Source organism: Rhinolophus sinicus, linkage group LG01 (assembly GCF_036562045.2).
Source record: "Rhinolophus sinicus isolate RSC01 linkage group LG01, ASM3656204v1, whole genome shotgun sequence".
Classification (NCBI taxonomy): Eukaryota; Metazoa; Chordata; class Mammalia; order Chiroptera; family Rhinolophidae; genus Rhinolophus; species Rhinolophus sinicus.
Genome location: NC_133751.1, coordinates 101,393,717 through 101,537,895, shown reverse-complemented (window position 1 = coordinate 101,537,895; position 144,179 = coordinate 101,393,717). Strand labels below are relative to the sequence as shown.

The 144,179-nt window shown below is 35.2% G+C and overlaps 1 long non-coding RNA gene across 2 annotated transcripts; it reads left to right on the top strand.

Moving 5' to 3' along the window:
• Positions 1-23,415: 23,415 nt before the first annotated feature.
• LOC109456546 (uncharacterized) lies at positions 23,416-130,899 on the top strand. Of its 2 annotated transcripts, XR_012496842.1 has the most exons (4): positions 23,418-23,893; positions 24,029-24,113; positions 52,031-52,278; positions 128,550-130,899. It is a non-coding gene; the product is annotated as an uncharacterized LOC109456546 (long non-coding RNA). The 2 variants fall into 2 exon arrangements; XR_002138889.2 differs by lacking the exon at positions 128,550-130,899 and having other exon boundaries at positions 23,416-23,893; positions 52,031-56,330.
• The last annotated feature ends 13,280 nt before the right edge of the window (positions 130,900-144,179 follow it).

Below are 144,179 nucleotides of genomic sequence, written 5' to 3'. Positions count from 1 at the left end.
TGATTTCACTCTTTACTTGCATGGTTTCTGAAGAGCAGTCTGATATAACTTTTACCATTGTTTCTCTATAGGTAAGGTGATTTTTTCTTCTGGATTTTTTCAATATTTTCTTTTTGTCTATAATTTTCTTCAGTTTGAATAGAATATGTGTAGTTTGTTTATTGTTAGTATTTCTTCTGCTTGATGTTCTTTGAGTTTTTTGATCTGTGGTTTGGTGTCCATCATTAAATTTGAAAATTTCTCAGCCATTATTACTTCAAACATTTCTCTATCTCTTTCTTTCTTCCTTTCTTTCATCCTGTCTTTCTATTTTGTCTCTTTTTATCTTCTCATTCTCCTTCTGGTATTTATATTAGGTTTATGTTACACCTACGGTAATTGTCCTATAGTTTTTGGACAGTTTGTTTTATCTTTTTCTCTTAATATTGTAGTTTTAAAAATTTCTATTGATGTTTCTTCAAATGCACTGATTTTTACCTTGCCTTTGTCTAGTCTATTGATTAGCCGATCAAAAGCATTCTTCATTTCTTTTACAGTGTTTTTTTTTTTCATTTCCTTTTTGTTCTTTCTTAGAGTTTTCATCTTTCTGTTTACATTTCTCATTTGTTCTTGCATATAATAGCCTATTACATATAATTGGCTGTTACATGGAACTGATAATGTCCACTTTTTCTATGAGAGCACTTAGCATATTAATTATAGTTGTCTTATATTTGCAGTCTAATAATTCCAACACCTCTGCCATCTCTGAGTCAGTGCTGATGCTTGTCTCTCTCTTTAAACTGCATTCATTCTCTTTTAGTATATATTTTTTGTTGAAAGCTGGACATGATGTAATGGTTAAAAGAAACTTTATAAATAGGTCTTTTGTATGAAGTTTATATTTATCTGTATGAGAGTTATACTATGTATATTACTCACTATAGCCGTGAGTGCTAAAGGCAATAATTTTTCTAGTGCCCTCATTTTCTTCTCTCCTATTGTCTTTGGTTTTTCTCAGACATGTTTCTAAACATGTTTAAAATGACTTATGGTACTTTGTGGCTAGCCTTTCCACTCTGAGTTATCATGTGATCAGTAGAAGGTTTTTACTTTAATGTAGCTTACTCAGTGTTTTTCTTTATGGTTAGTGCTTGTTGTATCCTGTTTAAATATTCCTACTGTAGGTTCATGATGGGTTACTCCTATATTCTCTTTTGAGTACTTTATTATTTTTTTCCATTTATATTTAGTTCCACTAACTGCCAAAAAATGCATTCTGTGTATGGTATGAGATAATAGTCAAATTTTACATTATCTTTATGTAGATGAACAATTTCTATAATATATTTTCCAAAATGAGACACTCTGAGAGTGAAAATGTATGTAATAAACAATTATGTTTAACAAAGAGGCAACCAACAGAGAAGATTTTTGCAAATAATGCCTCCAATAAGGGGCTAATATACAAAATATATAAGGAATTCATACAATAAACAACAATAACAGTAAAAAAAAATCCAGTTAAAAAGTGGGCAGAGGACCCAAATAGACATTTCTCCAAAGAGGACGTACAAATGGCCAATAGACATATACAAAGATGCTCAACATCACTAATTATCAGAGAAATGTAAATATAAAACACAATGAGATATCACTTCACCCCAGTTAGAATGGCTATCATCAACAAGACAAATAGTAACAAGTGTTGGAGAGGCTGTGGAGAAAAAGGAACCCTCACATACTGTTGATGGGAATGCAGACTGGTGCAGCCGCTATGGAAGCCTGTGTAGAGGTTCCTCAAAAAATTAGGCATAGAATTACTATATTCCTCTCCTGGGTATTTACCCAAAAAATCTGAAAACATTTATTTGTAAAGGTATATGTGCTCCAATATTCATTGCAGCTTTATTTATGGTGACCAAGACATGGAAAAACCAAAGTGTCCTTCAATAGATGATTGAGTAAAGAAGTTGTGGTATATATACACAATGGAACACTATTCTGCCATAAGAAAAGATGAAATAGTGCCATTTGCGACAACATGGATGGATCTTGAGATTATCATGCTAAGCGAAATAAGCCAGACAGAAAAAGTCGAAAACCGTATGATTTCACTGATATGTGGTATATAAAACTGAAAACAATGAAAGAACAAGACAAACAAATGAAGAAACTAAACTCATAGACACAGACAATAGTTTAGTGGTTACCAGAAGGTAAGGTGGGAATGGGGTGGTAGATGAGGGTAAAGGGGATCAAATATATGGTGATACAAAGAGGACTGACTCTGGGTGGTGAACACACAATGTGATATATATAGGTGATGTACTACAGAATTGTACACCTGAAATCTATGTAACTTTACTAATAATTGTCACCCCAATACATTTTAATTCAAGAAAAAAACAAATAATTACATTAGATCAAAATCATCCCCACACCATATTTTGAAAATGTTTACTTTTCCCATTGCTTACAGCACTACATTAGTGTTTGGGATTAGAAATCATGTAGTTTGCAGTGGGGTCAACTGTTGGTGGGCCTCTTAACAGGGGCTCATGAATCTTCTCTGGGAGTGTCTCTAGCACTTTGTTCAGAAGGGCTGGTTTGGGAACAAGAGTCTGCCTAAGGGCTAGCAGCTGGGTCCATAGAGAGAGGTCCTGTACCCAGGTGTGTGGACAGTATGGTTGCTGCCTGGTCACTGGGTGGGTCCCCGAGCAGGCAGTACTGGCTCTGGACCATAGCTGAAAAGGACTTAAACCAAGTCCCAGGATGGTTCAGGACTAACAGCTGGGACCAAAGTCCACAGACCTGTCTCTAGAGGCACAAATGGGCATGTCTCCCACCAGATCCCTAGTTGGGCAGGACTGCCCCCTGACCGCAGCTGGGAGGTTCATGAAGCCAAGTTATAGAACAGTTTCATGATTCACAGTCAGACCAAAGTTTGAGGGCTTGCCTCCGAGGACATGTTTGGTGTTTTTCCTGGTGGGTTTCTGGGTGGGCAGAACTTCTCATGGACCATAGCTGGGAGAGGCTAGAGCTGAGTCACAGGGCTGTTTCAGGATCTGCTTTCAGACTAAGTTGGTTGGCTTGTTTCTGGTGGCACCAGCAGGCCTGTCTCCCAGGATATCAGGGGCCTGGCAGGACTGCTCATGAACTGTGGCTGGGAGGAACTGGAGTCCAGTGACTGAGCCATTTCAGAATCTAAAATTAGACTAAATTTGGTAGGTTTGTCTCCAGGGGCTTCCAGATCACAACTGAATGGAGCTGGAACTGGGTCATGAAGTTACTTCAGGGTCCATAGCCTGGGCCAAAGACTGGGTCTATTGCCCAAGGCATGGTAGGCATGACTCCTCCTGGGTCCCTGGGCCTATGCTGCTGGTGGCAGCACCAAAGCCAAATAGAGTTGTAGCCGAGACCACAAGCAAAAGAGCTGTTTTCTGGTGTGTAAATAGGACCACAGTCACCAATCAGCCACTTGGGCACAGGCCTGCCTTCCCCAAAGGACCCTCCTTGGTCTTGGACTCCATCGGGTTTTACAGTCTCCTACCTGTATCTCAAAGCTCTCACAAAAACACACTTTTTTTTTTTTTTTTTCTGTGAATGGCTGACAAATTATTGTTGTTGAGGGAGCATATGAGTGAGAGACCTTTTATTCCATCATCTTGCTGACATCACTCCCCCTGGAGGAAACTTAAATGGATATTAATAAGTGAAAGAAGCCAATCAGAAAAGCTGTATATGATTCCAACTGTCTGACATTCTGGAAATGGCAAAACTATGGAGGTAGTTAAAATATCAGAGGTTAAAAACATCAGGGATTAAGGAGAGGGAGAGATGAATAACACAGAGGATTTTTAGGACAGTGAAACTATCATAATGGTGAATGTATGTCATTATACCTTTGTCCAAACCTATGGACTGTACAATACAAGGAATGAACCCTAATGCAAACTATAGATTCTGGATGATAATGATGTAGGTTCATCAATTGTAATAAATGTACCACTCTGATGGGGGGAGAGGATAATGGGATAGGCTATGAATTTTTGTGGGCAAGAAGTATATGGAAACTCTGTATTTTGTTTTTAGGTTCATTCTATGAACACAAAACTTCTCTAAAAATAAAGTCAATAGAAATAATCTAGTCCAAAAGTTTATATGAAATGATTCTTGTGCATTTTCAAGGTGGTAATATATTGAAAATTATGAATAATATAAATTTCCCAATATTTTGCCACACACACACACACACACACACGCACACACACACACATATATTTTTAACAAAGACTAGATGTTGGAAAACTGGTATCTTAACACATTGATGAATTCAGATTTCTTTTTTAGTTTCCCATCCTTTTACTGAACAATAGCTTTTCAGGAGATTAACTTTGCTGTCCTGAGCAAGAATTAAATTATTAATCAATAAAAGTGTAACTCTTGTTCTTAATATTTGCGTAAGTTCTTTACTTTTATAAATAATTCAATTAGTTAGAAACTTCAGAAAACATTACATAATAATAGCTATAAGAGTGGGGTTTTTTTTGTCCTTTAGTGGAAATGCCTTCATACTTCTTAATATTTCATTTAATTTTTATGTTTATTCACATGGTTTATTCACAAGGCTGGTTCATCACACATTTTTGAACTACCCTCCCTTATATGTTACCACTTTAGATTAGAACACAAATGATGAAGTTTTAATTTGTAAAATAACCTCTCAAAGAGTTTAAATAGACAAAACCTTCTGGTCTTTGACTGTTTCAAAGAACTCGGTAGTAAAACATTGTGTCCAGTGCCTTATGGTGGGTTTTTGTTTGTTTGTTCGGTTAATTCCATCTATCAAGGTTTTTAAAAAGTGTCTTTTACTGGAGACTTAGGATATCTATATTTTGCTACAAATATAGTCCACTTTACCACAATTTCACATGTACTTGGTGTGTGCCTGGTATTTCACCAAAGGGATGCTGGCTCTGCTGGGATGGGTGGGTAAGTGCCTCTTTCCTAGACCACAGGAAGTTCCATTTGCTGTCCTCTTCCTGGGGATGGGGTCTCACTGCTGCTGCATCACTACATGTTTTGCTTGATGCCAAAAGCTGGAGGCAGTAAAAAATAAGTCAGTAATATTGCACAAAATATAAAAGTCAGGTAAGAACCGACTTAAGGGACCCACAACCAAAACGAGGAAATATGGTAAAAGGAGCATTGACAGGCTAGACTAGAAATTGATTGGTTGCAAAGGCACACTCATGTTGTAACTGACGTATTTATTTAATTTACTCTCACACTCCATAGTTCTGGTGTTGGGGTACCGAATAAATGTTTGTCTGTACTGGCTTTGCAGCGTGTAGTCATATTTCAGATGCTGTAATTTGATAAGCAGTACATCTGAGTAAACTTAATCATGACCTCTGTTTTATTGTGTAATAAGAGCAGTGACCGAATTGTGTCGACAATTCTTACAAGGCTGGTATTTACAATAAAAGTGCCCTTTGTTTCTATTTCCCTCTCCTCTCTAAAGCATATTTTTGACTACTAATAAAAGGAACCTAAAAATTGGGGGCAGAGGCTCTTCAAAAACTGCCACATGAGCCTTCAACGGTTCATCAGACGGAGCCCATAACAGGATCTTCCCCAGTTTTGCAAAATCTGAAAGAGACTGGTTGTTGAATGGAAAGAATCTCTGCAAATCAAGTCCTGAGTGCTAAGGTCATTGTGAATGAGGGTAAATCTTAAGGGAATTACCTCTGTTTCGGTGACAATGTGGGTTATCTCAGCTCCCAAATCTCTACTTCAACATCGGAATGCAGCTGGTGAACCAGAAGAGACAAAGACCCATCCATGGGTGCCACACATGCATAGCTGCATATGTTGCTTCACATCGGTTTAAGGACATTAAGCATGTTTACCATCTCAAGCTAATTGATATTTACCTGAATGCAAACCAGATTTTATTAACTCCTATACTACTCTACATATTCCTTTCAACCGTAGCCCATTCTATAATTAAATGGACTGCTAATAAGGCTGACAATGACAACAAATATGGCTTGCAAAGGGCAATTTTGAATAATGGAAACTTATTCTGTGACCAGAAGTCCCAGGAATTCACATAGTCAAGTGAGGGTTCTGATTTGCCTAACTGGGAAATGACTGATTATAAGGAAGGCCATGTCAATAAATTCTTACCAAACTAATAAATAAGGAAATAAAAGTTCATCCTTATCTTCATCCAATTAGGATAGATTTATTTTATTTTAGCTAACATTTTGATATAATAATTGTAGCTAAAAGATAAATAACACACCAGTCAGGGGAATCATTTTAGGGAAGCAGTTATTTTCTTAACTAGCAAAATATTTCTGGAGTCTTTGCTGGTTATATCCGGAGCAAATTTAACAAAGATCATGTTTATTAAAAGTCCCTTTGGTTTATCGCAGATTACTTTTCAAGATCTAGTACTTTACTCTCCTTATTATTTCCTCTTCACCATGTTTTCCCTCATTTTAAATTCTCCATTGAGACTGCTTACCAACTCGATTATCCCCAAACTCTCACTTTAAGTTAAAAAAATAGTATATTCAATAACCCTAGAACAAATATAATTTATAAAAATAATAATTTGCAGTGCCAGCTCTTTGGAGGGATTTTTTTTTTTTTTTTTCCCTCCTCTGTGAATGTGTCTAATGAGAGACTGTGTATGTATCAGGAGGGGAATAGACCATTTGGGTTCCCAGATTGCTTGTCCTATTTAGCATTATTATTTTTTTTTTAAGTTGCAATTAGTATTAGCCTTAAGAAATGAATGAAAATTGGCGATGAATGAAAAAGTTAATAGATGTTAGTATTGTAATTAGCAAGGGTCTGATCTTGCAAGAGTGGTTTTACAACTGCACTCTTTGGAGGGCTTGCAAGTCTCCAGCCTGTCTGCCTGGAGCTTTGCACCACATGTGAGGGAAGGGTTTCAGTGGAGAAAGAATGAATTGCCCTCCTCTGCCACCCTGTGATAATGGGAACCCAAGGAAACGATATGAAGTTTGAGCCTCATTCACCCTCACAGACATAGTCCGCCTTTTTACCAGACAAGTGAGAACAGAACACAATAGAAGTTTAAATGGGCCGTGGGAGCAGACATAATGTAATTGAGATGATGTTTTTATCTCAGTACAAAAAAAAATGGAGCTGTTAGATGTGAGAAAAGAAGCATCTAAATATGTTGCTGGAAAAGAGTGATCCCTTAACATGAAGAAGTAGCAATTCCTTTTGTGCAATTTTTCTACCATTTGTCCAGAGGTCATCTTTTTCCTTGGGTTCGTCCTTTGTCTGAGTGGCACAGAAAACAACCTAAGTTTGCAGTAAAATGTACTGGAAAAGAAGTCTAGAGAAAAACATAAAAGGACTGAGAATAAAAAAATGTAATTAATACTTGTTTCGATATAAATTCAAGTATAAAACTTTACAATTGGTAAATATATTTGAAGCTAACAACACTCATTGATGGTAATGGTGTCAGGAAATGACATCTCTCATACATTGCTTGTGGGCATGGAAATTTTTAAAATGTTCACGGTGGGCCATTCAGCAGGGCTACAAAGTATTAAAGAGGAGAATGTTATTTGACCTTGTGATTACAGTTCAAAATAATCTACCATGAAGAAACAGACAACTAAAGTATTGTATGTAAAATGTATGGATGTTTCTTTCAATATTGCCTAGAATTATTAAAAAAATAAAATAAATAAAAATAAACAGTAATAAGGTATAGGCTAAATGAATTATGGTGCACTGATACAGTGGAATACTATAAACTATTTTTAATAAAAGAGTTTAAATACAAGGGAAAAATAAAATCATAGAGGAAGGAAGACATTCTAATTAAATCACAAAGTAATTATCACTATATTAAAATTAAATTTTTTTGCCTACAAAAGTGTAAATGACCAACATCTATAAAGAAATGGTAATCTGGGGAAGACACATATGACATTCAACAATTTTGATTTACTTAATATGTAAAGAGAGCCTGTGAATCAATACAAAAACCATCAACACCGAACAGTAAAATGAGAAATGTTCATAAACAGCCAAATTCAGATTAAAAAAATGCAAGTAGTCAGTAAGGACTCCCAACCTTATAATTTTAAAATTTTAGCTAAAGCAACAATGAAGTACTACTCTTTTACCTATCATACCGGTGGAGACAAAAAAAAAAAAAAAAAAAAAATAGTAGTGTACAACTGTGGTGAGGGAGAAAAAAACAAGTGGCTTAATTTCATTTTTCTAGAAACAGAAAATGGTAACACATTTGAAAAACCATATGGTAAGAGCTGTAAAAAATTGAAATGTATCTATATTTTCACCCCACAATTACATTTCTAGGTATTTATCTTACAGAAATACTAGCATATATGTTACATTTATAAGGAAGAATATCTACTGAAACATTGTCAGAAAAGCTAAAGATCAAAAATAAACTAACAGTATACTTAAGCAAATTGTAGTACCACCTTTTGATTGTGATACTATATGGCTAAAAGAATGAAGTAGGTCTATATTGCTGATATTTGACCCTTTGAAGGTCTGTAAATAAATGCATTACTAATGGAAAAAGTGTCCAAATTTGGTCTATGGTATGTTTTCATTTGCTTAGAGATCTGGAAAGATACACAAGGAAAAGAGCTTGTGTTGGGAAGATGATGAATTCTTCACTCCACACAACTTTGTTGTGTGTAATTTTTTCTACCATAGGCATGAAAGTATTTTTCAATATAAACTTCTAGATTACAATTAATAATATATAAACACATGGAAAAAATATACCTAATATGTGTATTTAGTGTTAAAAGCCATGTCTAAGGATAATCCTTTGTCCATAAAATACATATTTTGTTGTATATTATATTTTATCATATATAATATTGTTATATTTTATATATTATTGTATCCTTAGTTAAGCACAAAAAAATTAAAACATATATAATAAATATTAATAATGCTTAGCATCTCTGGTGGAGTTATTGGTGATTTTGTGTCCAAGCTCTGCCATTGTTAAATAGCCTGGTTTTCCTGGGCCAGGGATTTGTAGAGGTTCCTTTGGGCAGAGAGGTATCTTAGTAGTATCCCAGTTCATTGATTTTCATAATGCAAGTCTAACTTCTCAGTTCCCCCACATTCTATATCTCTGTGATACTTCATGGAACCCCGCTTTCCTTGTTTGTATAAACCAAACCCAGCCTAGGACTCCCGATGCTGGCAGTTCACCTCTCTCCCTGCTCCCGCTGTTCCAATAAGGGATATACCTATTTCAACTTTGGTTATGTCCTTCATCTTCAGAAAGTGTGAACATTTGCTTGTGCTTCTGAAATCTGTCATGACAACCCCTCTCAGATTCCTGTCTCTTCTGCTTTTTCTCTTCTCTTCTTCTTACTAATCAATCTCTTTAATCATGTTTTCAGATTTCCCCAAATTGACCTGAGGTCATGATTAGAATTGAAATAAACAAATACAAATAATAGCATTGACATAAAAACTAAGTAAGCTTTGATGCTCACCATTCATTCTTTTATAGCATAGCTTTGAGATTCATCTAAGGCAACTGGACCATTGTTCAATGAATATATCTTAAGGACGACTACATGGATACTTTCTCAGACTCTGTATATTTAGGAATGTGTATAATGAGTTTTATTACCCCTCAAAATAAGACTGTGCATGCTGGGTTTTATTTCCCTTCAAAATACAGTTGATTCTTTAATAACGTGGGCAGTAAGGGACACCCACCCTGGGCAGTTGAAAATCCATGTATAACTTTTGACTTTCCAAAACTTAACTACTAATAGATTACTGTTGACCAGAAACCTTACCTATAACATAAAGTTAATTATCACATATTTTGTATGTTATATGTATTATGTACTATATTCTTGCAACAAAGTATGCTAAAGAAGAGTTATTAAGGAAATTAGAGAAAATACATTCATCATATTTATTGAAGAAACTACATGTATAAGTGATCCCACACAGTGTGAACCTGTGTTGTTCAAGGGTCAACCCTATGGAAGGCCATCTCTGTTGATTTCTTCAATTTAAGATGATGAAAGAGATCTCAGTTAAACTCAAGTTTTCCTTATTTATAAGCAACTGAATATATTCCACTGTGACTCTCATCTTAAAAGATGGACCGATTAGAGTAATTACATTTAATATGATTCTGTTGCTTCTGTAGCCACAGAAATCTATGAAAATTCTTCTTCAGTCTCCAGGACTTTTGCTGATTTTTACCCTGGCTTTAGAATCTCTTGATTATATTGGTGGTGACATGGGCAGGAACCATCAAAATGCCTGTGTTCAAAATGTTATCCCACCTAACATTTACACATTTATTCCAATGAGGCTGCTAAACCTCAAAACATACATGTAACTTCTATTTAAAGTAACCTTGTCTTATGATAAATTTGACACCTATAAATGATTTATTTTTTTCCAAACTATTGTAAGTTTTTCAATTTTAATAAGAAAACAAAAAAGTTAGTGAGAAACCTTGAAAATCACATTGTTGTCTACACAAATTAATTTGTGATGAAAATGTCCAGAGGATTTCTTGGTTGACCCAGTGACCTTACTTTGAAGTTAATTCTAAAAAATGATTCTTAAATTTTCTTAATTGCTGGAATTATTATTGAAGTAAACATATACCATCTCAAAATTATTCTCTTTACAAATAGCTGTTATGAGAGTTTTCATGTTCAAATATGCATGTAAAAATCAATCTCCATAATTTAGTCACATCTCAGATAAAGTTATTTCATACTTATTGTATTAGATTCCTCCAGTTCATACAATATTCTCTCTTTCCGTGAAATGAATAAATTTCTAGTTGCCTGAAAGAGTTATTCAGTTACCAAAAGTGCTTGGCTTCTACCCAAAAAATAGTTTACACAGTGACAGTTATGAGTGATAAAGTGATATGAAGAGGTACTTATATACTCACAAGAGCATACATCTGCTAATAACTGGAATTGCCCTCAGAGCCTGCAGCAACTTCTTCTGAATGTCTTCAATAGTGCAAATTTTTGTCTTTTTACAGAAGACCTGATTTTTTATATACTCAGCTAAGAATTTGTTCAGTAGCATTGTATGATTTCCAAAACTCACAGAAAATCTCCTAGTAAAATAAAAGTAAATGTATTTTATACCAAATTCCACATGGTAACTTCATGACATTATTGAAAATGCAAATTAAGAAACCATAGACGTTTTAAAATATAGAGTAAATAATTCTTTGTGTTCAAATATATTTTCAAATCATGATGCAATATTTTAAATGGGAGCTCAATAATTAAAAGAGCAATGACTTACCGGCATCTTGCCTATTAATAAGTTTTAATGTCTTATGGCCACATAAACTATAATCAGTCATAATTAATATATAACTTAATAGAAAACCATTATGAAGTGTATATTCATGTTTACTTTAACTCCCTTTTACATTTTTTTGTTTACTAGGAAGTTACCTTTTACAGGTAAGCTATACCTATGAACTCCTACTTCTGAGGTCTTCATTCTTTCATTATTACTTTTATTTTTTTAAGATAAATTTAATTTGTTTCTCTCTACTGCATGTTGTCTTCCCATATTCAAGAATGTAGATTTATACTCTATCCTGAAATAACCTTCACTTGACTCACAATCTTGAATAGCTATTGCCCTAATCTCTTTGGGGGTTATAGACAGGTAGAAAAGCGTCAACTTGTTCTGAGTCTTGTATGCTCTACTAAATATTTCAGTCATTATTCTAAGAACAAAGTATTTAAGATAAGGAATGGATCTGGAAGTAGAATGATTGGATGGTTGGAGACATATTTAGAAACTAAAATTGCCAGGATTTAGTGATGGATTAGCTATCAAATGACTCTTCAGTTTCTGGCTTAAAGAACTGGATAGATGGTATATTTGTTCCCTGAAATTGGGATTTTAAGTTATTTAGAGGAAAGATTCTAGAAGACACCATGACTTAGAAGTACTTTGGATACAAGTTGGAGGAGGTGTCAAATAGGTAGCTGAGTTTATAAGACTGAAGCTCAAAAGCAAAGTCTGGGATAGAGATGAACATTTGGGATTCATTTGGTTATAATCAAACTATAGACATGAATAAAGTTGCCTGGAAAGAGATTAAAAGTGATGTGAAAATAGGGCTTAAAACCAAGCTTAGAATAATTACACAGTGTATGATTAACATAGGAAACTGTCTGCAATAAAGACTTATGAATAACCAGGGTTAAGAAAATGGAAATGTTAATGTAAATCAAGCCAAGGGAAGATAATTTTCTAAAGAAAATGTTGCCAAATCTGGATTAGAGTTAAAATCTTTTTTCTTCCATTAAATTTTGGAACATAAGAAATCTCTGTGGATCTCCGCCAGAGCCACTTTGGTGGAGTGATAGATCATCCAGTCCCTTATAGACTATGATACAAACATTACATTCATGCAGATCCACAGTGATCTACTAGTCAAAATCAATTTTCTATCGTCAGTCTTATTTCTCCTTAAACTCTGTTGATGATGCTGATTATCCCTTCTCACTTGGTTATTATTTCTCTTAATGTCATAGATAATTCTTACTCTTCCTTCCTTGGTTCTTTTCTAGTTCCTACCTACTGTTTGCTTCTCCATTTGGTTCTCTCTTCCACAAGTCTCTCTTCCAATTTTGCTTTTATTTGCAAAGACACCTTGAAGACCACAGTAATTGGTTAGTGTAATACTGTCACTGCAGGTGGGAAATATACAGGTGACAAGGGTAGCCAATCTGACACTGATAATGTTCTTCTAAAAGTTTTTAATTTACTCACAGAAAATATATTTCTCAGTGTATCTCTCATTAATTAACAATTTGTGGATAAAATTGTACAACGTAAGTTGTTCCAATAAAAATCTTAACAAAAGAGTCCAACTTTGAGAAAGCCCACAGCATTCTAATCAACCAAGTTTAGAAGCACTGATTTAACCAAATTTTCCTTCAGATTTGCAATTATGTGATGATGACAAAGTTCAAAAAGAGATGTAATTTTGTATTTGAAAAGAATGTGAACAGAAATGTGATATTGAGTTCCTAATCTATGGCAGACATGCTAACCAGTGTTTTCTCATTTAATCTTCACAAACCTCTCTTTTAGATAAATTATATTATCTGTATTTTGTTTCAATTCAGGAAATTTTGACTAAATAATCACTTTTATTCAAGATTTACAATGATAGAAATAGGATTGAAATTCAGTTCACTAAAACTTCTACTTACATGCTTTTATCACTATTATATCCAGTAGTGTTTTTCATAGTTGCACAATATTTCCAAACACAATAAAGTATAGGTGATTACATTCAGATCCTAATACTTTATTTAAAAATTGAAGTAGAAAAGAATTTGCATGAATAACAATTTTAAATAATTTTATTATGTTTGGTAACCATGTCTGCATATAGTTTGAAATGAAATGTATGGTTTGCTTTTGAGGACAGACAGCTAACCTCAAGGTTCACTGAATTTCAAATACAGTGAAGTCATGCTTTAAACTTTGACTCTGAAATCACAATGCAAATTATTCCATAAATAATCTCTCTAGCCAGAAAATTCTAAACATCAGTTTTTAACCTTTCAATTTCATTGATAGATTCTCAAAAGACCAACCCTCCAGTTGCATTATTAGCTTGTGCATTTATAGTAACTAACTAATAATATGTCCCTTTAATATACAGCACATAAAAGAAAAGCTTGTGATGTCAAGTTTCCTTATTTCAGGATGCTTTTGTTACTTCAAGTTTCTGTAGAAAGTAAAGTCATTATTATGTGAATCACTATTTCCAAAAATCAGAGAGGGGCACAAAATATATCTTAAACATGTATGATTATTTTTGAGTTAACTTAGATTACAATATTCAGTTGATATTCTTTGAATATTTACCCTAAGATTTAAAATTATGGTCATAAATGCTAATTTTACATTAAAATTAAATCAAAATAGACAGACACAGTGGTATTTCTTTAGAGAAAATAGTAAGTGAAAATTAGGACTTTTTTATTTTTCTGATAGGAGTATTGCTATTGCTTCAAAAGTCTGGTGATTTTTACAGTAATATATTTAGATTTCCCATTTTCTCCATCCTTAATAAAAAATAAGTGGTTTCTAACACTTACCAAATACTGAATTTAGAATAGTTCATCTATTTGTTTTGAAATTTTGAATAATAGACTAAATAATGGGTTCATAAACAATGCTTTTAAATCTATACTACATTCCTGAAACTAATGATTTTTATTTATTTTATTTTATTTTATTTTATTTTATTTTATTTTATTTTATTTTATTTTATTTTATTTTATTTTATTTTATTTTATTTTATTTTATTTTATTTTATTTTATTTTATTTACCAGCAATAGGTAATTTCATTGTTTCTGTCTTTGGGATTTTGGAAAATCATCATTTTTGGTCATAGGCATAATTAGTCACCTGACATTGTATATATATAGTGTTACCTTAATGAGAAGCAAACATTATATTTTTAAAGTGTATTGTAAATTATTATAAAAGTGTTTACATATAGTTAGTTTCTTTTTTGCCATTGCAAAGTGAAACTAAATATTTCAGGTTAAGAATGATTTTACATTTAGGGTCTATTACTATTTATGACTTCACTCCACTTCTTTGTTTTGCTTTTCTGTTCCCCAGTTACTTTAAGGAATTTGAATCGCAGTAAGTTACATTTATTTTGAAATAAAAATACAGTTCAAAACAACTTTCATTGCCAGTGGAAATTTTCTAAAGGTATCTATATTTTTTTAGGGATCTGTGATTTATTTACACATTCCTTCTCTGTAAGACAGTCTGTTTTATCATAATAAAACCTACAAATAAAGGATCTGTTCCACGAAGCAATGTTGACATATTACTAAAAGTACAAACACAGTATTTGTTTGTCAAAAGTGTTTCCAAAAGATTATTTTATCAAAGTAAAAATATAACACTTAATAACAATTTCCATTATGCACTTGAAATTTTGAAAATATTCATGAATGATTACAATAACTCACATTCTCCCACATCTAGTTAAACACACACACACACATAGGTATGTATGTATATGTATATGTATATCAGAGAAACTGAATTTTTTATCAGCTGTGATAATGACCTTGAAAGATAATCTGACTTTTTACCTAATATAATTATTTTCTTATTAAATTGGGTTCTTAAACCAGGATTATTTTTGGCATTTATCTAGATATTTTAACTTTATTTTTGGAATCTAGAGAGAAAATCACCGACCCACTTCACTCTCAAATGTAAATCAAATACACATATGGTAATTATATATATATATATATATATATATATATATATATATATATATATATGTGTGTGTGTGTGTGTATGTGCTTGTATTTAAGACATAAGTAGTGTAATGGGCTATTTGTTTCTATTCTAAACAAGAAAATTAACTAATTCTTATTCTTTTTAATCTGAGTAATATCAAAAATAATTTTTTCCTAGAGCCACTTATTTATAATTAAAACTTTCAGCTCAACTAACTTAAATGTTCTCCTTTTTATGCTGCATAACACAACATGGCATGACTGTTGCTGATTAAACTTATATCATTTTTAATATGGTATGTGCACAAAGTCATTAGAAAATCAAAAACTAGTGGTGAATAAAGATGGCAGAGAAAAATTTAAAATCTTCTTTACTAACATAAATCATAGCCCAAATGTAAAAATATAAGTAAGAGATCTTGTATAGAGCTTGTTTGGGATGTGCAAAGTTTTACATTGCCTAGGTGAAATATTAACAAGGAGGAGTTGAGAATCAATGTAATATGCAAAATTACCTAGCACAGGTGTCGGAATATGGTAGGTACTTAATAAATGTGTGTCAAGTCAACTGAAAGAAGACACATTAGTAATTTGGGAGAAATATTTGTATGTACTTTGAATATAGAGTAACTTGCTATAGTTTTAATATGTTTGCATTTTGAGAGTTTCAATGAAGGAGATTTCTTTCATTTAATTTACTTAACTTTGCTTTAATTGATTTTTCAGTGAATTCCTTGTGGTGTCAATGGTTCCCCAGGGTGCCAATTTTGAATCATGCTATGCTTAATTTTTAAAAAATCAACTAGCTTAGGCAAATGTGTTGATCTAGGAAGACAAATATAAAAATATCTCCTTTTATACTGATATCTAAATGTAAGATTTTTTTACTGTTGACTTAAAATTAGTCACTTAAAAAAGCTTTAGTGTACTATTTACAGCATTTATATCTCATATAATCATCAAATGTATAGTTAAAAGTATTAGTGAAGGCAATATTGAGCACAGTCTATTGACATTGAAATATGTTCTGACTGATTACACTGATGGAGACTTCAATGTTTTCTAGACTGAGTTGTATCTAATAGTGGGTTTTGTGTTTTTCTTTATTTGTCTTGCTATTTTCATCTACTTTCCCCACTTGACTCAGACAACAGCAATAATTCGTTACATTGTGAGCAAAGAAACTTGGGTAAATCATAGTGATAACAAATAAACATAAAATTACATATGTAGATGTATATATACACAAAGTGCTTTGTTAACAAAAGAAATCAGTGTAAGGAGTACTTATAGAAATCAGTATAAGAAATAGTTGTGCCAGCATCATCTAATTTAACCCTCATGCCCTGTTGTTCTGGAGCCAGCTCCTCTTGGCCCACAAGAGGTGATTATCAAATTATCAGGTTGCTAAACACAACTATTATTATAAACAAACAAACAAATAAATAATAAACGTACCATAAAATAAATTATTCTGAAAACAAAGATAATAAATACTCAGAATTTAGCAATTCTTATTTACTTTACTGTATTTTCTAATATCTTTGCTTTTGAGGTTTTTTAAAATCATTGCAGTTGTATCGTAGAAGTAATATTATATAAGTAAAATGATATCATGTGAAATACTATAGTATACAACATAATGATGTGCATCTCTTCCCAACTCTGCATTGGAAGTTTGAATTTGGCCATGGTGGAAGGATTTACACTGCAAGAAATCAGCAAATTTTGCAAATCAGATAGTTGTAAGCATTACTGGCATGGCACAGATCTCACAGTCCAATCAAAGATATAGACTATTTTATGGAAGTAGAAATTTAAACTCAAAGATTTACCCAATGCCACTCATCTCACATGTGTTAAAGCAACATGTTCTAATTGACTCTAAACCAACATCTTTTTCAGAGATGCTCTGTTGTGTAGCAAACATCCACATTGTAATGGCCAACTCCATTGAGCACTTCCTGGGTGCCAGGTTCTCTGATAAGTACTTGCTATGCTTTATTTTAATTGCAATGGAATAGTTATAACTCTCATCTTTATTTTATAGATGAATTAAGTATAGCTTTGAGAATGTATTACCTTTTCCAGAGTTGGAATCTGAACTCAGATCTCTCTATCTATGAAACCAGAACTCTGCTCCTACTGCTTATCCGAGTAACCCTCAATGGGTGATTTAAGACCCAAAAAAGTGGGCGGAAAAATAGTATACATATGAAATTTTCTAATTTTGGCATAGGACTTAATAGTCTACTTTTATTTTCACTGTAATTCTTACCTATTTTTAAAAACTATAAAGCTGTTATAAAATTCATCTATTTCTTTTCTTTTTGATGCTAGTAACAAAATGTTTCCTTTCACCCTTCCCTCCAAAAGGCCACAGGCTTCTTTTTAGGGTTTTCTAACTTAAACCTGTTCTTTGCAGAAGAGGAAGCCAAATCCTAATATAAATTCAGGCATTAAAAGAGACTTGAGACGTATTTCAGGAAGCATTTTCAAGATGCACAATATTATTTAAAAATAAAACATTAGTGTTTTTTACTCACTTTTCAAACCTACTTAAAGGAGTTTCAGTAAGTAATTTAAATAATGAGAATGACTAAAATCTAAAATGACTGATAATGGCATTAATGTTTTTTATTAAAGAGGTGGAATCCTTAACAAGACATCAAGGTTTTGGTAAAAGAGAAACATTTAGAGAAATAAAATGATGAAATGCAATTTAAAAAGGAACACTAAATATCATAAACTAAATATCATTACTCTATGTAGGAGAAAAAAAAGAGCGAGAAAGGAAGTTAAAAGAAACAAAAATATTTTGGTAATAGCAAAGAATGATGATGGTGTCTTTATAGTTTCCAAAATGGCTACCAACCAATGAAGATGCTGCTATTTTGTATTAATATTCTTCTTTAAATTACATACAAACTCACTTACAGATGAGCCATATTCAAATATTTTCTGCAAAAAAATATATATTTGCTCTTTTGTTGTTACCACATTTTATTCAGTAGTTGTATGTAGTTACAATGGTAGAAAACTTTCCATTTAAAGATAACTTAATGCTTGAATTAATAATTTTTAACTTAACAATAGCCAGTGTTTGAAAGCAACAGGATCATTACCTAACGGGAGATACACTTTACTTACTAAATATATTTTTATCATTAATTCCATATCATTTTTTGAAATGAAATTCAAATGATTGAATTCTGATTTCTTCACCTTTCAAAGAATGATTTTATTATTGTCGGGAAACTTTTTTTTTAAAATGCAATGTTGTGTGTGTGTGTTTGTTTTTTTAAACCCCAGACCTGATAGAAAAAATCTTTACAAATGAACTGTGAAATCTCTATGAATATTTCACTTTAACCAAACTTTACTTAAAAAATGGTATCTGGAATAATATAAAAAGCTTCAAAATATTCAGTAACATAGGTTATGATATTTTAAAAGAGAATTATGCTGTCCTTTTATAGCATGTGTACAATTTTATAACAAAAATGAATGCTACTGATACTTGAAGCTTAAGATGGCTAAATAAAATCTATTTTTGTTCTTTCAGACTGAAAAATCTATTGTTCAGATTCTACAATGAGAATGGAAAAACTATACACTTACCCAGGCTTTATATACTAAGCTGCTTTATTTGTTTGTTTGTTTGTTTGTTTTTCAGATACTACAGATGCAAGCAGAATGATAAAGAGAATTATTTCAACTTGAAGTAGGTTAAGAGAATGGCTTTCATATAGAATTGAATTTCTGATTTTTTTTTAACCATTCAAAAGTTTTGGTTTACGTGATGTGAATTTTAGTTTAGAACACCATTAAGTCTATAATGTCACAAGTAATACATTCATAAATAGAAATATATTTTTTAGAAAGTTGATTTTAGTAACATTTTCAAAGGGGTGATTTTATTTTTAAAATTTTTCCTTAAATACATTTTTTTAAATTGACAATATTATGATCAAATCACTCCTAAGGTAAATCATCTTCTCACTAGATTTATTATTTATGTATCTTTTAATGCACAAGCCCCCAATTTTTTTTTGTAAAATTGAAGACCTCAATACTATTGAAAATAGTAAGCTGTGATGCAGATTAAAAGAACATGTTTTATTTTAACTAATAATCACATTATTATTTTTTCTCTTACATTGTTGCTTTAAAATATCTGATGATGCTAAGTTATTAGTATAATTTATGAAAAGTAAAATAATTTGATTTAAAATTAAGATTAGTTAACTAAGAATTTATATTACTTTATAATATACTATTTTCCAATATTTTAATGTATTAACCAATACTACCAAAAACTAATAAGAAAATATGACAAATATGCACTATCAGACTGATTCTCTTTATACCTTAAACATTATAAGATTTTTTTTTCTGTATGGTGCAGTTATTATTAATGAAAAATTAATTATTATTTACTTTTAACAAGGTGGTTCTACTCATGTATGTATTTCAATTTTAATGAGTAGCTGAATAAAGTAGAATTTGGATAAATATCACATAATTTTATATTCAAAATTGGAATAAAAATATGTTGAAACTCTAGTCAGTAGATAAGCAGAAGAATTAGAAAAAATTGTGTATAATTGCATCAATTCAACATTTTTATTAAGCTATTTGATGTATATATATAGTACCTTATCTGGTTGAAAACATTCTTGTGAAGGCAATGCTAGACTTATTTATTCATATTATCATACTCAGATATACTTAAAGATGATCATACTTGATAAAGAAATATTGGATTTTGTAAGGTAATGTATAAATTATCCACCAGAGTCAGCTCTTTTATGATAAATTTAGATGTTATATTATTGCTCTAAACAAAAATACAAAGCATGATTAGAGAATTTAGAAGCAGGATGCGAGAAGAGGGGGTAAGGAAATATTTTCAACTGCTGCATTTGGTTCGTGATGACATATCAAGTAAGTGTATTATTTGTCAAAGATATTGTCTTTCTGCCTTAGAATGTTCATTGATGGATTTCCATTTGTTGTTTTACTATTTCCTGAATGCAAAGCAATAGTTAAAAATTCAGGATGATACATAGCCCTGATAAATAAAGTTACTCCCAATTTGATAAACGTTTCCCCCCCTCATTTGTCAAAAGTGAAATAATTATAGTACTTATAAAATCCAACTGCCTGGATTTTTAATTTTGCACTGTAAATCTTAAACAAAAGTATATACTTTCTTGAACATTAATCTTACTGTGACGCTCTTGTCAAATGTTATTTTCTCTTAATCAAAATAGTTGCTTTAAAAATATTAGACATTTTTTAAAACTGAAAACCTTATTGTGAATGTATTAACTACATTTTAGAACTGGGCGAGGCCTTTGAGGTTATCAAATCTCATCCCGATATTTTCCTGGAGAAGGAACTGAGGCCAGAGGAATTAAATAATGTATCCAAATTGAATAACTACTTAAAGGCACTTAGAGGATTTTTCATCCCAAGAAATTTAGAGAAAAAAAAAAAGATACCCTGTAGCATCCATTTCTTTTTACTTGTCTCATTAGAATTACTCTGAATCCGTGAAGCCACAAAGCAACTAGGGTATCATAGATGCCCTGTGGGGACAGAGTAGTAAGGTTTTACACTTGTAACTGTGTGTGTGTGTGTGTCTATGTGTGCGCACGCGCATCTGAGGGTCCCTGGATTTCCCCAATCTATTTTCTTAGTAACCGTGTCCATAGCTTTAAGTGTAAATGACAAACAATCCTTTTTGTCAACATTTTGAAGCTTAAGGTACTTTTAGGAATCTGATTTTTATTCTTTCAGATAACTCCTTATCTAAAATAATATTAGAAAATAAGAGGTTAAAAGAAAGGAAAGAAGCATATATCCAGTATGTTCAATAACAGTGCCCCAGAACTGTACTTCAACTGTTCCAAAGACTGTGTTTTCACAAACAGAAAATTATGTCAGAGCTACATGGTAAAACTTCATTCCATATTGCGATTCCCCTGTTGTAACCATTGCTGATGCCAACACATGTTCTGCATAAGTAGAGAAACACAAATTGAACTCAAAATGCCCCACGAGTATTGTGCTTCATCACACCCTGGTGTCCCGTGTGTGGCTGAATGAATAACAAATGACCGAGCTATTAAGACACTAAACAAAAGTCATCTAGGCCCATAATATTGATGTAACAGCATCTCAATATTGTATGTGCTTTCATCAGTTTGTGTAGAATAAATCTTTCTACCTTTAAAAAAAAGTCCTACTGAACTGGGTGGTCATTTGTTCCAGGCATTTTTTAAAAAGGGAATTCTGCTGTAGCTCTTCTGAGTAGTTACATATGTTTAATATTACAGGTATATCTACAAATGTATGATTGTGCAGTTTCCAGGGTTTTTTGGTTTTGTTTTTTAACAAGATCTAGTTCCTGATGCTGGCCTTTATAAGTTTGTCTTCATCATAAACTGCCAAATAGACAACTAAATGTAGTATGTCAAATAGTTAAAATTATATAACATGTATCGCTGTACACCCAGACCTCCTTTCATTATGATTAAAATCTAATTTTTAAATTGTTTTGAGAGAGCATGAATTAAGGAAACTACAAAGTGTGTGTGTATTATATAATATATATATAAATATTATATATAAATAGATATATAAATATTATACACACACACACACACACACATATCCCTCCCCAGAGCCATGATCAAGAAGGAGTTTATTAATGTCCTTTCAAACGTGAGCTCCAGTCCAAGTGCTGTGCTTGTGCATACACATGTGTGTCACATGTGGGGGGGTGTTCACAAGGATGTTAGAAAATGAGTTGTAGTACTCTGCTTTCATTCGTTGTTCCATAAATATCCAAACTGTCAAGTTTTAGTAAATTGCAAATAAAGAATCTACTTTTGTCCAACATTTATGACAGTTTATCTGCATTTGAACATAGTGGCTTGCTGTACTGTGAATATTTCCTATAAAATAGCGTTTGAGTACATTAATGTGACCAGACTTCCAAAGCCCCAAGATAGCTGCACCAGTTGTCACAGTGCAGGCAGATGTGATGTGAGCATCCTACGATATGCATGTAAATTTATATATTTCCCAATCATCCTCTATGTTGGAAGAAACATCCTGGTTTTTAAGTTATTTAATTATTACCTAGGCTCCAGTTTCGAGTTTTAAAATTTGTAAAGGTAAAATGTTTTTTTCCCTCAGATTAACACAGAAAATAGAAAGACTAAGGCACATTAAGGCCAAAGGCTGCATTTTGTAGGGGATAGGTTCTGGTTGAATGAGATCTGGGATGTGTGCCAAATTAATAGAAAAAATCCTGTTTTTCCTCTCCAATAGCCACAATGTTCATTATTAAGAAAAGCATATGAACCACAGGATTTGATTTTAATAACACCAATGTCTTCATTAATCTGTACATTCCATTTAGCCTCATTATTGAGCAAATGCTGAATTAATGCAGCACATATTACTGTTGGACTTCCCTCACAAAACCTTTCTGCCCTCTTTTATCATTCATTCAAGGACTATCCGGTATATATGTCGTGTTTTTAAATAGGCTTGTGGCCCTGGAGAGCTGTTTTCTTACCTCGGCTCTAAGAGGCAACCTTAGGCTTGGGCATCTACAAAGGGCTGTGGGAAGTGAACTGCAGATTTTCATTCAAAACCATAATTATTTTTCTGTCATTTTAATGCTATCATGTCAAGAAGGCCTCTTCGTCACCTGCAACTGAGATGATATTTCCTTGATGGTCCCTGGGCCTCCTTCTAAATCAAGAGTGGTGATAGCCAACACTGCTTTGTATCTGCGGAACAAATAGTGGCCTTTGTCCAGCACAAGTCCCTAAACAAACTTAATCTCTCTAACACTGTGACAGATGACATTTAGATGTCCTTGTTACCCTTAAAATGAGTTTTATTGACAATCAGAGAACAAAAAGAAGGCCCGGAGAAAGCCCAATGTTTTATAGACTTGCTAACAACATCTTAGAGCAGAGGGTGAGGAGAAAGCCTGAAGTTGCCCCCATTTTCCCCTGCTTTGCTATATCACCATGACAACAGATATAGAAATCACTTAGTGACTCCTAGAAAGAAAACACAGTGACACAGTACCCCTTGTATGGCGAATCAAGCTAAAGCCTTCATTCAAATGGCTATTCAGCTTGGGCATTCATGTAGAGGATAGGGTGGATTTTACACAGGTAACTACAAGAGAAAGGCCAGCAAACTCTCCAGCCACAGCATATGGCAGAGTCTCTGTCTAATTAATGCATCCTCAATAGAATTGATCCATTTTAAATTTGTTTTCCTTTACTTGAAACATCATTAATGTAAAGGGCAACATTAATCAACATCGTGGAACTTAAAAGGGCATTAAAGAGTGATCTTTTTCCCTATGCAACAAGAATCTTTTCAAGTCGTTGTGTTAACGGCCGCGGCTTCTGAGTTTAATCAGAAGGCAAATCTAGAGAGGCCTCTACTGGCCAGTCTCTCTCTGCGCAGCTGTCTGAGGGGAACCGTCCTGGAAAAACAAGTAAGAGAATGATTTTCAGCTTTTATTGGGAGGGTGCACACAAGATGGATCACCGATGAACACACCGTACAAAACACTGAATAATGGCATTCACACTTTTGAAGTTGTCAAGTGTAACTGTTTTTTTTCCCCCAGGTAATAAAAGGACCGTAAAGCTCTGATGAATGAGCTGCTTGAACATGTTGAGATATTTTAAGATTATTCAACAATGAAATAACAGGTAATCTTTATTTTTTTAATTGTACGTGATACTCTCATGCAAGTTTGAGATTTAAAACCATTCTAATAGGAAATCGTATTTCTTGACATTGTGTTTGGGGTGGGCGTTGGATGGTGCACACTGTTCACAAACATATCCAAATATTTTCCTCAACCAGCAAAAAAACTGAAAGAAAATCTTCAGATAAAACTTAAGTATCCAAAATTATTTTTTTATTAATTGCAAAACAAAGTTTACTGCCAAGATTTCCTACTTATAGTGAGGAAATGTGAACCAAATAATAGTCCTCTCAAGTGAAATTTTACGTGAAAATATCATTGCAGCATGTTTTTTCGTTTGTTTGTTTCTTGGGTTCTTTTTGTTGTTGTTGTTGTTTTTAATCAATTAGGCCAAGAATAGCCTCACTGCTTTTTACAGTAACTTTGGGGGAGAAAAGAAAGATTTTATTTTTTCCACCAGAAGTTTAAAATTATTTAACATTTCCTGGGGTAAGATTATATATGATGTGTTTTCGTGTTCTGTGTTCCCCTTAAGGGAAACTTAAGGGTTTTTTTCTCTCTGAAAAAAATGACCTGACTCCACATGTGTCCTTTAACTTTGAAAGTTTTCAAAAGGCAAAATCCTAATTCTGTTCTTGTTTCTCAACATTCATATTTTTACAGTCAATACTATTTGAAATCTGATCACACCAGGATGCTATCTAAATTGCCCTTCAAAAATCTCATGAGTTATTTTTTTGTTGCAGACTGATATCTTTTACTTTAGGATTCCTCTCGGCATTTTTTTCAGTAGGGTCATTTCACATTTCAAATTGTTTCATGCTTATTTGAGGTAAATTTTTAGTCAAGCAATTTTTCATAAGATACTTTGGGAAGCATGGCTCAGTAAATTACTTTCTGGATTATGCAGGTAATGTATGATCTTTCAAGTAAATTCTGTTAGATGTCTTGGGATCACTACCTTGTAGTCCCAATAGTGACACCTACTGGTAGGAAGAGAACCAAAAGTAGTTTTAGTTCACTTTCTGTTTATTGTTTGGAGAATGCTACCAGGGACTCTGTTGATGTATACACGTACTTATTTACAAATTTTTCAGGTCTTTTAAACATAAAACTGTACATTCCCCAAATTTTATTAGTGAGAGGAAAAGCCCAAACAGTATAATGTAAATATTTAATTATAAAACACAAAAGTTACTAGCAGAGAAATGTGGTCTAAGTTAACACTGAATAGTGTGCAGATATGTAATTATGATCTTTTCGGTTCTTATATGGCATAGAAAAATGAGAAAACAAAATTTTGCAGTATTTTTCCTGAAAGTGCCATATTTACAGTTAGAAATAGAAGATGGACAGTCAAAAGTCTTAACAGAAATGTTTACCATTTCTCTAAAGTTTCCTTACATGTTTATTAAATGTTTTATGTTTAAGACAGAGCAAAGTTGATCCATGAACAAAAAGTAGAGTGTATACTTCAACCATCTTGAGGTTTTATGCTAACACTAAAAATGTTCTTCCAGACATGGATTTATCACACAGAGAGACATTGAAATCACATTGGAATGTGATCATTTCTCAGCTGAGCTTGTTCTCTCCTGGTTGGTAAAATATTGGACACAATGAGAGCATATTCTGTGCATCAGAGAGGATTCAACATTAAGAAACAAACTGCCAAAACTGATCTGCTATTGAAAGGAAATAATGATCTTTGTTTCTCTGTGAGGTTTCAGTGATACTTCTTTCTAAACTATATTTGTTCTTAATTTATATATACCATTAGTACATCAGAGAATTTCTATTTTTCATACAGCACATAAAGACTTTCATAAGACACTGCTTTAAATAATAATCTGAAGGCCCAAATAACACCTGTATAGTTCTTTTCTTTTTTTGACTGAGTAGCAATTTACTTGTTAAACTATAAAACATAACATATCAGTAATTCTGGAGTTTTACAGTCACATGAGATAAAAAATAGCAAAATAGAAAGTAATCAACTTCAACCCAAATTCAATTGGAGTGGGCATTTCGATGCAAAATGTGGCTGATACTTCTTTCAGAGAACTCAGGATCTTTATTGATATTTCAGATTACAAAGAAAAGATGTCTATTGGTCCCCAAAAATATTGTTTTGCTATGGGTATTGTGGTCAGGCATATGGTAAACCAGCGAATAATTTACTCCATGGTACACATTTATGACTACTTTTGTGATATCACTGTGAGAAACATGTGAAAATGTCTCACAAATTATGTGGTAGACAGTTCTATTGGTGTCTTTGAAACCATCTTTGGCTCTGCTGTGTGCCTTTGTTTGTACAACTTGAGCACATGCGTCAAAATGTCATCCAGATTACAAGCATGCAGGAAATGAAGTAAACTGTATCAATATCAGGAGCATGCTACTTTATTTCATTAAATACTTCATCAGCCAATTTCACTTGGTAAAACTGAAAAATTCCTTCTCTGTATTTCTTGCAAGAGATGTTTTATAAGGTTGTTGTTTATGATCTGAGAAAAAACCTTCAATAATTATTTATGATAATGAATATGAGGAAACAAAGGATTTTTTTAAAATCACACAAATTGCAACGCACAACATTTACACAAAATTATTTGGCCAACACCCTGGCAATTAAGTTGGGATACAATGTGCTCAGGGTGCAAACGAGAAGAGAAATGAAAACAAAATAGCCACAAAGATTAGGAAAGTTTGGTTTTGAGTTGGGTGTTCCTGAGTACCTGAACTAGCAATTCAGCAGATGCTCAGACACAACTATAAAGAAAGGCCTTATTTTGCCTTTAGAGAGTTCACCCAGAGATTACACAAGGGATTTGCACAGAATAAAGCTTCACAAAACCCAAAGGCTGTCAGAAGGAAACGGTATCCAGGAGGACAGGGCAGGCCAAGCATCCCTCCAACAGCAAAGCCACACAAGAGAGCCAGAGGCAGTGCAGCGGCTGCCAACACAACTGCCTGCCACGTCTGCCAAGGAGCCAGAAGCCGCTTGTGGGAAAATATCACTTACCCTTAGCATCTGGGTCCTGTGATTGTTATCCAAAGAGACAGAGTGGTAAGATATAGTGGGATAAACAGCATCCCATTAAACACACACATGCACACAGACATGCACAACACACAAACACATACACACATACACACAGAGAAATACACACACATGCACACACACACACACACCATTCTCTCTGTCCACAGAGAGAGATAAGCCATGCACTGCCTTGAATTAGAAGGACTTCCTCTAGTTGGAATTTTTCAAACAAGATTGATTCTTAGTTATATATTCATACTTCATAATGAGATGAGCTTTAGTAATTACTTTTCACCAATAGCTTTGGTCTGTAAAAAACAGAAATTGGTTGTTATTTGCAATGTTTGCAGATGTGTGTAGTCCACTATGAAAATTTTATTCCCTTGGTTGTAGCTGGCTGATAGAATTATTTAAAAATTAAAACCTGATCATGGACAAACTAAACAAACTAAAATGAGCTTTGATGTTAAACTTCTTTTTCCTTTTTTGGTTATTGTGTCACTATTTATGTTTAAGAGGCCAGGTTCTAAACATAAACTAACTCATAAAATAATTGGGAAATTCTTATTCAATATGTATTATATATAAGCATAATGCAATATAAATAATTTTTAATATATAATTATGATTTTAGTATAATATATATATTGCATATGTACTGACTTAAGTTTGATAATGTCTTTTCTAAAATATACACTTTCAATTTACTTCTGAACTAGTGTTTTTGAAGTTTCCAAACATAACAATGTGATCATGTAGATTCATTCTGTATTGAAATATGGGGCAGGGGAGGGAATCTTGAGAATTTAAAGATTGGAGACACCTTGTGGTTAGCACAAAAACCTTAACTGTTCAGCAATATACTTATTCTTTGAAGATTATCATAATTGTAGAAAGCAAGTAATGGCCTCTTTTTGAGTCTTCAGTAAAAGGGTAGAAAAGTATTTTTCATTTTAAATATTCTGCTGTCATATCAAGAACAGAAAAGAATGCTGTTTTAAAAGTTGATGGCAATATGAAGTACCCAAAGATACATTTTTTTTTCATATTTGAATTCATAACAAGTCAATTTGATTACCCAGGATAATGGAGAGCATTTGGAATAACCATCTCACTTATTCACACAGTGAATTTATTATTAAAACTTTTATTTTCCATGAATAAAATTAAAATTTCAGTTGCATTTGGATGACTAAAACCATGTGCATTTCAAGGTCATAAAATCCAATTGCTTATTTATGCATGTTATCTGAGAAAAATGTATATGGGTCATTTTATGCTATGATATACATATTGACATGCATATCACTACTTATAAACATATTCCACATGTACATAAACTATATTATATGGACATTTAATTTTTTTATTTGTACAAATAGCAAAGTCATTTAGGAGTGTCTTCCATGTAATGATAACATAAAGACAGTGTTCAAGGGAGATAAAATACTGTGGAAGTGCAAAACCACATAGTAAACAATTGATATGTTTTATTAATTTTTGTTGTTTTTCATACACACACACACACACACACACACACACACCAAAAGAAATTAGATTCTGATAGTGTTTTGATTAATAGATTATTTTTTTCTGCTTCCAAATAATTTTCAAATCATTCAAATTTAGTTCCACATTTATAACACTTCTATACCAACTAGAAAATGATGGTGAAAAGTATTTCTTTTGTATTGCGTATCTGTGGTGGTGGTGGAGCCTGTGAATCAGAACAATGCTCAGTTATGGCAACAAGGAAGAAGATAAAGGAATAAATAGATTCTAACCATTTTATTTCACTTAAAAATTTTAAATGCTCAACTGAAATGTGAAATACTTCTACAGTTTTTATAAATGCATAAAATAATTTTTGACTAAATGCAAAATGTCAGTAAGAATTCATAAAAACATTTTTGTGCTAAGTGATGTTTCATTTCCCATAAAGGAAACAAATGTCTCCAGAAAGATATGTGTAAAGTCAGACCTACTTTCTCAAGGACGTTTAAATCATTATACTCTAAAACTACAATCTTAAAAGCAAGCATTTCATTTTAATTTTATGACCAAACTAGTTGTACATATTTGTCACTTTTGTTATACCTTTTCCATAAAATTTTTGTGTTTGTTTCCTTGTCTATTTGCCTTCTTTTTTTTCATTTCATTTTCATTGCTAAGGTTTGCATCAAACAATTTCAACTCTTGTTTTTTCAATTACATTTATATCGTGCCTTTAACTTTTATTATAATTGTTTTTTTTTTCTTAAAATTAACTGGTTTCTTAACCCATGAATTTAATTAGGCATTCTTTAATATCACATAATACATCTTAGGATATAGCATTATATAGAAAAGCATTTCTCCAAATCCTAGTGTATTAAACTGACTGAATTTCACCTTAATATAATTACATGTGGCAGGACCATTTAACCCTTGATGATCTTAGTATTTTAAATTCTAAAAGGGAAGATCACACTCATTTACTAAAGCCAGCACAGTTTGCATACTTAACTAAATACATAGCCATGAATCCCAGGGATTTTTTTTTTTTTTTCCCTGTAAGATACCAGCTGAAGCTGCAGAGGACAACTTAGCCTCCCATTCCCTGTGTTCATCCTATATTCTTTACAACTGTCCAAACTGTATTAGAATTTGCTTATAATGATGTTATATGATGTCCTTGTTGTGATACCTGTGTTTGCGGAGAACTTAATATTGATTTACTGTGTCTTTCGCCCGTCTTTGAGCAGCCTAGATAGCAATTACAGCTGTTGGTGGTATCTATTTTGTCTTTTCATAATTGTCATTTCTTGGTCTACTTAAGATTAAAATATGAAAATTGTACCACGTGCACATCAACAGTGCATTAGCCAAGTTATCAACAATATCTGTGAAACAGCATCATTTTAACCATGGTTCTTTACATTGCCTCTTTATTTTATTTATGAACATTGCATGCCACAGTATAAACTTGAACAAGGAATGCATTCAAAGGTGAGCCTCCTGACATCAAGTTCTCATCTGGACCATGACTATCTTCCTGAGAAATCACCAGGGTCTTCTCAGTACCTACCTGCCTCTGCCAAATGCTTTCTCCCCCTCAGACTGAGGTTTCTGACAAGCAGGGCTGCTTTGTTATTTTTCAACTCTGACTTTAAAGAGCCCTCACAGTTTTTGAGCTCTCTCTACTATTCTCATTTTAATCTACATTCCATAAAGAATATGGTACTTTTTACAGGGAAAGCCATTTTTTAATAGTAGAGCAGACTTGAAATGAGTTTTTCCTAATCACAAAGAGGCCTACCAGGTATAGATTTCTTCAAGGGACCATTAAGAGCTGCTTCAAAATTCAAAAATGTGTCATTTGAAGACCAAAAAAACTTATATGGGGTTTAACACTGTCTGGGCTCCTCTCATTAGGAAATTTGTCAAACAGAGGCTGTAAAAATAAGTTTTAAATTGGTGGAGAGGAAACTCTTTTTGCAACTAATTTTAGATATTTTTTTTTCTGGTCGATTTATATAAAACGCACAGTTGAAATAACTGAAGCATTTTACGATTCTGTCTTGACTCAACAAACCTTGAACTGCTGGAGAAGGATTTTTTATGATGCACAGTGAAAATAAATATTTCAAGATGAAACTGAATAAATATTTGAATACTCCCCCCTTCACACACACACACACACACACACACACACACACACACACACGCTTTCCGACCAGCAGACTAAATCTACCTAGGCCCTGAGAGGCATTCATTTTAAGAATCAGTATTTTTTATTTTACTACATCTGTTTTGGAGACTTTTCAAAAAAGGACTATGTGCTGGGAAATAATAAATGCATCTGCAATCTCTAGCAGAGGCCCTTCTTCACGATACCGTGTTGGGTGTTTGTTGGTGTTGTTATTGTTGTTGTTGCAACCTAGCTGATAAAGGGTTTCTCTTACACAAGAGAATTTTGACAGGGTTGACTCCAGACAGCTTTCCAGCTGAGGTCTGGGGCCTTGCTGAACCTTCAAAATTTTCCCATTTGAGCTGCATCAAAGTGAAGGAAATTCAAGGATCACTAACGTCTCAGATGGTAGCACTTGCCCTAACAACGAAGGTTCAGGAATTCGTTGGAGCAGGCTGAGGTCATTTTTCTCCCCTTTTCTCCTAATGCTTTTCTCTATTAATCAGAGCTCAGAGCTCAGATTGGTCTTCAACTTCCTCCCAATCCTTGCTAAGCCTGTCATTTCTAGCTATTATTTACTTTAATGGACTTTGGCTGATCCCTTATGAAGCTTTGGATCTGAGAATAATAAGGCTAGAGAGTAAAGCTCATGGACATGGGTGTGGGTTTGCCTGCAGATTAACCGTGGCAGATGGGCTTTATTGCGGCTTCCTGTGTCCTGAGTGTTGATTGAGAGGGTATAATGAGAGAGGTGGTGTCTACACAATGGTCACCGCCACTTCATTGCACTTTGCGTCTAAACAACCCCATTTTTCTAAATCTTTGGGTTGTGAAATTTTAGGAAGTCAGAGCACAAGAACAAGTGCAAAAACAACTGTAAATAACCATGAATGTTAATCCAACACTAATTGGTCCCTTCTTTCAACATGAGTCCATTTTGCTCAGTTTTTAAAAAAAATTCTGGGTAAATTAATAGCAAAGATGGTTAAAAAAATGTTCTTGCATTAGGTAGTTTAGGATGCAATAGTGAGCAACATGTATTTTCTGTGTGTGCTTTTTGTTTGCTTGAATTTTTTTGTTTGTATTTTGTTAAATATATGCTCTGTTTGATTATTACCACAGACAACAAAAGCTGAAGTTGTCATTATCATCAGATGCTTTGGGAGTTATCATGTGGAGGGTATTTTTTCTGAATTAAACTAGAGGACACTAAAAATAATATCAGGGCAATTGTTTCATCCCTTGCATAGCAAATCAAAGAATTTTTTTGCCTTTTTTTCCTACATTTGATTTGAATGTCTGCTCATTTGCAACTAGCCATGCAATTAAAATATTTTTGTTACAGGTGCCAACTAAAGGCCTTTTACACATTTCTCATTTTTAAGATTTTACTTAATTCCTTCCTTTCACCAATGGATTAAATCACAACTATTGATTCTTTTCTTCCTTTGGGGCTTTACCCATCTGTCTTAATGCTTTCATCCTACACCCCTTGGTCTCGGAGGGGTGTTCTGAGAATGAACCGCCAAAACCTGGAGAAGACTAGGTCAAGTTTGTGTACAAGAGTTTAAATTTTTAGTGACAGTTCTCTCTCACAGCCGCCTGAAAGTTTCCACACAGTGCTGCACAAGCGAGCACCACCAATTATCCTCCTCCTTTGAAAACCATTATCAAGTTTTTCAAAACTTCTTTCATTTCACTGTTGTCATTCAATGAAAAGGAAACTAACCACCATGTCAAGACAACTTCGCTGCCTAGCAACGCAGGGCCACATTTTAATTCTGACTTGCTTCTGGTCTTGACTAATAGAAAGTGACTATGTTAAGCCAGTCACAAGAGTTGTTTGTCACTTCTGAAATGCAAACAAAACTATATTGTTTTCCAAAGTATTGGGTGTGATTGATGTAAAGATTTACAGTAACATCATTCATTTTCCCTTGTGTTTTAGTAGGATTGATGTCATATCCTTTCATGCTTTATTAAATGCTTTAAAAGAGCTCAAAAAAACATGACGCTTTTTGTCCTTTAAAGAGTCTAAAGAGGGTTTTTTTTCCAGTGAACTAGACTCCAACAACTTGTGAAATTTAATGAATCTATTCAACTAATGTCAGCCACATCAATAAATAATTTAATAAGAAACCATCATCCATGAAGGCGAATGCAGTTCAAACAATCAGAGAGGAACAGACCAGACCAAGGTCAACATTATGGGGTGGGGAAGGAATAGTTAAGCTTTTAAATTGTGAGTCTTAGGGTTTGATTGATCAAATTTTCCCACAGCCCTGTATCCTTAGCTGTTGGTATGAAAAGCTGCAGGTTGCTACTAGTGCGATTTTAATGATAAATCTCTTCAGGCATATATGTTGAGATTTCTATAGTGGAAACAAACACATTTAAATTCCCTAAATTCATAAAAATGGTTATTCAAATGGAGAACTTGTAGTTGTGCTTAAAAATAAGTCTGCTGCAAAGGACTGGAAGCCAATCAATAAAGTAGAAAAGTATTGCTGTTATATTTTAAATGCTCTCTAAATTTGTTGCCATTTTTAGTGTTTCAGATAAATGTATAGATGAACTTTATTTACTAGATACTTTAAAATATGCCAAGATTTGTGTTTTGAATGTGCATAATCTAGATAAAGGTAATATTCTTCTTCAAAATGATATATCAGAATAAAAGAAATTACACATTTAATTATCATTTCTTTGTGATGTTTTCATATTCTAAGCAGTAATACAGCATTGCTTATCATTTAACAGAATGTTTATTAAAAACTACAGCTTAGAAATATCAACATCACACAAAAAAGTTAAGCTAGACTTCAGCAGCATGAAAAGTCAGTAGACATGTCTATTCCTTTCAATTCTGACCTCAAATGGCTATCCTTTTCCATAAACCTTTACTCACATTCAAAAATGAAAGCTAGTAAAGAAGGGCAAAAAACACACAGTTGAAAACTCTTTAATCGTAATAGACATATGTTTTGAGATGAATAAAAAGTATTGAACATGAAGGATAATAATTGAGGTTAAAGAAAAAGAGGTTATTTATCTTGACATTAATTAGAAATCTTAATGGGCTTTTATAAACTTGAAAAGACTCAATTTGTTAGCAATATTTTGTCCAATGGGCCTATATAGACAATAAATATGAACTCAAAGAATATTAGTTTTAACTGAAGCAGGAATGGTTTGGGTTCTGTTTAAGAAGACCATCTTTGAAATATTGTATTATGGTAGCACATGATGTGCTCAAATACGCCTGGCTTGGGCCTCAGACCTGAGTTTGCATCCCACCTTTCCACACTTCAAACAAGGGCATGATACTTACCCTCCTGCAGCCTTCATTTCCTGTCTATGAATAAGGCCGATAACATCCTCTTCACAGGGTTTGGGGGTGATGAGAGAGCATCTGGCCCTTTGAAGGGCTCAATATGTCGTAAGTAGCAGTGATAGTAATATCACTATAAAGTGTTGCTTAAAAGCCCAAATTCTGGAATTAGTCCACCTTGGTTTAAATTCTAGTTACTAGCTGTGTGACCTTAAGCAGATGGTTCATATTTTCTGATCATCAATACCTCATCTATAAAACGAAATTAATAATAGTACCTACATCTTAAGGCAATTGTGAACATTAAATAAAATGTTATATATAAATACTTAAAACTTGGCCATAAAGGTAAGGGCTCAGTAAACAAATGTTAGTTGTTCACGTTATTAATCTTGTCTTTCCTCAGCTATTAAATATAATAATAATTTGGCTCCTCACATTATTTTGTGTTAAATTAAAATTAAAGGCTTTGTTTCCAGATTGGTAAGAAGACTACTTAAACTAACAAAGTCCATCTATAACAGAAGGAGTGGAAAGATAAAAGTAAGCTTTTAACATATTGTTTATTCTAGCTGCAGTTTTAATCAAATACCATCATGATCATTGCTGTAGTATGTCTTGGCAAGCCTCATAATATTCTAGCTCCAAATCAAAGATGCTTTGCCAGCTAAGTCTAATTATTTTGCACAGCCAATCACCATGCGACAGTAGTAGGCACAAAATCTGATGTTTTGAAGCCCAGTCTTCATTTTTCTCAGAATTTCCAGCAAGAGGACCTATTTATGATCCAAATGCAACCTGTGGCCGTGTATTATTTGTCCTACACAGATTTTTTAAATTCTTGTTATTAAGTTGGTTCACAACATTCAAAACTTAGATTTCACGTTAAAATTCAGATTTCTAAGTTCTCCAAAAAAATCAGACTGCCAGAGTGAGCTGGCTTTATTGGAGTCGAGTAGGGCTGAGTGTCCCTGATGCTTCTGATGAGATCTGAACTCTTCACCCTGTCCACCTTTGCTCTCTCTCACGGGGCATTCATCTGGATTTACACAGCTAAACTAGTGCCTGGCCCCCAGAAGCATTTTAGATTTTAGCACAAGAACTCAAATTAAAAATTATGAAAAAATTATTAGCTAAATCCAACATTACCTGTAGTACTCTGGGCCCAATGCACTTTGTAATTTCATTACTTTTCCTTCAGTGTCTTCCTAGGATATTTGGTTTAGCTACTCTTGAAAAATGTCCAAGACAACTTGTCTTAGTTAGACTTGAACGTAAAACATCTTTTTCCTTCGCTGTATGTAGCTTTTCTCCTAGCTGGATGGAGAAAAAAATTAAGTCCCCAGGTAGGATTTGGGCACAGGCTTTGAATAGCACAGAGCTCTGAAGTTTGTCGCATGGAACTTGTGACAGCCTGCCGGCCTGCCCAGGAAAGCACTGTGGTCAGACAAGGGTGGTGATTTTCCTGTTTCTCCTCTCCACCACACCAGACACTTTGTGCCCAACAGGTGACACCATGTGAAGTCTGACCAGTGGCTCTTAGAGAATCCAACTGATAGCTTGATAGCTTCTCTGGGAGGGATGAGGTTGGCCACATGAAATTATCTTGTTGAGAACACATGTGTGTTGATACAATCATTTATGTATTTACTTTATAATTTTTAAAAATTATTTTAAGTTGAGTTATAATTATAGTGATGAAAATAAGTATCATAATAGCATTTAAATAATACTTTCAGACTTCTTCACATTGTTCTCTAAATACCTTGGTTTGCGTTCATTTGATAATATTATTTATCCCCATTTTTTAAAAACAGGCTGTGACGAACTAAGTATTTTCAAGTGTCAGTTATTTCTTCATACAAGCATCATTAAATTTCATTTGTGACAAGGTGTGTTTAACTAACTTATTAATTAATTAGCAAGCTAACTAACTAGCTTCATAAATAAAAGAATAATATGAAGGTACAAATCTCTGAGCCTCTTACTACCATAAATCTGAACCTCTTACTACGGTCAGTACAAAATGTACTTTGGGCTGTTTTGTCAGAATGTGGGAATGAGTTTCACGGGTATGTCTGGTGTAGTTGAGTGGAATTTGGAGTGTTTCTAGTGACCTTGGATGGAATAGAGTTATTTCCTTGCTTTCCACTTGAAATTGTGGCCTCTTTCTTATTTGCACAAATCCCCGATCATCAAAGCGAATTATCTGGCCGGTACTACAACATGTGTTAAATAGCTCATTACTTATTTATATAGACATTTTTGTCATATTCAAACTTGAATTCTCATAACTTAAAAACACCCACAAGCAGATAATAAAAACAATTTCAATTAATTAGTGTTTCAACCATTGTTTGCTATGCCTTATATATAGGTATTTTTATTTAACTTTATATAACATTTTTTATTTACCAAGAAGTTTAAAATAAGTGTCTGCATAAGGAAATTTCCTCTTAGGAAAATATACTAAATTTTCTTGTGATGGCTAGCTGCATATTTTTTTAATGTTCCTTTCATTTCCTGTCACAAGATGTTAACCTCAAAAAAACATTTGGTATCGCTGAAATAAGATTTTTTAAATATTATTTTCAAACCACAGTCATCATTTTTTGATACTCGTGCCAGTTGAATCTTATTGCTCGACTATTTAATCTCACTTGTCATGAGAAATACCAACACAGAAAAATAATTTTGATATGAGAAAAGGACTTAAGAAAAAGCTTCAATATCCAATTAAGAGTTTGGCTCCTCAAGCTTATATCTAGACCTAGATATAGAAATCTGTGTCCCAAATTTAATCTAGACAAATGGGGTCTGGCTAATTTCTCATTTGGAAAGAAAAACCATAAAACATGAAAAGTATTCATAAATGTGATTATTATTTTAGGTGAGGCTTTTTGTGCACAAATAAATATTTATATGGGTTCACAGTCTCTAGATTTAGAATGATTTTGGAAATTGCGTAGTGCAGCTTCACAAACAACAAGGAGACAGCTCTCTGTATCATTCCCTACCTCAGTGGGTTATTTTCTGGCTCTTCCCAATGATGAGAAGCTCCTTTCTTTTTAAAGAATCCTGTTTCATTGAACTGTTTCAGTTCTCTCTTGGGGTGAGGCAAATTCCTGGCTCTGACTTCCTAGGTCTCTGTTGAGGATGACCTGGCAATGCAGGTAGAGCAAAGAGGTTTGCAGAATCATTGATCATAGCCGTGAATATAAGCAGCTAACATGGTGTTTCACGCATAATATATATTAAATAATTACAAGTGAGTGTGAATACGTGAATTAGATTCTCCTGTATCTGGGATTTGTCTTAAGGTAATGATAATTGTGCCAGTCCGTCTCCCCCTTGCTCAAAGAAGAGTGCTGTTAGGGGAAGGAGAGCGCAGCAACACAGAGAATTCTAATTCAATTCAATCACTACTCTGCCTCTACTTCCCTTTGCTTCAAAATCTAACCCCACTCCCTCATCCCCAACATAGTTGGGCCCAATGTAGTTTTATTTTGGGGTGAGTCCAGACGTAGGTTTGTTTTGCTCACAGTGGAGAAAGGGAGGACTAAAACAGCGAAAGATATGTGCCCATTCTGTCATCTCATCCCTTAAAATGACCTTGATGCCACAGGAGTTGTCCCAGCCCTGGGCAGCCCTGAGCAGGAGTTACTGAAGGGTGCCAGGCCCCTGTTTTGTGTTGTTACTTATTTTCATGTCAGGATGTCCTCAAGTCATTATTTACTTTAGTAAATATTTCCAGAATTCCTACTTGAAATCAGACACTTCACAAGTACTGAAAATACAAAAATGAATAAGATATAAGCCCTGCCCTAAAGTTACTCACCATCTATTGAGAAAGATAGACATATGAAAAAATTTTTTTTCAATGAAAAGAGCCTCAAAGAGAGATCAGCACACCGCGCTGTATATAGGAGCAGTAAATGACTGTATGAGCGACTAGAGTGCAGTTCTGTGATTATCAGCGACAACCACATCTTAGAAGGTCCTCTGGTGTTTCAGAACAGAGGGTGAGCAGGAGGAACGGCAGTGAGCTGCATGGCTGGAACACAGAGCATGATGGGAAGTTGGGCAGGAATGATGGAAATTAGGTCAGACTGCAAAGGTAGTTTTGTATTATTAACGCAATGCGATTGTTTCCATTAGCAACAAGATATATTGCCTAGACTGTAAATGGATTTAAAAAAAAAAAAAAAAATTGAATTAATCAGAAGGACCTGTTCGATTTGCTTCTTTCCATGAATATACTTTTGCCCAAGAAAGTTTTTATCCACACATGAAAAAGAGCAATGCCAGAAGATTAATCATTGGTAATACATTTTATACAAATTTTAGCTAAATAAATGAACTTTGAGATTTCCTTTTTCATAATGAAAAATTTTAAACTATTTATTATCAATAGAGAGATGGCAAAATGAATTTTGGATTACTCATACAATAAAATACTATGGATTCATACAATTAAGTTGTAAAATATTAAATTATATAAAATTGATAGGTATTACATACCTTGTTGGCAAAATACAAGGAGGTTTCAAAATACACAGTAAGAAATATAGATAATAGTATTAGTGCTGGTCATCTCTGAGTAATAGGATTAAGGATGATCTGAACTTTCTTCTCTTTAGTGTATCTATTTAAATTTTGTCTATGATACATATGCATTATTTTTTGTATAAGAAAAAAATGGCTAATACCCAATGGGGGAAAAAAACAAACTCTTTTGTTGTAACAAGGACCATCTTCAAACACTCATTCCCAGTTCAGTCTTCCTATATAGATGGAGCAGTAGAAAAATGTCAAGATGTTTCAACTAGTCCTCAGACCCAACAATTGATATGGGTGTCTCCATGGTGGCACAGCTGAGTACCACTCAGTCCACATAACATCAGTTCTGACCTGAAAGTGTTTCTCTTGTTAGTTGAATTTATCCTACAAAACAAAAGTTGATTGAAATTCATTATAATTCTTCCACTAATTTTTACATATATATGTAAAAACATATACATATATACAGTTTTAGGTATGATGTTCTTCAATAACTTTGTTTTGATAATTATCTAAATGAGTAAATATATACTTTATAAACTTACCATTATTGCATTTGCCTCAGTTGCATAGAGTTCCCTTTTATCATCCTTGCTTTTACTTGGAAGTCTTGGCTAAATATTTTCCTTACTAGATCTGATATTGTTTAGATTAAAAATTTCCCAGTTTCTATTTAACAAATAACTCAAATAGCAAGAAATTTAACTACTTGATTATATAAATGTAAAATTGTGTTTTACACTGATTTTGAAATGCTACTAATTAGAAGATATCTCATCTGCAAAATATTTTAAAACAAAATTATTTAATATCAAATTTTAAATGGAATCCTTTCATCTACTTCCAAAGCAATTTTAGAAAACTAAAAATTTTTAATAATATGGTTCTTCATATTTTAGTAGTGTCTTGAAAATGAGCATCAACATTCAGTGCTAGCCAGGACTATTATAAATGTTGCTTTACTTTTGAGCAAGGACATCTTTTTTGAACTTTATTAAAAAGGCAGCCATAAATCATCATTGTAGTCCTTTGTAAGCAAAACACAGAAGCCATACATAGTTTGTACACCAGCAGTTTCATCTTCTCTTCATGTTGTGGCAGATTAATACCAGCTTAGCCCAAACATCCAAAGTTATGCTGCTGGCAATGTAGCCATCTGTTTTTAATGAATATCTGGGGTCTATTTTTCAGTTAAGCTTCTCTTATTGTGTGTGTATGTTGCTTTTCCAGAGCTATCTGCATAATTGCTTAAAGATTTTACTACAAAATTAATATCCTTGCTGTGAACAAGGGAACAGGGCAAAAACCAGGATGACAGAGCCTGAGACGAGGTGAAAAGCAAATCCAATTTTTCCTGGCACCATAGAAACCTCGTCAGGACTAGCTTTATCTAGTAATCCACGTTTAAACTTTAACCTGTAGGGGGGCTCTTTGTGTTACATAATGTAGGCATAAAAGGAGGCTGAATCACTAATCAGATTAATCATATTTTGTAAGACTCAAAAGCTTCATTAAAAGGACCTGGTATCTAAGTCACACATTTTTGTTGGTGGTGGTGATAGAAGAGGCATTTGTCTTTAAAATAAAAATAAAAAAGAGAATGACATGGAAATGCTCAAATATCTGCAACTTCTACTGAACCTATAGCAAATGATACCAGAACAACATACTATCTTAATTCATAAAATTACTTCACATCTTCACAGAATCAGCACATACAGTATCTCACTTTCTTCATCTTTTCATCTGAGAAGGTAGTATTGGATAAAACTTATGATTGCTACTACAACTTTTTTATATATAAATTATATGTTATCTATATATAAAATGTTATAAATGTAACATACCTAATGTGAATGAAGTTAATAATGTGTTATTCTAAGTCATGTCTCAAAACATTTTATAAAGTTGATTGTTCAATTAAAGAGAAGAATATTTGATGGAAATGGAGACCCTTCTCAGGAGCAAAGTGAAAAGGAGGATCTTTGTAGGTCCAGCATTTATAAAATGTGATGCAAGGAAATGCAGTTGCAAATTTCTTTGTTTGTTGAACAAGAAGGAAGAGAAATATGTCACTAAACTAAATCTTTGCAAGCAAAGCAAATCTTTGAAAAAAGAGGCAAATGAGTTCTGTGGTTGACAGTCTGTAACATGACTAGGTAATTGTGGGGAAAATGCAATTGCATGTGTAACTTTATGTACACAAAGATCTCCTCTTTGAAAACTCAACCCTTATACTTTAAATCAACAAATAGTTTTCAGCGTATGGTATGTTACACAAATGCTTCATAACAAAACTGCTTTAATAATAATCTTGGTGAAAGAGCTTGCCTACTAATAGCTCTCAAAATTCATTTCACGCTACCTGGTGAAGGATACCATATAATTCTGATGTCTAATTAGGAGTACGTATACATTACATTGGTTCATTTTTCTCAGCACAATATATATCATCCAAAGGAAAAATCATTTTATAAGATTATATAGTCACATCTGTGGAGCTCTAGATCTTAAAATGAACTATACAAAATTGTTCATCAAAATACACAAATCTTTATAACAAAGTCATTTAGGATGAGGAAACTCAGCCAAATGGAATGGGTGTGTTAACAACAACAAAACAAACAAGAAACAGAAGCAACAGAAACAACTTTTTCAGTATGTGATGAGATGATATATAATATTTATATTATTGACCCTTTTAAATTGTATTGCACAAGACCCAAGTCTAGCAACAAATTTGTGGTTTGAATATTATAATACTCATAGTTCTTGAGTGAGCTATTGATAAGTCATATGCATGAACTCTCAGCAGTATAGATGCATAATTGACAACACCAGAATAGTCAAAATTGAGAATTTCTGCATTTATAGATATATGTATCTATTATTAATTATTCATAATAATAAAAGTATATTTCTATGTTAATTTCAATATTCTAATAGTGCCTCTTGCCATAAGATATAAAAACCACCTTTTGGCATTGAGGCAGAAGCTCTTTTCTGTGGAACTGGAATTTGCATGGCTTGTGTTTTTCTACTTCTATCCCCACAGATAAGCATAATATTAAAAAATGCCCACTTTAAAAAATATTGCTTTGTAAGTGTTTGTTTAGATTTTGTGAGCACCTTTTACCTATGATTTTGAATTATGAAGACCTTCACTATTATATCAGTTCCCATAAAGAAGTAAAGTATTTCATTGTAGTAGCACTAGTTCTACTCAAGTGCTTTGACCATCTCTCCTCAAAACAGAAACAAAAACAAACATATATACACATCAAAAAAATAAAGAGGGTAACAATAAGGCCTTACTCTTTTAAGGATTTAACATCAGAGATCATTAGGAATTTTGACCTCTGATGACCTTCGGCCAAGAAGTGACAATAAATGTGGTACTGTTGATCTATTATCAGGATACTGGACATCTAGTTCTTCCAGAGCATCTGTGTTTTCCGTAAGTCATGTTAGGGTCCTGGCTGTCAGTGTGTAATCTATAAAATGGGGGAAATGACCTTAGTTCTCTGTAAGCCCACTTATAATTTAAATATTCAGTGATGCTAAATATATGGATAATGCTTGAAGGAAAGTTTTTTCTTTTACAAATATAATTAGTTAGAGGTTTCTCAAGTAATACGGACAACAACATAATTGCTATAACCTCAGTTTCACTCTGCAGAATTATGTGGTCATCTCTACTATACAAAGAAAGTTCGTCAGTCTAGTGGATGCAGATAATATAGGCAGCACTTTGAATCATTTGCATCCCCTAAGTCTCAAGCTGTTCTCAAATTGGCAATTTTGCCTAAACTAGGCATTTATTTGATTGATTTTTTTTTCTTTCTGCCCTGAATAAATTGTGACAGTTTTTACCTTGTCTCAGCATCAACTCACTCATAGTAAGAGGAAGCCAGACATTCAACTCTTGGGTGATTATAGTTCTTGCACCTCCAGTATGCAAAACATTTAACAAGATTCAAAGAATGAACAGAAATACAGAGAGTGCTTTATTTTCAGATCTTTCTTGATGAAATACTCAAGCCCATCTTTCAGATAAGATAATTCTCCACCCTCCCCCAATGGAGGGAAAAACCTTTGCAATGCTTTAAATAAAAATAAAACAAACACAAACAAAACAACAAAAAACCTTACATGACTGCTTCTAAGGGAAAAAAATAATCCCCTTTGGAATAGAGAGCAGCTGCAGAGACATCTGTGGGCTGAACAGAGTCCTAAAAGAACAATTGCGCATACATCTGTGGAGATAAAATAAGTGATGGATAAAATGTGAATTAAGAGCTCACATTCTGTAGATACTGTTATAAATGTATAAGAATAAAATGAGACTTATAAAACATCTTTTCTTACTTCACCATCAACTATGGTGAATTAAGATTCAACCATAAAAGAGCAAAATAAGTGCTGGATTAAGAAAGGTCAGCTGGAGGGGCACAAAACTGTTCCGGGTTTCTTTTTGCAGGGTAGACCTAAGGGCACATTTATGTTCTCAGTGAATACTGCAAATTTTCATTTGACCATCTGTACCAAGAGAAATTTTGGTACTATCCAGCACACCACATGTGTCTTATGCCACTATGCATTCTTTCCTTAATAACCTAGAATATTTTTTCAAGCCTTCACACCAGTTTTGTAAAATGTGAAGTGGACATGCAGTTCAGACACTGAAAAATCAAATATTTTGGAAATTCACATAACAAAAAATATCTTTAGATGTCATTCATTTCTACTTTACTTTCCAAATAAAATATTCCAGTCCAGAGCAGCTAAGAGACTTGGCCAAAATCTCATGAATAGTGGCAGTACTTCTACAAGAGCTTAGGTGTTCTGGCTTTCGATGTGCAGTTCTTAAAATTATACTCTTAGTTATCTTGGAAATATTTTACAAGTTTTATAAAATAGCATTATGCTTCTAGACATAAATTGAATGTTAATTAGATTTAAACACCTTATGATCAGGGAGCACGTACATATTATTGGGTAGAGTTTTTTAAAACCTTAACATTCTGATAATTTATTATGCTATTTAAATTGTTCCAGATCGTAGGAAAGATGGAAATCTTCCTGAGACATCCAGTGTACTTTCAAACTCCTCTCGCCAAAAACCAAACAGGGTATCACACAAAGAACATAAATCAATCACACTTATGTGTGAGGTTACAAAACATTTCTATACACCATTAGCAAATCAAATCAAATTGAGTAGTATATTATATGTATAACATAACCAAGGAGGTTTTCGTCCGAGAATTTAGGGACATTTTATCTGAAGGAGAAAAGCAGCAAGTCTTGTAGATGAAGGTGAAAGAGTGTAATTTTCATTTCTTTTCAAAATTATTCAAAACCCAGAAATCAAAAAACATTTATTTCACATGATAAAGACTATCTTAAAACAACAGACAACAATTTTTAAATTGTGAAATTCTGGAGTCACTTCTGTTATTCAATAGTTACATATATTCTACTTAATTGCTATAAAAGATGACCACATTATAGGTATAATTATTACAAAGGAAAAGACAAAAATAACTCTAGTTGTAGATCATATGTCTGTGCTTGGAAAGTCCAACATAATCACTTGGATCAACCGAAATAATACGAGCAATAATGTAATAAGTAAAAGATATAGTAACAAATCTAGTCAAGAATTAACAGCTCAATAACAATTTAGATTTTGAACCTGTCAGAAAGAAAAAAAGTCTTATTCAAAATAACAAAGAAAAATATATGATATACAGAGAGAAGAAAAGTTAACTGCAGTAATAATCTAGAATTAGAAAATTAAAAGATAGTAAATGAAGGCTGAAATATATAGTGTCTTATTATATTCCTGGATTAAAGGATTTATAAACATAAAGAGATGCACTTTCCCAGAGTCAATCTATAAATTTGTATAAGTTATTCAATATACCAAAGGGATTTTCCTTCAGAATTTTGCAAACTGATTCTTAAGTTTATTTGCAGCACAATAGCAGCAAAATATGAGAATTGCAAAAACATTATTGGAAGGAGAATGAGAAAGCCTGGCTGTATACAATACTAATTTACATTCTAAAGATACAGTAATTAAAGCAATATGACACTGACATAAGCATCAATCTAGCAAGATACAAAAGTAAGAAACATACCTGAGGACATATATTAAGTACATGGTAAAGGAAATAGGTCAGATAGAAAAGTAAGTGAAGTTTTAGTAAATGTTATTGATGTAGCTTATTACAGTATATAATAAAATTAATTCCTGATGAACTAAAAATACAAAGTTAAAAATGGGCTCAAAGAAGTACTATGATAAATATGTAGGTCAAGACATATAAACTTGGACTGAGGATGACTTTCTAAGTATGCTACCAAAAACAGAAATATAAAGGCAAAAAATCAATAGATTTGGTCTCTTCTCACCACTACACCACTACCTCTCCTGCTGAGGTCTGCCATATGAGTTTATTTCAACATGCTGGTAAAACCCTCGAGGCAAACAAATTAGGAAAACAGCATTAGGTACCCAAGGACTTGAGAGGAAAACAATAAGGTGGTAGAAGTATTCGGAAAGGGGAGTCAGAAGTTACCACTGAAAATATATCTTAATTTGGTGTGCCTGTAAAATTCACAGGCAATATAAAATGACAATTAACTAGAATAATAGTTGTAATAATAATTTATTATTTTAAATAATCATTAATATCAGCATATTATTTCTTCTACACAATGTGTTCCACTCAATCAGTATTTAGAATTTAGACTCAGTACTTTCATTCAGCTGTATTATAAATGAAATTGAGTTTTTAAAATAGGCGGCAAACCCAACCACTCTGCTAAACATATGGGTCTATGGGAAAATACACTTTGTTTTCCAAGTGACTGACTTTTAAATAGACTTTGAAAATAAAACTATTAATAAAGCATGAAATACTTATATAAATATATTTTTTTCTGTTTATATATGTGTCTGTATATATATACATATATATTAAGGTTTTTAATTTTTATTTTAGCAAGCGATTCAATACAAAAGCAATAGAAACATGTATTAACAAGAAGTTTACAATTGAATACATTAACAAAAAAATCTGTATATATTATTTTTTACAGCAATTTTACATGGTAAATTAACTGTAAATTGTTCTTTTTATATCTATCTGCTGTCTTAATTCTTAAAGTATTATAGGTAGAAGGCCTACCTAGCACTATTTACAAGTACCAAATTAAGATTGTATAACTTATATAAAATTTAGCACAACTGAATTTGGCAGCTCAATTTAATATCTTCGACTATTCAATAGGCGTTCTGTGTAAGAAAAACACTACTTGGACATATTGACAAAAGACCAAAAATTAAATAAGTTTTCATGAAGATATTAAAGGTATCCATTTTGAGAATACTTAGTCAGATACCAGTAAAGAAAGCTGATGCCAGATTGGTCCCATGAACTACAGTTAAACCCAAACCAACTATCTGACAAATGGAAACTTAGTGTCTAAAAGATTTGTGACAACCAGTTAAAGTATACCTGTCAAGTTAACTTGGAAGATGGTGGGGATTCAGCAATTAAGTTTGTTTCAGTATTGCTTCAAGTTCAATATATACATACACCATATTTCCCTGAAAATAAGACCTAGCCGGACAATCAACTCTAATGCATCTTTTGGAGCAAAAATTAATATAAGACCCAGTATTATATTATATTGTTACATTACATTATATTATATTATATTGTTACATTATATTATATTATATTATAGACACAGTCTTATATTATGGTAAAATAAGACTGAGTATTAATTTTTGCTCCAAAAGACGCATTAGAGTTGATTGTCCGGCTAGTTCTTATTTTTGGGGAAACACGATATATATATATTACAGGCACACATAGATCACACATTATATAACATAATAAAATGTATAACAATAAATGCTTCTGTATAATATAAATGAAGTTTGACCTGATGAATTTTTAAATTGTTTAGAACTAATGACTCCCTTTTTCCTAACATTTTCTGCCCTTTTATCAAGAATGTCTGTATTGGTATCCTATGCCTGTCGTATTGTATTTTCAAAGCACATAATGTGTTTCTTGAGTTTCACAGGTTCACAGATGGAGAGGAACTCTTTCTCAAATGGATCATAACCAGAGCCTTATCAGACCTAATTTAGATGATTTAGCTGATGAGATCGGGGGCTTTTGAGTTGATGAAATTTAGATAAGATTTTTGGACTTGAACCAATGCTGTAATGAATTGAGACTTTTGTGGATGAATGTATCTTACATGTGGGATGGACATTAATCTTTAACGTGAGAAGGTGAAATATAGGCAGAATGATATCCTTCCCAAGATGTCCATGTCCTAACTCCCAGAACCTGTAAGTATGTTAGATCACACAGCAAAGGAGAATTGATATTGCAAATAGAATTAAGTTTGCTATAATCAGCTGACCTTGAAAAAAGGCCCAATGTAATTACAAAGGTCTTTGTAAGTGGAATAAGGGAGGCAGAAGAGAGAGAACCAGTGAGATGGAACTGAGAAAAGGACTTGGCCCAATGTTACTGGCTTTTAAGATAGAGGAAAAGGGGCTATGAGCTAAGGAATATAGGTGGTCTCTAGAAACTGGGAGGAGCAAGGATGAAATTCTCCCCTTGAGCCTCCAGGAAAGAACCCAGCCTTGCCAACCCCTTGATTTTAGCTCAGTGAGACCCATTTTGGACTTCTCGCCACCAGAACTATAAAATAATTAATTTAGGTTGTTTTTAGCTATCAAGGTTGTAATAATTTGTTGCAACAATAATAGGAAACTAATATAGATTTAAATGTATTTAAAAATTTTATGTATCTTAGACACAATGATGACTTTGGGAGTTAGCCTTTAGAAAAAGGATCACATTGCTTCACTCTCCAATAGAAAGAAATTCTTATCCATTATTTTCTAACTCTAACTGTAAATATTTGGGCACAATTATTTTTATTATCTGGTGGTGGTAGATTTTCACAGTGGCACATTTAAAATAAGCGTAAGTTTAGTGTATGACATATCCATACAAAAGTTAACATTTCTATTCACTTAGTTTTGACTTTCCTGGGTGCAAGAATCTTGACTTTCATCTGTTCACTAATTCAACTAATATTTATTGAGCATTCATTCTATGCCAGGCATTATTCTGGGATTTGACAATAGTATTGAATAAAAAAAGTGATTTTCTTTATTTCATGAACCTTATATTTTAATGAAGAAAGATAATAAGCTAAAAACTGAGTAAACGAGGAAATTATTGGATGATGATAAGTGTTAAAATATGATGATTGATTATTGTGTGGAATGAGTGATTAGGAAACACCTCAGATAAGTGACATTCAAGCTGATAGCTGAATGACAAGACAGAGCCAAGGATGAGAAGACCTGGGTAAGTCATTATAGACAGAGAAAACCGCTAGCAATAATGTCTTAAGTTAGTGTTCCAAAACCCGGAGAAGGGGAACAGTATCAACTGTGTTGAATATTCTTCAGAATTCAAGAAAGATAAAAGGAACTATTGGAGTTGATAACATGAAGCCCATTAGAAGGTTTTATTAGAGGGGGTACAGGGTAGATGTTAAGATATGTATGTATATAGATAGATAGATAGATAGATAGATAGATAGATAGATAGATATAGATATATATAGATATATATATAGATATACAAATATACATATATACGTACATATGTGTATATATATCAAACAATATGGTGAATGTTTAAATTTTAAAAAATTATTACAGTAAAAGACACATTGTCATTAATCCCCCTTAAAATACCCCCACACACACACTTTCAACACATTTATCCCATCATTCTTGGCACTTTCAGAAGCAGTTCTGGAAAGTCCTCCTTCATGAGTGTCTTTAGTTGTGCTGTCATGGCTGCCTCGATGTCCTGAATCATTCTGACTTTGGGGAAGAGCCAGAAGTCACACCATGCCACATCCAGTGAAAAAGGTGGATGAGGACACACCATAATGTTTTTATTTGACAGAAATTGCTGTACCAGAAGTGATGTGTGACAAGAGGCTTTGTCATGATAGAGGATGATTTACAGCACACTTTGAAACACACTTTCTCTTAACCGTAGCTCACACCCGAATGACTGCACTGAACAAGTTGAAACTTGTCACACACTGTTACTAAGGTTCGATGCACCATTTCCTGTATTGAAGATCCCTGTTTTTCTGGCACTCAGCATCAGCATTCACCGTATTTTGTAATCACAAATGAAAGGCTCCATGTCTCACATCGCTACTGGTAGGCATCTTCTTAATTTGGGCTCAATCTTTAACCAGCTTTGTAGCTTGGGCAGTAGCATAACCCTTCATGGGCAATACCATTAACACTCAGGCAATTATAAATTCAGAAACAGAGTTGAATCATTTTACAAGACATAGTGAAAAGCAGAATAAATATATTATCTATCATTCACACCGGTGGCTAATAATCAACACCGAGCATTTGCGTCTTCCATTTAAAAATGGGCTTCCTTTTTTATCTCCAAGTCTCCTGAGACCTTCAGGGAAACCAAAAACATTAAAGAAAGGTTTTTTACATAATCTCTATGTCCTCTCTTGACAGTAACATCAGTGTTCAGGCTCTGCAAAACCAGACATGTTCTGGATGGCCTGTTTGTTCTAACAGTGTTCTGTCCTTTTTCATGCTCCAAGGATCGATATCTCAGATTTTCGGCTTCTCCAGATCCTCGGCTCAGAAATTATATCTCTCTTGCCCATAAAGAATCTCATACTACAACCTGTTTGAAATACTCCACTTGTTAATGAGGCTTCAATAATGATCTTCTCAGAATCATGTGGTCTGTCTTTACTCAAAGTTAATAGCTAAAAACATAAAAAAAAACAAAACAACAACAACAATAAGATACTGAGTCTAGAGTCATGTTCTAAGTAAGGATAAAACTGTAGTTAGGTAAGATCTGGCATAGCAAGAGCCCAGCTGGGGTTAGTGTGAAAAGACACATATTTTGTATCTTGTACTGAACTTCTAGCACAAGATTTGGAGTAGTCAGAGCTAGAGACTTGTGATAAAAATATGCATAAATTCGATTGCATCAAAGTAATTGTAGGAGACAGAATGACAGAACCTTGGTTTATCATTTAATCAACAGACGTCAGATTTCTTTCTCACTCTCTGTCTTCCAATGGCCTCTCTGGGGAAGAGTTTGGAGAGATGGCCTGTAACAGGCCAAGCATGAGGAGAGAAGGGCCAGGAACAACATGAGGTTAATGCTTTCAAGTTACAACCCACAGCAACTTCAACCTGCCATGAATTAGAGAGTTAGTATAAGGAGAGGGTGGGGAGTTTGATTCTACTATAAACAATAAAATGACAAATCAAAACAAAGTGTCACTCCAAACAAGCATTAGGGAAAGAAAAATGATGGCAAATGTCAGGAATATTGGTTTATACTTAATTGAAACATAACTGCAGGAAAAAGAAGTCACCTTTAAGAACCGACATTTTCTATAAATTGATGCTAATAGTTTCTTCTGTAGCATAAAACTGTAAACTGGAAGCCTTTTTGGTGAGCCCTTGGCTTTTTAAGCTTATATAAGCACTATGGCTGCAATGCCTCACTAAAGAAAATTTAAACCTTGTGGAGAAAGAGAGAGAGATGCTTAATTTGAAGTGAACAGTGAAGATTATTAGTGACAATACTGGTATCTTAATTAAGAAGCCTGTTGCTGACTGTGTTAATAAATTGGCACAATTGCAATTCAGAATGACAGTGCTCAAGGGAAAACCTGTCTCTCTCTCTCTCTCTCTCTCTCTCTCTCTCTCTCTCTCTCTCTTTCACTCTCTGTCTCCTCCCTTCTTTCTTCTTTCTACATAAGATATGACAGAATACATGGAAAAATGCTTGATATCACGTGTGGAGAACAAAAATAGAAATTCAAAATTCTCAAAACGAATCTTACAGTTTTTGTTCAGAAATGAAACACATCAAAATGACCTCTTGTGACACAGTGTCAGAGGAAAATGGGAAGAGGCCATTCTTGTAAGACAGCAAAATAATACAAAGTGACAGAACCTGATGTCTTAAGAGTTTATGATTGTCACCAACACATTGAAATAGTGGAAGCATTTGTATCGATCAAGTAAGCCAGTGGTAAATCAAATTATTCAAGTCAATCAAGTTATTTTAATTATAACAATCAAAAATATAGGGTAAAGTAAAATGTTTCAAAATGAAGACGCAATCAAGCCACAAATTTAGAATAAAATGTTATAATTATCCATTACTTTGGCACAATATGTGGCTTTGTTGTAAAAGCTTCTATTCTAGGTCTATGAAAGCATTTGCTGGATTACCAGCAAATAAAATTGTGTTTTATTGGGTCAGCATTGTCTTCTATTGATTCCATTTGGGGATTGAATACATAGGGTCATATATCATGATCAAATCATTAAGGCATCATAGTTCACAGCAAAATTCTTAAGATTTTACTTGCGTTTCTAGTTGACATAAAATGTCATTTTCACTTGCATCAGAGTAATGCTAAAGTTATATTCATTACTAAAATCTGGCTAATCTGGCTTAATCTGGTTTGAAATTTACCTTAGAATCAGAACTCTCAGAACTAAACAGAAACTCAAAATCTATTTAGTCCAATGGCATGCAAAAAAAGAAAATTAAGGTTTAGGGAAGTGGAAAGGGCTACCCAGTAGCCATAGGTATTTAGCATTAAATGAAATGTGATTATACTCACATCTCCTCTGTGTTAACCAGTGACATACATGAAAGACTTTTCATAGGAATAAAGTGTTGATCTACAGCAACCACTTTAAGTGTTCTACTCAAGTTGAGTCACTTAAAGTGTTAGTAATAAAAATGATTAAAACACACATGCACTTCTAGCAATGAATTTACTTTTAAGATTTGAATTGATAAAAATATAGTGTTGAATGAATGAAATGTAGTAGTCTCAAATTCTAAACAGATAAATCACAGGTCCTCTGGGCTTTCTTCTCCTTCCTTCCTTCCTTCTTTGCCTTCACAGCCTTATGTTCCACCTTCACCTCCTTTTGTTCTTATTTTTCTTTAAGTATCATGGTGGCTTTAAAACGTCTGTAAATTAATTGTCACTCCTCCCTTTTAAAGGTGGTGACTAATTTCTCAGTTGGCTAGACTTGGTTACTCTCTTCTGATGAATAAAATGTAGGTGAAGTAACCATATGTAACTTCTGACACTGGGTTATAAAGGCATTGCAATTTCTTCTTGTTCTAATTCTTGGATCACTTGCTTTAGAAGAAGTCAGCTGCCATGTCAAGAGGATGCTCAAGCAGCCCTCTGGAGTAGCCCATATGGGGAGGAAATGAGGCCTCCTACCAATAGCCATGTGAGTGAGCCATCTTGGAAATGGATATCATGGCGCCAGTCAGGCCATTGGATGACTGCTACTCAAGCTGACTGACATCTTGACTGCAACTTCTTGAGAAACTCTGAACCAGAACCACCCACATAAACTGCTCAAGACGTCCTAACCTAGAGAAACAGTGAGATATTTGTTTGGAAGCCTCTAAGTTTAGAGATAATTTATTATGTAATAGTAGATAGCTAATACACGTGTGCTACCTTTATCATGTCCAATTCTCTTCCTAAAATTAATTAGAAGGATTTCTTTAAAAATGGAATAATTATATAAGTATCACACATTTTCTGTACAAAAATAAAGAATTCAAGTAAGCATATATGAACAAGAAACACTTATAATTGAACAATTCCAGATAATGATTATTCACATTTTAGTGTAGATGATTGAGGATTTTTACTAAGCATTTAACTAAGCTTTAAAAGACCACCAGATATGTCCATAATAAGAAATTAAGAACATAAATTCTGGAGCCAAACTGGGTTTGAATCCTAGCCCTACTGCTAATTAGCTGTGCCCCCTTGAATAAGCTATTTAACTTCCTTTGCCTTAGTTTTTGATCTTTAAAATAGAAATAATAAGAGGATATGTGACTCCTCAGCTTGCTGTGGGTTTTAATGGAATTCATATATGTAAAAGCATTGGAATTGCACTTGAATCATGGAAATCATTCTACACATTTGTGCTATCATTATTTTTATGTTATCATATCCAATGAAGCCTTTTATATTTCATTGATGTTTAAAAAATTATTTTTAGCAGCCTGTGGCATAGTCTATCACTCCCTCCTTGAAACATCCCTTCTGTTCCCATTTGTTCCAATAAAGTCTTGCATTTCTTCCTACTTAACCAACTGTTCCTTATCAGTTATCTTTGTTTGCTTCTCTGATTCTCACTCTAAGATTTGGAGCACTCCAATGTCTGTCTTTGGACCTTACCTTTTCACTTTCCAGTCTCTCTAAGACATCTGCTTTAGTCTGATGGTCTTATTCACCAAGGCTCAATGCATTTCTAGGCTCCTTTCATCAATTTTGTCTGGCACTCAGTAAGACTGGTAATCTGCACATCCATGGTTACTTATTTGTTCATTTGTTTTAATCTCATGAAATATTTGTTTAATTTGGAATTTAATTTTTGTTTCTGTTATATTTGTTCAGACTCATTCATTAGGAATTCCAATGATCTCTCTCGGATGTCCAAATTCTATTCTAAACCATTGTTTCCCGTCATCGTTTTTGTCTTTTGTCCTTCCTTTGTGTTCTGGAAAAGCTCTTAAATTTACCATCCACATCAGGATTTAGTTTCCTGAAGTGTCGGTTCTACTTTTTGCCTGCTTTGACTGCAGATCTCACATTGTGATAATATAGTATTAGTCACTTTGCATTCTTTCTGTACCACAGCGAGGCTTTTCCCATCAATTGGCTATATTTAAATATCCTTTTATTTCTTTTAACCTCACAAAGGCATATTTTAATTAAGAAAGCAGCATACCTTTCTAAAACTACTTCTGTTTCCTATAATATTTTCTTAATAAATATTCCCTTTTCAGCTTCTTAAGTGGCAGGCTATTTTAATTTTATGTTACATAATCATTTCTTTGCATATGTCTGTTTGTCTTTGTTTATATTTGAACAAAGAACATTTTGTCTATGCTTGGTACTTAACAAAACCCCATTTGAATGGATTCCGGTTGTCACTCTTCAATGAAAAAATAAATGTTGTTAGACCTGTCTCCTATCTTAACTGCCAGGGGTGGGAAACTTGAGTGTCTTTCCCAGGTCAGTGATCTGCAATTGAACCGAGGAGGAAACTCAGCTTGTCGATGCAGGGAGCCTTCACACCTGCAGTTCTTGCTCTGGATTTGACAAAGTTGTGGTACTGCCAGCCATTTATCTCCTGTGGTTTTCTTTTGGTTCCAGTCCCTGTTCCAAGTACATGGCATGGTACTCTATTCTCTGATGCATTCTACTGACCGTGCCTTGAAAAAGTCCCACCAGAATGAGCAGAACCTCCCCTCCCACACTGAATTTCTCACCCGTGTGACTGATAGCTTGTGGCTCTCCTGGGCTAGTGGTGGACCCACAGTGGCAGAAACCCTGACCCGTGAAGTGTCCCTAGTGGCTCTCCATTGACTCTAGCCCTCCACATTTGAGCTGTTTTCTCAGAGAGTAGCTCGCTGCTTTCTCAGAAGGAAACTCTGCTGTTATTCTCTGAAGTTGTCTATTCCTCTGGCTTCATACAGTGGGCCTCTTTACTTTGTCATGATTAAGCACAGTTAGACAGAAAAGAGTCTTTGTTCCCAAATGAGCACAATACAAAGCAGATGAGGAGGCCGTTCGGCACCTGTTTTCCTCTGCCTCAGTGGTCAAAACCTTCTGCCAGAGGAAGAGTACAAAATGCTTCCTTGAACTTTGACCTTTTTCCAACTGAATGGTGTCCAGAAAACGTGTGATATGGATGTAAAACTTTATCTTATCATTGGGAAGTGACCCAGCATTTGTACCCAATCCAATCAGCCTCTAAGTCACTAACTCTGATTCAAACTCAAAAGAAATAGTATCACTCACACCATTCTGTGGGGATTTTAACTTCCCACATACATGTTGCACTGAGGTAAAAAGCAGGTCAATAAAATTCAGGCAGAAGCTGGGTTAAGATTTCAGACAGAAGTAGACATGGTCTTAGTAATTTTGTCTCCAAATTGTCAATGTTTAATCTTTAAGAAAAAGAAAGGGCAGCAAGAACTTCATCCTGAAAATGTAATTGTCATTAATAGGAAGAAGCAATTCATACCATATGTTAAATTTAACTTAAATCAACTTGGGGGAATTGCAAATCTAATGAAGCTAATTCATTAAGGAGGTGGATTAAGATGGACTCCAATGGCTCTGTAATCGCTAAGTCTATATTCTAACAATAATAAATTGATTACATTTTGCATTTGTCTGAAACGCTATTTGACAATTGGTATAGTTGAGACAAGAAGCAAGTCATTGAGACAAAAATCATGTCCACCCCTTATTACATTATATTTTTGTTCTTAATGATAGCTGTTGTCAGCAGTTACAGCTCTGGGAATAAAATGCATCTTGCTTTATTTTAACTGTGTGTATACAGTTTGTATAGAATGATTATGTAATCAGTGTCGCTTACAGCATTGCTGTTTGTGCATCATTAACATTATACCTTTCCTTTATCATCACCATAACACTGTAAAACAAACATGCCTCTTCTTGTCTTCTTATTATATTTCATGCCATTAAAAGGGAAAAGAAATGCTATATTTATCTCGATATATGTTAAAAAAATAATGAGGATAATTATCATGACTGCATTGCAATTTCACAGCATGGCTATCAATTACAAATGGCTCAATCCACATTATTTTAGTTCTTAATGTCAGAAAAAATTTTGTGATAAAAATGCAGTAATTTAATTGATTTCCCTCTATTATTACTTTCAGTGCTATACTTGTGATATGGGCTCAGTGACGGGAAATTCAAGTTTGGAAAAATAAAAGAGGATGAAAGTTGATCAGCTCATTTTTGTTTATTTGGATATTTAATCTCAGCACTGAATGGCAGGTGTAGACAGTCTACGGATTTCAAAATATTCAACTTATAGTTAGTTAGGTGTGAACCAACAGCAAGATTGACAGAATCATTTTGCATTTGCTGGTTTTTAACTACAAAAGCTATTTGCTTTAATGACATTCACTTTAATATGTGTGATAAATACTGACAAGCAATCATAGACCCGTGAGAATGCTACTTAACCATTTTTCAGACAGTTTTTACTACCAGTACTCCTATTATACATGAAAGACAAGATTATCCTTTCTTTTTCTCTGCTATATCAAAATAACCTCATACTGAGAGAGCTGAGTTTGGGAAATATTAGTCATCGATGAATATGATACTAGATTTAAGAAGCACCTGACAGTGGTTTAAAATAATTGCCAAACATAGAGTCCTCTAACCTCTATCATAATGAAGAGATCTTATAGTTGCGGTTTTGTAATGTTTATTGCAACAGAGTTTTGTACTATGGTCATGAAATCTTGATCAAATAGTTAACTGGTTAGCATACAGATATAAATCATTGGAGAGAAAAAAGAATAACAAAGAATCCATATAAAGAAGATCCAGAAAATAACTTAAGAGAACTGAAATGTATAGGAGTGATACTGGTGATGGATGAGCTGTATAATATTGTTTTTCTCTTTTCCATGTTTTGCTGTAACTAACTAATTAATCCCATCTGCTCTCTATTTGTGTTTCCTGTTTCTATAAACTACCATTAACATGATTTTTAAACTTAATTTCCTAAAAAAATTTACTACGAGGTATTTGTATTTCGCCTCTTGACTAACTTAAGCATTAGATGGAAAGGGTCTTGAGGGCAGAGTCCATGTTTAATCACCCTTTTATCTCCAACTGATACAATACATTTTGAAAGTTAGTTGCCAAATAATGATTTCTTCTACAAAGGAAAGAAAAAAATAATTAACTTAAATTTTCATTAATAGTTTCTCTTTGTTTTTAGCAAAGAGTGCTATATTACAGCATGTTTGGTTGTTTTTCACTATTCAACTATTTCTATTGCTTTAATTTCCTATATATTTTGGCATCGTTGGCTTTTTAGAATCACATAAAAACTTTAAAGTGTATCTTCTTTCTAAGTGCATCATGGTCTCATTATTATCTGTTTTAAAACTGTTAACTAATTTAGCTTTAAAAACAATCACTTTAAGTCTTTCCAAACTTCAGCTAAAACAGAAAATTGACCAAACAATTCTATGACAATATTTTAGAACAAGTTAGTTGAAATTTTGTGGTATTTTTGTCTTTAGTTATTAGTTCATATCATTCATTGAGGTTTTATTTGATATTGGGTGCCCTCTGAAAGGAATTAAATACAGTATTTAGAATACTAACATATAATCTTCGAAAGTATAGTTGGTCAGTGTGGCCAGCAAGCACACTTTATTTTTCAACAGTCAATGAAAAAGCAGAACAGCCAACAAGGGAAGAGAGCACCAGAGTTTTCAAGTATGTTACTATTTGCTTTTCTGTTTTACACATGATGGCATATTATATTATTGATGGGTAAATTCAGGATAATAAAAAAAATTCACAGGTAGAAGGGAAATAACAGGAAGAAACATCTAGACCTTAAATGACAAAAAACTTTAACAGAGTATTGGAGGAATCAGCAGTATGATTTCACATCCCCAGTGAACTGATTAATGGAAGCTATAGGAAACTAAACATGACTCAAGAGTTTTCATGAAAAACTGCTAATGCAGAGAGCATCTGGCATAATTGGATGTGATATTGGCTCTGGCTTTTTAAAACATCTTAGTTTGAAGGGAGGCAACTTTACCTCACACTTCCTATCTATAAACATGAGCAAGTGACTATTAACATTTTCTTATTTATAAGATTAGCTATCATGTCTGTGGTACATGAAAAAAAATAGTTCAAGGATTCAACCATTGATACTGGACAGTTCTTCTTAGTGTTTTAAAAAGTAAAATAATTTATTTCCCCTTGAACATGTTCATTTTGTACTTAAAATTCTCTAACAAATAAGATTATCATGAATGACATTTTTACCTAATGTCTGAACCCATACTTTTCCCCCCTGAATAAACCTATGTGGGTATAGTTTCAAATAGTAGAATTGACTTTTTAAAAGCAGACCCAGATCCTCTTTAATGCAAATGTATGATAATTTTCTTTGTTTTGCTACTTTGTATCAGTCTGTTCATTTATTTTTATTTATCAACTACAGTTGAGCTTCAATATTAGTTTCAAGTATACAGCATAGTGGTTCAATATTTATATAATTTACTAAGTTATCCCCCTGACACAAAATGATTTTACTTATATATGGAATCTAAAGAACAAAATAAATGAACAAGCAAAATAGAAACAGACGCAGATACAGAGAGCAAACTAATGGTTGACAGATGGGAGAGGGATTAGGGGCTGGATGAAAAAGGTGAAGGTATTAAGAAGTACAAATTGGCAATTACAAAATATTCACGGAATGTAATGTACAGCATAGGGGATATAGTCAATAATATTGTAATAACTAGATGTAGTGCCAGGTGGGTACTAGATATATATATGATGAGATATTACTCAGTCATTAAAAAAAATAAATGAAGCTTTACCATTTGTGACAACATGGATGGACCTAGAGGGTATTAAGCTAAGTGAAATGTCAGACAGAAAAGATATGATGATTTTCATTTAAAGATTTCAAATATCTACTTCTGGGGAACTTCCTCAATGGATTGGGCAAGTAGTTACTTTGCTAATGAAGTAGGAGAGGCAGTATAATGCAATGGTTAATAAGTTGGCCCTCATCTACAAAGCGTATGAGTTTGGATCCTGACTATGTCCTTTAATGAAAGTGCATGCAATTTTCCTAAATGCCTCTATGCCTCAGTTTCTCTATCTTTAAAGCAGAGTAAAAAAAAAAAAAAAATATATATATATATATATATATATATATATATATACTTCATAGAATATTCTGAAGATTAAATAGAAAAATACATATATATGTATATATTTACTTCATAGAATATTCTGAAGATTAAATAGAAAAATACATATATATATATATATATACATATATAAAATATGAAAGCAAAAATAGGAAAAACAATTAGAAAACATAGAAACAGAACAAAATATTAAAACTTAGAAAAAAACTAACCTAAACTAAAAACACAGAAAATAAATTGCATATAACCCTAGATATTAAAACTCATTGAAGTATAATTTGGGAATTTCCAGTCAAGATGATGGAATAGGTAACTGTGTACTCACCTCCTTTCACAAACACATCAAAATCACAACTAAACTACAAAACCACCATCATTGAGAATCTCCTGAAGTCTAGCTGAACAGAAGTCCTACAACTAAGGACATACAGAAGAAGCCACCTCAAGACTGGTAGGAGGGCCAGAGATTTGGAACAGCCTAATCCCACACACGTGTGTGAATATTAAAAATCAGGAGGGGTATCTTTGCTATGGAGGAATGAGGAATCCCAGCCCCATGCCAAACTCCACAGTTGAGGGTTCTAATATTGGGAGGGGAAGTCCTCATAATTTCTGACTATGAAAACCAGTGGAGACTGTGGGTGATGAAGACTGAGGGTGGCTGCCGTCACAGGGGTTCTTCTTAAAAGGCCAGCACACAGACTTATTCTCTGAGGGAATCACTCGCTCTGGACTCCAGCAGTAGGGCAGCAGCTGGAAAGGCACCAGAGACATATGGAGAGGAACTGAACTGTCTGGCTTCAGAACAAGGGCTGGAGGAGCAGCTCTGTCTAAGCAGGTGCCATTTTGTTCCTTTGTTGAGCCCTTCCCCCAACTCAGCTTGCAGAGGTGGGCAGTTGCCATATCTAAGTATCCACTAACCTGACTAACACCATTCAACCTGCCCTGTTGACTCCCTGAGGCCCTCTCCCATCCATGCCACTTCTGGTGGCTATTTTATACAAACAGCCCGTCTTGGCTCATACTGTAGACTTTCTGAAAAATCTCTCAAAAATTTGCAAGTCCCTAGCAAACAGCGTCTGGCCTTAGGATGCCTCATACTTCTTACTAAGCAGCCCCAAGTCTGGCAGCAGGCCTTGATTAGCAGCTTAGCCTCTCCCAGGCACCTCCAAGCTCAGCACAGTGGCAACCATCTGCAGATCACTTTGTAGCTCATACCAAGTGGCCTCAGGCAGGGCACAGACTGTGACTGACCTTGGCCTGCAACAGAGTCTCCTCCCCCACAAGAGGCCCCAGAATGAACACACCTGGGGACCAGTTTCAGACCACAACAGAGCACCACCCAACCATCACTACAAAAGACAGACCCAAAGGGCAGACTGGGCAGGCACCAGAGTCCTGCTGAGGCAGAGCCTGCTCTATAAGGTCAGCCCCTGCACAACATCTCCTCCACTGCAGTCACGGCCAGTCCTCACGGACAATCAGCCTGAAGGTCAATCCCTCTCACTGACATGCAAACAGCAACCAAGGCTTAACTACAACAGGAGGGCACACACAGCTCACACAAAAGACACACTTGCAGCACCCACCTCAGGTGACCAGGGAGACTGTACCACTGGGCCCCACAGCACACCTACTACATAAGGTCACTATACTAAGACTGGAAGACATAGCAGCTCTACCTAATACATAGAAACAAACACAGCGGGACAACCAAAATAAGGAGACAAACATGTCCCAAATGAAAGAATAGAACAAAACTCCAGAAAAAGAACCAAGCAAAATGAAGACAAGTACTCTACCAAATAAACTGTTCAAAACACTGATTATAAGAATGTTCAATTATCTCAGGGAGAACTTCAACAAAGAAATAGGAAACTTGAAAATGGAGATAGAAAACATAAAAAAGAATCAGTCAGAAATAAAGAATACAATAACTGAAATGAAGAATACATTAGAGGAAATTGACAGAAAATTAGATAAAACAGAGGATCAAATCAGCAATTTAGAATATAAGATAGCAGAAAACAACCAATCAGAATAGCAAAAAGAAAAAAGAATCCATACAAATTAGGATAGTTTAAGGGGCCTCTGGGATATCAGGTATACCAACATTCACATCACAGGTATACTAGAAGGAGAAAAGAGAGAGCAAGGAATTGGAAACCTATTTGAAGAAATAATGACAAAACTTTCCTAACCTTATGAAGAAAATAGACATACAAGCCCCGGAAGTGCAGAGAGTCCGAAACAAGAGAAACACAAAGAGACCCACACCACATCACATCATAATTAAAATGCGAGGGGTTAGAGACAAAGAGAGAATCTTAAAAGCAGCAAGAAAAAAGCTGTTATTTACCTATAAGGGAGTTCCCATAAGACTGTCAGCTGATTTCTCAACAGAAACTGTGCAGGCCAGAAGAGATTGGCATGAAATATTCAACATAATGAAAGCAAGGATCTACAACCAAGATTCCTTTACCCAGCAAAACTATTATTTAGAATCTAAGGACAGACAAAGAGCTTCCCAGACAAGGAAAATGTCAAGGAGTTCATCACATCACACCAAATCACTATTAAAAGGAATGTTAGAGGGACTTTTTCAAGATGAAAAAAAAAAAAATCAAATATATGAATAATAAAATGGCAATAACTACATATTTATCAACAATTACTTTTAATGTTAATGGGTTAAATGCTCCAATCAAAAGACATAGGATGGCTGAATGGATAAGAAAACAAAACCCTTACATATGCTGCCTACAAGAGACTCAACTCAGGTCGAAAGACACCCACAGACTGAAACATATTTTATGAAAATGGAAACAAACAAACAAAAAGCTGGCATAGCAATACTTATACCAGACAAAATAGACTTTAAAGCAAAGCCTATAACAAGAGACAAAGAAGGACCCATTAATCCCACTTCCTGGTGTTTATCCGAAGAAACCCAAAATGGTACTTCAAAGGAACATGTGCATCCACATGTTCATTGCAGCATTGTCTACAATGGCCAAGATGTGGAGGCAGCCTGATATCCATCAATGAATGAATGGATAAAGAGAAGGCCGTACATATATATGATAGAATGTTATTTAGCCATAAAAAATAATGAAATTTTGCCATCTACAACAACATGGATGGACCTAGAAGGTATTGTGCTGAGTGGAGAAAATCAGACAGAGGAAGATAAATGTCATGTGATTTCACTTATGTGTGGAATCTAGAGAACAAGATAAATGAACAAACCAAACAGAAACAAGTTCATAGGCACAGATTGCATTTAGATGGCTACCAGATTGGGAAGCGGGAGGGAAGTGGTAAAGAGGATAGATGAAGGGGAGGAGGGGATTAAGAGATACAATTAATAGTTACAAAATAGTCATGGGGATATAGAGTACAGCATGGGGAATATAGTCAGTAGTATTATAATAACTATGTATGGTGTCAAATGGGTACTGGATTTATTGGGGGGATCACTTTGTAAGTTATATAAATGTCTAATCACTGTGTTGTACACATGAAACTAATATTGTATGTCAATGTAATTGAAAAAAAATTTGAGTTAAAATAAAATAAATAATAAAAATAATATATGTAAAGATTTCCAAACAGTAGAAAAAAAGTATAATTTGGGAATATTTATAAACTAAATGTATCTGCAAACCTGGATCAAATTAATTTTAAAATTTAGAAATTTTTCTTCATGTAAAATTAAATCCAGAAAATATAAAATCTTAAACAAATCGATAATCAAAGAAGAACTAAAGAAAAGAACTATAGCAAAAACTATCATTATATATCCTCCAAAAAGAATCAAATCCATCAAATTTCACAAATTTTTTTCACATCATTAAGAAAAATATATTTGTGTTATTTAAATTGATTCAATTATAACCCAAGGAGGAACACTTTGAAATTATTTTTAAGAATCCAGAATAACTCTGAATGACATTTAGATAACACATACAGAGAGAAGGAAAAACCATTATTATTTCTGAATATTGATGCAAAATAATAAATCTTGAAAAATAGAATTTAGTAGTCAAATATAAGCATAAATGAAAAATATATAGAGTTCATGTCAAGTATTATGAAGAAAATGTGTCCATATAATTCAGGGTATTAATAAAGCAAAAGAGAAAATTATGATTACTTTGATAGATGCTGAAGTAACATTCCAAAATATTATTTTTAGTTCAAAACTCTTATAGAAAAGTATTAGAAAATTTATAAATATTTTTGTTTATGTATGTACATGTAAATTTATATTTTAATGTCAAATGACTATTAATGGTTAACCATTAGAGGCATAATAATCATTTGAGGAACTAGACAAAAGAACACACTATTACCAATGTTATTGAATATTGTTCTAGAAATGCTAATCAATGCAACTAAATAAGAGGACAAAAAATTTTATATTTATTTAAACAGCATTTTAGAGGAAACAGACAAATCAATGGACAAAATAGGGAGGTAATAAATAGACCAAAGGTTTATATTGGGATTTTGGATATGATAAAGGTGATAAAGTCAATAGAGAAAATCTGGAATACTTATGTTATTGGAGTAATGTACAAGTATTATCATTTGAAAGAGAACAAAGAAAAAGCTTTACTCACTTCTTTCACCAAAATATATCCTGGTTGTATCAAATCTTATTAGTAAGAGAGATAATGGGATAAATAGAAGGGAAAAAAAAAGTATGATTGTGTATTTTTATACCCTTGGATTGTAAATTCTATTTCTAATCATGTCTTCCAAATCATAAAATATAAAGAACTGTTAAGTTTGACCACGTAAAATTCAAAACATCTGAATAAAAACAAATAAGAAAGGTTTAATATTTAAATGCATTTGACAAACAGGAAAATAGAAAAATTATCTTTAAATAATACAGGCAGAAGTTCATAGCAACAGAAAAATGGTCTAGGTTTAAATATAAACAATTTATATCAGAAACACAAGTAAAAGCATATGAAAAGATCTTCAAACTTACAACCAAATACATGAAAATTAAAACAACATTGAAATGGCACTTTATTTTCTTATAGGCAAAGAATAAAATGTATCTTAATACTTAGGGAGAGGAATAGGCATTCTTATACTCTACTGATGGGGATGTTAAATCTCTCTGGGAGGCAGTGTGTCAATGTGTATCAGAACATATATTATGAATTTGCTTTGACTCAACAATCTTGCATATAAGAATACACCTAAAATAAATAATAACACAGAACCAACTCCTATGTCCACAAAGGCATTCAACACATCATCCTCTATAATCTAGAAATTGTAAATAGTATCTATGTAAAGTTCAGACAATTAGGTTCGCAAACTTTCCACCATGTAAGCACAAGGTGGAAAGTTCACGAACTTAATTGTCCACACATTAGGTACCCAAGAAATGCATTTTAAAAAATTAAAAGCATTTTTGAAAATTGACACATTTTACTCAAAACCTTTGACTCAGTAGCACTACAGAAACAAAATCCTAGTCCAATACTTTATCCACAATGTTATAAATAGCTTTAATTTAGAACATCATGCAATATATACATATATAAAATTATTATGTTGAACTCCTAAAATTAATACAATGTTATATAAATTACATTTAGATAAATAAAAATAAATAAATAAATAAATAAATAATTAAAATAAATTTTAAAAGTAAAATAAAATGAAGTGATTTTATCCCACATCCAGAGCTAGTGACCGTATAATTTAAAACTAATTGCCTAAGTGTATTGAAAATTAATAATTTCATAAGTGTTTCCTTTTTAGGGAGTGATATAAACAGAGTAAAACAAAACAGAATGGAAGAAGAGTGTTTGTGAAAATATTATTGTTATTCCCCAGTTTCTCTACATTTATAACTGGAGAAATACCATCAGCACAATTCACTTTGTTGTGGTGACAGTTTTTTTTTTCTTAATCAGTCAAAATGTACAATGTGTTGATTCCTTATGCTCAAATGTCATGAGACTTTCTAGAAGGTCAGTTGTTTATTTCTTATTCAAATCTTATTTTTGTGTACTATATTCAAGAATAGAAATTGCTCCATACTTTCAAGATTTTCTTGTAAATTATGTATAGTTTATACAAAAGCTCTAAAAAGAGTTTTAAAACATTCAGTGAAGGTTTTGATACTTGTTCAGAAAGCCATTTTCTTCATTCTGAAAATTTACTTTAAAGTTACATTTCTGTTAAGATGGAAGAGAGCATATACACACAATTCCCAGCATTTGGGAGAATAAGGTATTTTTAATTTTCTTCTAATATGGGATTAGACTATTGGGTGCAGTGATCAGATGCACAACACTTACCTTTTCTAGAGGACACTCCCATCATGTTCTGTGTGATAATTATATTTATACATTAATGTGCGATATATACAGAATGTATGAAGGTCTGACAATTAAGTTTGCTAACTTGTTGCAACAATGTTGCTAACCTTTCTTGATATCAGAGGGATTATTTATTATGAATTTGTACCAACTGGACAAACAGTTAACCAAGTTTACTATTATAGTTCGAAGTCCTAAAAAGGCTGCATGAAAAAGTTAGACAACCTGAAATTTTTGCCAACAATTCACGGCTCTTGCATCACAACAAGGCCCCAGCTCACAGGGCACTGTCTGTGAGGGAGTTTTTAGCCAGTACACAAATCACTGTGTTGGAACACCCTCCCTACTCCCCTGATCTGGCCCCCAATGACTTCTTTCTTTACCCAAAGATAAAGGAAATATTGAAAGGAATACATTTTGGTGACATTCAGGACATCAAGGGTAATTAATATGACGACAGCTCTGATGGCCATTCCAGAAAAAGAGTTCCAAAATTGCTTTGAAGGGTGGACTAGGTGCTGGCATCGGTGCATAGCTTCCCAAGGGGATTACGTCGAAGGTGACCATAGTGATATTCAGCAATGAGGTATGTAGCACTTTTTCTCGGATGAGTTCACAAACTGAATTGTCAGACCTCATATATTTACAAAATTATTTGCTTTAGTTTGTCTTAATTCAAACCATCTGCCCTTTCCTTTTCATTTTAGTCCAGAGATTTTAGACAGAAAATGTTCAAGCATTAGTTATTTCGGTTTCCTTTCTAGGAGCTTGTTGCCTCTCCTCCTTCTTTTTTCACTATCTAGTGAAAAAACTGTTATTCCCCAGTTTCTCTACCTTTATAACTGGGGAAACACCACCAGCACGATTCACTAGAGTGTGGTGACAGTTAATTTTTCTTAATTAGTCAAAATGTACAATGTGCTGATTACTTGATTCACAAGGAAAAAAATCATTAAATAAAAATCTCATTTGACTGGTTTTAGCATATTAGGGCATATATTTTTTATTCAAATTCAGAGAGCATCTGAATGTTAAATAAGCCGCAAAATATGTTCATGGTGAAACTAATTAACATTACAACCATGAGCACAATTCCCTTATGGGTTAATTTCTCAATGAAACTCAAAGATACTTTTTGACCTAGTATAATGCTGCTTCTGCCAAGGTTAAGAGAAAGATATCACCATAATTAGAGCATGTGAGTCTGTATTAACCTGATTTAGGTTGGGGAATCAAAGATTTGCACGAGGATGGAATTCTTAATAATTAGGGTGTAAAACATGCATGGATAGGGGTTTAAACACAGCATGAATTAATTATTCAGTGTTGTTCAGTCCATTTGGACTTATAAATTACAAAAGGTCATAGAAAGAAGATTGTAACCCTTATTCTCTTTCCATTCTAACAGCATTAGACTTCTTAAATCTCAGTCTTTGCAGAAGATGGACAATTCCATTTAAAATTATGAAATGATAATAGGCAGAGAAAAGATAAATAGGTACTTAAAATGTATGTGGGGGAAAATAAAAACCATGTACCCTTTTTTAGGTAATCTTAGGAATCAAGAGTGCTTAAATTTCACATATCAGTTAAATAGTTTTCACTTCCATTTTTGTAATCTATATTATACTAAATTAATGTTGCTTTGACTCACTTTATTTCATTGATAAAGTTGGTATTATCCTTACTTGGTGGTACCGATTTCAGTAAATTGATGATTTCATGATTTTTATGTATAATTCTTGGTGGGGAAAAACCGCCACAAACTAGCAACAACAAAATACACTTGGAGACTGTGGCAGGTAGAATAATGCATTCCCCCTCCTCCCAAAGTCCACATCCTACTCTTGGAACCTATGAATATATTACTTATATGGCAAAAGGAATTTTGCAGATATGATTAAATTAAGAGTCGTCAAATGGGGAGATTATTCTGGAATACCCCAGTGGTGCGCAATGTAATAATAAGTATCCTTCTAAGAGCGAGTCGGGAAGGTCAATCAAAGTCAGAGACCAGGCCATGCAATGATGGAAGCAGAGGTAGGAAAGGTGACACATTTGGGACAAGGATCCAAGGACTATGATCAACCTCTAGAAGCTGGAAATGGCAAGATTGATTATCCCATAGAGTCTCCAGAAGAAATGCAGCCTTAGCCAATACCTTTGAGTTTAGCTCAGTGAAACTGATTTGGCTTCTGATTTACAGAAGTACGTGGTAATACATTTGTATTGATTGGTGAGGAAACCACAAATTTGGTGGTAGTTTGTTGCAAAAACAGTAGGAAATTAATACAAAACTATAAGAAGCCAACAAGATACAACGCATCCCCACATACCTGACTATATTAATTATATAATGAATGATGCTATGCACCCAAATAAAGCAATCAGTGTGAATATTAGAACGAGAAGATTTGGTGTAGTCTATGCCTTTGTCATTAGGGAAATATTTAAACTAAATTCAATACCTTTTTTTCCTAAAGTAAGCATTAATTCAATTCAAATGGACAAAAATATATTAAAGACCTCTTTTGAGCAATATGTAGTCTATTGAATTACAATAGAGGATAAAATAATAAAATAAATTCTTCTGCCTTTGGGCAGCTTTCAGTTTAGCAGAGATAGATGCAAAATCCATTTAGAACAGGAAATGACACATGAGATTTGCATTTAAATCAAGGGCTGAGAGTTTATAGATTACAGGACCCAATTTACTGAGAAAGGACTTAGCGTGATGGCTAGGTATTGCAAGATATGGTGATGCAGTAAGAAAGGAGTAGGCAAAAAGAGTAAGGATGGGGAATAATGAGATTAGTGGTGGCTGAAGAGTGTGTGAGGAATCAGGAAGTGTTAACAGTCTATAAACATTGTTTCAATTACTTTTGTGCAAGTGGGGTGTTCATTAGTTTTTTAATTTAATTTTTTTCAAATCTCTCCCGATCTAGTTTCATATTTGCTATAGAGACTTTAAATTCCTCTTCTTAACTAGTTGTTTGTCTCTGCCCTCCTTTGAGCCTCCCTAAGTGAGAGAGTGTGTCCTATAGCTCTTTCAACTGTGATCCATTGTTTTTATACTGGAGCCCTGCTGATATGATGGTACGATGTGAGAGGAGAGGAGAGAAAGTTCTGTACTGTTCGATTAAGTCTCAGTCTCTTCCTGGACCTGTGTCTCGGGCTGGAATCATTACAAGTGTTTCTCCCATGGTATAGCATTTTTGTCATTCTGTGCCCTACTTCTTTCCATGGCTGCAGTTGCCAATCTATTTTCTTGAGGACCTAACCCATCTTTTTCATGTTTTTTCCTTCTCTTAGGTAAGATAGAAAAGCTAAAAGGGGAAAGAGTTGAAGGACTGTCCTTCCCCAAACTGGAATAGGGCTCTGAGAAAGACCTCCTCTTGGAAAGGAGGCCTTTGGTAGGGAGAAAGCTCTGGGCACATTGCACAAGGATTACACTTGCTAGCATCCTGCCAAAGCCACAAGGGGATGCTTTGAAGATGCTTACAATTTCCTAGAGATAAAGACCAAGAAATTATAGGGGTTCCTCTAAGACTGTGCCGGTTAGGAGTTTCTCATCCTCATGCTAGTTCCTACTCAGCCTGTAGCAGTTTGGCAAAACTGCAGTATCACGAACGGTTTGTGGCTCCTGCATCTTTTGCTTCAGGTAAGCAGACCTCAGCTGTGTCTCTCAAGATGAATTTCTCTCCAAAATGTAAAGTAATGGTTTGCCCCGCAGCCTCCGTTCTCTCCTAGGTTCAAATTTCTATCAGAAGTCAATTTGTTCAGCTTGTTCTTATTGTAAATATGGGAGGGATGACTTCCAAACTTTGGCATGTGGGAGTTGAAATCAGAAGTCCTTTACCTGACTTTCTAAACTTTAAACTTTAACTTGCAGTTTTAAATAAGGTAGTAAGAAGTGTTTCTACCAAGACAGTAATGTTTGAGTAAACTTTAAATACAGTGAAGATAAGAGTCAAGTGCAGATCTGGAAATGAACCTCCAGGAAAGGAGCAATGATCATGCAAGGACTGTGAGCCAAGGAGGCCAGTGGGGCTAGAGCAGCATGAAGGTGAGTGGGGGAGACAAACCAGAAGACTGAGTCAGAGAGGTAGTGAGAAGAAAAGTGTAGGTCTTTTGCAGGCCATTGTAAGGATTTTGACTTATATTCCATGATAAATGGAGTTTTGGGAAGGTTTTTAACAGAGTGATGCAATGGTCTGACTGGTTTTAAAAGCATCATACTGGCTCCTGCAGATTAGACTAGGAGAGAGCAAGGAGATTAATTGTAGTAATCCTTAGGTGGAATCACGGCTGTTTTGACCAATGTGGAAGTGGTGGATATAGTAAGAACTGCTCAGATCCTGGACATATGATTAAGGACAATAAGATTTACTGGACTGGAATTGAGGTGCGATGGAAAGTGTGGCATAAAGCAGGACTCCATCTAATTTTCTCCAAGCAACTAATTTGTCCTGGATGATAAGATGTTTTTTCTAAACTACGTATCTGACTAAATCTCACTTGTGATGAGAATCACTGAACACGTCTCCACTGTGTTCAGCCCAGTCTTCTCAATAGGGCCCCCAAGCATTCTCCCATCCACCATGCCTTGACATGTGGCCTGTGTCTTAGTGTCTACCCCTAACCCCAAACTTCCTTGAGACTTTTGAATCATTCATTCATCCTTGAGATTCTACGGCAATGCCATTCAGTCTCAGGTCTTAGCATTTTTATATGGTCATTACTTTCATTTGGAATCCCCTTTCTTCTTTCCATTTCACATGTTACCTCCTCTAGAAAATTTCCTCAAAGCATTCCTTTGTGCTCACTCTCCCAAATCCAGGGAGGCTGCCTGCGTCACTGATGCTCTGGTGATCCGGTGCTTATTTCATTGAGCTGCAGGCATGAGGCTACCCAGTATGCTCCCCACATAACGATGAGTGTTGTGAAGCTAAGGTGAACACGGACCGTATGAGATTCGCCTGTGTGGATGATCAGTTTTGGGAGAAAAAGCAAAACTCACTTGTGTGCAGTTTTTATGGAAATTAAAATCTTAGATATGTTAGTATGTATGTAGTAGATAAAAATCTATAGGCACATGTTCTACCATGTCTTCAATTATTTTCCTCTAAATATTAATGGGGCATTTTATTCTGGAAAATTCAATTCACTGGTGTTGCTTTTATGCTCATAATTGAAGATAAATAGCCATGACAAACCTCAGTTTTCCCTCAGAATATCTGAATGTTTTTTCTTTGAATCAAATAATCCTATGAAACAATGGAAGATTGAACAGAAAGGATAATAAACTGCACTATGTATTCACTGAAAAATAGTGTACGTCCAGGACTTGGAAAAAGAAACTGCTATTGCGAGTCTTCCTTTGCAATATTCACCAATGAGAAAACAGTCAGGTGAAATTGTCCAAAAAGACACAATCCAGGACAGGCCAGATGAAAATTACGTTAAATCTTCAAAATAAAAGGTCTAGACATTAGCGAGCTAGGTTAATAGTACAGGCCAAGACTCAGGTGTTAGAAGTGAATTTAAATTTAAAGGGAAGTCCTACAGAGGTCAAAAATTAAGCAATTTTGAAAGAAACTATACCTTAATGAAAAAAACAGAAAACAAAAATACATACATATTATGTAATAAATGTTAAAGCCAAATATGTTGTAACAACTTACATCAACAGCTAGTCTATTCTTTCATTAACAAGGGATATATTTTTTCTTTATAGTTTCAAGACTCCAGAGGAGAATCAATATATTGAAATGCATTGTTTTTGTTCAAAATCAACTTGAACTTCAGGGTTCGGATTTTGTAGTGAAACTGAAAGTATAAGGTGTGAGTTTCTTTTAAGAGAAGGAAAAAAATCTTTTTATTATAAGAAAGATTGAGAAAAAAGGGGAGGGGGGGCTCTGACATGAAATTTCTTTGAAATCTGAACATTTTGATGTTACACATACAATTCAGAACATATATTGTTCTGTTCTCCAAAATTTCCTTTTGAGGAAATGGGGAAGAGTTTGGAAGATAATTTACAAAGATGTGCTCAAGTAGCCCATCTTACAAGACTTCTTTTTCCTTTAGTGCCCTGGCACCAGTAGACTTGTAGGCAATTGTGGCGTTAAGGGAGTTGTTGGGCGATTAGGTGGGTACAAAGACACATATGGGACTTTGCTTGTTATACACAGTCCTTGGCTGTTCCCACTGATTGTTTATTCTAAGGCAGATCCTGGTGGCCATGGTACCTCTGGATCAGTAATTTGGATAATTTGGATATACCCTATCCAGAAGCATAACGGTATGTTCCTTTTGTGCTCCTAAGAAATTAATAACAAGTAGCACATTAGATTCTTTGACTAATAGAGGACTTGCACAAAATTAAATAGATATTTAATGACTAACAGGAAAGTTCAATGTCTGCATATTTGGTATAGAATCTAGCATATTAATTTGTTTAGAGAATGATCTATAAAATGCAAACTTATTTGATTTTACTTATTTACTTTTAATTACACAAAGAAAATATGAATATGTTCTTTGTGTAATATGTAATCAATAAAGAGCCCACTTAGATTAATACCATAAAGGCAGCCCTAGGGCCGTAGTAAACATTGTTACCATTTTTTGCACACATACAGAATTTATATAAAATATATAGCCTGTGTATTTTATATGACTGATATCACTCAGTACTTACTGTTTTTCAACTTGCTTTTTTCCTTTTTCCACATAGTTGAAAAATCTTTTCATGTCAGGGTATACAGCTGCAGCTTACGCATTTTTGCTTAAGTGCTAGGGAGCATTGTATGCAATGGGTTACCTATAGTTCATTTAAACGCTCCCCTATTGATGAATATTTAGATATTTAGATAATACTTTTCTTTTTCCTTTCTTCCCTCTTCTTCCTTCTCCTCTTTTTTATTTTTTATTTTTCTGTTACCATAATGTCTCTCCATAATAGAGCTGAATAAAAAGTTTCTGGGTTAAAAGATATAGATATTCACATTTTCATAGATATTTCCTAATTACCCTCTAAAAATCTATATTGAATTATACCTCCACCAAGCAGCATATAAGAATACCAATTTCCCCCCCACACCTAACAACACTCCATATTATTAAGCACCAAATGAATAAAATACATACCTTGTTCTCACATTTACTGTCCTCGTGAATAGTAAAGCTGAGTATCTTTTCATGTTTATTGGCCATTTGCACTTCCTTGACACTGTATAAATATTAAATAAATGAATGATTAAATTGCTTAATGAAGTAATACATTTAGAGTTCTAGAGAAACCAAAGTTAATCACTGACGTCCAGGAAAATAAAAACGTTTACCTGGCATTATGTTTAGAATCATATTATACTGAACACAGAAATTAAATAGTGCTACTTTATTTCTACTATGCATATAAAGGTCATATGTGATTCCTGTTTAAAAACTGGACTACATTTTATATGGTGTCGCAAACCTACTAGGTATCAAAACTCATCCCAGTTATTAATATATTTACTTTCCTTTTGTGTGTGGCATTCTAGATTTAGCACCTGTAATTTAGTACATTACACCACTACATATTATATTTATTTGTAAATTTGGTTTATGAGTGTTGCATGTGTGTGTGTGTGTGTGTGTGTGTGTGTGTGTTGTTCACATGCTAAGTTTATTTTTAATCTCTCAAAAATTTTATAAAAGTTAACATTTGGAGTCCTCCTTTACCCCCATCAATTCCTCAGTTTTCCCATCTCCTTTCTACTCTTCAGCATAATTTCCTTCTTTTCTCATCCTTTGCATCACCACAACATGCCTTTTAGAATCTTAATATACACTAAAGACTTAAAATATTATCTCTTCCAAAAGTAGTTTTTTGTAACAGTAATCAAAGTCTTAAGATAATTGACAGAAATGCCAAGTGACAGAACTGCTGAAATCATCTAATTAGAAGGAAAGGCAGTGTATTTCTGATCAGCAGGGATAGTCCTGACACTTACATCTAAAACCTTATATGGGCTGTTATCCAGTAATGTGTTAATTGGAATTGACCATTTAATTGCCATGGCATGGTGTGGTGTCCTAAAGTGCAAATTTTAACTTTAATCCTCATGGCATCCCTATTCTCTTCTTTAAGAGATTAGGAAATTGAGGCTTGAGCACATACACATAAAAGAAAATATATATGAAATATGCATTTGTATAACTAAGACAGAGCTAATTTTCAAAGCTAACCTTTGTTGGCGGTTATGTATATTAGGACACTGCAGACATGAGATCAAGGAACTTGGTAAACACTCCCAAATATTAAAAGCACCCCAACTTTAAGTAGATATCTTTAAACAATTGGAATAAAGGTCATTTCCAAATTTTACAAGCTCTTTCATTTTAGCCCATTTATGGAGTTCCTTTGGCATAAAAAAAGGAACAAAAACATAATCTAAAGACCAACAATGACACACTAAATCGGAGGAATCTTGATCTTGAAGGATCCAGCAGAAAAAAAAAGGAAAGTGCCATAAAGCGCATGGCATAACTGATGTAAAATTTCTTCATACAAGGACATTGCTATAAAATGCAAATATCTTCAAAGGATTAACCCTTCAACATCATGAAAATATGCACATTTTCAAAGGGAGTGAAGCATTTTCTAATCTGAACATCTTTAAAGGGGGAAAATCAATAAATGGCATGAAAAACTTCAAAGCGGGACCTCCTGTCAATGACAGAAGTTCCTCAGCAATGCAGAGGCTTTGAAGGAGGACTCCCAGTGCTGGGAAACCTTTGAAGTGACTGAAAACAGACATTTATAATTATGGAAAGGTGCAGTGTCCAGCAGGGACAGTACAAAGACATGTCTGAGGTAGGTACAGACAGACATTGGGAGGTGGCAGGGACACTGACCTTGCACCTCCCAACCCGAAAGCTTTTTGGGTCAACTCAATAATCGTATGTAAAATGGCAAGTGTGGAGTGAAAACAGTGGCAAGAGGCGAGAAACCAAATTATTTTAGATCTCACATTTCAAAAAAGAAAAAAACAACAACCTCTCAGCACCCCTAAAACAGATCTTAATACATACCGCCTGTGCCGGGTTCTTGTGTAGCTACCTGATCTACTAAGCTGCTATCAACACTCAGCTTTCTGCAAACAAGTGTTCCGTAAGTGTGAAACAGTCTCAGAATCAGCTTCTTTAGGTCCCTTATTCCCAAACTTATGATCCTGAAATCTTTGTTCATGTAGTTGTTACATGTCAGACGATGTTCTAAAGGGTGAAGAATGATGATAGTCAATGATTTAACAGTTGTTTAAATTGAGGCCAAACTATTCTGAGCCAATGATTTGGTATCTAATTTCCAGAACTCAGCTGAAGACCTTTTTGATGTCACAATCCAAAGGATTAACAGTAAACTGAGTGTCAAAGTCAATCTAGGTAAAGCTGTAAGAGGTCAATTTAATGTTGCATTCCCCACATTAGGTTGCTTTTTCGCCTTATTTTGCCTGATATCCATGGGGCACAGTGAGCTAATGACATTCTTTTGCTTCTTGAGACATTCGTTATGAAGTCTGCTTTCCCCAAATGGTTCTTTCACCCATAAAATATTTATTGAGCATAAAATGTCCTTGGTTCTGTTCTATGCACTTCCTCAGATACTCCCTGTCTTCATAGAGATTACAATCTAGGGAGAGACACAGGCATTAACTAACTAAACAGAAAAATATACATTAAACGGAGATGAGGGCTTTAATGCAAATGTACAGAAAGGCCCTGGCATTTTGGAAGAGTCCTGTATGCTTCCCTGAGGAACTGAAAGCTGGGCTGTGATCTAACGGTGAGTAGCCATTGACCAAGAGAACTGGAGGTTGGATGGGTGCATCAGGGACGTGTGTCAGGTGCAGCAAGTGCAAAAACCATGTGACAGAAGGACAAGATGACTGGCACTTATGGACAAGGAGTAGGCGAGGTAGGGAAGAAAGAGCCAGGTGATGCAGACCCTGTTAAGGACTTTGGTCTAAATCCTAAAATCAATCAAAAACCTTTGAAGAATTTTAAGCATCTGATAGAATCAGATTTGTAGATTGAATACATCATTTTTGCTTGAAGAGTAAATTGAGAGAGGGGACGGGGCAAGTGTGTCAGAGAGGAAAGTAGGGAGAAGACCACTGCAAGGTCGAGGTAGAGATGATGGTAGCTTGGACGCGGGTGGGGTCAGTGATGTGATGGAGACAACTGTGAAGATTTGAGAGACATTTCAGGTATAAAGTTGAAGAGATTCATTGCTGGTAAGTGTGGATAGGAAAGGGGGAGGGGTCAAGGGTAATGTCCCTATTTCTGCACTTTTGGTGGAGCCATTCATAAGGAGGGAACTCTAGAAAGGGATTAGATTTGGAGATAGAATAATTAGTTCAATTTCCATTATGAGGAATTGGAGACACAGATATGTTTGAATAATGCAAGTGGGCATGTCAAGTCACCAATTGTGTGTATGAATCTGGAGGAGAGATTTCCGGTAAAGGTAATGTTTAAGGTCATGAACTGAGCCTGACTGATCACACAAATAGAGAAGAAAAACAGACTCAGCACAGAGACCTGGGCATTTCAGAGGAGGAACCAGCACCTAAGAATGAGAAAGACAAATCTTAGGGGGGGTAAGAGGAGAATCTGGAGAATGTGTTAGACCGGAAGTAGTCAGTGAAGAAAGTCAACTAAAAAGGAGGGGACAATCGGCATGGCAAATACTTCATCTGAAAAGTCTGCTTACCTGTCTCCACTCAAGTTCTGCCTGATACGCAGCGCCTCCCCATTCTCTCCCAAACAGCTTTAGGACTTTTCTTATTCTGACTGCTTGGTGCATCCGCCTCTATAACAAGAGTTTCTTATAAGGGTAATCTGCACACTACCTGCATTTTGCTCTCTTCACCTTTCATACCCATCACGAGGATTTGCCAGATCTACTTCATATTTTACCTTTAATGTCATCTGCTTTCTCTCTCTCCCCCACTTCTACCTTAGCCCAAACTACTATTGTATCTGTCCTCGCCTAAAGCAATAGTCTCCTACCCTCTACCCCCATGGCTTCTGTAACCTAGCTCCACCTCTCCCCATACCCCTCCCTGGCTGGTGTTTTTAAAATGCAGCTTTCACTATGCTCTGCGATTTATTTTAGGAAACTTTTTTGTTTTGAAGTGTTACCTACAAGCAGAAAAGTGTACTTATCAATACTATGCCGCTGATTAAAATTTACAAATTGAACATACTCATGTAAATAGTACTGGGGTCAAAAAAGAACATTAATAGCTTCCCTCAAAGACATCCTTCTGTGCCCTCTCCCTATCTCCCACCCCCAACTCTGATTCCCATAGATTAGTTTTTCATGGGGTTGAAATTTTAGGCATGGAATCACACGTACTGTGCACTTTTTTTTTTTTACTTTGACATAATGTTTGTGAAATTCATCTACGTATTGTGTGTAAATGTAGTTTTTCTTTTTAATTTCTTATTGTTATATAGTATTCTGGTGAATGAATATACCAAAATGTGTTTATCCATTATATTACTGATGGGTCATTTCTACTTTGGTGGTATTATAAATACTGCTGTTATGGCAATTCTGGAATACATCTGGTGATCAAGTGTTTCCATTTCTATTGGACATATGTCTAGGAGTAGAACTGACAGCATTTTAAAAGAGTTTTGGTTGTTCCACATCCTCAGTCAACACTTGGTATTTTCTGTCTTTTTATTTTGATCATATTCAGATATGAGTGTATAGTGGCATCACATTATAGTTTTATTTGCATTTCACTAATGTCCAAGAAAGTTAAGTACCTTTTCTTTCAAATATTTATTACACAATTGAACATGATCTTTTGTGAAGTGTTTGTAAAAGTTCATTTCCCATTTGTTAAAAGCTGTCTATGTTTTTGTATATCAATTTGACAATGAGGCAAGAGTTCTTTTTTCATTTTTAATTAAAATTGACTGGGTTGGCAACGGTCAACAAAACTACACAGGTTTCAAGTGTACAATTCTAATAATACATCATCTATATATCACATTGTGTGCTCACCACCCAGAGTCAGTTCTCCTTCCATCACCATATATTTGACCTCTTTTACCCTCTTGAACTATCGCCTCTCCCTTCTTTCCCTCTGGTAACCACTAAACTGTTGTCTGTGTCTATGAGTTTGTGTTTCTTTATTTGCTTGTCTTGTTCCCTTGTGAGGCAAGAGTTCTTAAACTTTCTGGATACAAGTCTTTGGTCAGCTATATGTATTATAAATCTCTTCTACCATCATGTAAGCTTGCCTTTTCATTTTCTTGGTGTTTTGATAAAAGAAGTTCTTAATTTTAACTTAGTCAAGTCTTTCCCTTAGTCAGCATTCTTTATTTAAGAGAGCTGTGCCTACATTAAATTCATGAAATATTTTCCTATTTTCATCTTAAAGTTTATTGTTTTATCTTTTATGTTTATATTTATAATCCATCTGAAACTGACTTTTGTGCCTAAAATGAGGTAAGAGTTACAATTCACTTTTTCCCCACATGTACATCCAATTAACCCAGTGTCATGTGGGGTGGCATGTCGGGTCTCAGCTCCCACTCCCCACATAAGAACACAGGACATGGTGAAGACAAAAAGGAACACCCACGGAGCCATAGATAGGGGAGTCACACCACTATACTCTCACTGGCAGCTGGGTCGGAGACATAGGAAGGAGGAGCCACACTATTCGTAACCTGCCGTCCACTTCTCTCTGCCAACCAACGTCACTTGCTAGCTGCAATCCACGCTTGTTAGCTCAGCCACCATCTTCTTGCTAGCCCCCATTTTCTGCTAGCGTAGCCACGGCGGTTATATTAGTGGTCAATGGCTCACTGGTTACAGCTGACGGCCAACTAGCCACAGCTGATGGCCATCCAATCACAGTTGATGGCCACTTACTACCTGAGCCAGCACCTTTTCATGTGAGGCCGAGAGCCTGGAAACTGCACTCCTGGCTCTGTCCCCACACCCAGCCCAATTTATTTTGCTGCTGTATCTGTATCAATTTTATCATAAATTAGATGAGCACATAGTGTATGCCCATTTCTGGATTCTCTCTTCTGTCCTATTTGTCCATGCCCCCACCAAACTGGCTTAATTTCTATAGCTTTTATTAAGTGTTTGTTTCTTGTAGTGCAAGACAACCAGCTTTGTTTGTGGTTTTAGTAAAGTTTGCCATCGCTGTTGGTGGCTCTCTGAATTTCCACATAAATTTAGTCAATTGATCAACTTACAAAGAAAATACTGTTGTGATCTTGATTGGGATTATGTTGCTTTATGCATTTTAAATAAGCTCTTCAGATGATTTTTATGAATACCAAAACTGGAGACCCACAGAGCCATGGTTCTCAAACTTGAGCACACATCAGATTCACATAAAGAACTTGTTAAAACACAGATACATGGACTGCTGGTCCTTACCCCCAGTATTTCTAATTCAGTAGGTTTGGGGAGAGCTTAAGAATTTCTTGTATTTCTAACAAGTGCCCGGGTGATGCTGATGTGGCTGGCATACTTTGAGAAACACCACTCTAAGCTGTATGTCCTGAACCATGTCGTAACAGTCTCTTGCATTTCCTGCTGTTTATCAAATCAACTCACTGTTAGCTGACATTCCCAAAAGCCAAAGAGAGTCATGAAAGACTACATTGCAATATCCATAAATAAATAAGGTGTACGAGCTACAGAACACATAAGCAGTAATCATGTTGTGACTAATTAGTATAATGCAATGGCTTGGTCTTGATTAGATTTACACTGAGGGAAAATCAAATTGTGGGTGAGGGATGTGGTTCTTCGATTGCAAAATATACAGCATTATTGATTCAAAGAGCATCATTTACTATCTTCCCTTGAGTTGACCCAGCCTTTCTCTGATCACTCACTATTTTAAAAATCCATAATCAGACCAATGATTACCTCAATCCTGATACCCACTGCATTTTTCTGCATTAATACCATTTCAATGTAGCTCACACAGCAAACTCATCACCCACGCATATATATATATATATATATATATATATATATATATATATATATATATATAAAATCATATGTATAATATATATGATTTGTGATCTTTTTTTCTTCATTAAAAAATGTAGTAGCATCTTTTGTAGTTCTCACTGTTTGCTCATTCACTCAGATATTTATGTTTATGTTTATATATTTGTAATTACATTTCATTTGGCAAAAAAAGAAAAAGGAAAAAAGACTACACCTTAACCCTTCATCTCTTTCGGAATTACAGTGTGCCCCAAACAGTACTTTCTGCCAAGTTAGTGTCCTTTAAAACACGTTTCCTAATATAGCTCTACTATTAATGATACATTCTGCATACAGGAGAAAAACTCCCCTGGATGACTTGCTGCAGCAAATTAAAGCTCCGTGCTTGTTCCTAAGATGAGTGTCATGGGTGCTAACTGATAACACCCCTGAAAAAGGCCAAGTCTGAATGCCTCATAGTTCACATGCCACTTCAGCTGGCACCCAGAGCTGTTCTCAGTAGAATGAGGGTGGAGATAATTCTCGCTCTAGTTGAGAAAAACGAAAGTATGCTCTTTGACTTATATTTCTAAAAAGTTCCTCTAAATCCCAGACTTGGTCAAGTCCATAACCTGGAATATCATCTCCTCTTAGAAATATTTTCGTGCACCATCTTCGTTTAACAAAGTTAGACACTGAATCCCAGGGGGTTAAGTGACCTGTGTTGCATCATGCAGCTACATAGTCACAGACCCAGGCTGGGGCCCAATCCTGACTCCCAGGGAAGCACTCTTACCTTCCACCATGCGAACCCGTGCTGTTAGTTCTCCTGCTCTGTCTGCTGGCAACACTTAACATCTTTTCCATAGCTGTATTACTCTTAAACAGTACGTACATGTACATTAGAGGCTGTAAGGACAAAACTATGGCAAGTTGGAACTCAGAAACAATATTTTAAGAGATTTCCTCCTGATTTCCCCTCTCCATTTCAGCTTTCACTGGATCATAACTTTTCTTTCTGTAACTCTCCCATTCAGGTATTTGAAGTAGATCATGTTACATAACCTCCCAATCCCTTCCATCAACAACTTAACTCTGTTGTTAGTCAACATGGGCTCACTATTACATCCATGAGAAACATCTCCCCCAAAACATGGTTGCTAATTCCATGTCACTTTCCTTGACTTTCCTGCAAAGTGTTTATTAATCTTCTAGTTCACATCTTCTAAAGTCCACCTTAGTAGTCAACCTCCCTTTAATCTCTTGGAAGTAACTCCACACTTTAACACCATAGTTACCATGGCTGCATTTTGGCTAAAAATCAATTAAAGATCAATATCAATAATAAAAATGACACCAATAAGATAGTGAAAATAATTAATGTTTATCACATATGTAAATGGTTAGGGTAAAATGTTTTAGCTTAAGAGAAATGGCATATATGTATTTATATATTTATTAAGACATCAGTACACTTTAATTTTTAGATTTCAGATTCCTGATATAAAATGCAAAGTATCTTATGTTTAAATACGCTTGTAGAAAGTCATTCTTTGGGAGAATGTGATGACTTTAATCAATTCCAGTTAATAATGGCTGCAATTAATTGCAAAACTCTTAATTCATGAGCAACTCAGTTTTATAATATCTGCGTAAACAGGAAACAGGTTACCTTATTTGTCGATTCTTTTTTCTTTATTTAAGTATCAACCAGCCTTCTAGTCATAGCAATGGCATAAATAGTTTATGTTCATATATTTTTGTTATTAATATTCTAATGTGTTACATAATGATGACAAAAATAAAAATAGGGAACAGAGTTTATGTTGTATTAGTATAATATTTTACTCTTAATTTATACATCATAATATTTTCTCTAGCTGGTTCATATTTTGTTCATTCAAAATTGGGATGTGCCTCCCCAAACATTAGGTATCAGAGATTTACATAAAGCTAGGATTTTATATGTGAACTATAAATATCAAAGGCCTTTCTAAAACTGTTAAATAGCTGTGACCTAGCAGAACTTTCTGGGTTTATTTGCTGCCCAAGGAAGAGCTGGCTCGCTTGCTACAGTTAAGTGAGCGTTCATCACTCATTCCCTGGGGAGTGGCCAAAGAATGTACCATGTCTGTGTGCAAATACACATGCATCTGAGATTGGACATAACCTGATTTCCTCACCTCGTCATGACAAGACTCTGATTTGAGTCTCTGCTTTAGTTTTCATGTTAGAACAAACTGTAGATTTCTGTGGTCATTATACCTCATCATTTTCAACTTTGAGCAAAGGAGAGACATGAAAGGACATAGGCGTTTTTTCAGAAAGCATCAGATTCCATGAATCAAATGTAACACAATGTATCACTTTTTTTTCAGATTTTTTATGTTTATGATATCACAACAGTGCAATTGATTGAAAAACAGTTGAGATATGAGATATGGCACATTCTCAGTGGGATAAAATATACTTAAAATGCCTTAACGATTACTGACACTGAAATTCTAACCAGCTTAAACTTTTTCACCTGGATTAGAAAATAAAATCCTTACCGAGATCTTCATCAGCATGTGCTTAAACCTTTGCAGTAGCATCCTACCGACCTTCCCACCAGTCTCTCTTTACTCCAGTTCAGTGTTCCACCTTCTGCCAGGTTAATTGTCCCAGGATAATTCATGTAATTCATTTAATCCATTTTTCAAAATGAAATCAGAATAGATATTGCGGGAGTTCCAACCACTCTAAATTATAAACTTTTTTTGTTTTTAATTTTTTATTGGAGAATATTGGGAAACAGTGCGTTTCTCCAGGGCCCATCATCTTCAAGTCGTTGTCCTTCAATCTAGTTGTGGAGGGCGCAGCTCAGCTCCAAGTCCAGTTGCCGTTTTCAATCTTCAGTAGCAGGGGGCGCAACCTACCATCCCATATGGGAATTGAACTGGAAACCCTGTTGTTAAGAGCTCACACTCTAACCAAATGAGACATCTGGCCACCCCAATTATGAACTATTTTTATAACCCCTTCAAATTCTAGAATTGAGGAATGTCCACCAATGAGGTACTCAATAACTGCGGAATAACAGAATGGATGCATGCTGTTTGCTTCCAGTCCTGACTTTGTCTCTGACTTGTGTCACCTGATGACTTAAGTCATAGAAGTACCAGTATCTTGTTTCCATAGCTGGAGACAATAGCAATATGGACTTAATAGGGTTATTCTAAAAATTAGATTGGTAATTTATGTGAAGTGCATAGCACAGTAGCTGGCACAAAATAAAGCCTTGTGAATGTTGCTGTCAATTGGCTGCTACTAGTGTCAACAGCACATTTTCCTCCAATCCTTCCCTACTAGCCTCCCACCCCAAAACATACATACACCTTACCACTCCTCTATAGGAGCTTTTCTATAACTTATGGATAAAAGAACACCGTGAAGTGACTGCATGCAGAACAGAGGTGGGATAGGGTGGGCCAACTGGAACTCTGGAGCCAGTCATTCACTCAAGTTACTTTTGTTGAACCAGAGTTTTCATTCACAAAAAATGGTAATAATACATACTTAGTGAGGTAGTTAGAAAGGTTAGCCATTATTAAGTAAAAAGTGCTAATATTTATTGAGCTAGCTACTTGCTCTGAGATTTAAGTTTCTCATCTGAGAATTGGGGATAACAATAAACCTGGAAAAATTAGCAATGATAATAACGGCTAATATTTGTTCAATGCTTATTATGTGTCAGGCACTGTGCTAAGACTTTAAGGAGACTTGACTTGATGTGTGCTCAGTGCTAGACACACAATAGACAATGAATGCTAGCTACTGTTATTGTTAACTGATCTCATTAAACCCTTACACCATCCATGTTCCTGCTCCCCTCAACTCATTGTGCTGAAAATACATTACCTTTTAATGTGAAATTTCCCAATGTTTTATTTGCCAAATAATATTTAATTTAGTCATTTAAATCAGGTTGAAACCAAACAAAACATATTTTCCTCTGGGTGATCATTCATTTCTGGTTTCATGATGAAGAGTTAATGACAGTTTTTCAGGCCATAGAATTGGTTAAGTGAGAGCCATAAGAGGAGAAAATACCAGGATGGAAAATGTGTGTTAACCATGGTGGACAGGTTGGTGGAAGCAGGTTGCTTTTAAATTCCTAGAAGTAACTGCCTTATGTAGTATATGGGAGGTATTATTAGAGGGTTTATCATACTTATAAATTTGTAGGATACATTTCTTCTTCTCCACCTCCTCCTCCACCTATTGTTATTATCTTATTGTCGTTATTTTTATTTTCCAGATCCACTTAGGGTATTTGTAGAGATAAGACAAAGTAACCTAGAAGTGAAGTAAGGCATTATAGTCAGATTTGAAGAATTTGTTTAGTTCTCTTATTTGCAATACAGAATGATAAACATATATTTAAAGCTCTTTATGCCTAATAATTTCTGAGTAAGCTTTGTATCTTACAATATTTTTTTCTCACTTGAAACAAAATAGGGAGAAAATTAGGTGAAAAGTTGCCTGTTTATGTGTATATCAGTATTCTCAGAATTCATTGGTATTTTTAAGCTAATGACCTGAAAGAAATCCTCAAACTGAAGTCTCTTGAAAATTTGCTTTTCTATAGCCCTAAATATTCACAGTTCACCTCAGAGACACACACAATGAGGCATGTTATACAATTTAATAAATACATATTTGAAATGTTGATGATCAAATGAATAAAACTTATTTTGTCAGCCACACTTAGTTTTCTTTAAAAATGTGATAAAAGAATAGTAGTCAAAATGTAATATAAACAAAAATGTGTCAATAGTTACTAATTATATTTATGACTAGTTATCCATTTGGAAATTTTAAGAACACAGCATCCTCTGTACAAACAAGGAAATGTAAAATGGAAATAAAACAAACTGAAATCATGAAGTAGAACTGACCTACAGTTCCATCTCAAGAGACTTAAAAAAAAAATCCTCTGCATCTTACGTTCCTCTTTAAAGTACCATTTATGTAGATGTTCAGGAATTCTTTACCTGGGTGGGGAAAGGCAGCTGATAACAAAATCATTTTTGCTCACAAGATACAAATAAAAAACACTAAATCAAGTCCAACTCGCAAATATCTAACTAATGTAAATCATCTACACTAGCACCACAGTGCAATATTTTCAAAATATTTTTAAGAGCCTCTTATTTCATGTCCAAATCTTGAAAACAGATGGTTGTGTTCTCTGTACTTCCCTAGTTATAGGAGAATCCTTTTTTTTGCTTTACAGGAGTGCTCTTTCCCGATGCAACATCCCCATCTGGTGAAAACGGATTTTTGCAGTCAATGGCTCACTAGTGTAGGCGTCCTTGGTTAAATTTGCAGACATAAATAAAGTTACTCTAGAATAAAATGTCGTAACAATAACATTAATTTTAAAGACCACTTTGAAATCACTTGCTTTAAATTTAAGGGGAAAAAATCACAAGAGAGTTGTTATTGTTATTTTGTTGGGGGAGGGGGCTAGGGAAGTTTCAAGAAAGGGAAGAATAAATAGTGAAGGCCATTTCAAGTGTATTTAGAACTGGTTAAATTTGGGATTTATTTTGGTCCCGCATCATTTGGCAAAAACTATCTCAAGTCATTCTAGAATTGGTGGAATAATGTGCAAAGGCATAAATAATGACAAGGAGAAGGTCTCATGGCAAACACATATACAAAAAAAAAAAAAAGTGGACATTTCATTGCCTCTTAATATTTCTCAGTGGAAAAAGAAAGCAGAAATGACACGACAATCAATTCATCACTAGTACAAATTTCACAAAGTGAGTTAGTGAAAAGATTAGAAATCTGAGGTTTTCTGAGACATTTTTGTTGTAATTATGCATATTCTCCCTGCTCCTATTACTAGAGCTAATGAACAGTTGATTTTATTATTATATATGTTAAAAAAAAACACTAATTGTTCTTTAGACCTAGTTTATATTTGGAGATCCATATTGTAGAAATATCCCAGAATTACCATAATATGAGTACACATATTTAAGCTGTTTTGTTGTTTTTGAATTATTTATTTAGGAATATATAAAAATATTTTTGATAAATCTAGTTTTTCTGTCCTAGAAAAGTATACAGGATTTTGGTAAATGACATTTAGGAGAGAAAGTAAGTAGATAATTTAATCACTGAGAGAACCAGTAAAATATCTCTGCATAATCTGTTACCAGCCAAAGAAAATTATTTTGGTGTTCCCAAATTATCTATCTATCTATCTATCTATCTATCTATCTATCTATCATCTATCTATCTATCTACCTATGCTTACTTGTTTCTCTTCCTCCTACCTCCAAAGGTGATTTGTGGTAAACTAAAATTAAACATAGGTATAGTATAGCCATAAAACAAATGATTGCACAAATATGTATACAGAAATGCACAGAAATACTTTGTGGCTTGTGGCAAAATGAGGAATGAATTTGACTAAAACCTGTGGAAGTCTTTTTAAAAGAAATTTAATAAAATAAAATTAAAAAAAAACACAAAAAAACCCTATAAGCTGCGAGTCAATTGGTTATTAGTTTAGTTCAGTATTCATAGCCAGCAATATTGTCAGTTACTATCATCTCTCTCATCCTCTCTTGCTGTCTCAATTTATAGTTCAGAGTCTGAGTCATGCTATAGGAAAGAGGGCAATTTTTGTTCTGGGAAAATTGCTTTCTGATCTTCTTTGCGTGATAGTGACAGATTTAAAAAGTGCTTTTTTTGACTATCAGCTCAATTTTATTTTTATCCCATTAAGGTTTTGCAAGATTTTGATATTATTATTGTTCACAGAATAGAAAAAATAACATAAATTAAAAAAATTGTTCTTAAAGGAATTAAGTAATTAATGGTTCATTTTAGAAAGATCAGTTAGAGGAAATTTATACAGTAAATTTGGTATGAATTAAATGCAAAGAATATATTTAAAATAGGTAGGAAAACATCACTGTCAAATTAAAATAAATACATTTATTAGAAGTTTTGGGTTCTAAAATACTAAATTGCTTTTTCAGACTCTCATGTATTCTTAAGAAGTAAAAAGCATATACGAGGCACAATCAAAAAAATATGGTGAATGCTTAAATTAAAAAAAAAATTATTACAGTAAAAGACACATTGTCATTAATCCCCCTCAAAATACTCTCCCTCGTTTTGAATACACTTATCCCATTATTCTTGCCACTTTCTGAAGCAGTTCTGGAAGTCCTCTTTCATGAATGTCTTTAGTTGCACTGTTGTGGCTGTCTTGATGTTCTGAATTGATTTACAATGTTCACCTTTCATGGTCATTTTGACTTTGGGGAAGAGACAGAAGTTGCATGGTGCCAGATCTGGTGAGTAGGGTAGACAAAAACACACCACAATGTTTTTATTTGAAGGAAAATGCCATACCAGAAGTGATATGTGACCTGGCGCCTTTCTGTTTGGTCACAAAATACAGTGAATACTGCTGCCAAGTGCCATGCAACGAAACGGCAGGGATCTTCAATACAGGGAACGGAGCACCGAACCTTAGTAACAGTGTGTGACAAGTTTCAAGTTGTTTGGTGCAGTCAGTCGGGTGTGAGCTATGGTTGAGAGAAGGTCTGTTTTAAAGTGTGCCCGTAAATCATCCTCCATCATGACAATGCTTCATGTCACACATCACTTCTGGTACAGTACTTTCTGTCAAATAAAAACATTATGGTATGTCCTCATCTGCCTTATTCACCAGATCTGTCACCATGACTTCTGGCTCTTCCCCAAAGTCAAAATGATTCTGGCCATCAAGTCAGCCATGACAGCGCAACCAAAGACACTCACAAAAGAGGACTTCCAGAACTACTTCAGAAAGTGGCAAGAATGATGGGATAAGTGTGTTCAAAGTGAGCGTGAGTATTTTAAGAGGGATTAATGGCAGTGTGTCTTTTACTGTAATATATACTTTTTAAAAATTTAAACACTCACTATATTTTTTATCACTCTTTGTAGTTATTCCTTCTCCTTTTAAGATTTCTGCTGCCAGTTGCTGTCTATTTTTCCATATATACCAATACTGGGTGACCTCTTTGAAGCTAATACTTAAAAATATCAACAATATTCAGTCAAATGGACTTGATTTGTTGAAGGCTGTATACTGTAATGATTAAGATTACAGACATTGAGTTCCAATGCTGACTGTTTCATTTATTAATTACATGACTTTAAACAATAGATTTGGACAAGGCACTCCCCTCTATCCCTAATTTTTCTCCTCTGAAAATGATATTATCTATCTATCTATCTATCTATCTATCTATCTATCTACCTATCTAGATGTAATTATAAATATTTAAGGACAACTGTGCTTGCCACATAGTATGTGTTCAATACATTTTAGTGATATCAGCCTGGGAAATTTTTGCTGAATCATTATTTCTAATTGTTCAGAGATTATCATTTTAACTAACTTTGCATTGTTTCAGTAAGTGCCTTGCATAAAAAAAGACTTAGCAAATGATTTTAATGATGCTTTAGAAGAAAATTATCATCATTTAAATCTAATAATCTAAGAAATTGATTTAAGTCACAATACAATAAGTAATAAAATATTTTTTTAACATTTGAAAAATTATGTTCTCACAGATTATTTTTTCTTTCCTGTTATACTTTCCATTTAGAAAATTGTTTCAAATATTTCTTTCAAACTAGTTCCAATTTTCAGTAAAACTATGGCTATTTTCTCTACTTCAATAGACAATTCTTTTACGTATCATGTATCAGTGCCTATATGTTGACCATTTTTAAGAAAATCATTTAGTAACTTTTTAAGAAATACAATATTAAATCTGAAATGACTAAAGTCTACAAAAAGAGGGGAAAAAGTATTCAAGCTCTCAAATTAGATTAAGGCCGTCCATGATTAAGGGAAAGCATGGATTGGCAAAGGTCCTCTGAGCCATTGTTCAAAACCACACAACATTTATATTGAATAAATCACTATTTCTTTGAGGTTCAAATTGCGTCATGTTAGAAACTTTGAAACATCAAACATTTTTAAATTACTTCAGATCATTTTGCATTTTTATTCCAGAAGCAAACATACAAACTTCTATTTTAGCCAATGACTGGGGTTAATTTTTAGATTTTATGCAGGGAAAACAAAAGAAAAGGGCTTTTCTAGTGTACCAGACTGTTATTTTTCTTCAAAATCATTAAAGGCTTTCACTATGGAGTCTCCAGCTCAATGATATCTAAATTACCAGAAAAATATTTGTAAAGTCACGGCAGGACTTTGAAAACAAAGATATGAAATACAAACCCATTTTAAGCCTGCTGGTGGCCTGAGGGCTTTCAAAACATAATCTAGCAAAGTTTGGTACTTTGTCACACCTGAGTTTTTTATCTAAAAAATATTTATACTGTGCAAATGGCATGCCTAAAAGAGGGCTATAGCTGTACACAAACAAGATCAGGTTAACTTTTTCATAACTTTAAAATTCCCAAACTCTAACCATTATATGATTTGAAAATACAAATGTCCACTTCCATATGTCTCAAAGTTAATGAGGGTTAAGTCTTGAAAAACAGAGTTAGAATTTGGGAGATACCTATTGAGACTGAGATCCGACATATATGATAGACTTTAATGTCTTTTTCTTGTTCCAGGAAATTTACCCAAGTGAGCCTCAGTCGTACCTTTAGGAAGATACTTGGTTCCCTGAGGATTAATCATTGCCTCTCACAGAAAAATCTAATTATGTGGAGCAAGATGATAATGATTGCTACAAGATCAAGGAGAGGAATTGGGTTGAGGGAGGATGGCCACAGAGCAGCAGTGAAGAAACAACACAGCTAAATTAGACAAGATGATGTAAAAGGAACTTTTGAAACAAAATATGGCTTAGGGGTGGGTGGATACACATTTTGCAAAACATCCAGGGCAGAATCTTACCATGGTAAAGATTTAACTGAGCTACCAAAAAGTAATTAAAATCAATCTTTTTTTCTCAAATTGCATATTTGGGTGAGGAGGTGAATTGGGAGTAGAATTGGATTAAGATATTGTAGTAATAAGTGTGTCTAATCTAATTAATCTATCCTTGTTGATATTTTGAAAGAGAGAGGAATTGTATAAACAAGCAGATCAAAAGATCGGAAGGGGTTACAGTGGTGTGATATTAAAGATGGATCCAATCAGGTATCAAGGAATGAGGTATTATGACTTCATATCCTTTATCAATATTGTCATGCAAGGCGGCCTGTGGGGTCTCAGTTCCCGCTTCCCACATAAGAACACAGGATATGGTGAGGCCAAAAAGGAACACCCATGGAGCCATAGCTAGAGGAGTCATACCACTATAGTCTCATTGGCGGCTGGGTTGGAGACACGATCTGCAATCCATACTCTGCCACACTACGCGCTTGCCAGCCACCATCTTCTTGCTAGCCCCCATTTTCTGCTAGTGTAGCCAAGGCAGTTATATTAGTGGCCAATGGCTCACTGGTTACAGCTGACAGCCAATGAGCCACAGCTGATGGCCATCCAGTCACAGTTGATGTCCATTTACTACCCAAGTGAGCACCTTTTCCACGTGAGGCCGAGAGCCTGGAAACTGCACTCCTGGCTCTGTCCCCACAATTATACAAGTGATAGTGTTAGTTATTGAAGATTTTGAATTTTAAAAAGGGGCCTCAAACCATTCCTAGACATTTGTATCTTAGGGAGACAGTGAGAAACAGCAGTTTAGAGGGTAGACAGAAGTGACTGCTGATGTGATAAGCAGAGTAGGCTGCCCACATGCTAAAGATGAACTGAACTAAAATAAGGGCTGGACTGCTAGGGAAGAGACCAGATTCAATACTTCCAAGTAAGACTGGCAGGACCCAATGACTACCTACATGTGGGAAATAAGAGAGTAGAGTCAAGTAAGAATTCAGGATTCTGTTTTGGAAGAAAAGGTCTTTGATTGGGTTATTAATTACATTAGGAAAATAAGGGAAATGAAAGGGAGGAAAGAGCTAAATTCATACTGGGACATGATGTTTTTGAAGATATTCTGAATGGAGGTGGCTAGTGGGAAATAAGAGAACGGATATAGAATAGCTTTTTTAAAAGCTATTTTTGGAAAGTCTATTTTGGAATGAGAGTTGAGAAAGTAGAGAAAGCAATAAATGTAAGTATTAGCTCATGTTTAATAAGAAGGAAAACGAAGAAAGGGTAGTAGAAAGCAATACCTTTTTGTTTTGTTTTGTTTTGTTTTGTTTTGTTTTGTTTTGGGTGTGGCGGAAGGCGGAATTCTAAGATGTCTCCTGATGAGTCTCACTCTTGTATAATCCCCTCCCATTTATAAATGAAAATAACTTGTCAATCCAATCCACTCTCATGATTATGGTATTTTACATGGCAAAAGGGAGATTATCCTGGGTGAGTCTGACCTAATCAGGTAAATCTTTTGAAAGCAAAGTTTCTTCAGCTGCTGACCCCAGAAGAGGAAGTCAGAGAGGTGTGCTCCAAATGGCCTGGAAGAAAGCAAATACCCATTTTGTGTACTGCCGATTGGGGTGGAAATGGGGGTCGGGGGTCAATAGCAGAGAACTGGAGGCAGCCTCTAGGAACAGCCCCTAGGCATCAGCCAGCCAACAAGAAAACTGGCACCTGAATTTTACAACCTCAAGGACTATTAATAAGTGTTGTCAGGAGGCTGAATAAGCTCAGAAGAGAATCCTGAGTCTCAGATGAGTGAGCAGCTCTGACCAATCACCTGATTTCAGTCATGTGAGACCCTGAGCATAGAATCCACCAGGAGGTAAAAGATACCCGACCTACACCAACTGTAAGATAATGAATTTGTGTTTATTTTAAGCAACTGAGTTTATGGTAATTTGTTATAAAGCAATAGAAAATTAACACAGGTAGTTTATGTTGGCTGTATTTGTAATCTATCATGGAGAGTGAGGAAAAGTCTCAGAAGAAAGAGATTAAAGGTGTTGAGAAAATATAATGGACATTGTAATGCAGTGGACCTGGACATGGATCAGCCTGGAACTTGAAGGGTGGGAGATCATAGAGAATTAATTCTGGTGGTACCCATTTTCTCTATCAAGTATGAGGGGGAAGTATAAGATTCAGATTAGGAACTCGTGGCAGAGAAATGACCTTTGGTATCAGGTCTCTAATTTTACAGAGCCAGACACCTTCCTTTTTCAAGAAAATCCATCCTGTGTAAAAGGGCAGTTTTCTCCATTCTGCAAAAAGGAGGCTGAGAAGTTGAAAGATCAGGTTCTTAGATCTGGACCGTATGGCGCAGTTTGTATTGGTGGCTTATTTAAAAAATTCATGGTGGATGTGGGGAGTAACTTTATTAGCATATTTCTGGGTCCCATTTTTTTCCCTAAAGCTTTGAAGCACTGAACATCAGAGAGAAAAAGAAAACATATATATCTTTAGAGCATTGAACAAATGATCTTGTATTTTGTTCACCTTCATTTTACTTTCTATTAGAAAGATTTTTTGGGGGGAGAGATTATCTTTTTCCTAAAAGTCTGGTAAAATATTTCTTTAAAACATTGATTATGACGCTAATTCAATTATTTGATGGTTATTAATATACTCTGGTATTTTATTTCTTCTAATTGTTATTATTGTTATTATTTTGATTAACAAATATATCCTCCTGTCCAAAACATCCATGGAGACATTTGGTCCACACCAAAAGGTCCATGAAATTTGGTCCTGTCTTAAATATCCATGCTTGGAAGACATCACTGGGTTCAAAGCCCCCATAACACTTATTTCTACTTTGGGTTTACAGATTAACACATACAAAATACTATCATCTTTTATTGGTCCAATAACTCTGTTGTGGCTCTATTGCCAATAGTAGCCCTTTTTGTTCCAGTAACCTAGCTGGTAATGGTACAGTGGATTAGGTTGGTGGGTCGAGGTTTAAATCCTGCAGCAAGACTGCATTTAGATTAACTATGTGGACAAAATGTTTCCATGGCTGTTTTGAACAGTACCAAATGTTCTCCAAATATGTTTTTTTCTATTACTCTATGTGATTATTTACTCTGAGGTGTGTCTCTTGGAAATACACTAAACTTAAATTCTTAAAACTAGAATCTATGAATACTTGTTAATAAGTGAATTTAATTCCTGTTTTCTCTGTATATTTTTGTGCATTTGAAAAAGATTTGATTTCTTCTGCCTCTACTGATGTTATTTATGAATGTAAATTCATGGTCATAGTTTACCGTAAAAGTATAACTGATTAACACCAAAAATATTCTTTAAATTGGGAGATTCATTTATTTACTCCAAAATATTTTTTGAGGTTGTCATATGTAGCCACTCTCCTAAGTATTTGGAATACATCAGTGAACAAATAAGACAAAAATATCCCTGACCCCATGGAATTTATATTCTAACTCCTAATAGTAGCCAGGTGTTAAGTCCTGCTCCAAGTGCGCGCTATATGCCACCTCTTTTATTCATCACAATAGACCTATGAGGTATTTACAGATAAGGAAACAGTAACAGAAACAAGTAAACTTACTTGTTTAGTTGGAACAGTCAAGATTTGAAGACCATGTAATCTGACTCCTATAACTGCTCTGTTAATCTCTGCATTCAATAGTACCTGAAGTTTAATGATTTTACAAGCAGTATGTTGTTTTTTATTTAGTTGATTTGATATGTTTTGCCCAAAGCAACTAAGCTTAGGTTCAAACATTTTTAAAAAATTGAGCCCTACATTAAGGTCATATATAGACCTTAATAATTATTAATAAAATATTAACATATTTTATTATTTATTCACATACTTTATGAGAAATGCAATTAACAATTTTATTTTTCTCAGATACAACACTTAATGGGTCCAACGAAGTCTTAAGAGACCAAAGAACCGTCGTCTTTGGTTAACTATATATTTTGAAAGATATGAGCATATCTTGTAAGAAGTCTGTCCAATGACTTAGTGATGGTCATTTAAAGGGAAAACATATAGGAAACTCTCATTTTGAATATGCACATATTTGTATAAGTTGGAATGAAAGGCCTGAGGTTTTGAGAACGGAAACTAAGTGCTCTGGCTGTTCTTACCGTTGTAACAGAATGTTTCCTATGTTATATTCTCCCATATTGATAACAGATCATGGATTAATTCTAGTACTTCTGTTTTATTACCCTCGTAACTTTTTTCTTTTCTCACTCCGTTCTCTCTGGCTTCCTCACCACGGGGCTTAGAGGCATTGGTTAGACACACAGCTTTAGACTGTTTCATGAGATGTCCTATAGTTTTAGAATTTCATATAAAAGGCTCGGTGCACTAAAATAAGTTATAGGAAAAAAAAGAGCAATACAGTAATTCAGTTAAACTTAATCGAAGGGAAGGACCAATTTTTTTGTTCCTGGTGTGTGCTAGGCACCTCTCTAATAGGTGTTCATTATATATTTGTTGTTACTAACTGAAACATCATGAACTAGTATATTTCATGAAGAATTAAGAAGAACAAAAGTCATGGATGTTGCCCTAGGTTTGTTTTCAATAATACGTATTTCAAGTTGTCATCTTAATAAAGTCTTTGGAAGGAATCCTTTCAATATATTTTCTGGTAAAATTTCAATTATCACAATATTTGTGAATGAATATGGCCAGCAAATAAATAAATAAATATATAAATGTGTATATATATATATATATATGTGTGTGTGTGTGTGTGTGTGTGTGTGTGTGTGTATATTTAAAGTATTAATAATTGCTAAAGGTCAAAAATTCAGTGGAGCAAAAATCAAGTTCATGATGTCTTTATTTTATATTAATCACCCTCTATCTCTCATCTTATATAAGGAGATAGTTATCAAAGAATATCAGATGTTACCAAGTAGAACATGGCACCTCAAATTCAGGAAGAAGTGAAATAGCAACTTTCCAAATTTATGCACTTGTAACAATCATTTTAAGCCTTTGTAATGCAGTCAATTACTGAAGAATAAATAAAAGAGATCTAGACCATTTACAAGGTAGAATTAGAATGTCATAATTCGGCTGAGTGTATATGTACCTTTCCCTAAGAAAGGCAAGAGAAAAAGTAAAACTACAAAAGGACACCCTCTGGGAAAGCTCTTAGACATTTCGGCATGCTGTCTGGTTAGAGTAGGCCAAAACTTGATACTTTTATTTCCAACCTTTGACCCTGGACATCTGGAAACTCAGTTTGTGTACAACAGAAGGAAGTTTTCTTTTCTATTTCAAAAATGTTGTGAAAAAAAGAATTTAAGCACCTACCATCCATTCTACTAGCAACAACTATTAGTATTTATGCACTTGTAAGGAACTCTAAAATGTGCAGAAAATAGATGTCCCAGAACCTTGACAATATTGGCATATTGTTATTTCTGGTGATGGACTTAGACAATGGCTGAGATGAGCAAAATAACCTGGTACTTTGATGCCCTTTTATGTCCTGATTTAATAAATATCCTCCAATCCCAGAATTTGAAATACAGTGAAGCATTCTATATCAACATATATGCACAACACATCTATATTTGGTCTCAAGTGCATTTTAAAGAAGTTTTCATCTGCAGTAAAATTTTTGATCATTACGTTTTATTTAAAAATATAACTAAGTGATGATGTGATTTATAAGAGCGGTTTTAATTTATTTGGACAATATTAAAATTAAGAAGTTAGTCACAATATATAAGAAATATTATTTTTTTCTTTTTACATAAAAAATATATTTGTTGTGACATATTAAATTTTTTTTGAGCCCCTGTAATATAAAGTCAGTGAATTCTTGATCATAAGACAAGCATTTAGCATAAAGATAGCATGGTAAATGGAGAAAAATATAAACTATAGGGTCATAGACACTTGGCTTAATCATTTAGACATTTTCTCACTGTGCAGTCTTGGAAAAATTAGTTAGCTTTTCTGGGCCCAGTTTCCTCATCTGTAATAGGCATTTTGCTGGGAATACATAGCAGCATTACTGTGAGAAGAAACAGTGATTTATGTAGAGCACAGAGTAGATTCTTTATAAATTCCATCATCCTTGTCAACTTTGTTATTAAAATGTTGGAAAGCCATCCAGGAAGACTACATAAGTTCCAGAATTGTTAATTGCCCAGGCAAACCTAAATTATGGTTGTGATGTTAATAATTCTTATAGCCCCAGGGGTCATGGTAGTAATGTAAAAAGAAAACTATCTTTACTTTGTACACAGAAACCACATACAGGGATAATTGGATGTTGGTCAGTTAAAAAAGAAAAAACTAGAAAATTCTTATGGCAGTTGATTAAATTATATTGCAGGAACCATATCTACGTTATTATGATTATTAACTGCCATCAAGCAAATGTTAATCATTAGTAATGGGTCTATTCATGACACACTGCAAAGTATTCTTTCAGCACCATATAAAAGACATTATATTACCATGTAGTTTGCCAAAATTAATTGACATGGAAATAAAGCAATTTCTATTTGCAGTTTATTTATCGCCGTTTATGGAACTCAGTAAATATTTTCTGGGTTTTTATTTTGTTTTGTTTTATTGTTTTGCCAGGATTTCTTTGCAACAGTTTGATCCATGCTAGCTATGTGGCAAGAATTCAAAATATTTACACATTCCCAAGATTTTATGTATATCAAAGAAGCACCGCCTTACTTGAGTTTTTTATGTTGCTTGTTTTAATAGGAATTAATTTATGTTCTTATCAACTATTGTCTAAAACTGTAGTCTTGAATATACTCTGATGCCATCTATGACCATTGTTTTTAGTTAAAGGATATTTTGATACATAAATGCTTACCATAGCCTATATTTTCGGGTCTCTACACAGAAAAAAAACAACATGTTATATTTATACAATTACATTAATTCCAAAATTTATAATTATAATATTTTTAAATAATTGAAAATAAACAACTAAAAAGAGAAAAATAAAGTTAACACCCCTATGCAATATACCTACTGTTTTATGGAAGCAAATGAATAGCTAAAGTACCAGTTGCCAAATATATTCTTGAATCTGAGATACACATAGATGGGAGGGCATGTAACCACATTTAGTTTCTTTTAAAAGTGAATGCTTTTATTTCCAGCATCTACAGTTTTTATTATCACCATGGGAGTACAGAAGTGAACTGTTTTGGGCTTCTTTTTTGTCTTGCTTTTCTTTTCTTCTTTTTAAATCTCATGCCTGTGTTTTCTTTTCCTTTGCAGTTCACACAGCATAGTGCATTCTGAAAATACACATGCAATTACCATTATCTATAAAGGAGCTTGCATACATCAAGGAAAGTATAGACCCCACTGCATAGTACTTTTCTTGTGTGGTATTGTGAGCACCTAGTCTACCTTATGGCAAGCCCCTTGACAAGTTCATTGGGCACTTTGTTTATTGTCATGTAAGGCCATTTTCATCAGTGACACACAGAAGTAGACATCTTCCAGATGGCCACCTGTCTTTCCACATGGCCAAAACATGTGACTTTTCTTTCCCATATAGACAAATATTTTTACAGGCATTCTTGGTTGTGCTTTGTGGAAGAATTCAAACATGGATAAAAAGCATTGGTATACATATGAATGTAAAAGAAAATGTAGCATGTATGTAGTTTATGATTCTTCTAGTCTACTTCATTGATTGGGAACAAGGAACAATCATTTTGTCAAATTTAGAATCCAATCAGATCATATACTTTAAATTTAGAGCCAGCTTCTAGCCACGGGGGCTGCATTTCCAATATTCAGTATCAGATTCTCTGCATTTATCGTAGAAGTAACTAAGCAATATGAATGATTATATTCTTCTGTGTGTATATGACTTACCATATCTGTGTGACTTTATAGTTATTTTGATAATGAGGAAACTGATGCACACTGTTTTAGAACAACTTAAATGGATGTCTATAGCCTATTCTAAATTAAATGGCAAAAACTATTAATCTTATGTACTATTGATTCCTAAATACTCCTTGCTCTGGTGGAAGAGATCCCAACCAAGATTGGCATAACAGCTTTTCCCTTCTAAACTATTTATGTCTGTTAGGTATAAAGAAAGAAAGTAGATATATATTATGGACAGTGATGGTTACTTTTATGTATCAACTTAGCTAGGCCACAGTATGTAGATATTTGTTCAAATATTATTCTAAACAGTTTTGTGAAAGTATTTTTTTATACTTTCTAAATCCATCTAAATCAGTGGATTTTGAATAAAGCAGATTACTCTCCAAATGGGAGTGGGCCTCAGAATCAGTTGAAGGTCTAAATAGAAAAAGACTGACCTTCCTCAAGAAAGAGGTAGTTCTGCCATCAGATGGCCTTTAGATCTGAACTGCAGCATCAACTTTGCTGGCCTCTAGCCGGCTGGGCTATCCTGCAGATCATGAACTTGCTGTCTTCACAATTCCAAGAGCCAATTCCTTAAAATCTCTCTCTCTCTCTCTCTCTCTCTCTCTCTCTCTCTCTCTCTCTCTCTCATATCTATCATCTATCAACTATCCATCCATGCTATTGGTTCCGTTTCTCTGGAGAACCCTGACTAATCAAGTCTTTTCCACTATTTGCATTGTAGGCTACACCATTTTTGACTCCCTTAGAGATCCATCACCTATAGTTTAGGATTATAAATTCTACTCAAAGAGAAGTATCTAAGATGCTCAATGGTGCATCTAAAAAAAAAATAAAATGAAAAATATTACAATTGTATTTCATAACAGTAGCTTCCTAGCATAAGTCTATTTAAAATGAATAATAAGAGCATCAACCACACAGCAGTCAAAGTCAGAAGCACTACTCAGAATGTAACTGTTTGTCAGTCAAAATTATTTCTTAAATAAGAACTCAAAAAAAAAAAAGAAGAAAAAGAACAAGAAAGGAAGGAAGGAAGGAAGGAAGGAAGGAAGGAAGGAAGGAAGGAAAAGAAAAGAAAAGAAAGAAAGAAAGAAAGAAAGAAAGAAAGAAAGAAAGAAAGAAAGAAAGAAAGAAAGAAAGAAAGAAAGAAAGAAAGAAAGAAAGAAAGAAAGAAAGAAAGAAAGAAAAGGGGAAAATGAAGGTAAAATGGATACTTCCACAACAGACGTGTATAGTGGAAATCTAATTTAGCCAACATTATTCAATACTCATTCCAGGAAAACTGACTCTTGATATGTTCAGCCAATCTAATATTCAGGATGTCCAGCCAATGTTTATAGTAAAGACAGCAGAAGATTATTACATTGTGTTCTTCAATGCTATCAATGATCAACACCAGAATTATAATGAGATGTTATGTCCTTATAAGCATTAATTCTTGGTCTGTATCCTCTTGGTGTGTGTGTGTGTATATATATATATATATATATATATATATATATATATATATATATAATATTATATGTGTATATGCAAAGTAAAGGGGAGAGAACACATTAATTTAACAAATATTTATTGAGCACGTGCTATGTACCAGATATCATGCTGAGCACCAGCAATAAAACAGTGAACCAGATAAATAATCTCTGTCCATAGAGATTTTACAGTCCAGTAGGAAATACATAAAAATAAAGAGGAAATCACATTAGACTTGGAGAAAGTGTTTTGATTAGGAACTTGGAGTGTATTAGGGAGCACAGTAAAGAGAGAGCTAATTTGATCTTGGGCATCAAAACAGAAAGTCTAAGAAAAGAAGAAAGCAGGTAGAGAGGAAGATAAGGGTATTGAGGCAAATTTCATTGAGAAAGATGAGCTCAATTATCCAAATCTAAATTTTCCCCTTTTCTGTTTAGAAGCTCTGCATTACCAAGAAATTGCTTCTATTCGTTTTGCATGTGGGAATCCACTCTACCTTTGTGTGCCCAACTGTGACAAATTTTTAAAAGAAATTTAGTGTATAAATGCCTAAAAATTGGCATGATGTTATCATTCTGTCATTTGTGGCTCTGACCACAGAACACTATCAATGATATAGGCCAGTGGAAAGGAACAAAGGAAATTATTACGCAGACATAATTTATGTTTCATTTTGGAGTGCAGCCAGAGAGATAAATGCAGCTACATACAAAACCCTCAGTCCTAGTGCCATGACTAGAAGCAGTAAAGAGAGACGTGAAACCAGCTTTTCCCAGATTATGGTTTGTGTGGTATCAATATGTGTTCTGGAAAAACAAATACACACATAAAACAGCAAGGGAACCTGATGCTAGTAACATTGCTTTTCTAAAAAATGTCATATAAATGGACTCAAAAATTACATAGATTTAGATACTTATTTTTAGGCAAAAATTGCCTAAGGTGTGCCACTCACAGAAGGCTAGAAAAATGATGAGAGGTACATGATGGCCTCAAACTACCTAGCTACCTTTCCAATAATCACGTCATCATATATCATCTTGTAAATGACTGCTGATGCAAATTTTGTGTATGTAATTTATATGTTTAATATATAATAAATGCCAGATATATCATACATACACAATTAGTGGCTTAAACCAATACAAATATTATTTTATAGTTACATGGGTTAGAAGTCTGACATGGATCTCTCTAGGCTAAAATCCAATGGAGGAACATACTGCTATTTTTTTATTGTATGCAACAATAAAAGATCTGCAAGTAGAAAAATTTAAGAAATACTGTATGGCTCTAGATGCTGCTTTAAGAAATGTTTAAAATCATGATATAAGTGATAATGTCATATAGTTAAGTGGAACTCTTTTGAAATATTTCTGTGACAATGATAATTTATATGAACCCCCATTACAATTTTGAATTTGCCATGTAAAATTCATGATTTATTTTCAAATCTAAAGTAGGCTTTAATAACTTTATTAACCATTACAGTTTTTATCTCCTCAGTAGAATAAACTTTATCTATACTGAAGGCCACGTAAAATCCACATTCAAGAAAGATTGTGTAATTGGACAGCTATGTCCATAGAATGCAAATTATGTAAAAATATTTATTATAAGAACATGATCAATGATTTTGTTGAACCGAGTTAAAAAAAACTGATTTAAAAATACATAACAATTTGTAAATCACTTACATCTCCGTTTTATTACTCATCTGAACACCATAGGCCCATCAACAAACCACTCTAATATGTGTATAATGGAATGCTATGTTTTTTTAACATAGCACCCCTCATATAATGTATGGTAGTAAATTTCACTTGCTTCCTTGCCTTTAGCCTTGTAAGTATTAGGAAAGACCTACAAGACATCATTTAATATCTCTTGAAAAGAGAACCCTTTCATCCATCATACCCATTACACTCAGCTGGGAGTCTTTGCTCTTGCTTTCCTCTCTGCCTGCATGCTCTTCTCCACGCTGTGTGAATGTCCCCTTCCCTCACATTTTTTGGGGCACTGGCCAATTGTCCTTTCACTCTGCCTCTAAATTAGAGTTTCTTAACTTTTGCACAGTTTGGGCCAAATAATTCCTTTTTGGGAGGGCAGGGCTGCCTGTGCATTGTAAGATATTTGGCAGCATACTTGAACTCACCCTACTGGGTATCAGTAGTACCTCCTCAGTTGTGACAACCAAAAATGTCTACAGAAATTGCTAAATGTCACTTGGGGGACCAAATTGCCTCCAGTTGAGAAGCACTGTCATAACTCTAAACTTATTTCATGATTATCCTCTTACCCTCATATTTTTATGTTATGTGTCCTCTAAAAATTCATATGTTGAAATCTGTTAGAAAATAACTGAGGCACATTAAAATTTTCAAAGCTTTATTTGAGCATACCTCAGTTAGAATCAGGCAGTTCCAAACCAAAAGTGGTTAGGAGTGGCTCACCTACAGGAACTGGATGAGAGGTGTTTTGTATACAGAAGACCCAGAATCGAAGCAAGGGAATTATTTGATTGGCTATGACTTAAGCAGTTGCTTTATTTGGGAAAACCGAATTGGCTGTTTGTGGTTGTTGTTCTTAAGTTCTATTTTCTCTGATTTGAGCTCATTGACTCTGGCTTAGGTTTTCGTTTACTTACATAGGCTACCAAGACATTACAGCCGCCTCTATCTGACGGTTGCCTCGTTTAATTACTTTAACAAATTGAATCCTCAATGTGATGGTCCTTGGAAGTGGGGCCTTTGGAAGGTGACTGGGTCATGAAGGTGGGGCTCTCATGGATGGAGTTAGAAGCCTTAGAAGAAGAGGCAGGAGAGCTACCTTGCTCTCTTCCCTCCATATGAAGCTACAAGGAGAAATCAGCAGTCTGTAACCCAGAAGAGGCCTTCACCAGAACTGGATCATGCTGGGCCCATAGCCTTGGACTTCCAGCCTCCAAAACTGTGATAAGTAAATTTCTATTTATAAGCTACCTAATCAATGGTAGTTTGTTATAGCAGCTGTAACTGAGACACCTTACTTTTTTTAACATAACACCTCTCATTACTCAATATTATGTTACATATCTTTTTGGTTTTTGTCTACCTATCACTCCCCATTTTACTAATAAGCTTGATGAAGACAGGAACTTTATCTTATGCATTGTTTTATCTCACGTCTACAACAGTGCTATGTGTACAGTAGGTACTCATGAATGAATGAATGAACAGTAGAGGATGCCACAGAATGTTTTCACCACTCCATATGGTCACTATGACATGAGCAGCTTCCAAAAGCCATTCCATTTAAAGCTTTCTTATCAAAAAGGCCCAGATTGCCAGGATGGGACTACTAATTAGCTACTGGCATCATTTTTTAAGTACTCATATACAAAGTCACATAGTGCATTTTTAAATATGGATTGGGAAATGATCATTGAATGCAGAATTGATGGACTTAGCACATAGTAGTATTTTATTAACAAAATATAAAATATGTAAGAAAATATTTGAACTTCAATGTTTATCGAAATTAATCTCTTCACGGATAATTAAACTACAGAAGTCATAGGTGCTTCCATTTTCATGGTTTGTTGGACATCATTAGAGTCTTGTTCTTTAGTCAAAATAATTCACTGGGCATGGTTAATATTTGTCTGTGGGGCTGTAGCATTTGCTTAACAGTATTACTTGACATCACAAATTCTTCACTCCGTAACCCCATCTCCCTGACTCCTGAAGTCATTTGAATTGAGTCCTGATTAAGAGATTCCATGAGGAAAACACGGCTACTGACAAAGTCCTCCGCAGGTTGGGAAGAGGGTCTTACATTAATTTGAAGGTTTAAATGAGTCCTGCAGGGGGCAGTGATGAAGAATGAGGCTCTTCACTGGGGCAGCAAGACTGGCAGAATCATCCCGGCAATGTGATATCCTAGGCAGGTTAGCTTCCCAACCACCTTCATAATGGGAAACATAGACTGTTTTTAAAAATAACTAAGTTAAGAAATTTAACTACTATATCCATGTAATAACAGACTCTGATCCAGAAAATACAGTAATTCAACTTCTAATTATTATTCTTGAGCATCTTGTGTTCACCATATCTCAGAACACCAAGAAAATGAACTTCTATTTGTCTCTCTTCAAATACAAAATGGTTTCATGTTATGATAACTCAGACAGGACTAAAATTAATAACTACCAGGTGCAGGGTATTATTATAGTAATTTATAATGCACAGTACAACTCTTCTAGTGTGATGAATTATCTTCCTAATGATGGCTCTACCACACCATATCAACTAATAGATACTTCGAAGTTCACAGAGTAACATACCTCAGAATTACATGATTTCTATTACAGAGAATTATATCAGGAGAGCTTTTAATGAATTCTTTTACACATTCTGTTTTTCTTCTTCTTAATGTATGTAGCGTTGTTAGATACTATTATTATCTAATCCTGAGTCGTCAATAAAAGCACCAATGAATAAAAAATTAAGAATGTTTTGTTGCAAGTCTGAAGTCCAGAACGCTTGGGCACCCTGAACATTACAGTCAAAGGCAGATTTTAAGGGAGCCCCAGTGAGCCCTACTTCCTGGTGTTTACCCTCTGTACAATCTCCTCCTCTTGTGTGAGGGCAGGACTTACTTCAAACCAATAGAATGTGGAGGTGATTGGATGTCCCTCCCATTATGTTATTATATAGGCAAGGTCATGGGATATTACTCCTGTGATTACCTCACATTATAGAAGACTCCACCTCGCTAACAAACTTGTTCTAGAGACATCATCTTCCTTGCTGGCTCTGAAGAAACAAGCTGCCATGAATCCAAAAGCTGCAAGAAAGTGAATTCTGCCAACGACCTGAAGGAGCTTGGAAGTAAATCCTTTCCCAGTTGTTCTGATGAGACTTCAGATCAACCTCGTAGAACCCTGAAGAAGAGAACGCAGCTTAGCCATACCTTAACTGTGGGATGTAACAAATATATGTTCTTTTAAATCACTGTGTTTGTGGTAATTTGTTACATAACAGTAGAAAACTAACACAGTTACACTAAATGGACCTCGTCCTAAACTTCTGATCTAATGTTATCTAAATGGAATTTCTTTTGGATGGTGTTCATACAGCTTCATAGCTTATTCATCCATTTTTTTTTTTTTTTTTTGGTTGGGGGAGTAGGTGCTCAAGAAAATATGTACCTGAAATCTTAACACTTTAAGAAACATTCATTGACTAACTGCCAGACATTTTATTATGTATATGCTAGTGGAACATATATGAATAAAATATTATTCCAATTTTCAAGAAGATTACAGTGTTGTGGAGAGGAAAAAGAAACATTATTTGGACACGTATGTGCTATTATCATGAAGTACAGAAAATGGGGCAAGGAGAGGTTGTACAGATACAAATGAGTTCCTTGATGAGAGATTATCATTGCCATCCAAGGGGAAAAAGGTAACATGCCTTTTTAAACTTCTATGCACCAGGAAATTGATTAATAGTGTTTATAACAGCAAAAACAACTAAATGGGTAATATTTATATACCCTTTGCTAGGTGCCAAGTATAGTTCTAAGTGCATTGTATAATTAATTCCTAAACAATGCAATAGTATAGATATTAGCCTCATTTTACATATGAGGATACTGAAAGTCTAAGGAATAGCTTATTAGTGACAAACATAGGATTCATTCCTCTAACTTCTCCGTGACTTTTGGACCTGTGCTCTTCTCACGATAATATACTGTCTTTTGGGAAAAAGACTTTTGACCCACCTACCCCCTGCCCTTCTAATTGTACACTCCCTGCATTCCCTTTGCTTCCCATGGTTTCCTGATCTTCAAAACACCAATTATGCTCAATTAGAATTATTGTATAACTTGTCACCCTGAATAGAATGTGAATTTTTTGACAGCTGAAATTGTCCAAATCATCATTTGGTCTCTGGTTTCTATCACAAGCCCTGATATAATAGTGCCCAATAAATGGTGAATGGATGAATGGATATTTTAGAGTCTCTATAGATAAAAAGAATGATCATTATACTTGTTATTGCCCGTGAAGATGACTTCTCAGAAAGAAAGCCTCCATATTTCTGGGAGTCTGATTCATTCTTATTTATAATCACTTTTAGTAAAACAAATAAGATGAATAAATAAATGACAGATGGATGGATGCATAGGTTGGTAGATAGATAGATAAACAGACAGAGAGATAACTATGCCTAAGCAACATCAGGGGAGTGTGTGCTGATGGACGGGGTACATAGCGTTTACCCCATACCAGGCACTATGATAAATTTTTGACATAGGTTTTTTCATTTAATTGTTACAAGAACCCCATCAGAAAGACACTCATCCTGTTACACAGATGACAACAATGAAGGCTGCAGAGGTTCACAGCTCATCCTCAGTGACAGAGCATGTGAGTGAGATTGTAACCAGGGCAGTCAGTGTGATGTTCATGTGTGAACCCTTCACCAATACACATACTGCCTCCTGCTTCGCTCTATAGTTTGCCATTCTGTTTTTTGTTTCCAGCGACTGTTTTGAGCGAACTACATTCTAAGTAGTAGTATTTTGAAGGCTTTCCTGGACCAGTTAGGTGGGGCAATGAGTTTTAAAAAATAATAATAAAAAAAAGGCCTGTAGTTAAATGGTAGTCTCCCCGAAATATGTCCACATCTTAACCCCTGGAAACTGTGAATGTGACTTTATTTGGAAAAAAGGTCTCTGCAAACGTACTTAAGTGAAGGATTTTGAGTTGAGATCATGCTGGAGTACCAATGGGCCATAAGTCCAATAGCAAGTGTGTTTATAAAAGACAGAAGAGAAGACAGTCACATAGAGGAACCAGCTACGTGAAGATGGAGGTAAAGATGGGAGTGATGCAGCCACAAGAAGCACCTGCAGCCACCAGGAGCTGCAAGAGGCTAGGAAGGATTATTTCCAAAACGTGTTGATACTTTGATTTCAGATTTCTGGCCTCCCAAACTATGCAAGAATAAATTTCTCTTATTTTAAGCCACCAACCTTTTGGTAATTTGTTTTGGCAATGCTAGGAAGCTAATATACTGACTATCCTTTGTTCCTATGAGAAACTCATAATGTTATCTTTCTTGGTAGAAATCTGAAAGTCATACTTTAGACAAATCTGCACTTCAGGTGGCAGTATGTTTATAGGCCCTTCACCCTGTAAAGTCATACATATATATTGTTTTTCTGAAAAAAAAAACACAAAAAAAAAAACAAAAAACAAAAAAACAAAAAAACAGTCAATATGCATCCAAGTCTCCAAGGGGCCTCGGAACTATATCAGAACCATTGGTTTTGGATCAGAAAATGCACACCACAGAATGACCAGAAGATAGACATTGGCAAAATATGACTTGCTTTGGGCCTAATCTTTGGAGAACTCTGTGCTTCCTGGAAATGAAGAGTAATGGTCAAGCCAAATTCCATAGCTAAGACAGAAAAAAGCCTAACCCTAGACAAAAGTTCTCCCCGAACAGGTGACCCAGATCACATACTTACATTTTTGTAAATGAATATGCTTTTGTAAACAGACTTAAATATTGTGTACAGTATATGCAATATCAGAGAGGTAAAATGGTGCTGAAAAGCAACAAGGGCTTTGGATCTGGATAATTCTGAATTCACTTTTAGTTCTAGCACCTGCTGACCATATAACCATAAAGAAATTGATGAACTGTTCTCTTTTATTACCTGCTGTCCATGAGACCATAAAGACATTTACTAATCTCTTTGAAATCTTTTTCCAATCATTTTCAAAATAAGAACATGTACCCTACAAGGTTTTGTGAGGAAGAGAAATAAGGTATTGAACCTCAAATTGAAATTCGAACTCAAAAAATGACATTTTTTAACAAAACAACAATGACAGTAGACAATATGCATAAACATTATGCTTGTGTCTAACGATGCTCAAATTATCCAACTCAGAAATCCACTAATGTAGGTTTATAAATATATTTATTAATGCCTCTGGAGAATAGTAATGGAATTCTTCGTAAATCAGCCACTATTATTGGGAAAGTAACCTTTTGTCTCAAACTTAATTTCTAATGATGAAGTGCCACTTGGTTTTGCTTCTGGAATTTTGATGCTAATTGGTGGTGTAACACATCACATTTCATCTCTGATGGCGATAGTGCCAACATTCACTTGCTGATTCTTCTCAAATCCTTTGCATGACAGCCTTCACTTTAAGGCCATGATGAAGAAATCAATGACGTCTGATTTAGGACATCCTTTTCAACGTCCACTCCCTATCTTGTAAAACTCAATTTACAAAACTCAATTGGTCCTTTGATCACTCTCACTAATCCAGTTTAAGAGCATAAAGTCCCCCCAAGTGGCCCTTAATTAATGGCTAATATGAATGCACAAGCATGCACTTGGACTGTTTCTGGAAGTTAACAAATGCATCTGTATCTTGGGATTTTATAATGACCTTCCTTCTGTGGACAGCTGATTGAAACAATGCATATAGTAGTTATTTATAAACTTCAAATAAACCTGAGAGGCATATTGATCCATCTCACTGACTCCTAGCCTTTCATTTTTACTTCGCTGATTCCTCTTCTTCTTCAGAATATTCTGCATGACAGTGAGCAAAAACCTACTCCAAGAGTCCGATAAATAAGAGTGTCAATCATCACTTCTAAAATTCCTATAGTCATTTTATATTTTTTCAAAAGCTAATAGCTGATTAAAGACCAGATTTTTTTTTAAGGGAATATATCCCAAATAAAGTTTCTACTCAAAGTCTTTTAAATTAATAATACATTTTTGCTTTTTGTTGAGCCATTGAGATACAAATAACAGCTTCTGCTCATATAATTTGTATATTGCTTCCTCTTGATTCATTCTAATGATTGTATCATACATCATTATAATACATCTTACCAAAAGCAGCAATGGGAACACTATTTCACTCCAATTTTGCCAAATGAATTTGCAAAAGAAAGTATATAATAGATTAATCACAAATATCTAGATAATCTGTAATAAGAAAGTGAGGATTTCAATATAAATAAATTTAGAATGCAAAAGAAGTTTAAATTAAAAAAAAAAGATGAAAATACCTTAATAATAAGTATATACCTGTTGCTATTTATAATTCACTAGTCATTCTTCTGGAGGACCTAAGGGTTATAATGTCCAACAGGGAGCCACTAGCTACATGTGCCTATGTATAGTTAAATTGATTAAAAGTGAATAAGATTTAAAATTCAGTTTGTTGGTTGCACTCACCACATTGCCAGTACTCAGTAGCCTCATGTGGCTAATGGTTGCCACATTGGGCAGTGTAAATATTGAACATATCCTTCATTGTAAAAAGTCCTATAGGTCAGAGCTGATTTAGAGGGAAAATGGTGCGTTTTCCCATCGACTTTCATTGTTAATGTTGGAAAACGAGACACAGCATTTAAGATTAAATTATTTCAGCTACTCTTTAGTGCTTAAAATACTCTATTCTCTTTCAAATGTGCTTTCGGATTGCACATTGCAGAAATGACCCCTGAAATTATAACTTCAACAGTCTTGCAGAAACCATAATTGTTTCCTAGCAGTAGTGTGTAAAATATTAAACCATTCACAGTGATTAAAACACCTTCAACAAATTTATATTGAAATAACCCAGAGACAAAATTGTATATCTCCATTGTAGTATCATGCTTTTGCATATCTACATACATATACTTTTTTTTTTGGGGGGGGCACTGTCTTTGATCAGTTTGAAATGAAAGATCCAAGAGGCTCTCTTTGCTGGAAACGCACGCGCGCGCACACACAAACACACACACACACACACACACACACACACACACACTAAAACCTCTTTTGTCTTTTACACATTGTCACCAAAAATAAATAAATGATACAAACGGTTCTTTTACTGGTTTTAAAAGTGGAGCCAGACATTATGTGAAGTTGGGACTCTTGAATTATTCATGTGCTCTGATTGAATGGGATCATTATCTCTGGCCTTACAAGCTAATAAATACTGTCTAATGCCTGGATACTGTTTTGATGTAATAGTGTCAGGAAAAAGAAAAAGCAACTGACTTTTTTGCAAGCTTTGGCCTAAATTAAGGAGGAGCTCCCTGATGAGTTCATTGCAAGAAGCGTATGTGTGTATAAGTGTGTGTGTGTGTGTGTGTGTGTGTGTATGTGTGTGTGTGTCGGGGGTGTGCATGCACACACATCTGTGTGTGTCTATACACACATATGAAACATCTTAGACAATTCTGTTAGTCAGTCTTCTCTCAATCTTTCCAAGGGCATTTTAATTTAGAATTGCAGAATGGCTTAGGTGTCTGGTGCTTGTTGATATTTTTCTCTCCTTTCTCTATTCTCATCTACCACATAGTACGTAAAAGAGTGTCAAAAACCACAGATTGAGGTTCTGTAAATGATTATGCTATCTAATCATTTGCCAGTGAACAGTTAAATAATCTTAAATTATAGACCACTGGGTATCCCCCCCAGATTGATTTCAATGAGTGAATTTGCTTGAGTTTAATATCACCATAAACCAGGAGTGTAGAAAGCCTGAATTAAGGCTGTGCTCTTAAAGCAATCACAGAAGGATGTGCATTTGTAGAAGGTTTGCAAGCCTGGGGATAAATATAGTTGACAGTTGGCTTCAGAGAAAGTGGAATTAGAGGTGGACTATGTTACAAAATACCTTTATAGGCTAATAGTTATAGAAATGTAGCAGAATCAGTTAAACATCAAAGAAAAATATCTATTGACTATGATGCTTTGTTTAACAAAATACACACTGCCTTTTCTTCCTTTAGTACACTGTTTTTCTTTCTTTCTTTCTTTTTTTAATGATGTGGAGTCTATTAAGAATATAAGAACATCCAACAAAGAGCCTGTTAGCAATTCAGTAGTTTGCAAAATTTACACTAGACCAAAAGTCTTTCCTCTGAGACAGCTGGCTCAGTCTTAAACAGAATGCATAGGTTTTCCAGACTGCTTTTCTCAACATCTAACACAAGCTAATAAATCATGCAATTTAATTAAGGTTTTTAACAGGAATTAAAGTGTGTGAACCATCTACTGGAATGTGGTGTGAATACTATTTCAATAATGCTACACTAGCAGAGCTGTTGACCTTTTTCTATCTGATATAGGAAACAATGGTGGACAAGACAGGTTTTTTTTGTTTGTTTGTTTGTTTTGTTTTTTTAAAGTAAACACTCTTTATTAGCCAGTATAGCTAACCCTTACCTGTTACTTTGTTGTATTTTTCTATGAAATGGCCATCAAATTTTATTCTTAGGGATGTGGAAACTATCGTTTTCTATTTGTGACTATTACTATTCCCACCTTTGTCTTTTAGAAATTGGAAATGCCCCTCCAAAGGGGGATAATAAACCATTTCCTGCTCTTGCCTCCTGGAAGACACGAACTGCCAATTTTTCTCCAGTGCTTTCCACCTGTCAGTATGCTAGGTTCATACCTGACAGTCCACGCATGCTCTAATTTCGCAACGCCGGAGTGGTTGGCAGGACATGTGCGATGTGTCAGTCCCGACGCAGGGCCTTTAGCACTTGGCCTACCCTGTTCTCTTGCACAGTGACAGGCTGCACACAAGACAAATATGTGGATCAAAACAGCGCCTGTGGATACACCCAGCAGGATCCAAGGAGCATTACTAGTGTTCTCAATAATTTGCTATTAGTATTGCAGAGAAAGTGAAGAGTGCACTATTGAGTGATAAAAACACATTTTATAAGGAAAATATACACAATATATATTTTTGATATTGGATTCCAAAGGGTCACACAGAGCTATAGAAGAGCATGCAAGAAAGGAAGCAATAGCACGACCTGGGAAACTTCCAGATCCCTTCATACAGACAGACAGCTTTTGCTCAACTGTGAAGGTGTGATGGATGGAAATGAAAAAAATTAGGTCAAAGAAAGACAGGAAAGGGTGTAATTCTGCCCTGACCCTTGCCGTATTCACATATAATTTTACATTATGCTTTGTTCTTTTCTCCCAATATGGAAATTTGGTGGATCATTTATTATTAAAGTTCCAATTTTATGTAGACTTTTCTGTCATGAGATCCCTGCTCAGTCACTGTCTTAGAGTAGGTCATGTTCAGTTAGCACTGCCCATCCCCACCACACCTGTGAATACATGCTATGCTGGTCAGCCCTCTGCTGGGTTCTCAGAAAACAATTATGTAAAAAGATATGCATCGATATCTAAAATGTGTACATTTATAATCCACTATTAAATTTACAGATGCACATATAAACTTAGAGCCATGACCAAACTCAGGGTGGGGGAAGGAAAGGAAAGCTTACTTTTTCTTTGGTAGTTTATCCCCAGATCTTTGCACTCTCAAATGTGCTCCATTTTCTGCCACTTGTAGAACCATGTTTCCAAGTTTATTACTTGATATTCCCTCAACTGAACACTTTACCTTCTCTCCCAGCAGAACCCAAGTCATCACATCATCATCTAGGTATGCCTTCCTTCAATTACCTGTACCATTATATGGCACATAAAAACCTAAGTCTAAAGAATAAGGGAGGAAAAGGGCTTTTAATAGCACTACCAATTTTTTCTCTCACTCTCCTTTTCTCCCTACTATTAACCAACAGCCTAGTTTTCTGTGTTGATCATCAACTTGACCTCAAAGAGGAATTAATTAAACGAATTCTGGTAGAAGCATATAATAGATATAATGCAATCAATAAAAATGATTCCATAGATAAATATCAATGTGGAAATGTGTCCCTAACCTAAATAAACACCCCAAATTACAAAACAGTGTGTACAGTTTAAACTTACCTTTTAATTGAAACATATGTGCATCTGTTTTAGAACAGTAAAAGTGAACAAAAATGAACGTAATGAACATGTATGTATATATATATTTATGAGCAACAGAGTTATGGTTGCTTTTTTATCGTTTTGTTTATCTGTATCACTAATTTTCCGACAATGACTAAAAATTGCCTTGTATTAATGTCAAAATTATTAATATTTTTTTCAAAATGTGAAAATGTATCTAACTTCTTCATTACACCTGTATAGTACAAAACTACAGCTATGTATCTTATATTTCAGTATATGATAGAAAATGCATGTGTTACCATCAGTTTGAAGATTTAAATGAGCCACTTGTGGTGCTGCTACATGCATTGAGAAGCATGGGAAAACCCAGATTCTACTCTCATCCTTAACTATTTGTATAACCTTGCAAAGCTGCATAACATCTCAAGTAATGTTTCCTTATATGTAAATGAGAGGGCTGGACTAGATTCAAATCCCTGTGGTCATTGAATATCACATATAACATTTGAATTTACTAAATAGGTAGACCTTAATATTTGGGGGAAAGAATATTTCTCATAGGTAATAAGGTTGCTAATGTGCATGGATTAAAATCTATATAATAGTTATTATCATGAAACCTAAAATAAAAAATAATGATAACGAATATCATTTGACTACCTATCATATTTCACGCACTGCACAAAATTATTTACATGATTTAAATCCCTCTATCCTCAAAGAAAGACTCTGAGTTACGTTACAATTATTTTCACTGGTTTACAGTTAAATACATCCTCTTAGGAGCTATGTTAGTAAATGAGTATTCATTTTTTGTCAAGAAGTGAAAGTAATAAACAATAGTCAAAGTAAACAGGTAGGGATTCATCTTTTCAACGGGTTGGTTTTACATAAAACATTCATTAAAGTCAGAAATTTTAAAGTTTTGCTTTTCTCTTTATCCTCACACAGTGATTAAACTATAATTAAATGAAAGTTGTGTGAGAGGACTTCTAGCTCTAAAATTAAATGATTATTTAGAATCATATTTAGACAATGTGTTGTAGTGAAGAATATATATGGTACATTCAGGATTGTGAGAGAGGAAGCCAGTGGAAATGCATTTTCACTTAACTACCTCAAATCTTGAGCGTCCTTTACCAACGGTCAAGCATTGTCTTGTATCCTGTGCTGCAATTCCTAGAGTGACCACTAGATGTCAGCCATAAAGTCCAGGTGTGGCAATTAAGGGGACTCTTTCCTCAATGGCCTGTCTTCAGAAAGGAATAATTCCTTGCTATTCTCCTCATTCTGCCTTATGACATGGCACTAAAAGATAGAATGTCATGTGTATCCCACGAACTACCAGATCTTTAAGTTGGTGAATATCTTGATAGTGAAGAACAGGTCTGTATACCCCCCAACGTTGTAGTGTATTGTTTAACTGCTAAATGCATTTTAACTGTATTGTTTAAAATGTTCAAGAAATACTTTTTGGTTGTTTAGGGCTTCTTCATGTTTAGGGCTTCTTGTTGTTAAGGGCTTCTTCACAGATTTTTGGATTGATTATTGAGGGATTCCCTTCTGTTGCAGTTTGCATAATTGTAATTGTCTCATTGGGCTCACCTATGACAAGCATCCAGAGGTCATCTAAGAGCCTGTTAATGGAGACTCTTATGCTGACTGTATTCATTGTGTATATTCATGCATGAGAAATCAGAAATAGTCATGACTGCCTCTTTCTTAGTCTCCTCTTTTTAAGAAGTGGGGGAAGAGTAGCCATATCCATTTCTACCACTTGGCTATTGAGAATTGAAAGGCAGTTAGCTGCCTTCAACTTTTCCAAAGAAAAACATAGTTCAATATCTTAATGAACTGTCATGCAGGGTGTCATGCGGGGTCTCTGGTCCTGCTCCCCACATAAGAATGCAGGATATGGTGAGGCCAAAAAGGAACACCCATGGAGCCATAGATAGGGGAGTCACACCACTATAGTCTCACTGGCAGCTGGGTTGGAGACACAGGAAGCAGGAGCCACACGATCCACAACCTGCCGTCCACTTCTCCGTAACCCACACTCCATCCTTGCCAGTCACCATCCTCTTACTAGCCCCCTTTGCTGCTAGCATAGCCACGACAGTTATATTAGTGGTCAATGGCTCACTGGTTACAGCTGACAGCCAACTAGTCACAGCTGATGGCCATCCACTCACAGTTGATGGCCATTTACTACCCGAGTGAGCCCCTTTCCATGTGAGGCCGAGAGCCTAGAAACTGCACTCCTGGCTCTGTCCCCATATGAACAAACCTCTAAAATGAGAAGTTTTCTTTCAATTAGAAATCATGTCAAAATTAAAACTCAGGTCAGGTGATTTATCATAGATCAAGAGTCAGAGATGAAGAAAAATTAACCCGAGTAGGATGTGCTCTCAGACCCAATAGTAGGTGTTTAGATGGGGTTTGTAATCAGGGGTAAGTGAGTGTAGGATATTTATGGAGGTCTAGGCAGCAGGTCTAGGAGGCCTGAGCATTGCCAAGGTCTGCTACAGGTATCTCAAGACCCGGTCAGGGAGAAACAAGACCAACAAGGCAGTGATATCTAGGTCAGCAACAAGAAAGGGATATGTACAAAAGCAATAAGGCAACAGTCTGGTTCCTAGAACCAAGTATACAGTCCTACCTGGAAAGCCAGAGCAAAAGGCATGAATGGCTATGAAACCATCAAATTATTCACCTAAATCATGCAGATTCCATCTGACAAAGAATTAGATTGATCCCACAGCTGGGGCAGGTATAAGTCTGTAGTTAGTAGCCTACAAGTGTGAATATTGGAAGAAGTGGAGTTAGGGAATCAGATATTCTTAAAATTTACCAAAAGCCCTTTCTTGTTAGGCAGGATGATGAGTTCAGTAACAGCAGAAAGCAAGACTCCTGGATTTAAGTAAAGACAGTTGGGTAGATAGAATGTGTAAAAATATTTTACCTTAGGCTAAAACTAAAATAGTTTCTTTTAAACTAAATTTCTTGTGCTTCTAATTTCTGAAGAACATCCCAATGATATGGTCAAAAAGAAATCTACTTAAGGTTAAGCTTTTGTGTATGTTGATGTTCCTATTTCCTACCTCCAAAACGTTTAGGTTCCCCACCAGAGGTCTTACACTCACCAAGCATAATGAAAAGGAAGAAACAATCTTCCATGAAGTATAAATTGGCTCTAGCATTAAAACCTGGAGCAGCATAATTTTTCCCCATTTTTTCCTATTGACAGGCAAACTAATGTATTAAAATGAGAGAAAAATGGATTTAAATGTTAAATTGCCCACTTATTAGATGTATGATAACTGGGAATTATCTCTTAGAGACCCAGTTTTCTCAACTGTAAAATGGGAATCATTATGTCTAACATGAAGGATTAGTGTGAGGGTTAGAAGATACTCAGGCACATAGGTAGTACTCAATAAATGATTACTATTACTATTCTGGATGGTCAGTGTTACTCCACTGAGCAATACACCTAACATATTATTAAATAGAGGGATTATATTACAGGATTTTAATGAGTCTAAGTTACTTCTAATAAACCTTGCTTTCCCCTTCCATATGATGGATATATTGGAGATGCCACAGAAAGCTGAAGAAGAGTATTTTAAAAATCAACTGGCACTCCACCTTCCCATAAGACAATATCAACTCCCTAAAACGAACCATTCAAAATCCACCAGGGGACCCAGTAGATCTGGCATGTTGCTAGGGACAGTGCCAGTCATTAGTCTAGGACTGCTCCTGACACCACCGAAATTGGCTAAAATTGAAGAAAATAGTCTGGTGCCCATGGGTTTCCTCTTTGCCTTAAGACTGCTCATATTGGACTAAACAAACCCACCAGTTGCTGAGCAACTGTGGGTATAAAGTAGATGGAAAACACCTCAAAATGAACAGTGTTGACTCTGCAGGATACTGAAAGCCATCCTAGAATATGAATCAGACTAAAATCCAAACAGTTATTCCATGTGCTAATAACCACTGTGACATGGAATTGATCCCACATTTCCTTTTTGGGCCTTGATCAATATACAGAGGGAAAGCCAGATGTCTCACTCTTCCCTGTTCTAGTTCCTATATTATAAGGAAAAGATAGTTCAAGAGGATAAAAATCTGTGACACTAGATTCCTCCAAGTAGTCAATAGATTATTGTAAAAGTCAATTAATTAATTTATAATTTGTAAAAGTCAATTAATTTATAAATTATTTCATAATTTATTTAAGAAATTTCTAGACATTACCCAGTGAAACTCAAAATAACTCAGTTAATTAAACTCTGAGAATAGTATTACTTTATACCATCACACCACTACCTCCAACACAACACACACACACACCTTTTAGCTCCCACACAGGCACATCATATACCTTTCAACAACCCCCAAATTATTTTCCATACTCAGCTAAGTGGCATTGCTAGCATTTATCTGGGAAAAGCTCCGGGTTTCATGGTTGACATAAAATATCTGAATATTAGAACTTATTAGCCATGTGGAAAGTGAAGTCTGAAAAGACATTTTTGCAAAAAGATTCCACAGGCTGGTGACTTTGCATTTCTTTTGTTTATCACTAGGTGACCATTTCAATCCCTATAGCTATTCTTTCCAATGTCTTGTTCTCTTTAGGTTGCTAGCCACTGCCTCAGATCCTTCGTGTTTCTAAAAGAACTAAACTTCTCTCATTATTAAAATCACTCAAAATAATTCCTTCCACTTCCTGGTTCTTGGCCTTAAAACATCTCTCTATAGCTCTATTCTTTCTGGAAGTGAAGTGATCCTTCCACGTTCACAGTCTAATCCTAGCACCACACCCGAGGATGATTCTATTTTATTTTACTTGGTTATCAGCTTTTCCTCAGAACTTAGCTAAGTGGCAGCATTACCTGCACAACACCTGGCACGACTAAGGATGGAATCTGAACAGCTTTGATTTCTGACTCATCCTCTCCTCTCCCCCCAAATATGCCCTGTTCCCATAATCCTTTTCTCAGTGTATGTCACCACCACATCCACCAATTCCTCAAGAGAGAAGCCTAGAGTCCCAAAATATCTCTTAAGTATATGGTACTGACTGTACATCAGGTACTTTTCAAAGCGTTTTACATGCATTTGCCCATTCAATCCCTTCAACCATCCTACTGGATAGATAATATTAATACCAATTTTACAGAGGAGCATAAATGAGGCACAGAAAAAGTATATGACTTTTCAAGATCATAAGGCAGTAAGTGACTTCAAAGCCTGCTTATAACTGCTATAGTCACTTACCACATGACTTGTCCCTTCCCCATCCCTCTAACCAGTTATAAACTCCTGTTTGTTCTACCTCCATATATCTGTCTTTTCATCACTGAACTAGAGCAGGACTTCACTTTTAAAAGCCTTCTAACTGATTTCTCCACCACTAATTTTTTATTTACTCTTCCTTCTGGTCCATTTCTAAAGAGCAGGACTCTGATTATTTCCCTATGCCCCTCAACAATATCCGAGAGCTTCCCTTTTACTTTGAATTAAACATATCTTCTCAGCCTAACATTCAATGTTCTGAGCATTATTTCCTCTGTATGTCTTTTTAGACTTATCTCCCAAACCTAAGTATTTGCTTTTCCTGTGAGTTTTTAATCATATTTTCTATTTTCTTTATCGTTGGCCTTACATCACCTGTGTAGAATATACTGTACTTCTGAACTGGGTAGAATACATTGTGCTTTTAAACTGCAGGCTCTAATGTACTTCCCCTAAATCAAAGCCTCATAGTGGAGGGAGATTTCAAATCTGGGTTCAAACACAATTCTAGGCAGCTGCTACAGAGATGACTAATTTTCCTTTCCTTTAGCTGTAGCACCTCAAATTCAAGTACTGCTGACCAAGGCCAAGTCCAGGAAGAATAATAAATGTGTTACCCCCCACCCACACCCACACCTGTTCCTATCAGCTCCCCATTCCCAGAGTCTGAAAGGCTTTTTGATTTCCTCTGTCCTTCTCTTATTCAGCACTTCCAACATCCTATTGTCTCTTCTTTATACTTCCCAACCCATACTCGGTCCCACTTCCTCCAGTGTGAATCTCTATGGCCCACTAATGTGTTACTCAGATGGAGAATAAACTGTCCCTTTGAGTTGTATAGTGCAAATTTCCAGTAGGGAGTTCTGACTTGACTTAACTTTCTCTTGGTTCTCTCTACCAAAACTGTCTTCCCTTTGCTCTCAATGTACCACCCAGGTGGGTGGTTCATGTCAACAATCTGCTAGGGGTTAATGATGACAGCTCTGCACGTTACCTTTGTTACCTGCACAAATGCCCTTTACACACATCAGCTAGGTAAGTGTGCTGGCATTCTGTTATATTTCAAGGCCCATCTCATTTACTGTCTTTCTGGGAAGCCCCTTAATTCCGACCATTTAATAAAACCTTTTCTTTCTTTCTTTTTTTCTTTTAGCTTTAACTATGTTTCAGAAACTATACCATGTACTTTAACCTTTCAGGGAGAAAGTATTACTAATGGTATTACTAATATCTTCAGATATGAAAAATTGGGGTCTAATGAATTAAGTGGCATGATCAGGGTCAGACTGAGTTCATACTAGGATCAAACTCAGGTCCATCTGACTTTTAATTCCTGTACAGTAATTTGCAGAATGTTTTATTTTATGTAGTTATTTGTGTGCTATAATCATCTCACCTCTTTCTTTATTTTGAGGCCTCATAAAGGCACATACCCTATCATCCTCCATTTTGTATCCATCTGTTGCAGCTAATAGAGTGTCCTGAAATTGTTGGACTTCAAAAAAATGTATTGAATTGAACAATTTACAATGAATTATTTGAGACATAAGGAACAGGTCAATCAAACAGGTCATACTCATGTATAAAGTGAGTTTTCAGACTTTATTCTCTCTAGGTACATGAACAAAACAGTGTGCATTCTCATTCTCTCTCTCTCTCTCTCTCTCTCTCTCTCTCTCTCTCTCTCTCTCTCTCTCCCCCCCTCTCCTTCTCTCTCGCTCTGTCTTTCAAAGACACTGGATTTAGAAGCTGGATGTATTTGACAGTTGAAATGAGATGCACCAAGACAGGACTGGATCTCCTGCATTTTTATGTCACTGATACCATTTGGTCAATTCAATTGTAACTCTGTTTTTCTTTATTTTTATAAATCTTTTGAGTAAAGGTAACAAAGGAAGGGAATAAAACAGAGAATAAATAGCCCCAATTTTCTTAGCCTAATTTAGAATTTGTGAAAATCCAGGGAGAGAGGTAAACTAGGTCTACAGTTTTTCTTTTTTCCTCTCAGGAGAAGGGAAAAAGTGAGGCAAGGAAGACTCGTGTAACTGAGCAAATGAACAACTCAAGCCACGTTGAACAGGAATGTTTCTCTGGCTATTTAAGGGAACACACTCAATTCAAGTACTTTGGGAACACTTTGCTAAATGCAAGGAGCTAGTTAAAATTTAAGAAGAGCCTTGGATCATCGTGGCTGAAACTTCGTTTTTCCAATTACAAACAATTTTCACCTGCTCATTAAAGCAGGGCTTCTATACAACTCTTGTATTCAATTCAGTTCAATTAAACAAGTATTTATTGAGTGTCTATGTTGTGCCAGACGGGGAGATTGTGTTCACTGCTTAGTTCAATTACGTGTGTGTGCTGGACAAAAATAAAACTGTTTCTTCCAAAGATCCTGTCATTCAGATGTTCACACTAATATTGACTGGATTTCACTTCAATGAACCTAAATTGAAGACATTTTATTTTGGAGCGTTGAGAATGTGGGGTTAAGGAACTTGTGCTAAACAGTGACAAAAACAAATGAACTGTTGAGATTTCTGACGGGTCCAATGGCTTCCCGTTCCTCATTCGCCTTCTGGGCCTGCATAGAAGTCTTAGCTTGTTAGCACATTGTTTGATTTTGCACAAAGACACATTGCACCCCAGTGCAGCAGTAAACTAGACCCAAGAATCAATAAAAAACAATCTGAGTGTTAATGTGGCATCATGCCAAAATCCACTTATTTCATAATATATTAAATATTGAGCTTTGACTTATGGAAATCCCTGTGAGATGTTTACCTATTAAAACAAAAGGATTTAATAGGTAGAGCTGTCAGAGAAGCCTAAAAAAAAACCAAAACACACACACACACACAAATATTCAGTTGCATTCACTGTATTTCAATGATTTAAAAGGAATACTATATTAGATAGGTTTTCACTGTGTGTATTCACATAAGCCGGATCAGCGAGATTCAAATAAAAATTAATATAACTGGTTAACCATTTTCCATGAAAATAACTAATATCTGGCAATGTACTCTTTCAAAGCTTAGAGCAGTGAAATCTGCACAAATAGAATAACTTTGTAAAATCACTGTTGTTGTGTCTCTTCTAAACCATTGTGCGTAATTGCTATGGAAACGTGAAAATGCTTTTTTTCCCCTCAACCAACATATGATAACCCATTCAGTCTTTCACAAGTTTGCTGCAAATGAAATGATGCCAGTCAAAGCATCCAATGAGACACTCAGACATTAGCGTATTAGCCATTATCTGTTACATTTCTGGACCAAACTAACAAATAAGATGCCGGGAGCTGCTGCCGCTTGTGACTGCTAGTTTCCCTGCATGGCATATGCCTAGAGAGTCTCAGAGGAGAGGTGATTGCACAAAACTGTGATTGTGAGATGACTTAGCAGAACCCGTGATGATGTCCTAATGGCCTCCCGCTGGGGGGAACAGGAGTAATTGTTTGTCAGGGGAGGGAACACATCTGCGAGAAGGTGTCTTCTGCAAACCAAGCAGCCATGTGGAAAGGGAAAGTGAGAAACGTAGTGTGTCAGGAGACGTCGTCGGTGGAAAAAATGCACAGGTTGAGCAGAATAGAGCAGTAGCTACAGGGCTAGGGATGAGGCCAGGGAGGACGAGCTGGCTGAGTATGATCGAAGCTGTGTGCTCTGGAAAACAATACAAACAATTATTTAAAAATGAAATGCCTGTCTGCTGAAGGTGTCAGTGTCTTCCGGCAACCTTGAATCATAATGAAGATGCAAGATGCTGAAATGCACGGGAAGGAACTGGAGCCCCGAACAGGGAGAAAGCTTGCGTAACTGTACATTCTCTAGGAGCGTTTTCAAAGCTTGGGCATTCTTTCAACAGGACTCCTTTCAGTGTTATACTTTATATCCAATAGCTTCCTTTGTTCATGGCTTACCCTTGTGATCTAAAATGAACCACTGTTTTTAAAACCAAGGCAAAGCCACTGAATCTGCATGCATCAGAAACAGCAATGTCATCTCGTACAGTCGAAGGATACTCATAGCCCTGTTTGAAGCTACACTTAGCATCCTTCATGTGATCAGAAACAAACGAGGGCAAGGAAGCTAATTAATGCTGCAAAATGCTAATGCCCTCCACCATTTATCCTAGGTCTAAATTGTGATTTTATCTAATTTCTGAGCAACTAAAATGTTCATGCCGGTGGAGTCTGTCATTATTAAAATATAAATCAATGCATAAAAGCATATTGGCTTATGGGAAAGGCTGAAAAACAAAAACTTAATGCACTCAACAAACAGCTGTACTCCTGACCCAGTAGTTTTTTTGTGTTTGTTTGCTTTCCTGTTTGTTTGTTTGTTTGCGTTCCTGACAGGCTACCAGATTGTATCTATTTTAGTGCTTCTGGCACATCTGAAGATGTTTCCAACAACATAGATTTTCAAATATGAAATTTTATAACCAAGTTGCTATCATTATTTAAAATAAATTTTAGGCAAATGAATATTTTCTCCCTACCTCACCTCTCAAGGCTTCTAATACAATCTGTTTGCTGTTAAGCATCAGCTTAAACACAACTGGATGTGGTTTTTAGTTTAAAGGTTTAGAGTAGTGTTAAGGAATTTTTCTATCAACCTGAGGCCCATGAAACTTGAGAAATGCTATGTATGTGAAAGTTTATGTACAAAAATTGCCTCTTGTTTCTGTTACTTGGAAGGCTTTCAGCCATCAACAGCCATTTTAAATCAGAGATATCAGTGATCATCACGATGGTCCTCATATGCAGGTGAATTCCACAAGGGGAGAAATGGAGGAAGGAGAAGTGGAGGAGGACACAGACTCATGCTTGTGTCATTTTAGAACGCATACTAAGAAATGAGGGTCTTCCCAGGATGTGGGGTCCCTAGTGCCACAGTAAGTCGGGGCAAGCTGGGACAAGATGGGCACCCTACGTCATCTAATTCCACATATTAGCCTGTGTAATATAGATCTCATCAACAGGCAAGGTGAGCTTTCATTGTCTTGTAATTTCTCACACTTCAGAACCTCTGGTTTCAATAACTTGCCTTTAACTAAAATTTCTTGTATCTTTGCTATTTATTGAAATACGCATACATTTTTTCCCAATATCACTGGTCTATTTATTTCTGTCATTGACACCATTAGAACTAACTCAATATCCATGAGACAAATTTTAAAATAATTTCTACTGCTTTTTTTCCCTATGTTAAAACCATCAGAAAAAAAAAAAAAGTTATTTTGTAATCCTGAATGGCCATCTTATTTTCATTTTGAATGCAGTTGTGGTCTGGACATCCAAGGACAAGAGAGATATGCGCATGCCATAGTGGTCATTACAAGCACACTATTACCTCCCAAAGCAACTGCGTCTATGCTCACTGGTAGTACGTATATGATACTACAGGCAGCTAAATTGTATTTGCTCTATTAGGAATAAGATTCTCAACGTGGATTGTGATATACGAGGTGTGATCACAGAATACAGTGAATGTTTAAATTTTAAAAAATTATTTCAGTGTCATGCAGGGTGGCATGCAGGGTCTCAGCTCCCGCTCCCCACATAAGAACACAGGATACGGTGGAGCCAAAAAGGAACACCCACTGAGCCATAGGTAGGGGAGTCATACCACCATATTCTCTCTGGCGGCTGGGTTGTAGACACAGGAAGCAGGAGCTACACTATCCACAACCTGCCATCCACTCCTCTCTGCCAACCAACCTCACTTGCTAGCTGCAATCCTCCGTGCTAACTGCAATCCGTGCTTGCTAGCTCAGCCACCATCTTCTTGCTAGCCCCCATTTTCTGCTAGCGTAGCCCTGGCAGTTATATTAGTGGTCAAGGGCTTACTGGTTACAGCTGACGGGCAACTAGCCACAGCTGTTGGCTATCCAATCACAGTTGATGGCCATTTACTACCTGAGCCAGCACCTTTCCACGTGAGGCCGAAGGCCTGGAAACTGCACTCCTGGCTCTGTCCCCACATACGGTAAAAGACACATTGCCATTAATACCCGTCAAAATACTCCCCCTTGCTTTGAACACACTTATCCCACCATTTTTGCCACTATCTGAAGCAGTTCTGGAAGTCCTCTTTCGTGAATATCTTTAGTTGCATTGTCATTGGCTGCCTCAATGTTCCGAGTCGATTCAAAACGTTTACCTTTCATGGTCATTTTGACTTTGGGGAAGAGCCAGAAGTCGCATGGTGCCAGATCCAGTGAATAAGGTGGATGAGGACACACTGTAATATTTTTATTTGACAGAAATTGCCATACCGGAAGTTATGTGTAACACAGAACACTGTCATGATGGAGGATGAAATAAAGACACTCATGAAAGAGGACTTCCAGATCTGCTTCAGAAAGTGAGAAGAACAATGGTATAAGTGTGTTTGAAGTGATGGGGAGTATTTTGATGGGAATTAATAGCAATGTGTCTTTTATTGTAGTAATTTTTTTTTATTTAAACATTCATCATATCTTTTGATCACAACTCGTATGTTTGAATTTGTAACAACATCATGAGCAAAAGCAATATTCTCTCCTTTCTATCACCATTTATCAACTCTTCCTTTATTATGAAGTACTGTCAAATGAGTGTGATTTTACCAAAGTGTGATCTGCATCTACTGATAAGGGTTTTTAACAGTCCTATAAAAATGTGGCATTACTTCTATACGGTTCATTTTGAAATAGGTACTCAAATTGAGTAACTGACGTGTTCCCTCACTGTAGATGGCAAGTTTAAGCACAAGTCATCGTCTGAACCTGAAGGGTGAACTCAATTTGTTTACAGGCAGCACCTGCACAGCCTCAAAGAGTGTCAAGTGATTTCTGCACACACACTTTAGACACTGATGTAAGTAAGGAGTCATGTAAGGACTTGAAGAATCCATGAGAATACAAATAAAATCTAAACTTCATTCTTGGTAGAAGCACATGCACATACACACTTTTACAAAATAGCTTCCAACACACATTGAAGCATCATAAATAAGAAAGTATATAACCCACTTTTGCACAAGTTCAAAGCATTCCACTACGCTCTCCGAATTAGCAACATAAAGTTCCTTATACACTATATATTTATCTCTATTTTTGACTGCTATCAATCTAGATCAAGATCTGATTTTGGTCTTATACTAGTGGCGTGGATGGATCACTTGTGACAGAACCACTGGCTCTAGCTTGCATCAACTGAAAACTTTACTGCCAGATGAATCTCAGTAAAATCCTGTTTTCGTCATGTCCCTCCACAGCCTAATATCTTCTGGGACTTTACACTGTACCTGGCATGGAGTCTAGAGTCTTGGGCTCACAGTCAACCTGATCCCAACTGCTTTCCTTAGTTTGTCCTTCTAAATAAGTTCCTTCATTGTGAAAGTATGTTACCATATTGCAGAAATTCTGGAAAATAAACTTTCTCTGATGAATTCTAATAGCACTGATATCTCACTTCTCTGAACAGTGCATGAATGGTCCTATATTGGACCTCAATATTTTAGTTTTCTGAGTGGTGATGTTTTTGTCTCTGGCTATTTTCAGTCACTACAGATGAATAAATGTTTAGTAAATGTTCAAGAACAAATGTTCTTATCTTTATACCCCACTACTGCTGTAATTCTTTTGCAACTTTGTTATATTTGGTGGATGTTAACTTTCCACTAAATATTAACAAATTTTTATTTCAAAATTCTTATTTGTGTCAAGTATGTGGAAGGAGTACAAATTCTGAAACTGGGAGGTCATCTCCTGCAAGCCTACAGATATGTTCTCTGAAAACGCCACCACCTCCCTCCTAAATTAAACAGTTTACCTATTCTTATAAGACCTGATATATCAGATGAAGTCAAGATCTTTGAATAATTGTTTGAGAATCTCAATGTCTTTGAAGATTGATTTATGTATATCCTCCGTTTATGATCCTCCGTTTATGAGCCAAGTAAGATCTAATTAGAAATGGGAGATAATGTATGTATGGGCCGTAGGAAATGGTTGAAAATAATATTTTTATCCTAACCGACCATCAATTGCATCAATAGCAGGAAAATAAAGTACAAATGAGTTACTAGAAATGAGATGTAAATAAAGTCCTCATATACAGCTCAAAAAAAATGTTCTTTTCAATTTCATTATCTAATTTGTTCTCTCCCAAAATTTTGTTGGCAGAGCAAAAATTGTTAACCCCATCAAAATGAGGAAACTGAGGCTAGGAGGCATTAATCACTTGACAAGGATCACAAAGTCTATAAATAGTAGACTAGAAGAATAAAACTAAGTGTACATTCACAAGTAAATGTATTAAATAAATGAGTTATTTTTATTTTAAAGGGTGTCACATGCAAGGAACAATCTGAAGAGAGGGACTCAGTGGATAGATCATGCGCTTTTCATCCATGCATTAATCAAGTCAACCAGTATTAATGGATGACCTGTCATGTCCCAGTCACTGTGGTTGCCATGGGAATATATTAGTGAATACAACACAGTCCTTGCTTTCAAGTCGCTTTCAGTCTAATAAAATAGCAAGTGAAAAGAGGCCATTGCAGTTGAATGTAATCACTGCTCTGAAGCTGAGACACATGTCTACAGGGCCACCTGACCCGGACATAAGAAATCAAGAAGCCTTCATGTTATTTAGTACATGTTTATTGAGCTCTACTATGACCTTGGCATTTTGCTGACAGTAGGTATACAGTGGTGGTAAGTAATAATAATTACTTTGTATCCCCCAGTGAACAGCTAACCATGCAAATTTCGGAGCAGGTTTTTTATCCCTTGAGGCTGTTGATGTGCAAATGTGGGTTGTAGCCTTCACTCCTCAGCTTATAGTGTTGTAGATGTTTGGCATCCCCACCAGGCAGTTCTTCTAGTCTTAATGTCATCCTTCACTTGTGGAGTCCAGCCCTTGAGAGCAAAATGAGAAAAGAGGAGTAATCACAGTTCCTATATAGCCTCACCTCCACTCATTTATTTCTAATGTTCTTCACCAACAGGTTGGCATACTTTGTAAACTTCTACATGTTCACCACAGTTTTGATCATTTTGTGCAGAACTAGATCAATACCATATTTAGGACGACTAATCCAAAGAAGAAGCATTCAAATTCTAGCTTTCAGAGTTTTAAAATGTAGCAAAAATGTGAGGGCAGACAGCCTGTCATTCAACCTTGTAGGCAGCCATGCAAACAGAAACGGAGTCCTCTCCCTACTACACGGAGTCTGAGAGCCAGAGCCACATGACTTGGCAGTCAGAAACCTTGCCCAGCACTTCTAGTAGTTTCTGAAGCATTTGCTGCACAGTTGCAAGATCAAGTGTTTATTTATACTTGCAAAGGAAATTTTCTGCTGCAGGTCAAGTACAGGTGCTATTCATAGGCTCTTGCCAGTTTCTCAGTGAAGACCAGGATCTGCAGAGGTACCACAGAAGCTCCAATCTCAGTCTACATGGAGAGATGCCCTATCACGTATACACACTTTCTTGTCAGGCTCTGTAACTCAGAGCTCATTATTTGGTAAGCTCTAGCCAAGATGTTCCCCTTGCCTCATGTAGCCATGGGAAACTAAGATTCTGAGCTGTCACCACCTCAGGTATCTGAGCATTGGCTCCACCCGTTCCCTATTTTGGCTTTGGTGTGATTCCACGTGAAGCATTTAGCTAGTACAATTGAGGCCATCTCCATTGAACCCCATGGTTCTTTGCATGTGAATATGTTAAGGTCATATTTCAAACTTAGAGAGATAAGTAAACCATTCCCATTTATTAGTTATGGCTAACTAGAGTGACCAAAACCTCAAAGAAATTATAGGCCAGAGACAGGTTTTGGAATAATTAGAAAGGGTTTGCTATTCATACCCATAACATCTTGGATGACTCTTGAAGGCATTAGGCTGAGTGAAGAAAGTCCTCAGAAGATTCCCTACTCTATAATTGCATTTCTATGACATTCTCAAAAAGATAAAACTATAGACATACAGTAAAGATCACTTTGCTAGTGGATGCAGTGGAGGAGGAGTGACTCTCAATTGATAAGACAGAGTCTGTGGGTAATGAAACAATTCTGTATCCTGACTATGGTGGTAGTTACATGAATCCATACATGTGTTAAAATTTCCTAGGACTATATACATCAAAGCAATAAAGTGATAAGTGCATGTGAAAATTGATGAAATTTTAAAGTCTATAGTTTGGTAATAATGTTATAATGATATCAATTTTCTTATTTTGATAGTTCTGTTACTATTATCTAAGATAATATCATTGGAAGAAACCCAATGAAATATTCACAAAAATTCTCTGTACTATTTTTGCAACTTCTATGAAAGCCTAAATTTTTTCAAAATATAAAGTTAAAAAAGTAGGAAATAGCAAGCGCATTAGCAAGAGTCTCATTTTTAGTTATTAGATATTTGCAGTCTTATTTTTTTTTTAATGAAGATGTGATAAATACAACTTAATAAAAAGAAGCAACTCCCGAAGACATAGCTAACTTGTGGAAGTGCAAAGGATTATCTTATGTTTTTGCCTAAACTATTTTCGGTTTTGTCGTTGGGACAGAGCCATCACTACTATTCCCTACGGTAATATGTGCTGTTAGCAGTTCTGCCCGTGGTTGGGGTATTTCCATTACCTGGCTGAATTCCTGTGCATGAGTGTCAGATTTGAAGATCTAATTGCCTACTAGACACCCCTCCCTTGGAGTCAGCAAGGTGATAACTTCCAACAACTATCACTCCACCACAGCACCTCTCCCCTCTGCTTTCTATCACTGCAACTGTATTTCTCTTTTGCTTTTTCCAACCTCAGCTGGTAGAGAACAGATGTAAGACAGAATCCTGGGAGTCAACCTCAACAACTCTTTTATTCCCAACATCCAATTTGGATTAATTCTCTCAAGTTCTGTCTCTTAGATATATGCTGAGTTCTCTGTCTTTATCCCCATTGCTCTGCCAAGGCATTTCTTCAACTCTCCTGTTTTAATAGACAGGCTGTAATAAGGATCCTTAATTCCAATTATATAAAACTCAACTGTATCAGGGTAATCTTTGAATATGCAGATCTGATTCCACTCTTTAGAACCCTGTTGCTGCTAAACACAAGTCCAGCTTGCCTTGTAAGTAGACAGACTCCCCAAAATCTGTTTCTTTCCTACCTTTCTAGCGTAGTATCTCATCACTTCCCTTTTGAAATGGACACTTCAGAAGCACTCAACTACTTATAGTACCCTGCAGGAAATTTGCAGTTTCCTTTCACAAATTACTTCCTTTGCCCCAAATTCCCTTCTTTCCCTCTTCTTCCTGTGGAACCCCTACTCAGTTCCCAAACCCTGGCATTCTCATGACTTTCTCTGAAATCTCACCATAAGAATTAAGTATTCCTTCATTTACCTTGCATATATTTCTATTACTTAGCATACATACTTCTTATATGCCTCTCTTCTGCTGTTTGTGAACTCTGAATCTAAACTATGACTTATTCAGCTTTGTATTCCTGGTGCCTAGTATAGTATATAGTAGGTCTCAATAAATGGACTGCTCAATAAATAAATGAATGATAAGTGATAAATGAATAAATCAATGTTTGCAGGTCTCTTTAAAGCTAAATATTTAAGAATAATATAAATAAAAGCTATACAGTAAAGTGCTTAATATAGAATGCACTTTAAAGTACTTACCTACTGTTTTTATAACTAAACACATAAATAATGAGATAAGCCAGATTACTTCATTGTTGTTAAACTGGAGCTGTTGAGCATTACAGTTCTCTAGAGAAAAGGAATATTTCCAGTGTTTTATGCAGTGGAAGGCCTTTACCCATAAAAAGAACATTGGTTACCAAACTTGGTTGTTTACTGGGTTGCATGTTTTGAAGAAGTGGGTGCCTTCAACCCATCCCAGTTGCCAGGAAATGAAACATGATGTGCTGATAATGAATCAATAATATGTTGATACTGAGCACGGGGATTAATCAAGAGCCCTCATTCTCTTTCAGGACCATTTCAAGCTGCCAGTAATCAGCAGAAACATGCGAGCTGGAGAGCTAGCCAAGCACACACTTGACAGCGACAATCAAGCTTTAGACAGCAGTCTCCACAGTGAAATTCAGAGAGAGCCTTCCAGGCTCCAAGGCTAGAAATGCACACAGACTTAGGTTAAATACCAATCCTGTCATTCTCTTCTTGTGTCAATTAGTACACGTTCAAATTACTTATCCTTGAGTTGCTTCTTTTGTAATGGAAACACTAACTTCCTTTTTCCTTTATACTCTAGAGGAATAAAAATTTCTCCTCTATTTGGATATAAATGTTTAATTCTTACAGCTGACCATTTTATCACTTCTTGCTTCCTCATTATAGATAGAGTAAATACCAACTTCTTAGGGTAAACCATTACAACTCTGATTAAAGTGACCCCAACAATCTGGTGTGGATTGCCTCCTTCAGGGAGAATTCACTGATAAATAATAACATACAGACACAAAAGATGCTGTTTTAGCTGCTCTTCTGCAAAACAGTACTTAGAAGTAAGGCAATATAAAAACTAATGAAAAAGTTGGTTCCTGTTTTTATTTTCCCACTTAAAATGATTTGAGGATAAACGATGCATTCCATGACAACTGCCATGTAGGGTGGCAGGTGGGGTCTCTGGTCCCGCTCCCCACATAAGAATGCAGGATATGGTGAGGCCAAAAAGGAACACCCACGGAGCCATAGGTAGGGGAGTCAAACCACCATATTTTCTCTGGCCTCTGGGTTGGAGACACAGGAAGCAGGAGCCACACTATCCGCAACCTGCCATCCACTTCTTTCTACCAACCAACCTCACTTGCTAACTGCAATCCGCTCTTGCTAGCTCAGCCACCATCTTCTTGCTAGCCCCATTTTCTGCTAGCATAGCCGTGGCAGTTATATTAATGGTCAATGGCTCACTGGTTACAGCTGATGGCCAACGAGCCACAGCTGATGGCCATCCAATCACAGTTGATGGCCACTTTACTACCCAAGTGAGCACCTTTCCACGTGAGGCCGAGAGCCTGGAAACTGCACTCCTGGCTCTGTCCCCACACAATTCTCTAAGTTTATACAAGAAGACATAGAAAACTAAACAAGTTAAAGGGACTGTCCCACTGCCACCGTGTTTGTTGTTTCCAGAATGTTAATTCAGTTCATCCACCTGTGTTCAGGAACCTATCTGTATCTCCCCAGCTTTACTGACTATACCCTTCAGTTCTGATTCCCTAACTGGACCAGCAATGCTCTCATTCAATACTAAATGTCCCTTGGCCTGAAACTGTGGATTACACAAACCTCTGACCCCAGCTAGAAAAGATTCGCAATCTTGGTGTCTCCTATCCTCTATTCTACCAACTAGCATCCCTGTTGTATATTTACCAGGTGTGCAGGACATCTCCCATATTCTCTTGTAGGTCAATTTTCTACCTACCTCCACCCTACTCTGTCCCCCCAGGAAGATGACCACTATGAAATGCATTGATGTGCAACTTTATCTTCTGGTTTCTGGTTGAATTTAGACGATTGGGATCACCCATAAGAGATGGAGAAAGGAGGAGAATAAAGTCACAATATTCATTCCCACAGTTCCTTCCCTGCAAGGTCAACTCACTCAGCTCAAGGTCACAGCACTTATCAGGTGCCCTCTCACTGGGTAACAGACACCCACTGTTATAGGCTTCACTATCATTTGTGGTTTCCTTATATCATTCTTTATAAGCAATCCCTTATAAGTAGTTCTCCTAAAACTACCCACTTTCTTTCTTGTTTGAACTCAGACTAATATGTGAAAGGAAGAAAAAGAAGGATTAGAATATAAAGCACTGGAAGAATAAAATAATGTTTGGTCTGCTCATTACTAGCTCATCTTTATTACTAACTCATTTTCCAAAATTATGTTTACTGGCAATGCAAACTCTAAGCATAGAAACTTTATTATGTGTACATTATGCAGTTCTACTTATTAAAATGCTATTTGAAAAGTATACCACTTGGGTGGCTGGATGGCTCAGTTGGTTAGAGTGCGAGCTCTCAAAAACAAGTTTGCCGGTTCAATTCCCACATGGGATGGTGGGCTGCACCTCCTGCAACTAAGATTGAAAACAGCGACTGGACTTGGAGCTGAGCTGTGCCCTCCACAACTGGATTGATTGAAGGACAACGACTTGACTTGGAGCTGATAAGCTCTGGAGAAACACACTGTTCCCTAATATTCCCCAATAATAATAATAATAATAATATACCATTCAACCTAAGCAATAATTGATGACTTGTGTATCATGCCATATCTTACATTTGCAGAGCACATAAAATGGTTTTACTTAGCTCTTTTGTGATAACCCTCATATCCTAAATTATTAAAATGTGGAAATGATCTTAAGGGAAACTTTCTCGATATGCTACTGCCTAATTGAAGGTATTGATAGTCTTACTATATGAGTACAAATTGCTCTACTCAGTTAAAAAAACAAAACTGACTAATAGAATAGAGTTGTAGCAGCCTACTATGGAGGGACATTAGCTCCTCCCCAGCTCTAGAAGTTGTATTTCAAAAACCTTCACATAAGAATGAGTTCATCATTGTGGAATTAAAATATATACATATTTTAAAAGTTTAAAACATAACTCTCATAGCAATATAAAATAATACATATCAAAGATTTTTATTATTTAATTAGTGAAGGAACCAGTATATAAAGTGGAAAGCCCATTTCAAAGGAGGTTTTGAGAAACAGACTTATAAAATGCCAAAGTCTCTCTTCTCGATTCAATTCTAGTCAGGGTCCTTTAAGCCCTCTAGGCCTTGACATTGAGCTTCGGTGTCCATTCTTCTTCAGCCTGCATCACCTAAGGGTAGCAAGAATATCACAAAGTCAGCTTAAAAAGAACTAGTACCCCCAATATCTAATCACCCTGGATATCTGATCAAAATACTTATCTTCCACAACCTCCTACTTGACATGTGATCCCCCTTCCTGCCTTCAGTAAGAATCCTGTTAAGTCAGTTTAGCAAGAATCCTCTCAGCCTTGATATTTCCTTGTAGTAATTTTCCATTCACTGACTCCTCCACCCTGCACCTTAGCTATAAATTCCCACTTTTCCTGCATTCAGAGTTGAGTCCAATCCCTCTCACTTGTTGCAAAACCCCAGTGTCAGTAGTCTCTTGAACACAATCTTCCTTACTATTTTTTAACAAGTGTCAGAATAATTTTAACAATGATCAGTCAGTCTAAGAATGTTGAAACAGATTCGCTAATAGATACAAAACTGCTTAATGTCCTATAGAGAAATAAAACTATAACATTTGGTATCATCTTTTCTACCAGCCAGAAACAACACAAGTTAATGTGTAAATGTAAAATAGTAAAAAGCAACAACAACAAAAACAAAAAAGATTAAATGGTAAATAATTAAGTCAATACAGGTTCATTTGTCGGGACGGTTTTTTCCTGCAGGCCCCCATTAAGAGCTCCATCCCCTTATGGGAGCTGTTTTCCGTGGGCACCATAGTTAGAGGCCTCCCTGTCAAAACAATGTTAAGCGATCACAGCTGCTAGGGATGGACCTCCCCGGCACCGGCCAGATTTCCCCCTAACCCTGAGGCCTAACCCTATAAAACAAAGCCTCGACCCAAGTTAGTGCTCAGTCTTTGGGAATAATCCTGCTGAGACCGCCGGCGTAATAAAGCTGTGTTCTCCCTGATCTCTGTGTGCCGCTTGAGTCTCTCGGTCCTCGCCGCTTTTCCACAGCACATTCTCCTATAAAATTAAATAATTCTCTGGTGAGTCTGATAAACAATGACATTAAAGTCATTCAGTCTTCCTCTGCTTTATTTAAAAGTTTTAGATAATTTTCTTAACAAAAGATATTAACACTTTATGGACACATGAGGTTGGGCTGGATAACGCTATTAGCAAGCCTATACCATCCTCCAAATTTGTCATTTCTTGAAATCAAAATGAAGTCAAAATCCTACCAAATCATAGTATCATAGTAAAATCTCCATTGATGTTTTATTTAAAAAAAAGAAATGACTTTCTGTGACTTAGGAAACTTCATGCTCTTCGACGTCCTTCTCTACCTGAGGTCAGAATGGGCAATGTAAGTGAAGTACGTGAAATTCTTCCTTTTCTAGATAACTGTAATGTGTTTCTTTTATATATACTCCCATAGATAACTAAATTATCAGAATATACAGCTTTTCTTCCATTTATGTTGACTCTGCAACTTTTTTCACACATGGTAAATTAAATTTTAAAAACATTGATTTCACTAGACACAAAATTTAAAACTACTACCTGATTCTAGAAAGAGTTCTAAGGTTCATTCTTAGACTATTCTTCAAAGTTTCCAAATATATTCCCCCTTTGGAGTCTTCTTGAACACTTTTTAACATAATAGGACAAATAAGTTTATAAATACAGGATTTTCTCTCAAAAGCAAAGACAATAAAACTCTAGAAAATGGGAATAACCAATGTTGCAATGGTGAAAACAAGGAAATATTCCACAGAAAATAAAAAATAATAACTACAATAAATACCCTATGCCAACAATGGAGATAAGCCCATTACATATGAAAATAGCTTGTCATGACACTAATTTTACATTCTGTGACTCCATGAGGTAAAAAGTAGCAAACTCAAACTCACAAAGCTAAAAATTATGCACAGGATGTGAATCTCCTTCTTAAGAAATAGTATATTCCACATTTTATAGCTGTAAATTATAGTGGCACTAAAAACAACCCATTTATGAATGTCCATTGATTCTCAAGTGCAACACCTTCTCTGCCTTGTTGAATCTGGAAATAATTCCCTCATGAAAATAAAATGAGAATCTGATACATTTCATCACCGTTAAAAAAAAAAAAAGAAAAAAAGAAAAAAACAACTTTGCACAATCTTGCATACCGTTTTGATTTTTTTTTTTTTACAAATACTTCATTAAAAATGTGATTGTAACAAAAAGAACAAATTTAAAACACTCTGCCTTTCAAAAAAGGAAGCCCTTTGTTTCTTCCAAAATTTTAATGTCAAGTCTAAAATGTTTTGCTTTCCTGCAAAAGCATGCTTTTTCTCAGTTTTCACCTGCTGTGAGAATTATTCCTACATTATAATTAGTTCAGATAAATGAATGGCAAGATTGCTCTTCAGATTTTACTTTTTAAAGCTCATTTACATGATGCTGTATGATGACATAGTTATTAACAGTTTTTTTGGCGATTAATTAGGGTAGTTGGTAGAGTTGTTAGCACAAAATGAAACTAAGAGGTTATTTTAGTAAATCCAGCTCAGGAGATGTGATAGTAGCCATTAATCCACACTAACTGAATGAATATTGCTGTTGCTGCTCTCACAGTACTTTATTTGGTAGGCACTGTATTATTTGGTAGATTATTTTCTTTAATTTTCAAGTGTGAAATTCTGGTTTCTTTCAAACTATGACCATGTCCCTCTTCCCTTTCCTCTTCAAGCTATGGAACACCAGGTGTGCACCGGCTGCTTTCCTTTCTCAAGAAGCTTCCTTTCATTTCATTACAGGCTGTATCCTACAGAATCATATCATAGTAAAACTTCCAATGGTAGCTGATGAGAATAAAGAAATGCCTTTCTGTGGCTTAGGATTTCTCCACTTCCTTAGATATTCACCTGCCTTTTTCCATATACTCAGCTAGGACTTACCAATATCCATTCTATGTCCTTCCTCAACCCCAGCCTATGGCTGTTGGGTGGGACCTGAGGCTAATGGTTCCATACAACATGTGAGTGGAAGTGACACATGGATTTTCGGGCTGAGGCAGTGAAAAGCGCCTGCCCAGCTTTCCACTCTCTCTCTCCCATGCCATGTCACTCCTGGGAGAGCCACAAGTCCACTGAGGTACCACATTGAGGATAGTTGTCCCAAAGTGACCCCTAGACTCACAGAAGGCTTTGCCCTAGTGAGAAATAAATTTTGCCGTGTTAAGCCACTGAAGTAATTTAACATTGTAGCACAAATTAGCTTACCCTGCAGATATACCTTGAAAATAATTTGAAGAAAGAATCTCTAAGACTGGTGTTTTCTTGGCGTAGTTAGTCACGACCCTCTAACCTATTTATATTTCTAACACTCACAACGCTGTGCATGTGCCTTCAAAGGTCTGTTGCAATCCAGATAAATGCAACCAGAATTTTTTCAGCTTTATTGAGGAATAATTGACCAAACTGTTAGATATTTAATGTGTACATTATGATGATTTGCTATACTAGCAACAAATATTTTTAACAAAAATTTATTGATAGTGAATTTAGAGTTGAGAAAAAACACATTATTTAAAAAGCTGGCTGGAGATTGGCCTGGTTGCACCAATAAAGTAGAGGAAATTTCTTTTCAATAACTTCGCATAGTGACAGATGATTACTAGACATATCCTGATGAAACTAATATAATATTGAGTGCCAACTAGACTTTCATATTTTTTGAAGGAAAACAGATTTTATTTGAAAGTAAACAACTTCATGGGCCTTTTTGTTATGTATGGCAAGTCCCCACCCCCAAAATCTCTCACACAGACACACGAGGTGTGATCAACAAACACGGTGATTGTTTAAATTAAAAAAATATATATATTTCAGTGAAAGACACATTGCCATTAATCCCCCTCAAAATACTCCCTCTCACTTCAAACACACTCATCCCATCATTCTTGCCACTTTCTGAAGCAGTTCTGGAAGTCCTCTTTTGTGAGTGTCTTTAGTTGCGCTGTAGTAGCTGCCTCGATGTCCTGAATTGATTCAAAACGTTTACCTTTCATAGTCATTTTGACTTTGAGAAGAGCCGAAGTCACATGGTGCCAGATCCAGTGAATTAGGTGGATGATGTTTTTATTTGAAGGAAATTGCTGTATACCAGAAGCGATGTGTGACACGGAGCGTTGTCGTGATGGAGAATTATTTACGGCACACTTTAAAGCACACCTGTCAACTGTAGCCCATACCCAACTGGCTGCACTGAACAAGTTGAAGCTTGTCACTTCCTGTTACTAAGGTTTGACAATCCGCTTTCCCTGTTGAAGATCCCTGCGTTTCCATTGGCTGGCACTCGGCAGCAGCATTCACCATATTCTTTGATCATATCTTGTAACATAAACTTGCAGCACTTGGATTGAGGATATCTAAATTACTTTGCTTAAAAAACTGATTAGAATTTTAACTGTCCCCTCAATAAGACCCTGGAAGTGGGGGAGCTGGGGTGGGGGGAAAGAGACTTCAGTGAGTGACATAGAGATAGGTTCGGTGAGAAGACTGCAGGCCATGAAAACTTCCAGGTGGCAGCAAGGTATGAGGAACGTCAGAGCAGTCAGTTCATAAGGACATGTTCCATTTAAGGTGTTGGCTCTTCTATGCTTGACTATGATCCCCCTTGGAGTCCTGCAAACTTTGGGAGAACTCCCTTTGTATTAAGACATAGGACCTAGCTTTTAAAACCCTAAAATCCATTGAGTGTTTCTATGACTTACATGATTTTGTTGGTAGTGGACAGTTATTTTTTGTGCTTGTCCACCTTCCACTCTTTGATTTTTGAGAGGTGTGCAAGCTAGAATACCTTGAGTGATTTTTAATGCATTATAAATAAATAATAAGCAAAGAGGCACTGAAGACTATAGCCATTCTGAACCTCTTAGCCTTCCCCATTTCACCTCTCCAGAGGTTTATGAATGAATAATTTTTAATTAATTAATTACTCAATCAGTGAGCCTTCCAACAATCAAGTCTAGCTAATTTTCCTTCCACTAAATTGGGGAAAAAAAAAAAAAAAAAAGCCTGTCACCACTACAGGCAAGTTAATACAGCAGCGGGAAATATTGAATACCAAGAAAAGAGAAAATGGACTTAAAACTGATTGTCTTTCCTCTGGGAAAATGATTGTGATTGAATTCCTCCTTGTCATCTTTAAGTCTATACATCAGACAACGACAGAGTCTCAGAGATGTCAAAATTAAATCACTAAAATTGAACTGCACAGCCTCTGTCATATATAAGAGTTAGTCTTCCGTGTATCTTCAATTCTCTTTTAAATCTTTAATGGACTTTTTGTCAGAGGCAACCCAGAAAAAAGGGAACAGAAAAAATTAAGAAGATCTTTAAAAAGAACACTGTGTGGTTAAAAATGTTTGTCTTGTAGTAGACATAACCTAAGTAACATACAATACAAATCAGCCAAGTATTTTTGGCCTAAAACTTTTATAGCATTTCCAGTTCCCTTCCAGGAGAGTTGTGATTTGGACAGTTAAACTGCATCAAGGTACCCTCTTGTGCTGTAGTTGGGCAGCATGGCACAAACAGCTAATATTATATTTTAAATACTCTCTAAATATCTTTAATTTTCAACTATTCCATGACATTTCATAAAATCAAGTATACTTTGAAATATTGCACATTAATATTTATTTTTAACTGCATAATCTAAAAACATCAACAGTATATTAAAGAAACAATGATTCTTTACAAAAGAATCATCTGTACAATGAAAATCTTTTTTTACAATAAAAATCTTATTTAGATGCATAGAAAAAAGTATGCCTTATAAACTATGATAATACCTCCTCCCATGCCAGGTCAGTTTGCTGTTTTTTATATAGGCATTTCTAGTCAAGTATACACACACACATTTCTATGCATTTATTTTACATGGAAATTATTTTAAATCATGAATTATTGACAGAATATACTTGTACTTTATGCAAGATGTTTTCACTAGAGAAAAAATATGTTTGGTTATACTACACAGAGATGGAATTTTTTAAATTCCCAGTTATGTTTTACTCTTTTGAATTTCATCACTTTAATATTTGGCATTTCTATGGCCTAAAAAGACTAGAATAATTTAAGATTTAATGAAGAGCTATTTACCTCCTAAATCTTCTTCCCTTGAGTAATGAAATAATTACCCTCCCATAATCATGAAAACATGAAACTTGAATCTCAAAGTGAGTTGTTGTGAGAAGGCTTAGTGGTGCTGCATAGGTGATCACCATGGTAACACTTGAAAACAGCAGTGATGTCAAACTAAGAGCATAGTATTTCTATTCCTAAAAGAGCCCAACCAGGAACTGGAGATGAACTCTTGCATGGTCTCAGGAAAGTGACTAAAAGCTAACATTTGCTGGGTCTCCCCCTGGAGCACACACATCACCATCTTAAATTATTCTTAGAGGAAGATGATTTTAAAATACAACCACGTAGTCTCAATAATTTTAATTAAAATTGCTCTGTAACATTATATCACTATGATGTGTGTGTGTGTGTGTGTGTGTGTGTGTGCACGCGCGTGTGTGTACTTGCTGCACATTCAAATGAGGCTTATCCCTGAGGAAGAACATGATGATGCTAGGAAGGGAATTCACCATAGCTTTATTCACATAACAGAGATAATTAAATAATTAGACATTCTCTAAAATATCAGAGCAAGTTAATTCATTTTTAACAGCATGGATTAGGAAGATGATTCCATAAATCCTAAAGAGAATATGATTCACTTGGAACTGAATAGGAGTAATTAGTGTCACTCTCACCCCAGTGTGTGTGTGTGTGTGTGTGTGTGTAAAATACATCCTATTTTAATTTCAGGGTATACAGGCAACATTAAATTAGACTGAATGTGGAACAGACAAGCCAACATAAATCTAAAACTTACATAAAATATGCATACAAAATTTAGCATTATGATATTCAAGTGCATCTAGTAACTTAAATTGGGATTACTTACAGTCCTTCCAAGAGAAAGAGTTCATACAATGAATAAATAATTACTAATTGTAATTAGCATACTAAATGTTTGTATGCAACTGAGTGCTAGTAAACTGCTTGAAAATAGTCCATCTAAGTACATAAACATTACTTATGTTTTATTTAACAATATTAAATAAGTATTTTAAAAATATAATTCATATATTTATACTATAACATATATACAAGTATGTAACAATTTATAACAAATATTTTCTACATGATTGAAAAGGTAAAATGTTAGCCTATCTCTACAATTCCTTTATTCATTTAGTCAGTCAATTAATCAACAAATAATTATCGAGTGCCTACTGTTACATGCTATGCTAAATGCTGCAGATATAAAATGAAATCAAAATAGAAACAATGATCTTGGACCTTAAGATCCACTGGTGAAAGCAATAATTAATAGTCACACAAACAAAAGTAAAATCACAATTGTAGCAAGATTTTAGTCAAAGAAAAGTACACAGTGATTGATGAACCACGATAGTAGAGCATATGATCCGTGAGGAGAGATCATAAACTTCCCTAAGAAGTGAAACTGAAATGGCAAAGGAAATGGAGAAATGAGCTCTTTCTCATCCTTCGTGTTATGGAGTACAATTTCTGACCCCTATGATAATGCTATTAATTTACAGATTTTTTTTTACTACTGAGGTTGCACATTTTCCTAGACTTTTTTAATGAGTTGAACCTCACAAATTATTTTATTTTTATAATAATGTTCTTTTCTCACTCATCTACCTGAGCCAATACTTCTTTTGTAGACTTAGTACCTTATTTCCCCGAAAATAAGACCTAACTGGAAAATAAGCCCTAGCATGATTTTTCAGGATGACATCCCCTGAACACAAGCCCTAATGTGTCTTTTGGAGCAAAAATTAATATAAGACCCGGTCTAACTTTCTGGAAAACACAGTTGAAATGCATGAAGAACACTATCTAGCAAAATTCCATGTTTGTTTATTATTCCACAAATATTTGTTATTTACCTACAGTTATGGGTTGAACTGTGTGCCCTCCAAAAAGATGTATTAAAGTCCTAACCCCCAGTATCTCAGAATGTGACCTTGTTTGGAAATGAGACCATTTCAGACAGAATCAATTAAAAAATCATACTGGTGTACAATATGACTGGTGTCCTTGGAAAGACAAAAAAAACAACAACAAACAAACCACACACAGGGAGACAACATCATATGATGATGAAGGCAGAGATTGGAATGATGCAGCTGCAAACCAAAGAACACCAAAGATTGCTGGCAAACCAGTAGAAGCAGTGAAAAGGTGAGCAGGGATTCTCCAACAGGTCTCAGAGTGACCTTGGTCCTGCCAACACCTTGGCTTTGGACTTCTCACCTCCAGAAAAATAAAGCAATACATTTCTATTGTTTTAAGCCACCCGGTTTGTGATGCTTTATTATGGCAGCCCTAAAGAAGTCATAGTACCAGGCACTGTTCTAGGCACTTACTAGATTGACTGACACTACAAGAAATGCAATGACATAAAAAGTATGGTCTATGCCTCATAAGAGCTTCCAATATATCGGAGGATGGGGGTTGAAGGGGTGCCAAAAAATGTATACACATGAGTTGTATTCATCTTTTGTTATCAGTATATATCGAGTATTATAATTTTAACAGCTTTTTCCTTTCTTAAAATGTGTATACATTTTTTTGGCATGAACTAACTTCAGGGTGATGAAGAACACATTCCTTTTTGATGAATATGCCGTAGAAATTATAAATAGTTATATAAAATAACAAATTAAGAAAACACATTGGAGATAATTGAATTTAAATGAAGTACAGGGACCCTATTGGGCAAACATCTTCAAATCTGATAATTTAAACAAGAAATCAAATGATGTCCCAAATATAACTTAGTTCCCTTCATGAGAAATGAATTTCTGACCACATCAACACCAAGAAAATATCATGTACAATTAAAGAAGTCCATACACACATAAATAGAAATTTAGTCAATTACAAATCCCCCTGCTTCTAAAGATTGAGGTCAAACACTTTAGGTTGCATGAATAATGTAATAGTTTTAATTGCTAAGTCAATTTTAACATATGTTAAAACAATAGACTATAACGGAAATGGTATGGAAGTAGACATAATAAAATTGGTCATTTATAATGTAAATAAAGGCAGTGAGTGGCATACACAGTGGGCCAAATTCTGCTCTTGGACGAACACACCAGGGTCCTATTAACATTAGAATTAGCCGTGCACATTCATATGAATAAGAGTACTCATGCGCAGTCTTTCTCTGAAAGCACTACTGATAATGACATACATTTTGATATAAATCACATGAAATTTATATTTCATATTAGCAAAGAACATATGTATATATATATATTACATATATATGCAGAGGGTGCCTAAAAATGTATACACATTTTAAGAAAGGAAAAAACTGTACTAAAATTGTAATACTGAAATATATACCAATATATACCAATAAAGATAAATACAAGTCATGTTTGACTTCTGCAATTACAAAAGATGCTCAAAATAGTTACCATCAGTGTCCAGGCACTTCTGATTATAGCAAACTACTGCTTGAGCAATGTTGACTAAAGTGTCCGCTTGTATACATTTTTTTGGCACCCCTGGTGAAAATATATATATATATATATATATATATATATATATATATATATATATATATATATTCACGATTTTGTGCTAGTCGTGCCTGAAATTGGTGAGTTAGTTCATATCCATTAGCTTTATTTTTGCACTGGCTTTCGTGGCAGATTATTTTAAAAAAAAAATGACCACAATTCCTCCTCTTCTTTTATGTATGCCCTTTGCGATGTGATTTGGTAGCTTCTCCTATAAGGAGGCAGAGTCTTTTTTTCTCTACCTCTTGTATCATCTGAGCTTGGCTTTGTAACTTGCTTTGGTCAATGGAGTATTAGGAGACATGTGAATAGCATTTGCTTATTGGGGACTACCCATTTTTGCCACTAGGAAGCCTTCTGCCACCATGTGAATGTGCCCAGGCAGGCCTACTGGAGGATGAAAGACACTGTGGTGAGAAAAGTCCCAGCATCCTAGCCATCCTGGTTGAGGCCCTGGATCATCCTCTTCCAATGGAGCCTGCCCAGACCCCAAGAAATGCCCAGCCAACCCACAATAACATGAGAAATCGTTTTATTGTTCTAACAACTTAGTGGTAGGGTACTTGGCTATTGCAGCAAAACAACAGTACAGCCGTGCATTGCTTAGAGACAGGGATCTGTTCTGAGAAATGTGTCATTAGGCAACATTCGCCATTCTGCAAACATCACGGTGCACTTACACAAACCTGGATGACATAGCCCACTACACACCTAGGCTGGATGGTGTAGCCTACCACTCCTAGGGCATCAACCTGTACAACATGGTGCTGTACTGAACTCTGTAGGCAACTGTAACATAATAACAAATATTTGTGTATCTAAACATAGAAAATGCACAGTAAAAATACAGTATTAAAGGTATAAAAATACAGTACGAAAATGGTACCCTGGTATAGGGCACTTACCATGGGTGGAGCCTGCAGGACTGGAAGTTTCTCTGGGTGAGTCTGTAAGCGAGTGGAGAGTGGTTGTGAAGGCCTCGGATGTTACTGTACACGACTGCAGATTTCATAACCACTGTCCACTGGCCTATATTAAATTAAAAAAAAATACTTTTCTTTCTTCAACAATAGATTCACCTTAGTTTACTATGACTTTTTTAGTTTATAAACTTTTTTTTTTTTACCTTTCGAGTCTTTTATAATACCACTCATCTTTGAACACAAACACATTGTACAGCTGTACGAGACTATTTTCTTTCTTTTTCTTTTTATTCTATAGACTTTTTTCCTATTTTTAAATTAAATTATTATTATTATTATTATTATTATTTTGTTACTTTTTAAACTTTTTTTGTTAGAAACTAACACACACACACACACAAAAGCCTAGGCCTACACAGGGTCAGGATCATTAATATTACTGTCTCCCACCTCCACATCTTGTCCCACTGGAAGGCCTTCAGGGCCAGTGACACGCATGGAGCTCTCACCCCCTACAATCGTGATGCCTTCTTCTGTAATACCTCATGTAGGACCTGCCTGAGGCTCTTCTTGAGGAGGTGTCACTCTTTTCAGAAACATGTCCGTGGTGGTTTTCTTACTTTGTTTCTTTTTTTCCATCACAGATTTGCTTATAAGCAAATAATGCGCCATTATTGCTCTCCAATAATTAAAATCTTTCTGTGTTGGGATCCATATCTTCAGACTTTTAAAGGAGCTTATTGAGGTCTATAAAATTTTCTACTAAACCCTTCACTGTGAATTTTCTTGGAGGTTCTTCTTTTTCTCCTGCAGTTTCCTTTTCTCCTACCTCTTCTTCAGCTATGCATTCCTGTTCCAGTTCCACCAATTCCTCATTAGTCAGTTTCTCAGGAACCCCCTCTAGAGCTCCTCCATGCCGTCCCCATCCACAGCCAGGTTCAGGTTGTTTGCCATCTCAACCACAGCCATTGATTTTTGCAACCTCTTCATCCTTGGCAAATCCTGTAAAATCATGGATGAAACTCTTTAATGTCTTCCTTCAGATTCCATTTATACACTCCTTGGTGACATTGCCCCAAGCTTAAGCAAGGTTCTTGATGCCACCATAAATGGTGTAACCCTTCCAGAACTCCATCAGTGTCTTCTCCAGTTGGACCCATAACCTGGGCAAAATCCTCCTCAGGTAGTAGGCCTTAAAAGCTGTTCTAGCTCCTTGATCCATTAGTTGAATCTGAGATGGTGTTTGGAAGGAGAAACACCACTGCTATATAAAGATGAAGATCACCAATAAAAAGAGGATGTCCGGGAGCATTATCAGCAATAAGCAAATGTTGAAAGGTACGTTGTACTCTAAGCAGTATGTCCCATTTCACTGGCATATCAACTCAGGAGGGCAGCTCAGAGGCAGAGCTGGGTTACCCGTGGCTGCCTATTCCTCCTTCAGTGCATGCAGTGAGGGCCTATTCACATATTTGAAGTCCACGGGTTCTCACTGTGCCAGACCACAAAGAGTTTCAATTTACAGTAGTCTGCAGCATTGCCCCCAAGCAAGACTGCTTTCCTGTCCTTAAAAGCCTTGAAACCTGTCATCAACTTGGCCTGCTTATGGATAAAAATGCTTGCAGGCCTCTGTTTCCAGAATAGGGAGTTTTCATCCATAGTGAATATTTGTTCTGGCAAGTAATTTTCCTTCACAATAAGCTTATCCAGAGTTTCCAAAAATTCCTCAGCTGCCTTCACAGCAGCACTCCCAGACTCACCATTCACTCTCACATTATACAATAACAATTCTTGAACTGTTTACGCCAGCCAAAGCCAGCAGTAAACTTGACATTGTACTCATGTTTAGCCTTTTCTTTCAACATCACAAATTAATTTTTGTTTTGGCTGTGATTACTATGGTGCTAGAGGGATATGATTCTGTGTCTAGTTTTCAATGTAAGTTGTTAGAAGTTTCGCTATGTCTGATATAGGCAGACCGCCTTGAATTTGGGTTCGTCTCATTGCCTTCAGTGAAGCAAGTTCTTTAACATCACTGTGTTCTTGTTCTTCAACATTATAGTCGTGGTGGAATGGGACAGGTCTGACTGGAAAGCAATAAGCATCATTGACTTTCCATCTCCATCGTCCCTAATCACTCTTAATTTTGTCTCTAGGTCAATGGCGTCTTACTGGCGAGATTAGCAGTGGATTTTGGATGCTTTCGGGCCACGAGGAACAAAACAATACGAGATTAAATCAAACACAAGAGAAAATGAGGCAATTAAGACACTCGG